Here is a 114,225-nt window from a genome sequence, read left to right as displayed (position 1 = left end):
TGGAGAAATGTATATTTAGGTCTACCACCCGGTTTTTTGGGTTTTGTTTTGTTTTGTTTGCAGTATGTGGGCCTCTCACTGTTGTGGCCTCTCCCGTTGCGGAGCACAGGCTCCGGACGCGCAGGCTCAGCGGCCATGGCTCACGGGCCTAGGCACTCCACGGCATGTGGGATCTTCCCACACGGGGGCACGAACCCGTGTCCCCTGCATTGGTAGGCGGACTCTCAACCACTGCGCCACCAGGGAAGCCCTACCACCCAGTTTTTGATTGTGGTGTTTGTTTTTTTGGTAGTGAGCTGCTGCATGAGCTGTTTGTGTATTTTGGAGATTAATCCCATGTCAGTTGCTTCGTTTACAAATATTTTCTCCAAGTCTGAGGGTTGTCTTTTCATTTTGTTTATGGTTTCCTTTGCTGTGCAAAAGCTTTTAAGTTTAATTAGGCCCCATTTTGTTTATTTTTGTTTTTATTTTTATTACTCTAGGCAATGGATCGAAAAAGATCTTGCTGTGATTTATGTCAAAGAGTGTTCTGCCTATGTTTTCCTCTTAAGAGTTTTATAGTATCTGGCCTTACATTTAGGTCTTCAATCCATTTTGAGTTTATTTATATTGAGGTATAGTTGTTTTACAATGTTGTGTCATTCTGAGTTTATTTTTGTGTATGGTGTTAGGAAGCGTTCTCATTTCATTCTTTTACTTGTAGCTGTCCAGTTTTCCCAGCACCACTTATTGAACAGACTGTCTTTTCTCCTGAAGCACATATATATGGAATTAAAAAAAAAAAATGTCATGAAGAACCTAGGGGTAAAACGGGAATAAAGACACAGACCTACTTGAGAATGGACTTGAGGATATGGGGAAGGGGAAGGGTAAGCTGTGACAAAGGGAAAGAGAGGCATGGACATATATACACTACCAAACGTAAGGTAGATAGATAGTGGGAAGCAGCCGCAGAGCACAGGGAGATCAGCTCGGGTGCTTTGTGACCGCCTGGAGGGGTGGGATGGGGAGGGTGGGAGGGAGGGAGATGCATGAGGGAGGGGATGTGGGAACAGATGTATATGTATGACTGATTCACTTTGTTATAAAGCAGAAACTAATAAAAAAAAAAAAAAAAAAAAAAAAGACTTCAACAAAGCATTTGGGAGATTATCTATCCTCTGGGTCAAGGTGGGGAAATTGGGGCATCAAAATATCATTGATGAAATAGATTAATAACTAGTTGAATGACCCTGTTATCCCAAAGGACCTTGCCTTTGTCCTCAGCCCTGCCCTGCCCAACATTTCTCTTGATAATTTGTCTGAGGACACAACTTCCAGGCTTAGCAAATTTGAGGAGGATGTGAAGCAAGGAGAAGGAACCTAACCATGATCCAAGGAGAGCCCTGAGGCCTAGGACAGGGGGTCAAATCAAACACGGGGAAGTCTGATGGAGAGAGCTACTGCAAATGAGAGCTACGCACCGGACATCAGTGACAGCCCACAAGAATCCCCTGAGGTAGGTGCTACTATCACCAGTTTTACAGAGGAACTCACCCAACCCCCGATATCACCACCTGGTAAGTGGCAGAATAAGCCCTAAACACTGGCCTGTGACCTTAACCACTGTATTTCTCCCCATCACAGAATTGCTGATAGCCCCTACCCTCAGAAAATACAGCTGGGTCATTAAATACTGCTGGCTCAGTGGCCTATGCCTCACTCCAAAACACTTTCAATCCAACCACTACCCAGAAGAGACAAGGACTGTTACCGCCACCTCTGCCCTGTTCTTCCCAAGTCCAGTGTATGTTCCACATTGTGGGCCAGAATGGTGGTCAGTCATCTCAGACTTGAAAAATCTCATGATACAATATAGGCAGGGCAGATTTTATTACCAGTGTCACAGACCAGGAGTTTCAAGCTCAGCTAATTTTGCCCCAGGTCTTCCTGCCTCCAAAGCCCGAGTTCATTCTCAGAAGGTAGTTTCAGAAGGGTTTTTTTTTTGGCTTAAACAAAAGCAGGGAAGTTTCTGTAAACAGAGAAGGACTGTGCAAACAGCTTCCTATTGGAAGTGGGGGACCACTGACCCTATTAGGAAGCAGGGAAGAGCTGGAGTTTGGTTGCCTGAGCCCTAGTGACCCAGCTGCTGCCCAGAGGGGTGTGCAGACCTCCCTCCCAGTAACGCTGTAGCAACATGGACCACTACTCACTAAAGTAGGGAACTGCCTCACACAGGGACGAGGACGCATGCCTCCTAGCAAGTCACAACCAAACAGGCTTCAGTGTGAAAAGGATGAGTCCCCCATCGCTGTCATTAAAACAAAACAACAAACCATAAAAACAAATGAAAACAACTGTCAACTGCTGTTCTGATCTCCAATAATGGTGGACTGTAATTCAAACCAATCCTGCTAAAAATAACTTTAAAATGTAGATAAAATACAGACAATATCTTTTGAAAAGCAATGGAGAAGGTTCTGCTTCTGCTAATGATGGAAGAACTCCTATTCCATCCAACCCTCCCACAAATGACAGCTATAAATTCTCAACAAAATGTAGAAAGCAACCTTAAGGCAGTGTAGAGCAACCACACTGAGGAGAAACTGGAGGGGAGCTGACGGTTGGAAATGAATGGCACTGGGTAAGTTCCCACTTTTATGGCTTTTTGTCTGATAACAGGCCCCAAGTGGCACTCTGGGGGGTAGTTAAAACTTATATAGAAACCTGGCTTCAATAAAAAAAGTGTTCGAAATGATCCCAGCACTGTGAGGGAGTAAATCCCAGGAACAAGAGAGGGAGCCCCACATGCCCAACTCTATGATCCCTAAATATAGACTCCAAGCAGCCAGCTAAAAGAACTAAAGAGACGTATCAGCTGCTGCTTGCTCACCAAAGAGGAACCCAAGTTTTAAGTCTGAGTTCAGCCAGGTTAACTGCCTACTTGAAAAATATTCATCAGCAGAATTTCTATAGTGTATTATTAACAAAATATCCAGGATGTAATTCAAAATTACTGTACATACAAAAAAGCAAGAGAATGATCAATACACGAGAGAAAAAGCAATTAATGAAAACTGACTTTGAGATGATCCAGATGTTAACATTAACAATCAAAATTTTTTTTTTAGTTGGCTGCGTCAGGTCTTTGTTGCTGCGTGCGGGCTTTCTCTAGTTGCGGCGAGCGGGGGCTACTCTTCGTTGCGGTGCGCGGGCTTCTCATTGCAGTGGCTTCTCGTTGCGGAGCACGGGCTCTAGGTGTGCAGGCTTCAGTAGTTGTGGCATGCGGGCTCTAGAACACAGGCTCAGTAGTTGTGGCACGCGGGCTCTAGAGCACAGACTCAGTAGTTGTGGCGCACGGGCTTAGTTGTTCTGTGGCATGTGGGATCTTCCTGGACCAGGGCTCAAACGCGTGTCCCCTGTGTTGGCAGGCGGATTCTTAACCACTGTGCAACCAGGAAAGCCCAACACTCAAGATTTTTAAATCAACTGTTATACATTTGCAGCAACATGGATGGACCTAGAGATTGTCATACTGAGTGAAATAAGACAGAGAAAGACATATGATACCACTTATATGTGGAACCTGAAAAATGTGTACAAATGAACCTATTTACAAAACAGAAATAGAGTCACAGATGTAGAGAACAAACTTATGGTTACCAAGTGGGGGAGGGATAAACTGGGAGATTGGGATTGACATACACACACAACAATATATAAAATAGATAACTAATAAGAACCTACTATATAGTACAGGGAACTCTACTCAATACTCTAATGGGAAAAGAACCTAAAAAAGTGGATATATGTATAACTGATTCACTTTGCTGTACAGCAGAAACCAACACAACATTGTAAATCAACTATACCCCAATAAAAATGAATTAAAAAATTTTTTTTAAATAATCAACTATTATAAACATGCCTGAGAATTATAAATGCACAAATAGGAATTGTGAACAGGGAAACTAACAAAACCAAATAAAAATTGTAGAACTGAAAAATACCATACCTGAAGTAAATTTAATAGATGGGATTAACAGCACATTGAAGATGAGAGATTAAAGAATCATTAAGCTTGAAAAAGAGCAAGGATTAGTAAACCTTTTCTGTGAAGGATCAATAGTAAATACTTTGGGCTTTAAAGGTCAAAGATCCATTACAAATACCCATCTCTGCCATTCTAGTGTGAAAGCAGTTATAGTAAATGAACGAGGATGAACAGATTCAACCTGGGGTGGTCCATAGTTACAGATAGAGCAAATAGGCATTCAAAATGAGGAAGACAGAATAAACAAATGGAACCTAATGAAACAAAAGCTTTTGTACAGCAAAGGAAACCATAAACAAAAGGAAAAGACAACCCACAGAATGGGAGAAAATATTTGCAAACCAAGCAACTGACAAGGGATTAATCTCCAAAATATACAAACAGCTCATGCAGCTCAGTATCAAAAAAAAAAAAAACCCAATCAAAAAAAATGGGTAGAAGATCTAAATAGACATTTCTCCAAAGACAACATACAGATGGCCAAGAGGCACATGAAAAGATGCTCAACATCACTAATTATTAGAGAAATGCAAATCAAAACTACAGTGAGGTATCACCTCACACCAGTCAGAATGGCCATCATTAAAGAATCTACAAACAATAAATGCTGGAGAGGGTGTGGAAAAGGGAACCCTCCCACACTGTTGTTGGGAATATAAATTGGTGCAGCCACTATGGAGAACAGTATGGAGGTTCCTTAAAAAAACTAAAAATAGAGCTACCATATGACCCAGCAATCCCACTCCTGGGCATATATCTGGAGAAAACCATAATTCGAAAAGATACATGTACCTCAGTGTTCATTGCAACACTATTTACAATAGCCAGGACATGGAATCAACCTAAATGTCCATCGATGGAGGAATGGATAAAGAAGATGTGATACATATATACAATTTGAATATTACTCAGCCATAAAAAAGAATGAAATAAGCTATTTGCAGTGACCTGGATAGACCTAGAGGTTGTCATACTGAGTGAAGACAGGAAGACAAATGTGATATCACTTACATGTGGAATCTAAAAAAATGGTACAAATGAACCTATTTATTTCTGTTTTGTAGAGTCACAGATGTAGAGAACAAACTTACGGTTACCAAGGGGGAAAGTGGGGAGAGGGATAAATTGGGTGATTGGGATTGACATATACACACGACTATATATAAAATAGATAACTAGTAAGAACCGACTGTATAGCACAGGGAACTCTACTCAATACTCTGTGATGGCCTATATGGAAAAAGAATCTAAAAAAGAGTGGATATATGTATATGTATAACTGATTCATTTTGCTGTACAGCAGAAACTAACAACACTGTAAATCAACTATATTCCAATAAAAATTAATTTTAAAAGAGTTTGTGGCAAAAAAAAAAAGAGAAAAAAGAAATATAATCAGTCTTGTTGATCTGTGGGACAGCATCAGTCTAACATACACATAACTGCAGTCCCAGAATGAGAGGAGAGGGAGAATTAGGGCAGAAAAAAATTTTTTGAAAAAACAAATGGCTGAATTTTTCCAAATTAGGGGAAAGTTCAAGAATCACAGCAAACCACAAGTAGAATAAATGTAAAGAAACCCCTACCCAGGGACTTCATAATCAAACTGCTAGGAACTAAAAATTGAAAATACTGAAAACAACAAGATAGAAATGGAGCATTATATAGGGAAACAACATTTCAATCATATGAAATATCCCACAACTTTGTGAGTATACCTAAAGAAACTACTGAACTGTATACTTCTAAAAGGGTGAATTTTATGGTATGAGAATGACATCTGAACTTACCAAAAAAAGGCCACTTCCATCTTACTCTCCTGGATCACTCACACTGGGGGAAGTTAGGTGCCATGTCATGAGGACACTTAAGCAGCTGTATGATGAGGTCCACGTGGTAAGAAACTGATGTAGGTCTCTTGCCAACAGCCAATATCAATGTGCTGTGATGTGAAATTCTGGAAGCAGATCCTCCAACCTGAGTCAAGCCTTCAAATGACTGCAGCCCTGGCCAATATTCTGACTAATCTCACAAGAAACCACAAGCCAGAATCACCCAACTAAGCCAATTCTGAATCCCTGACTCACAGAAACTGTGGAAGATAAATGTTTACTCTGTTAAGTCACTAAGGTATGGGGTGATTTGTTATACAGCAATAGATAACTAATAAAACTGACAATGGTAAATACGTGGATTAAATATAAAAGGCTTTTCTCTTAATTTCTTTAATACATATAGCTGAGCAAAAATTTTAACATTGTATGGTATACATTGTAAGTATTATATAGTGTATAAAGATGAAATACCTATAACAACTATTGCATAAAATGCGTACCCTTCCCCCATACCTTGCCCTATGCATCTCTTCCATCTGGCTGTTCCTGAGTTAATCTACCTGTAACAACCTGTGTCCATTGATGGGTGAATGAATTAAAAAATGCGACAAACACACACACACACACACACACACACACACACACACACAATGGAATACTACTCAGCCATAAGAAAAGAATGACATTCTGCCATCTATGACAAGATAGATGGACCTTGAAGGGAATACACAATACAATCACCTATGAACACTAAACCAAATCTCCCTGGACTGTTGAGATTTATTAGAAGGACAGCTCCCTGTGGTGCTAGCAAATCTTGAATCTCAGGCAATTGGGTAATGTGCAGGCTGAGGAATATCATCACGAGTTTGAACATTCACAGGAGCTTCTGTCCGATTATAATGTAAGTCTTTGGGGATGAGCATTTCTTCCCAATGCCAGTAGGTCACACTGACCTTATAAAGTATAATATTAAACGAGAGTGCTAGAGAAATTAGCCTTTAAAGATCTTGAAATGCTCCCCTTATCATCTTCCACAATTAACTTGTTTTATTTCCCTTTGTCCTAACTACTGAAGTAGAAACAGTTATTTTTATGGAAGATAGATAGATAATTGACTGCTCCAAGCAAAAGTAGTAAGATGTGAGGTTCATAATATATAGAAGTAAAATGTATGACAGCTATCACACAAAGGTTGGAAGAGAGGAAATGCAAATATACTGTTTTAACATTCTTGTATTACATATGAAGTGGTATAATATTATTTGAAAACAAACTGTGGTAAGTTAAAGAGATATACTGTAAATCCTAGAGTAACCAAGAAAAGAAAATAAGCCAATGAAGAGATAGAATGGAATCATAAAAATAATCCAAAAGAAGGAAAGAAAAAAAGGAAACGAGATGAGGCGAATAGAAAACAAATTGCAAGGTGCTAGATATAAAACCAAACATATAAATATTCGCATTATATGTAAATGGTCTAAACACCCCAATTAAAAGGCAGAAATTCTCAGATGGGATTTTGAAAGCAAGGTGCAATTATATACTACCTTTGAGAAACCAACTTTAAGCATAAAGACACATAGATTAAAAGGATGGAAAGGGGCTTCCCTGGTGGCACAGTGGTTGAGAGTCTGCCTGCCGATGCAGGGAACACGGTTTCGTGCCCCGGTCTGGGAAGATCCCACATGCCGTGGAGTGGCTGGGACCCGTGAGCCATGGCCGCTGAGCCTGCGCGTCCGGAGCCTGTGCTCCGCAACGGGAGAGGCCACAACAGTGAGAGGCCCGCGTACCGCAAAAAAAAAAAAAAAAAAAAAAGGATGGAAAATATATATAATGCTAACACCAACCATTAGAAAGATGGAGTGGCTACATTAATATCAAAATAGATTTCAGAACAAGGAACATTATTAAAGCAGATCATTCCATAATAATAAAGTAGTTAATTTATCTGAAGTACATAATAATCCTAAATGTTTATGCAGCTAATTGTAGAACTTCAAAACACATGAAGCAAAAACTGACAGAAATAAGAGGAAAAATAGTCTAATCCACAAGTATAGTTGAGGTTTCTATATCCCTCCCTCAGTAATTTATAGACCAAGTAAATAGAAAATGAGAAAGGACATCAAAGATTTAACACAAACTCCTTGACCTAATTAACATTTATAGAAGACTCCACCCAACGATAACAGAATACATATTCCTTCCAAGTGCGCAAAGAACATTTACCAAGAGAGACCATGTTCTGAGCTGCAAGATAATAAATGAAAAAGGACTGAACAATATAAAATGTGTCCTCCACCACAACAAAAGTAAAAATAATAAAAATCTAGAAAATCCTCAAATATTTGAAAGCTAAATAATGCACTTCTACATAACCCATGGATCAAAGAGTGGGGGGCAGATCACAGGAAAAGTTAGAAAAAACACTTTGGAAAGAAATGGAATTTGGAAAGAAATGGAAACATGACATGTCAAACTTGTGGGATACTGCAAAAGCAATGCTTAGAATGTGTGTGTGTGTGTGTGTGTGTGTGTGTGTAGATGTATATATATCTATATATATATAGATATAGATTTTTTTTTTTTTGCCACGCCACGCAGCTTGGGCGAGTCTTAGTTCCCTGACCAGGAATTGAACCCGGGCCCCAGCAGTGAATGTTTCCAAGTCCTAACCACTGGACTGCCAGAGAATTCCCAAGAATTTATATTTTAAATGCTCATATTTAAATGAAGAAAAATCTCAAATTACCTAAGTTTCCATCTTAAGAAAATAGAATATGAAGACCAAAGTAAGCACAGAGGAAATAATAAAGGCACAAAAATCAAATCAAATACAGAAAAATAACAGAGAAATCAGTTAAACCAAAAGCTGATTCTTCAAGAAGATCGATAAAATTCATAAAAATTTAACCAAATGGATGGGGCAGTGGGGAGACACAAATTACCAACATCAAGAATGAGAATGGGAACATCCCTCTGCAGAGATTCTGTAGACATTAAAAGGATATTAATAGAATGTTATGGATAACCTTAATGGCAATAAATTCGAGCATTTAATTGAAATGGACAAATTTCTTTTTTTTTTCCCTCCTCATCCTCCTCCTCTGGCCCCATCCTGAAATGGCTGAATTTCTTGAAAGATAAAAACTACCAAAGCTCAATGAAGAGGTAATAGATAACCTGAATAGCCCTACATCTATTAAATTGAATTTATGGTTAAAAACCTTCCCACAAAGAAAACTCCAGGCCCATATACCTTCAATGGTGAATTCTAACAAATATTTAAGAAAGAAATATTACCAATTCTACACAAATTCTTCCAGAAAATTGAAGAGAAGGAAATGCTTCCTCTATTGGGGAAGCATTTCCCTGATACCAAAACCAGAAAAACACTGCAAGATAAGAAAACTACAGACTACGGACTTGCCTGGTGGTCCAGTGGGTAAGACTCCATGCTCCTAATGCAAGGGGCCCGGGTTCGATCTCTGGTGGGGGAACTAGAGCCCACAGGCGGCAACTAAGACCCAGCACAGCCAAAATAAATAAAAAAATAAACAACTACAGACCATTATCCCCCATGAACACAGACATAAAAATTCCTAACAAAATTTTAGCAAAGTGAATCCAAAAACATACAAAAAGGATAATATATCATGATCAAGTGGAGTTTATTCCACGAATGCAAGTTTGGTTTAACGTTCAAAGATCAATCATTCATATCAACAGACTAAAAAAGAAAAAAGCAGATGCACAAAAGGCATTTAATAAAATACAATATCCATTCATTATAAAAAACTTCCAGCAAACTAGCAATAGAAAGGAATGTCGTTGTTTGATAATGGGCACCTACAAAAAATAAGCATCATACTTAATATTGAAAGAAATCAGCAGAAAATAGGAATCTGAGGGGGAAAAAAAGGTTATTCAGAAATTCATGTTTTGGGATGTGCAAGGATAAATTTTGCTCATGATTTCCCTAATCATTGCTTTAATCAACTATATAATTGACTTTGTCAGATTTTTTAATCTTGTATATGCTTGTGCTTGTAATTATCCTTAAAATCTTTTAGATATAAAAATAAACTTACAAGGGGACTTTCCTGGCAGTCCAGTTGTTAAGACTCCATGCTTCCACTGCAGGCGGCGTGGATTCAATCCCTGGTCCGGGAACTAAGATCCTACATGCCACGTGTCACGGCCAAGAATAAACAAGCAAACAAACTTACAAATTCTAAAACAACCACGAAAGAAGATTTTAATAGATGGAAGGGATAAATGGAGACTGAATAATTACTTAAAGCTGAAGATGGCTGAGGGAATTACCCAGAATGTAGCACAGAGACAGAGACAGAAATGCGAAAAAGAGGTGAAGAAACATAGAAGATAGATGCCATTCAGACCTTCTCACTCTATTAGGAATTCCAGATGGAAATAACACCGCCTGCCACCCAGGTTTGTTCTGAGAGTTAGAAGGGAAAGATGATCATAAAAGCTAGCACATATAATGTTTACATGTGCCAGGGATGTTCTGTGCAGTCATCACTGGAATAAAGAAGAGCTAACGAAAATGTCGTCTCATCAGTGAATTTACATCATGGTACCTCCACAGAAGTGGATGCCACGGAGCTGTTAAAGAAGCACAAGGCAGATCTACAAGTACTAATATCAAGGTGATCTTCAAGATACATTGTTAACTGGAAAAAGCAAGGTGCAGAACAATACATAGTGTGGCCAGTTCACAATTGTCCAGGCATAGACAGCTCTAGGAAGTTACAAGGAAGTAACTTAGAAGGTAACAGTCACTGCGCTGCAGGGAGGGGGGACACGAAGAAGGCTGGCTTCACTCTGGGCATTTTTGTACTGTTTTGAGTTTTTAATTCGTGCCTGTATTAAGTAATAATAAAAATTCTATTAGAAGAAAATTGGGGGAAGTTCTCTGGTTGCCTAGTGGTTAGGATTCCGGGCTTTCACTGCTGTGACCCGGGTTCAATCCCTGGTCGGAAAACTGAGATCTGCAAGCCACGTAGTGCGGCCAGAGGAAAAAAAGAAAAGAAAATTTTGCGAGGTGGTGGGGACAGCCAGTGCAAGGGCTGGTGGCAGGAAGGAGCCAGTGGTCACCGAGTGTATGCTGACTGCGGTCTGTGTCCCCAGGAAAGCCCTGCTGTTGACCACAGACTCCAGGCCACAGGCCAGGCTGTTGGCCTGTGTTTCCTGGGACTGGATGAGGCTGCCCAAGCTGTCCCTGTCCCAGACCCCCTCCCCATGGGGCGAAGGTGCCTCAGGCCAGTCCCACTCCTAGAGGTGAAGAGAAGCAAGACATCCACCTCCTCCTCCTCCTCACGGAAGGGAATTAGTCATAAAATGATATCACTTGTCATCATTCTTGAAGTAGAAGATACATGATGCAGTAATAAAAAGTGCAGTTTAAAAAATGATAAAAATGCAGGGAGGCACCAACAAAAGTGCGAAGTGAAAGGCAGAGAAGGAAGCAGAAATGCATGGTGATTTCTTGTGTCTGGGAGAAATGAATATCCTGTTCCAGTCCTGAAGATGAGAAACTGGAAATATAGACCCAAGTATATTAAAGATAATGGGGGGGGGTATAAATTGCAAGTTTGGGATTAACATATACACACTACTATATATAAAATAAAAAACAAGGAGGGCTTCCCTGGTGGCGCAGTGGTTGGGGGTCCGCCTGCCGATGCGGGGGACACGGGTTCGTGCCCCGGTCCGGGAGGATCCCACATGCCGCGGAGCGGCTGGATCCGTGAGCCATGGCCGCTGGGCCTGTGCGTCCGGAGCCTGTGCTCCGCAACGGGAGAGACCACAACAGTGAGAGGCCCACGTACAGCAAAAAAATAAAAAATAAAAAAATTAAAAAAAAAAAAAAAAAAAAAAACAAGGACCTACGTGTAGCACAGAAAACTGTTCAGTATCTTGTAATAACCTATAATGAAAAAGAATCGGAAGAATATGTATATATACATATGTATGTATAAGTGAATCACTTGGCTGTACATCTAAAACACTGTAAATCAACTATACTTCAATTAAAAATAATTAATTAAAATAAAGACAGCAACGAGAAAAACTAAAAATGCCTTAATTTTCCAAATTACCCAGGGGAAGACATTATGGCAAAAAATGAAGAGCAAAGAAAGCAATATGGAAGCCTTAATAAAGGGGATATATGAAAAAGGGAAAAGTTAAGATCAAGAATCTGGTACTAATGTAGGTGGGATAAAGTCATTTATTAGAAGCAAAAGTTCATATTTGACCAAAAAGATAAATCCAACCACTTGTGACTCAGTTCCAAAGTAAAAGTTTGAGCAAAATACACCAAGCAAATAAATACACAAGAAAAGAAAACAAGGACGTGATAGTCATATCCAGCAATGCTGAATTTTGTTAAAAAGTATGAAGTACAACAAAAGTTTCATTAGGGTGAGGGCCATAATCCACACAATATTTCAACTCAAGCTGTGAACCAGCATTACTTTCAGAGAGGGGAATGGGGCTGGGGGTCATAAATATGGACCGTCCATAATTTCAAATCTTTAATGATAACATTTTCAGTTATTACTACAATAATTAAAAATAGAAATCTTAGGGCTTCCCTGGTGGTGCAGTGGTTGAGAGTCCGCCTGCCGATGCAGGGGATACGGGTTCGTGCCCCGGTCTGGGAAGATCCCACATGCCGCGGAGCGGCTGGGCCCGTGAGCCATGGCCGCTGAGCCTGCGCGTCCGGAGCCTGTGCTCTGCAACGGGAGAGGCCACAACAGTGAGAGGCCCGCGTACCACAAAAAAAAATAAAAAAAAATAAAAAAATAGAAATCTTAAAATCTGACATTGTCATGAAACTTTACTGTCAAACATATCAAACTGTAAGAGAAATGCAAGACAAGAAACTGACAGACATTAAAATGTGGTTGAAGGGACTTCCCTGGTGGCACAGTGGTTCTGCCTGCCAATACAGGGGACACGGGTTCTAGCCCTGGTCTGGGAAGATCCCACATGCCGCGGAGCAACTAAGCCCGTGCGCCACAACTACCGAGCCCACGAGCCACAACCACTGAAGCCCGCGCATCTAGAGCCTGTGCTCCACAAGAGAAGCCACCACAATGAGAAGCTCGCTCAACGTAACGAAGAGTAGCCCTTGCTCGCCACAACTAGAGAAAGCCCACGCACAACGAAGACCCAACGCAGCCAAAAATAAATTAATTTAAATAAATAAAAAAAATTTTAAATGTGGTTGAAGAATTGCATAATGTCTTTCAGTCCTGGACAACACAAGTCGGCGGGGGCAGGGGGGAGGAGAATGGGTGTAGAAGGAAAAAAGTTCATCATGCCTAAGCCAGGTCTTGTGCTCTCCCCAGCACCACCTCCGACAATGGTGTCCCTCTTCTGCACGAATGACACCATCATCCATGCAGCTGGACAAGACCCTCTACCCTCATGACCAGTCAATCGATCGCTGACTCCTGTCCATTTAACCTCCTGAATGCCCTTGGAATCTGTCCATTTCTCTCCATCACCTCTGTCTCCACCCTGATCCAAGATACTAGCATCCTGCCCCTAGATTATGACAGGAGCCTCCTAATTCACCCTGACAAACCTTCCCTTCCACCTACCATCACCTGCTCTGCACATCACAGCCAGAGTGATCTTTTCAAAATGGAAACATTCTCGTACCACTCCTCTGGGTCCATGAGCCAAGGGTTTCCTGTTGCTCTCAGGATAAGGCAGAAATCCGTTACGTGACCCTCAGGGCCATGCCCACCATGGCCCTCCCTGCCTCTCCAGCTCCTCTCACACCAAGCTCCGTCATTCTGTCCTCCAGACGTCCTTCCATTCATTAAAGACTGTGTTTCTCTCCCACCACAGGGCGTTTACCTGCCCAAGCCATCTCCTAGACCTGGACTGCTCACCTCTGGGCTCTTGGTCTCACTAAGGCCAACTCATCCTTCAGATCTCAGCTCAACTGTCACCTTGTCAGGGAGGCCTTCCGTGACCCACGGGTCTAGCTCAGATGCCACTATTTTTTATGCTCTCAGAGAACTCTGTTCCTTTCCTGCATAGTACTTATCCCATTTAGGCTATTACTTGATTAATGTCTGCCCCCACCACTAACACCACCACTAGCCTATAAAGAACTCTGAGAAAAGGAATCCTGTTTTTGCTCACCCACTATCTCCCCCAATGGCTTGCACGGTATCTCAAATATAGTAGGTGCTGCAATAAACATGAGAACCATGAATGAATCTGAATCAAAGCATCAATATTAGTAGATCAATTTTATTAATCTCTATTTACTGTCACAGAAAACATAACCTTTTTAGTTTCTCATGGAATATCGGTGGAAACTGACCATAAATTTCACCCTCACAAACTCTCATATTCTGAAAAGTGGAAACAACTGATTGCTTTCTCTGACCAAAGCACAATATGACTAGAAATACACATGAAAACTAGAAACTAAAAACAGCAAGGGCAGGATCTTATTCACTGCTGTATCTCCAGCACTTTAAATAGGTGTTCGATACATATTTGTCAAATGAACAAAAATAGGAAGATGAAATTGACAACCCCCAAAGAGTAGGACAGAGAGACAAATAGGAGAGAAAAGAAAATCCAGAAGGAATAATAATAGGAATTTTAGAAAGAAAACAAAAGAGACTAAAATGATCAAAGAAATAATGTAATTTTCCAAGAAATTGAGAACATGGATCCCCAGATTGAGAGAGCCCACCAAATACCCGGCTAAATGGATGAAAAAAAAGATGGTGTGTATGTGTACACACACACACACACACAGGAATACTACTCAGCCATAAAGAATGAAATAATGCTATTTGCAGCAACATCAATGGACCTAGAGATTATCATATTGTACTAAGTCAGAGAAAAATATCATATGATATCACTTATATGTGGAATCTAAAATATGACAAATGAACTTATTTACAAAACAGAAGCAGACTCACAGACACAGAAAACGAACTTACGGTTACCAAAGAAGAGGGGCAGATAAATTAGGAGTTTGGGATTAACAGATACACACTATATAAAACAAACAACAAGGACCTATTGTACAGCACAGGGAACTATATTCAATATCTCGTAATTACCTATAATGGAAAAGAATCTGAAAAAGAATATATACACACATACATATACGTATAACTGAATCAATTTGTTGTACACCAGAAACTAACACAATCAAATATATATCAATTTAAAAAAAAAAAATCACCCACACCAAAAATGACCACACATCACCTTAACATTTCAGAACACCAGAAACAAAGAAAAGATGCTACAAGCTTTCATAGAGAAAATACAGGTCGCCTATAAAGATTCAAGAATCAGAATGGCTCTGGACTTCTAAATGGTAGCACTGGAAGCTAAAAAACAATTGATGCCTTCAAAATTCTGAAGAAATATAATTCCAAACCAGGGTTCTACACCCGGCCAAACTATTAAGGGTTTAATAAAGGATAGAATAAAAATATTTAAGACACACAAGGTTTTTGTTTTTTTTTTTTTTTTGGCCAGGCCACATGGCTTGTGGTATCTTAGTTCCCCGACCAGGGATTGAACCCGGGCCCCTGGCAGTGAGAGGGCTGAATCCTAACCACTGGACCTCCAAGGAATTTCTGCAAGGTCTTTTTAAAAGTGCCTGTCGTTCCCCTTTTCTCAGGAAATTATTGGAGGAAATACTCTGCCAAAACTAGGTAATAAAACAAAAAAAGAGCCAGAATCTAAGAAACAAGGAATCTAACCCAGGAAAGATGTTAAGTTCCAGAATGACACTGTGGGAAGTAAGTACAGATCGACATGAAGATGGATGCGTGAAAATGCACCTCTCAGACCTCCACACCCAGGAACACGACTGACCAAGGCCTCAACAGCTCTCCCTGAAAATCCATGGTACGGTTTGCACCAAGACCTCACCTCCGACGCATTACTCCTAGTCAATGACCAAGTGCGACAGGGACACTAAAGCAGGCCTATTCCTGGGAAACATAGGACTCCCCTGATGGCTGGAGACCCTGGAGGCTTTGCTGAAGTTTCCTTAGACTGCACGGAGGTCTAGGATGCTTCTCAACCTCCTCTCCTTCACTTGTGGTCCAATGACTCTCGCAGCCTTTGCCGGCTCCCTCCTTATTTCCCATCACTGAGGCGTTGCTCTTAATGAATTCTCCCATGTTTAATCCCATCTTGTTTTCTGCTTCTCAGAGGACTCAGAGGAAAACGAGTGGAACCAGGAGCGATCTGAGAAAACAGGGAGTTGGAACTGTCTTGCCCACCACCAGCATGGGAAGAGGATACAGTCCTGGCTGGCAGGTGGCATGGATAGATCCTGGCACACTCAGGGCTCCATTTACTAAAGATCTCACCAGTTGTGACCTGGGGAATATCACGGTGGAGGGAAATGCTGTGGTGGGTGTAACGGTGCAGACATTTGAAAAAATCAGGGGTGGAAGCTGAGGGGACAATGCCTACAAAAAATAGCGTTGACTATTAGTATTATTAAGAATTGTATAATTGTACCGATGCCCTGCAGAAAGATAGTGAGGAACTGAGCTGTTAACATGCAGTCAATGGCTAAGTGGGGGCACCTGAGGGCCTTGGTGTAGAGTAGAAATAAAAGGATCTTTTTTTAAAAATTGAGATATAACTGACATACAACACTGTGTAAGTTTAAGGTGGACAATGTGTTGATTTGATCCATTTACATATTGCAATTTGAGTCGCTGACAAAGAGGCCCTTATCACCTGCAGCAAAAGGGCAGACACAGTTGAATGACAAGCTAAAGCCCTAATTGAAGGAGTCAGAGCTCCAGAGACTGAATGCTCAGCCAAGGCACATCTGTTATGCAAACGAGGGGCATGGGGAGGAGGAGGTCCTCAAAACTGAGACATCTGGATGGATGCCCTCAGGGATGTGGATTCCACACCCTCCACCCCCAGACTCTGGGCACGCAGAGGGGGCTCAGCCCCGTAGGGGAGCTGGCACTGCTGCTGTGTTGGAAGACGCTTGGGAAGCCTCTTCTCCACAAGGCAACAGGTGCCCCCTCAGAAGCTGCCCTCACCTCTCCTGGCTGCCCGGCCACTAATTACAACTAAATCACAGCATAACGGGGCCTGCTAAGGGAAGAGAGAGACTATATCCTGTATTAGTCTTCTACTGCCATGTAACAAATTACCACGGACTCAATGGCTTCAAAAAAGAACCCACTGGGCTTCCCTGGTGGCGCAGTGGTTGAGAGTCCGCCTGCCGATGCAGGAGACATGGGTTTGTGCCCCGGTCTGGGAAGATCCCACATGCCGCAGAGCGGCTGGGCCCGTGAGCCATGGCCGCTGAGCCTGCGCGTCCAGAGCCTGTGCTCTGCAACGGGAGAGGCCACAACAGTGAGAGAGGCCCGCGTACCGCAAAAAAAAAAAAAAAAAAAAAGGTTAAAATGGTAAATTTCGTGTTATGCATATTTTACCCCAACTTTTTAAAAAGGGAATATGTGTAGACAAGCTGGCTGGCCCTCGAGCAACCTCTCCTCTCTCTGGTTCTGGGCAACTCTAGGGTGTGTGTGTGTGTGTGTGTATCTATATATGTGTAGGGGGAGAAATCTTTCTGCTAAGGAGAGGTACAGAGAGGTCACTTGATGTAAAGGCCGCATAATACATACAGCATTCATCCCATTTGTGGGGGAAAAATACATAACTGAGCTATTCGCAGATGCACAGCAAAAGGTCCGGAAAGAGGTACCCAAACTACCCCCCCAGAAGGGGACTGTCACTTTTTATCATGAAAAGTGTATTTGAAACATTTACAGTGTATAGATAAAACTTCTGAAAGTTTTTTTTTTAATTTTCAAAGTGGACATTAAAATGCAAAACCACTTTAAAAAGTGAAAGTCACACACTGTATGAGTCTTTTTGCAACTCTACAGCTGGCAAGTGATTAGCATCCAAACTATACCCACATGACGATTACAAATCAATAAGGAAAAGATAACCCATAGAAGAAACAAAGGACATAAATGGCAATTCACAGGAGGAACCAGAACGGCCAATAAACAGTGAAAAGATGGGCAACTCCTCTAGCAACCAGGGATGCAAGTTAAAATCACAATCAGGTTGAAGAAAAATTGTCAAATCTGATGGTACCAAGGGATGGACACTCCTCCCCTGCTAGGAGGCTATGTGCTGATGGAATCACCGTGGAGATCTGGCAAATATCTGTAAAGCCCAAGCGACAAACAGCCTGAGGCCAACAAGCCCACTTCTATTTAAATGCTCAGAAGATCTCACACTTGAACAAGGAGACACAGTCTAGAATGTTCACTGCACCATGGTTTATAACAGAGAAAAACTGTAAACTACCTAAATATAGTATATTTACACAATGGGACACCATACAGCAATCAAAATAAATGAACTAGAGCTATGTGTATCAATAGGGAAAAAAAGAATCTCTTAAAAAGTATTCGGTTTTTATAGAAAATGACATGGGGTCATGATGCAAATCTCAACAAATTTCAAAGAATTTAAATAATGCAGAAAATGTTCTGAGACTACAATGCAATTAAGGCAAAAATCAATAGCGGTGGGGGACTTCCCTGGCGGTCCAGTGGTTAAGGATCCGCTCCCACTGCAGGGGGCATGGGTTCGATCCCTGGTCGGGGAACTAAGATCCCATATGCCACACCATAGCATGGCCAAAAAAAAAGAAGAAAAAAAAATCAATAGCGATGGGTATGGAGTCGCCTTCTGGGGTGATGAAAATGTTCAGGAACTAGATAGCGGTGATAGTTATACAACTCTGTACATGTACTAAATGCCACTGAATTGTACTTTTTTTTTTTTTAAGAAAAATGGTTAAAATGGTATTTTTTTGGCAGAAGAGCAAGTCATTTATTAAAATTGGAATTCAGAGTGCACATGAGGGTGTACTGATCAGATCTGCATTTTAGAAAGCTCACTTTGCCATCACGCACAGGATAGTTCATCTTTTTTTAAAATAACTTTTCTTATTGAAGTACAGTTGATTTACAGTGCTGTGCCAATCTAAAATGGTAAATTTTATGTTATGTGTATCTTACCACTATTTTTTAAAAAATCAGTAACAAAAAATACTGCGGAAACCCCGTCTTAATAAAATAATACTCTTGGGCTTCCCTGGTGGCGCAGTGGTTAAGAATCTGCCTGCCAATGCAGGGGACACGGGTTCGAGCTCTGGTCTGGGAAGATCCCACATGCCGCAGAGCAACTAAGCCCGTGAGCCACAACTACTGAGCCCACATTCCACAACTACTGAGCCCGCGAGCCTAGAGCCCATGCTCTGCAACAAGAGAAGCCACCGCAATGAGAAGCCTGCGCTCCACAACGAAGAGGAGACCCTGCTCACTGCAACGAGAAAGCCCGTGCACAGCAACAAAGACCCAATGCAGCCAAAAATAAATAAAATAATACTCTTTGAAACAACTGATAAGTCAAAGGAGAAAGCATAATGGAACTCAGAAAACTAAGTAATAATGAAAATACAATCTACTGAAATTTACAAAATGAAGCTAAAACCATGCTTAGAGAGAAATGCGTAACTTTAAATTCATTCCTTAGAAAAAAGACTGAAAAAACCAATGAACATTCATCCCAGGAAGCTGGGGGGAAAAAAACAGCAAATTAAATCCAAAAAAATTAGAAGGAAACTATAAAATTAATTTAAAAACCACAATACTGAATGTCAATAGTCAAAAATTGGTATTTTAGGGCTTCCCTGGTGGCGCAGTGGTTAAGAATCCGCCTGCCAATGCACAGGACACAGGTTCAAGCCCTGATCTGGGAAGGTCCCACATGCCGCGGAGCAACTAAGCCCGTGCGCCACAACTACTGAGCCTTGCTCTAGAGCCCTCGAGCCACAACTACTGAAGCCCTTGTGCCTAGAGCCCATGCTCTGCAACGAGAAGCCACCGCAATGAGAAGCCTGCGCACCGCAACGAAGAGTAGCCCCCGCTCACCGCAACTAGAGAAAGCCCGTGCGCAGCAACGAAGACCCAACACAGCCAAAAATAAATAAAATAAATAAATTTTTTTTTAAAATTGGTATTTTAGAAAGATGATAAACTTCATCTTAATTAAGAAAAAGATAAAACACTAATAGTCGAAGTCAGGTATAAAATAGGGACTTCACTACACTATCACTGCCCAAAAATACACACCACGCATTTTATCACAGAGAAACCATCAGACTAATCTGGACAGAGGGACAGTCTACAAAATTAACCAGCCTGGACACTTTAAAACTGCCAATGTCACCATAAACAAATTCATTATGAGAAACCGTCCTAGAATGAAAGAAACAAGAGACCCCTCAGCTAAATGCAACGTGTGATCCTGGACCTTAAACCACTGTGAAGGGCACTGAGCGGGCTGGCAAATCATGAGTGAGGTCTGCAGACCATGGTTAAGCTTCCCAACTTTGGTAACTGTCCCCCTGATGTGTAAGTGAATGTGACTGTCCTTATTCGTAGGAAACACACACTGGGCACAAAGCGACATGATGTCTGCGATCTACTTGCATAGTTCCAGTTCAAGGGGACCCAGGGCAGAGTTCAGCATTCAGTTCTGAGCTGGAGAAGCTTCAACTAAGGAAGGCCTGCTCCCCGTCAAAGCCAAAGGGTTGGTGGTTGACTCTCCCCACACCTCCTGTCCCCGCACAGGAGAGGGAGACCCCCAACCCATGAGAGCATCCGGAAGACCTGGAGCGCACAGACTGGACCTTAGCGGAAATGGAGGACAGTATGGCCCTCTATGACCCCAAGGCTGAGGTTCTTCCAGACTCATCTAAGCAGACGCCCAGCTGGGGCGGCAGCTGGGAAAACAGGCCTGTTCCCTGGCCGGGCGGGCTCTGATGGCCCAGCCCTTTGCCCTGAAGAAGCGCTGTGGCCCTAGCTGGCCGCCTGGCCCTTCAAGGCCCAGAGGCTTTTCAACAGGTAGGGCAGACTGGCCCGACCAAGACAGGAGGGGCCAGAGTCCAGAGCAGGAGAGCTGGGTTCCCAGCCTGGCGTCCCAACCTGGGACTGGGGGTCGGGCTCCTCTGAGCCTCAAAGCTCCCTCCCTCTTCTTGTCCCCCACTGCCTAGAGGAAAGGTCCAGAGACAGCTTCAACCACTTGCCTGTCCCCTCACCCTCACCTGGGCCAGCAGCCAGGGCTACCTCGCTGGAGGCGTCGTGGAGCCATCTGAACGCCGCTGCCCCTGTTCGTGGGGTCAGCGACTCAGGGAGAGGCCGCCCTTCGCCTGCCTCCCACGTGGGATGGGTCAACCGTGGCTGCTCCGGGGGAGAAGCCTGGAATCCCAGCCTGCCCCCCGCACCCTCGGCTTGCACCCGAGCCCAGGGCCCCGCAGAGGTGTGAGCTAGCTGCTTACCCGGAGAAGGAGGCAGCGCCGTCCACCAGACCGCAGGGCGGCACGGAGGCGGTCTCTGCGTCTCGTTAGCGGGATCCCTCTCCTGTTGCCCCTCGCGCCCCGCCCGCCTGCGCAGTGGGGGAAAGCGGGCCGCAGCTGCGCCTGTCGGCCCTGCGGGGCCCGGCTCCTCCACCCCGCACACCTGGGCCAGGTGCCCAGACCCGAGAGGCCCGCCCCGCCAACAGCGGCCCGTGGAGGCGTGTGCGCCCGGAGAGCCGCTGGCAAGGGAGTCCTTGCTCGGGCGCCGGGGCGCTGCCCGCGAGCCCAGTGCGAGGCCGGCGCTGGCGCGGGAGGGTGGGGGTGGGGGCTGGAGGCTGCCTCGTCCGCGCGGCGCCCCTCACCCGCACCCCTGCACGTGAACCCGCGCGCCGCGAGAGCCCGCGTGGTTGGGCGCCCACTTGATGGTGGCTCCAGCTGGTCAGGTTCCCGTCCCCTCTTCCCTCCAGAGACCTCACAGCAGTGGCAGGTCAGCTTCCCGGCCCTTCCCGCTCTGCGGAGGGCTGTCCGCACCTCTTCTGAAACTGTCTGCGGGCTCTTCCCGCCGCCCTCACCCCTCTGTTCCGTTTCTCCCCCAGCAGCTCCGCTCTCCACACTGCGCCACAGCGGTTAACAGCATGGGCTCCCCGCGCAGAGGCACGTCGGCCCAAAGCCGGCCCCGCAGCACTAGGACCCAAACCGAGTCCTCCTTAAACCAGCTCCCTTGGGCTTCCCTGGTGGCGCAGTGGTTGAGAGTCCACCTGCCGATGCAGGGGACACGGGTTCGTGCCCCGGTCCAGGAGGATCCCACATGCCGCAGAACGGCTGGGCCTGTGAGCCATGGTCGCTGGGCCTGCGCGTCCCGAGCCTGTGCTCCGCAGCGCGAGAGGCCACAGCAGTGAGAGGCCCGCGTACCACCAAAAAAAAAAAAAAAAAAAAAAAAAAACCAGCTCCCTTGCTGAGCTGGTGATTAATCTCTAACCAAAACTTCATCTCCTTTCTTATACCCTCTGGCCTCAATCCTGTGCTAACTGAACTCTAATCAACCAGCGTCAGATGACTACAACTGCTGTTGTCAATAACATTGTTAATGTGCTAAAATTGCCATCACAGATGCCATTACCACACAAACTCAGGGTGTTTCTCCAGGGCAAGATGAGTTCACAGACCCCTGAGCCATGGGCCACCCGGCCAAAGAACCCTAAACCAGAGACATCCTGACTCCCGGAACTACCACTAATCACAGAAATGATTAATCTCAGCCTCTCTGTTCTCCCCTTAAGAAACCCCCAACTCCAGCACCACCTGGAGGGGATCTGAGGCTTGTCTCCACTCCGTTGCTTGGGGCCTGCAATAAACACTTGCGGTCCTTCACCACAACCTGCTGTCAGCTGACTGGCTTTGCTGCACGTCGGGCGAGTGGACCTGAGTTCGGTTCGATACAGGACCCTCTCACTACAGGCTCAGTGCTGGCCCTCGGTGAACAGATAGTGAGCAAAACAGAAGCTTCCCAAGTCTCCGTCTCCTTGGCTTTGCTCCTTCCCCTCTCCTCTCCCCACAGCCCCTCTGCAACCTCCTTCCTCCTGCCCTGAGGCTGGCACTCACTCACCCGGCTGCCCGCCGGAGGCCCTAACCTGGCTGGCCCTCCCTGCTCAGCAGTCGGTCTCCTAGACACCCAAGCACTTATTCTCCTGAACTGCATCAACCCTGCTTCGTGCTGGAGCTCTCCCGGGGTGGAAATGGACCCTCCCGCTGCAGCTGGCTTCACATAATCTCACACACTCCCTCTCCTTCACATAATCTCACACACTCCCTCCCTCTCCCTCTCCCTCCCTCTCCCTCTCTCTCTCACACACACAGAATGGGGGGGTTGCAAGAGAGCAGATTAAAGGACCATCTTTCCCTCCCCAGCAGCACCCAAGCAAGGACAGGAGGGTCAGGGAACAGGTATGATTTATTACTTAGTTCCCACAGGTGATCATCCCACAGCACGAATCAGACCACCCACCTGCACTCATTTATACTTTACAAAGAACAGGTTAATGGGACGCAGGGCAGCTTCCACAATGACCCAGCCCTGAGGCTACAGGGCCAGAGAGAACACCACTTCTGCTTTGAGGCCTGGTCATTCCAGCGGCCCCCACCGCATCCCACTCCTCCAGACTCCTGACCTCAGAGGAAAGAGTAGACACCAGGTCTCACGCTAAGCGCCAGGACCCACAGAAGAGAACTGGGGAGTCCTCAAGTGGTAATTTCTCCCTTCCCACGGCCCAGCCTCCAGATGAAGAGAATAAGGCACAGTCGGTGGTGGAGAGGGAACAAAGCCAAGAACCTGAGCTGAGGACGGGCATCCTCAGACCACAGCCCCGCTTTTCCTTTCTCCCAGGCAGCTTAGTCTGGGGCGGATAGAGCTGAGGGCGGCAGGTCCACCCAGAAGACTGGGTCTGGGGACCCTGGCGAGAGGAGGCGTGGCCCCTGCTGTTCTGCCCCACAGGCCTTGACAGGGAGTCAGGGGGAAGGCCACGTGGCTCCTGCCCACTTTCCCCTGGTCCTCAGGCCAGCCCGGATCCCGGCGGGCACTGTTGGCCCTACCGAGGGTTCAGCTCCGGTAGCTCCTGAGCAGGTGCCCGGCGATCACCAGCCTCTGGATCTCACTGGTGCCTTCATAAATCTCAGTGATGCGAGCGTCACGGTAGTGCCGCTCGGCTGGCATCTCTGTCACGTAGCCCATGCCACCCAGGATCTGCATGGCCTAAGGCGGAAAGCAGGGGCTCAGGAGGAGAAGACCCCCACTCGAGGGGAAAAACAGGACAGGATCAGCCGGGGGAGGGGCAGCCGGCACACTCGCTGCTACTCAACCCTTGGGACCTCCCTCGCCCAGGCACCGGGGGGCACTCACCTGGTGGGTAATGGCAGTTGCGGCCTCCGATGCAGCCAGCTTGGCCATTGCCGCCTCCTAACCACAGGGGATGGTGGCGTCAGAAACTCGACCTTGGGCGGAGCGCCCCGCACATGGCCCTCAGCAGGGTGGGCCTGGGGGAGCCACCCCTTGTAGCAATAAACCCACGGGCCCAAGGAACCGGGACCCCGCCCAGAGGCTTCCCTCAGTCCCTCCACCACGAAAGCTCTGGGCCGTGCCCAGGGAGACCCCAGCCCCACGGGCACCTTGATGAAAGGCCTCTTGTTATCCTTCAGCACCGCAGCGCGCCAGGTCAGCAGCCGGGCACTCTCCAGGGCCAGGGCCATGTCCGCCAACTTGAACTGCAACAACCCAGTCCCACCCCAGCAGTCGGTGTCTGCCCTTCCTCCCCTCTCCCTGCAAGACAGGAGGGAGGAGGGCAGAGGACACGGGAGCAGGTGAAAGCCACCTGGGAGGCAGAGCGGAGAGGCCGAAACTCTCTCCCTCCGCGGCACCGTGCCTCGTTACCTGGATGACCTGCAGCTTGGTGAGGGGCGCCCCGAAGGCCGTGCGGTTCTCGGCGTAGTTCACAGCACAGTCGAGGGCAGCCTGGGCGATGCCCAGGGCCTGGGAGGCGATGCCGACGCGGCCCATGTCCAGGGTTTGCTGTGAGGACAGCCCTGTCAGTGGCCGGCCAGCCGGGCCCCAGGGCCCCCGCCCCCGCGGCTGGGCTCACCATGGCAATCTTGAAGCCCATCCCCGGTTCCCCCAGCAGGTTGTCCTTGGGGATGCGACAGTCCTCGAAGATGAGGTTGGCAGTGGATGAGGCCCGGATGCCCAGCTTGTCTTCCTTCTTCCCTAGCGTGAGCCCAGGCGTTGGCATGGGAACCAGGAAGGCACTGATGCCCTGGAGGCCAGACGCGCCCAGTGACTTTTTCACCAGCTCAAGGCCACGCCCCTCACACAAATCACCACAGCCACCAGCTCCTATCCCTTCCCTCCACCTCCCTCAGAACCTCGCGGTGACGCCCTCTGCCCGCTCCTCCGGGGAAGGCGCTGCCCGGGGAGGGAGAGGGACAAGGACAGCGGCAAGTGCCCCAGAGCAAGAACAGCTCCATCGGACCAAGGAGGTTGGGATCTAGAAACTGAACATCTCACTGACCTCCCTTCGGGGTCCCCACCTTGTTCTGCAAGGATCTGTCCGTGCTGGCGAAGACCACAGCGGCCGAGGCCTCCCAGGAGTTGGTGATCCAGGCTTTGGTGCCACTCAGGACCCACGAGTCACCGTCTGCCCAGGCAGTGGTGGCGGCGGCCCCCGCGTCGCTGCCGTTCCCTGCCCCACACGCAGACTCAGAGTCCACCGCCTCCACCCTCCGAGGGCACCGCCACCAACTCACCCGGAACCCGGCCTCACCCCTGGCTGGTGAGCCAGAACCGGGTCCAAGGGATCAGGGTCTGGCTCCTGAGAGAAGGCTCGAGGGCCGCACCGGCTCCCACAGCTCTCGGGGTGGGGGGATGGGGGGGATGTGACAGCTGGGTGTCTTCAAGCCAAAGGGACCCCAGGGCCCAAGTCCCTCCCTCCCAGCTCAGCCGAGGCGAGCCCGGGCTCTGTGGCGATCCCAGCAGCCAGAGCTCCACCCCAGGCCCTCACTCCTGCCCTCCTGCCCCGGGAGGCAACGAGCAGCTGACCCAGCTCAGCACTGGCCCCAGCCTGAGTCTGTCACCCCGATTCTGAGGGGAGGGGACAGGGGCAGACCACTGTCCCACGGTGATACCTGGTTCACTGAGGGCAAAGCAGCCAATTTTGTCGCCGCTGGTGAAAGGAGTGAGCCACTGCTTCTTCTGCTCCTTGGAGCCAAACTTCAGGATAGGCCCCAAGTAGAGGGACTGGGGGGACAGTGCAGAGCGGTCGGAGGCCTTCCAGCCCAGAACACCTGCCCGCCCGCGTACCCACCCCCAGGCCTCCTCTCTCCAGAGGCCCACGCAAGGGACAGGTCCAGAGGCGGGCAGGGAGCCAAGGCCGGGCTGCGCCCCGGATGTGGGGCTGTGTGGTAGAGGGCCTGCCCACCCACAGGAGCTTCCCCTTCACCGGTGTATCCAGGGCCCAGGCGCGAGACTCACGTTGTTGACGCTCATGATGACTCCAGTGGAGGCGCAGCCCCGGCTGATCTCCTCCATGGCGATGGCGTAGGCCAGGTAATCGAGGCCGGCACCGCCAAACTCCTCGGGCACATCCATGGCCATGAGCCCCAGCTCACCCATCTTCTTCACCTGGCCCCAGGGAAGGATGTCATGGCAAGGGCAGCTGCCGGGGGACGGTGCCCACCCTCTCCACCCCCAACCCTCCTGCCCCTGAGCCAGTGCCTGCAGGAACTCAGGTCATGTGGCCACATCCACCTACCCCGGGAGCCCCGAGGCTGAGTCTGCAAGACAGCACCATTCATTCAAGCCGTCCTGTCCCCACATTCCACCCCAACTCTACCCTGTGTCTACAGACACAACCAGTGAGCAGACAGAAGGCACAAGAAGGCTTTGGGGGCCTCTGAGGTAGGGGGCAGGGCAGGGCAGCACAGCGCCACATAGACCATCTTTCAGTCCCTTACACGTACCACACTTCCCCTCCCCAGCACAGGGCCTTTGCACATGCTGTTTCCTGTCAGTGATGCCCTTTATCAACTAGTTATTATCTCCTCCCGTCCTTGGGGCTCAGCTCAAGCATCCCTTCTGCTGCATGGCCATCTCTGACCTCACTGAGTCCAATCCTTTAATCACACTCTCCTGCGGCATCTGTGCCTCTCCTTAGTGGTGCTTGTGCAGCTGTAATTTCACACCTATTCACGTGCTTATTCTGATTAAGGTCTTTCTCCGTGACCACGAGGGCAGAGACAGTGCGGTTTTGTCCACTGCTATATTCCAATGCCAGTGAAAGAATGAATAAACGGGAAGAAGCTTGGAATTTTTGACCTGGAATACCAGTGGTGGTCATCGTTAATTATCAATGCCCAACGCTGAAAAATGCTTTATGTGTACTCTTCAATTTGAGTCTCACCGAAGCTCTGTGAGGACAATGCTGAGTCAACCTCATGTCACAGGTGAGGAAACTGGAGCTCAGGGAGGTGAAGCAACCAGTTCGGGGCGGAGCTTGTAAGTGGTGGGGCTGGGACTGAAACCCAGCACTGACTCCAGGACCTCAACCAGCTCAGACCCTTCAGCAGGTTCCTAGGACAGATTCCTTACCCTCTGTCAGCCTGCTCCCCACCTGGGAAACAGGGACCACAACAGAACCTGCGTAGCTTTGAGAAGAAACAACTAAAACCAATGGCCTCTATGCAGCAGGCTGGGGTAGAAGAGGGACCGTTGCTTTTCATTAGAAAATCATTTTAGGACTTCCCTGGTGGTGCAGTGGTTAAGAATCCGCCTGCCAATGCAGGGGACATGGGTTCGAGCCCTGGTCCGGGAAGATCCCACATGCTGCGGAGCAACTAAGCCCAGTGTGCCACAACTCCTGAGCCTGCGCTCTAGAGCCCACGAGCCACAACTACTGAGCCCACGTGCTGCAACTATTGAAGTCCACGTGCCTAGAGCCTGTGCTCCACAACAAGAGAAGCCACCACAATGAGAAGCCCGCGAACCACAACAAAGAGTAGCCCCCGCTCGCCGCAATCAGAGAAAGCCCGCGCGCAGCAACGAAGACCCAACATAGCCAAAAATAAATAAATAAATAAATTTATAAAAAAGAATCCGCCTGCCAATGCAGGGGACACAGGTTCAATCCCTGGTCCAGGAAGATCCCACATGCCGCAGAGCAACTAAGCCCGTGCACCACAACTACTGAGCCTGTGCTCTGGAGCCCGCGAGCCACAACTACTGAGCCCACGTGCTGCAACTACTGAAGCCCACACGCCTAGAGCCATGCTCCACAACAAGAGAAGCCACCGCAATGAGAAGCCTGCGCACCTCAACGAAGAGTAGCCCCCGCTCGCCGCAACTAGAGAGAAGCCTGCGTGCAGCAATGAGGACACAACGCAGCCAAAAATAAAATATAAATAAATTCATAAAAAGAAAATCATTTTATATCATTTGATTCCTGTAACCGTGTTCTTAGACTATGCTGACTTCAATGAAGCAAATCAGTAAGAATGTCTGCCATATTTTCTCATTTGTCTATAATTAGTATTACTTCTGTGATTATAAAAGTTTGATTCCCCCTTCCCCAAATAGTACTTACTTCATAGAACTGTTTTAAGGACTAACTGAGACAATATATATATAAAATGCTGAGCCCAGTACCTGGCGCGAGGTGAGTGATCGGTGAATGGCACTGTTTAAAAAATTTTATTGAAGTATAGCTGATTTACAATGTTGTATTAATTTCTGCTGTACAGCAAAGTGACTCCGTTATACATCTATATAGTCTTTTTCATATTCTTTTCCATTATGGTTTATCACAGGATGTTAAATATAGTTCCCTGTGCTATACAATAAGACCTTACTGTTTATCCATCCTATATATAATAGTTTGGATATACTAATTCCAAACTCCCAATCCTTCCCTCCCCTTGGCAACCACAAGTCTGTTCTCTAATTCTGTAAGTCTATTTCTGTTTTGTAGATAGCTTCATGTGTGCTGTATTTTAGATTCCACATATAAGTGATATCACATGGTACTTGTCTTCCTCTGACTTACTTTGCTTAGTATGATAATCTCTAGGTCCATGCATGTTGCTGCAAAGGGCATTATTTCATTCTTTTTAATGGCTGAGTAGTATTCCACTGTATATATGTACCACATCTTCTTTATCTGTTCATCGGTCGATGGGCATTTAGGTTGTTTCCAGGTCTTGGCTATTGTAAATAGTGCTGCTATGAACACAGAGGTACATGTATCTTTTCAAATTATAGTTTTGTCTGGGTATATGCCCAGGAGTGGGATTGCTGGATCACATGGTAGCTCTATTTTTAGTTTTTTAAGGAACCTCCATACTGTTCTCCATAGTGACTTCACCGATTTACATTCCCACCAACAGTGTAGGAGAGTTCCCTTTTCTCCATACGCTCTCCAGCATTTATTATTCGTAGACTTTTTTTTCTTTTTTATTAGTCTCTGCTTTACAACAAAGTGAATCAGTCATACATATACATCTGTTCCCACATCCCCTCCCTCCTGCGTCTCCCTCCCTCCCACCCTCCCCATCCCACCCCTCCAGGCGGCCACAAAGCACCGAGCCGATCCCCCCGCGCCACGCGGCCACCCCCCACCATCCATCCACCCCACGCCCGGCAGTGTATACACGTCCATGCCTCTCCCCGCCCCGTCACAGCCCCCCCCATATCCCCAAGCCCACCCCCAGTAAGTCTGTGTCTCTATTCCTGTTTTACCCCTAAGTTCTTCATGACATTTTTTTTTCTTAAATTCCATATATATGTGTTAGCATACGGTATTTGTCTTTCTCTTTCTGACTTACTTCACTCTGTATGACAGACTCTAGGTCTATCCACCTCATTACAAATAGCTCAGTTTCGTTTCTTTTCATGGCTGAGTAATATTCCATTATATATATGTGCCACATCTTCTTTATCCTTTCATCTGATGATGGACACTTAGGTTGTTTCCAGCTCTGGGCTATTGTGAATAGAGCTGCAATGAACATTTTGGTCCATGTCTCTTTTTGAATTATGGTTTTCTCAGGGTATATGCCTAGTAGTGGGATTGCTGGGTCATATGGTAGTTCTATTTTTAGTCTTTTAAGGAACCTCCATACTGTTCTCCATAGTGGCTGTACCAATTCACATTCCCACCAGCACTGCAAGAGTGTTCCCTTTTCTCCACACCCTCTCCAGCATTTATTGTTTCTAGATTTCTTGATGATGGCCATTCTGACTGGTGTGAGATGATATCTCATTGTAGTTTTGATTTGCATTTCTCTAATGATTAATGATGTTGAGCATTCTTTCATGTGTTTGTTGGCAGTCTGTATATCTTCTTTGGAGAAATGCCTATTTAAGTCTTCTGCCCATTTTTGGATTGGGTTGTTTGTTTTTTTGCTACTGAGCTGCATGAGCTGCTTATAAATTTTGGAGATTAATCCTTTGTCAGTTGCTTCATTTGCAAATATTTTCTCCCATTCTGAGGGTTGTCTTTTGGTCTTGTTTATGGTTTCCTTTCCTGTGCAAAAGCTTTGAAGTTTCATTAGGTCCCATTTGTTTATCTTTGTTTTTATTTCCATTTCTCTAGGAGGTGGGTCCAAAAGGATCTTGCTGTGATTTATGTCATAGAGTGTTCTGCCTATGTTTTCCTCTAAGAGTTTGATAGTTTCTGGCCTTACATTTAGCTCTTTAATCCATTTTGAGCTTATTTTTGTGTATGGTGTTAGGGAATGATCTAACCTCATACTTTTACATGTAGCTGTCCAGTTTTCCCAGCACCACTTATTGAAGAGGCTGTCCTTTCTCCACTGTACATCCCTGCCTCCTTTATCAAAGATAAGTTGGCCATATGTGCGTGGGTTTATCTCTGGGCTTTCTATCCTGTTCCATTGATCTATCTTTCTGTTTTTGTGCCAGTACCACACTGTCTTGATTACTGTAGCTTTGTAGTATAGTCTGAAGTCAGGGATTCCTCCAGCTCCGTTTTTCTTTCTCAAGATTGCTTTGGCTATTCGGGGTCTTTTGTTTTGCCAAACAAATTTTGAAATTTTTTGCTCTAGTTCTGTGAAAAATGCCAGTGGTAGTTTGATAGGGATTGCATTGAATCTGTAGATTGCTTTGGGTAGTAGAGTCATTTTCACAATATTGATTCTTCCAATCCAGGAGCATGGTATATCTCTCCATCTATTTGTATCATCTTTAATTTCTTTCATCAGTGTCTTATAATTTTCTGCATACAGGTCTTTTGTCTCCTTAGGTAGGTTTATTCCTAGATATTTTATTCTTTTTGTTGCAATGGTAAATGGGAGTGTTTTCTTGATTTCACTTTCAGATTTTTCATCATTAGTGTACAGGAATGCCAGAGATTTCTGTGCATTAATTTTGTATCCTGCTACTTTACCAAATTCATTGATTAGCTCTAGTAGTTTTCTGGTAGCATCTTTAGGATTCTCTATGGATAGTATCATGTCATCTGCAAACAGTGACAGCTTTACTTCTTCTTTTCCAATTTGGATTCCTTTTATTTCCTTTTCTTCTCTGATTGCTGTGGCTAAAACTTCCAAAACTAAGTTGAATAAGAGTGGTGAGAGTGGGCAGCCTTGTCTTGTTCCTGATCTTAGTGGAAATGGTTTCAGTTTTTCACCATTGAGGATGATGTTGGCTGTGGGTTTGTCATATATGGCCTTTATTATGTTGAGGAAAGTTCCCTCTATGCCTACTTTCTGCAGGGTTTTTATCATAAAAGGGTGTTGAATTTTGTCAAAAGCTTTCTCTGCATCTATTGAGATGATCATATGGTTTTTCTTCTTCAGTTTGTTAATATGGTGTATCACATTGATTGATTTGCGTATATTGAAGAATCCTTGCATTCCTGGAATAAACCCCACTTGATCATGGTGTATGATCCTTTTAATGTGCTGTTGGATTCTGTTTGCTAGTATTTTGTTGAGGATTTTTGCATCTATGTTCATCAGTGATATTGGCCTGTAGTTTTCTTTCTTTCTGACATCCCTGCCTGGTTTTGGTATCAGGGTGATGGTGGCCTCATAGAATGAGTTTGGGAGTGCTCCTCCCTCTGCTATATTTTGGAAGAGTTTGAGAAGGATGGGTGTTAACTCTTCTCTAAATGTTTGATAGAATTCGCCTGTGAAGCCATCTGGTCCTGGGCTTTTGTTTGTTGGAAGATTTTTAATCACAGTTTCAATTTCAGTGCTTTCGTAGACTTTTTAATGATGGCCATTCTGACCGGTGTGAGGTGGTACCTCATTGTAGTTTTTTTTTTTTCTTTTTTTTTTTTTTGGCGGTACGCGGGCCTCTCACTTTTGTGGCCTCTCCCGTTGCGGAGCACAGGCTCCGGACGCGCAGGCTCAGCGGCCATGGCTCACGGGCCCAGCCGCTCCGCGGCATGTGGGATCTTCCCGGACCGGGGCACGAACCCGTGTCCCCTGCATCGGCAGGCGGACTCTCACCCGCTGCGCCACTAGGGAAGCCCCCTCATTGTAGTTTTGATAGGCAGTTCTCTAAGAATTAGCAATGATGAGCAAGTGAACGGCATTTATTATCATTGAGTGACTGATAAGTTCTTGTCTTGACAGTGATGTCTGGGAGGAGGGGCACTGGTGAATCTGCTGAACTTCCATAATGATTTGTGTCCCTCTATGAACCTGCTTGTTTGATTCTGCCTTGAGTTGTTCCCATGGGAAACTCCTGTAAGACTCTAAGCTTGGGGTGGGCCTGACCGTGCTCAGGGTCTCCCGTGTAACACAGGGGAGGAGACGGCCAGTGCGTGGGAGGCAGAATGACAGCCCCCCAAAGCCGAGCACGTCCTAATCCCCGGGACCTGTGAATATGTTTCCTCACGTGGCAAAAGGGACTCTGCAGGAGAGATTAAGCGAAGGATCATGAGGTGGGGGGCTGCCCTGGATGATCCAGGGGGGCTAATGTCATCGCAGGGTCCTTGTAAGGGAAAGACGGAGACAGGAGGGGCAGAGAAGGAGATGGGACAATGAAAGCAGAGGCTGGAGTGACTGGGATGCTGGCTGGAGGGGGGGGGTGCGGTCATGAGCCAAGGAATGCAGGCGGCCACTAGAAGCTGGGAAAGGCAAGGAAGTGATTCTCCCCTAGAGCCACTGGAAGGGACGCAGGCCTGCCCACACCTTGATTTTAAGCCCAGAGAGACCCACTTTGGATTTCTGCCCTCCAGGAACTGTCAGATACTAAATGTGTACTATTCTAAGCCACTGAGTCTGCGGTAATTTGTTACAACAGCAACGAGAAGCTAGTACACAGTGATAAATGAGACTCAGAGCTCCCAGGGATGTGTCATTTCGAGAATCGCTTAAAAAAAATTCTGTGGTCACCGTGCACCTGGGGCCAGCGGGGGTGATGCTGCTCAGAAAAGCTGCATCATTGCAGCTGGTGGGAATCAAGGAGGGGGTGGGAGTGGAAAGGAGACAGTGGTTGAGGCAGGGTCGTCTCTGAACACGACCCGGCGACTCACAAAGCCCTGTGCCAGCAGGACCGTGGCCTCAGAACAGAGCCCCCCCCCACCTTTTTTTTTTTAATTTTCTTTGGTTTTTGGCTGCACTGCACAGAACGTGGGATCTTCGTCCCCTGACCAGGGATCGAACCCATGCCCCTGCACTGGAAGCGCAGAGTCTTAACCACTGGACTGCCAGGGAAGTCCCAGAGCCCCTTCTGAACCCACACTTAGGGCCTGCAACAAACCTATTCCAGGGTGGAATAGTGTTTTATGGGGAATGCCTGTGCTGGGTCAGAAGCCAGGGTCGTATTCTACCAGGTGCCAGAAATACGCAGGGTCCCCAAGATTCATGCTCAAGCCTGGACAGGAACCCTGCTGAACTGCTTTCTCCGGCCAAACAGCAAAAGAGACTGAGCTGAAAAAGAAAAAAAGCCCCAATTGTCTCACCCTACACGCGCCACCCATCTTCCCTGGACACTAAGACCCACCGCCTCTTCAGCCTCTATCTCCAGTACACAACCCTGGGATAAATGACAGATCAGCCGATCACACCATGACACCATTTCACCCCAAGAAACAGAACAGAAACCAAAATTCCCAGACGGAGTGTAGGCAGGACAAGGATTACCCCATTTTCCTGTCATGGAAGGGGGCTCACGTGCAGATGGTGCCAGTCCTGGAACACCTGGATGGGGAAGCCAGAACTCCTGGCACTCGTCTCTACACCACACTGCTGCCCTCTGGCTCTCCTGACAGTTCTCTCTGTCTGAATAAAAAGCTGTAGGAGTTCACAATGACTGCACCCAAGCGACTTCACTAGCATGCTATTTCCCCCAACCTTTCTCATTCTGAAGTGGATCTCGAGATTTCTGGCAATATGCCATGGCCAGCTGCAGGAACATTCTAGAAAAAAATTGGAGACATGGACTTCCCTGGCGGTCCAGTGGTTAAGACTCTATGCTTCCACTGCAGGGGCCACAGGTTGGATTCCTGGTTGGGGAACTAAAATACCACATGCCACACGGTGTGGTCACAAAAAAAAAAAATTGGAGACAATGGCAGTGGAGAGAAGAGACAGTACAATCAAAAGGAAGAAGAGGGGCTTCCCTGGTGGCACAGTGGTTGAGAGTCCACCTGCCGATGCAGGGGACACGGGTTCGTGCCCCGGTCCGGGAAGATCCCATATGCCGCGGAGCAGCTGGGCCCGTGAGCCATGGCCGCTGAGCCTGCGCGTCCGGAGCCTGTGCTCCGCAACGGGAGAGGCCACAACAGTGAGAGGCCCGTGTACCGCAAAAAAAAAAAAGAAGAAGAAGAAGAAATCAGGGACTTCCCTGGTGGCGCAGTGGTTAAGAATCCGCCTGCCAGCGCAGGGGACACGGGTTCGAGCCTTGGTCCAGGAAGAAGATCCCACATGCCGCGGAGCAACTAAGCCTGTGCGCCACAACTACTGAGCCTGCGCTCTAGAGCCGGTGAGCCACAACTACTGAGCCTACATGCCTAGAGCCCGTGCTCCACAACAAGAGAAGCCACCGCAATGAGAAGCCCGTGCACCGCAACGAAGAGTAGCCCCCACTCGCCGCAACTAGAGAAAGCCCGCATGCAGCAACAAAGACCCAATGCAGCCAAAAATGAATAAATAAATAAATAAACTTATATTTAAAAAAAAAGAAATCAGAAACAAAATTAAAAGCAGCAGCACACACACACAAAAAGACCGTATGTTCAGTTGTATAAATCATTCCTGATTTAAGCATGTCGATGGTAACTGGCTAACAGCTGCCAGGCTCCCTAATATTTTCTCCTAGCAGCCTGACCTTCAGAGCGACCTCAAGGGGAACCCCTCAGAGCTGCTACTCACGGTGGTTACTCTCGGTCCCTTGTGTCTGTGAACCGGGAGTCCAGACCTGCATCCCTGACTGGGCCAAGCCTGGTGGTCTCCAAACTCCCAAGAGAAAGTGTGAGAAAGAGAAGGACCCCTTTCCTAGCAGAGTGAGCCTTCAGCACCTGCTGCCTTCATATTTGGGACACGTTTAGAGGACACTTCATATAAAAACAGTGCTTTTAAGTCACTTCTAAAGCTCACATATTTAAAAAATCAAATTTGTCCTGGGACAAAGTCCCAGGGAGTCCGGGACTTCCCTCCAGGGAAGTCCCAGACTCCTTTTAGAGAATCAAATTCCCTAACTTGTTGAAAATTTGTTGCTTTATTCAAGGGGAAGGGGCCGCGGGAGCCACCTCCCCAGTTCCCACGCTGGGTCAGTGTGTGCTAAGTGCTGGGACAATAAGGACACTCAGGATGACTTAACCATAAAATTCAAGTCCACAAAGTTCAGCAAACATCTGCTGAATGCCAAGCACTTACGGAGGGCGAGGAGGTAGGGGCGTGAACAAGACCAATCCCGGCCTTCAGGGAGGCAACTGTGGGAAATAACTGTGACACAGGATACACACCATCACGTGACAAGCACACCCAGAGAATTAGGGATTATGAACGAACGCTCCTGAAACACAGAGAGATGAATTCTTGCCGGGAGAGGTGAGAGGAGGTGCCATTCAGGGGACACTTCCAGGGTGGAATTCACAGAAGTCTGTGCACATGAGGAAGAAGAAAAATGGACTATGATTTGAGAGGTTTCTATGCAGTTAACTATCATCTGAGATAGGGCAAGAGGATGAAAAGCAGGTTTTGCACCTGATATATTAAAGTTACTCAATAAGGGACTTCCCTGGCAGCGCAGTGGTTAAGAATCCGCCTACCGATGCAGGGGACACAGGATCGAGCCCTGGTCTGGGAAGATCCCACATGCCACGGAGCAACTAAGCCCGTGCGCCACAACTACTGAGCCTGCGCTCTAGAGCCTGTGAGCCACAACTACTGAGCCCACGTGCCACAACTACTGAAGCCCACACGCCTAGAGCCCGTGCTCCACGAGAAGCCACCGCAATGAGAAACCTGAGCACAGCAAACGAAGAGTGGCCCCTTCTGGCCGCAACCAGAGAAAGGCCCTCACGCAGCAACGAAAACCCAACACAGCCAAAAATAAATAAATAAAATAAAATTAATTAATTTTTTTAAAAGTTACTCAGTAAACATTCACTGAGTGAAGGAAAAGAAACTGGGTTCAGTTTCATACATATAAATATGCACATATAGGGACTTCCGTGGCAGCCCAGTGGTTAGGACTCCACACTTCCACTGCAGGGGCCCAGGTTCCATCCCTGATCAGGGAACTAAGATCCCACAAGATGCTCAGTGCGGCCACAAAAAAAAAACAAAAAATGCACACATACATTTCCAGGTTCCAGAGTCCAAAGCTGGTTTGGAAACACCATCTATTTCTTATTTCCTTTTTTTTTTTTTTTTTGCGGTACGCGGGCCTCTCACTGTTGTGGCCTCTCCTGTTGCGGAGCACAGGCACCGGACGCGCAGGCTCAGCGGCCATGGCTCACGGGCCCAGCCGCTCCGCGGCATGTGGGATCTTCCCGGACCGGGGCACGAGCCCGTGTCCCCTGCATCGGCAGGCAGACTCTCAACCACTGCACCACCAGGGAAGCCCCCTGTTTCCCTTTATAACATAATAGCATTATAAACTCATAACTGTTTCTTTTTTTTTTTTTTTTTCCTCAGGGGCAGGGGTTAGGTTTGGACACAGAAAGAGTAAAGTTCCGCTTAGGTTACAAAACAAGCCAAGTGAGCAGAAACTGGCACTAGCTTTCCACCTCCTTCATGGCCTGCCCACCTCTCAATTCTTCTCCCCTTGACTCTTCCCCAGTAAACCCACTTTTCTTGGGAGAAAAAAATTCTTCAGGAAAAAAATATTAGAAATCACTAACTAGGGACTTCCCTGGTGGTCCAGTGGGTAAGACTCCGCACTCCCAATGCAGGGGGCCCAGGTCAATCCCTGGTCGGGGAACTAGATCCGCACGCATGCCGCAACTAAAAGATCCCGAATGCCGCAACTAAGACCTGGTGCAGCCAAAGTAAATAAATAAATTTGAAAAAAAGAAGAAAAAAAAAAGAAAGCAAGAAATCACTAACTAAGCATCTCCTGTAGGCCGGTGGGATTGGGGGTGGGGGAAGCTCAGAGTCTACATCTGGCTCCTCCAATCCCAGCTGTGTGACTGCTGACCAAGAAATGTAACCCCTGGCTTCAGTTTCCTCATCTGAAGACTGGAGATCAATGAAGTAACTGCCTCAGGGTGTTTTGTTGAAGATTTAATGGATAAGTACCTGGAATACAGTAACCCCCAAATGATAGTTACTCCTGTTATTATTACTATCGTCATTTTAAAACACTAGTGGACACACAGCACAGGGAGATCAGCTCGGTGCTTTGTGACCACCTAGAGGGGTGGGATAGGGAGGGTGGGAGGGAGGGAAACGCAAGAGGGAAGAGATATGGGAACATATGTATATGTATAGCTGATTCACTTTGTTATAAAGCAGAAAATAACACACCATTGTAAAGCAATTATACTCTAATAAAGATGTTTTAAAAAAAATAAAAATAAAAAAATAAAACACTAGTGGTATTATTTTTATTTTTGCAACCTGCCCTATTATCCCTGTGTCTACTGCTTTGACCCTTCTGCCTGTTTAAGCCCTGGATTCCCTTCTGTAATGGGGGGAGCTGTGACAGAGAATGATAAAAGCACAAAGCCAACCGGCCTCAATCCTTAGCGAAGGGAAACATTGAGCAACCTCTGCATCCCATCAGCCACCAAAACGACAGAGTCCAGTTTGTGTCGGGCAGGGGCAAGATCAGAAGATCTATTTCTCCCCCGAGCTCTACGACCTCAGGCAATTCCTACAACTGCTCCTACATCCACTAGACAAAGGAAATAATAGCAGGGCTCCTGATCACCTAACCAGATTACAGATATGAAAACACCTGTCCAAGATAAAACCAAATAAATGCTATCACTACTCTGAGCTAGGTCATGCATTCAGCAAGTCTGGACTGAGCAGCCTCCGGGTGCCAGAATGTGCCAGAAGGAAGGAGGCTGATTCTTTTGCTCTCTTCCTTCCACATCCATTTCTGCCACTATTTAGTGGCAGGATTAATTTGCAAACTCCCCCGCCCTATAAAGCAAGTAAGAGATTACAAAGCCAGAGGACTGGTGAAGAGTTGGTTGGTAGAAAGCCTGTTTCTACTGCCAGCTTTCTTGCACAAAGCAAGTCTATGTCTGTAATATAATAGGTATTATAATTTGAGGGAATATAGGAAAAATAAATCAAGTGGTCTGTCATGTGGCAACAAAAGCCCCAATATACAGCCATGTCTTGGACAACTGCTCTGAGGGCAGCACCAGAGTGTGGCGGTATGGAGGATACAGGGGTAGTTTAGGCCCTTGACGATAATATTCCCGATTAGAACAGGGCTTCCCAGCTGGGCTTCTGGGACAAGCACGTGGCTAGTGGATGGAGCAGGGTTTTGGAGCCAATCACACCAGGTCTCCTGGTCCACAGACAGTACACCTTGGAAAATCACTTCACCTCTCTGTGCCTCAATTTTCTCAAGTGTAATAAAATAATAATAGTATTAATAGCTTCTGGTTTTCAAGTACCAGGCACCATGAACTTGACATATGTGATCTCCCACAATCCTTGCAAGCATTCCAGGAAGCCAAATGGAGATTAGACGTGCAGCTGGGGATGCCCTCAGGACTAAATGAGATGACATGATTTCAATGCTTAACACCTAAACGTTGCCCAACTAATTTTGGTGCTCAGAATGCCACTTGCCTACCCCACTTTGAGCTCCTTGGGTATTCCCACAGTCCAGGCACAGTGCCTGATACATTGTGAACACACAACATTCACTAAGCTGGAAAAGTGGCCCCAGAGCCTATGAGGCATGTTAATGGTGATCGCAACTCCTGAATTCCTCAGACTGGAAAACAGGCGTGGAGAAGAGGCCAGACAGATTGGCTCTTTCACAAGTTATGTACTCAACAAATATCTATTGAGTATACTATGTGCCAGCCATCTTGCCAAGCCAGGGGATGGAGACAGCATGAACATCTCAAACTTGTCATTACAGATGGAGTGATACAACGGCACGGGAAGGAGGGGACTGACTGGGATCTCAGCAGCTGGCAGAAGACAGACTTGGGTTCAAACTTTAGCTCTGTAACTCATTAGCTCCATGACCTTGGGCACATTATTTAATCCTCTCATCAATCTGAGTTTCATCAACTGTACAAAAGGGTATGTAATAATGGCACCTTCATCTCATAGGACAGTTTTAAGAAACAGGTAAGCTAGGGACTTCTCTGGAGGTCCAGCGGTTAAGAATCCGAGCTTCGGGCTTCCCTGGTGGCACAGTGGTTGAGAATCTGCCTGCCAATGCAGGGGACACGGGTTCGAGCCCTGGTCTGGGAAGATCCCACATGCCGCGGAGCAACTAAGCCCGTGCGCCACAGCTACTGAGCCTGCGCGTCTGGAGCCTGTGCTCCGCAACCAGAGAGGCCACGACGGTGAGAGGCCTGCGCACCGCGATGAAGAGTGGCCCCCGCTCGCCGCAACTAGAGAAAGCCCTTGCACAGAAGCGAAGACCCAACACAGCATAAATAAATAAATAAATAAATAAATAAATTTATATATTAAAAAAAAAGAATCCGAGCTTCCACTGCAGGGGGGACCAGGTTCTCTCCCTGGTCGGGGAGCTAAGATCCCGCATGCCACGTGGTGCGGCCCAAAAAAAAATAAAACAGAAAAGAAACAGATGAGCTAACCCATCGGAACTCAGGACAATGCCGAGCACGTGGTCAGCATTTTCTAAGCGTTAACTATTACTATCAACACAACGCCCAGTACGTAGTAAGCATATCAACCATCCACCATTATTACTGTTATTCCAGAAGTTACATCCTGGCTGCAGGCCTCATTCTGGACAAGGGAAACCTCCAGGGCATTTTCTGGGTCCCAGGACCACCCCCCCACCCCCACCCCCCACTTAGGGTTCCTTGATTGCAGTCTCAGTGCATCTGGATGTCACTGTCACCAATCATCCTGGAGCTGATGGTACCTGTACTCTTAAACTCTCACCTGAGCCGCCGGGAAGCGATGTTCCTTGTCCACCTGGGCCGCGATGGGAAAGAGCTCCTTCTCAGCAAAGTCCCGGCATGTCTGACGAAGCATCTGGTGTGTCTCGGGCAGTTCCACAGACTGGTAGATGGTATGTAAGCAACGCCAGTCCCGAGGCCGGAGAGCTGCCAATGAGAAGAGTAGTCAGTGGAAGGGGAATGTAAGAGGTCTTGTGTAGTAGTAGTAATAATAATAATAATAGTGATCCACTAACTGGGTGGTTCTCCACCACGGACGATTTTGTCTCCCAAGGGACATCTGGCAATGTCTGGAGACATTTTTGGTTGTCTCAACCGAAGGGTGGTATGGAGTGGGTATAGGCCAGGAAAACTGCTAAACATTGTACAGGACAGATACCATGACAAAAAATTATAGGCCCAAAATGTTGATAGCGCTGCTGTTGGGAATAGCACTGAATGTTTACTATGCTTGCTAAACACTTTGTACAACGATCCCACTCAATCACCAGTATAACACCAATAACAGTAAGAGCACAGCTCTGTGACCTCAGGCGAGGATCCTAACTTCACAGGTTTCTCTAAATGTGGAGGACAGCAGTACTCAGCTCCTGGGCTGGGAGGATGAGATACTGACTGTAGCACTTAGCACGGGGCCTGGCAGAGACAGCTCTCAAAGAAGGTCCCCTTTATTATTATTCAGGGTGAGTGGGTCTTGACCAGGCAAAGGAAGCCCTGGCTACAGGTGTCACTGCTGCTACAGCTGGAGAGAAATGAGAAGATGGGAAAGGTACTGTATGCAATCAGCCACAAGCGCTAATACTGAGCACCTGTAATATGCCAGGCACCTGTGATTTAATCCTTATATAACAACTCTATGAGAACAACAGTATTACTGTGGTCATTTTACACAAGAGGCAGCTGAGGCTGACAGGGGCCCAAGGTCACACAAGCAGAGTGTGGGTTCAATCCCAGGGCTGGCTCCCGAGGAATGGCGCACCCTGAACCTCCGCTGAAGGATTAATGAACGGAGGGGAATGTGGGTGCAGCGGTGAAAACTGGGCTGGGTCAGAGCAGCTGCCGGGGCCACGCAGGCGCAAGGAGCAGCCCAACTGGGGCAAAGGCCGCGCCTTGCCGGAGGGGCACCGCCAGCCCGCCTGCGTCAGGCGAGAATCGGCCTCCGGGACCCACGCCCGCCCGGCCCGCCCCAGGCCGGAGCGCACTCACCTCCGCGGACGGGGCCGCAGGCCCGGGCGAATAGCGCGGCGGCCATGGAGGACGGAGACCTGTGACTGCACTGGGTTTCTTCCCGGAGACCTCGGGCCGCCAGCGCGGGTTCCGGGCTGCGGGGGGCGGGGCCGGCGCGCGCTCGCGCTCCGGGGGCGGGGCCTGCCTCGGGTCCTCCTGAGCCCCGCCTCCCTCCCAGGAGATAAATCACACTGTCCGGTGTTTGGGGAAGTCTCCGAAGTCGGTTCCAGGCCGATCTTAAAGCTCTTCGCGGGGGGGCCCATCTCTCCTAAAATCCAATTCCGTGGCCTAAAAAGCCCTATCTGGCCTTCCCCCGCCTCCCTCCCCGGCCCCACGCCCACCATGCCCTTGCTGTAGCCTCACAGGGCAGCTTTTCTCTAATACTTGTAGCTGGTTCCTGCCTCCAAACCTTTGCAGTCACCGTTCCCTCAGCTGGAACTCTCCTTCCCTTCATCACTCGCTGAGGCCTGCCCTGACCGCAGGAGGCCAGTGTTTCCCCCAACACACTCTCCATCCCGTTGTTTTATTTATTCCTGGCACGTAGCATCTGAAATCTTATCAAGTCCCCTGTAAGTCTGAGCGCCAAGAGGGACAAGGATCTTGTCTTGCGCTGGTGCTCATTATGTAGACATGGGGAGTTGGGTTGCTGGGAGGTTGTGCAGGTGGGGTGGCACTGCTGCTTCCCTGTTCCACTGTGGTCCCACCGTCTCACTCCCAACTTGGGGGCAGACCCCCCCCCACCCCTCCACCGGGAGCAGGGGGCACTGGTCCTTGGCGTCCGTCAGGACGCCTTCACCCTGCCCAAAAAACTACAGCGATTTCACTTGCCTGCCAAGAGTCTTGCATGGGCACAGGTGTGAGTCAGACTTCCACAGGCTCCAGACACCTCCCACACGCCCCCAGGAACCCAGTCTCTCCAGGTGCCTTTCTTCCCCCATAACTCAGACAGGCGTCTGTCCCCAGCACTGACCCACACGCCAAAAGTCCTGTCTTCCTTCAAGACCTTGCTCTGCTTCCTGCGGATCTATTAAAAGATGCGGCAAAGTCTTTCAGATGTTACCTTGCACTTAAAAGAAATGCATTCAAAAGAAAGCCTCTAAATCCACAGTACTTTTACTGTCGTTGACAAATGCTCCGAAGCTTCCTCACCTTTCATTACCCTACCTGGGCACCAGGAAGAAAAGAGCAAGAAGCAAGAGAAAGGGGGAAATAAGTGAGTGATGTTTGTGGGTAGAGGCCAATAGACCTTCAGGTGCCACAGACCATCTAAACCAGACTTATTTTTAACTTGTATTGTTTGTGAGCTTAAACATGGATGTAAGTTTTATATGAAAAGTATACAAGTTTTCCAAAAGAGACACAAATCAGAAGATGGTGCAAGGGGTTGGAGAGAGGGAGGAAACGGGCTGCAAACACCAGGCACTTGAGGGAACTTTCTGAGGTGATGGAAATGCCCTGTATCATGATTGTGATCATGTATCCATTTGTCAAAACTCATCAAACTGTACTCTTAAATGAGGTGAATTTACTCTTAAATGAGGTATAGTTAAAACACACCTTAATGAACATGTTTTAAAAACATGTATATACATTTTTAATTCTCAAAGCACTCCATCAAAATGTAAAGCAAAAAATACTACGCCTAAAGCTCAATACTGTGCCCTAATCACCCTAGAAATCAGCTCTACTCATTAAACCAATATTTACAGAAAGGCCACGTAAAGAAACTCAGAGCCCACCCCCGCTCCACTCCTGCCCGCCCCATGACCCAAGGGGCCCAGTCAGGAGACCAGAGAGGGTACGCGCATACTGTGAAAATCTTTCTTTTATTACTGTCTCTTGTGGCAAAATAACATTTTGTACAAATAAGTCACCTAGTTTACTTTGGACACAAAGACAATACAAACTGGGATGAGGACCTCAGGTGAAGGGGAAAAGGGGAGGACAGACCAGGTCATTAACGCTTCTTACGTTCTGTGAAAAATAGATATACAGGGAAAAAACAGACGTTCACCAGTTCAGTGACTTCACACGATCCTTTGTGCAACAAGGGGTAAATCCACCTCCACCAGACCCTTCTTGTACCTAAGATGTCCTGTGATGCGGAATGTGAGAAACATGGTGATCTGATGATGGGGCCCCTACACCAGGCACGGCAGCACCCTCTGCATCAGGGGTCCGCACACACAGACGAGTGTGTGCTATGATTCTGAGAACTGTCCCCATTCCCCAACCTCACTGACGTCAGAGTGACAACGGCCACCAGAAGGAAGGGACGTTACAGAGAAAAAAAAGAGAGTACCCTGGGAGCCTATTGAGGGTGGCAAGACACACTAAAGCAAGACTCACCCAATCTGTATATTAGACACAGCCTATTAAGTCCATTCCGGAAATGAGTCCCACTTCAACTGAAGAAACAAGCTGAAGATTCCCCGAGCTACTGCCACGTCAAGAATCTCCAGTCTCCGCATAGCCCCAACGCCCCCAAATCACCGCCCCTATTTGAGAACTGGATGGCCTTTAAAGACTGTGAGGTCTTCAGGAAGGCTGACATGGCCCTGAAAAGTATTTTCCCTGCAAGACAGCTCTGAGCTAACACATGAGGAGAGGATGACCTACTTTATCCCAGGACTACTTTTACTTATTTCCTCTGTTTACTCTTTAAAACACAGAATAAATTAAACCAGGATCTTCTTTGCAGCAGCTAAAAGGGCATCTGAGCCCAAAAGCTCCACAGGAAAAGAGAGTCGCTCTCCCAGGAGACTCCAGGCCAGAGGGACAGGAGCAAGACACGAGGCAGGGGTGCAGGCAGCAGGCCCCCTGGCGCCAGCTGGGCCTGTCAGTCTGCTGGGATGTGTTCCCCTCAGGAGCTGCCTCTCAGGTACCAGCTCTGAACAGAGGGCACGGTCTCCCCCAGGCAGGTAGGTTTTTTCCTCCCATTTTATTGCCCACAGGTAACTGCTACCAACAGCCCAGACTCCTTAACAACATGGCCTCCTGATTCAACTTCTGATGAGTTCAGCTACTTTCAGAGAAGGTATGACTTCCAATTCTCTCCCCAGTTCGGGTACAAAAGCTTGAATTTCAGACTTACCCTAGCTAACACCCCAGAGAGGTAATGCTTCTCAAGGTTTCCTGAGTAGCTAGACACAAGAATCCAGAGTCCCAGGTACAGAATACCAGACCTTCAGGAGCAGAAGATAGCAAATCCCTGTGCCGTTGGGCACAGACCGAGCACTTGGCCTCAAAACGGTCTCCAGTGAGACTAAAGCAAGCTCTTGGGAAGAGGATACAGCACTATTCAAGCCAGAATGCCTGCCTCCTCGGCCCTCTTCCCAGCAAAAGCTAACACCGCAGGTAAGAGACAGCCCACTAGCCTACAAGACACGGTCTGCCTGGGACACATTTCCAAGACACACTCTACTGAGCAGAGTTCTGGGCAGTTCCAGAAACCACATCCTAGATAATAATTAAACATCAAATAGTAGAAAAACTCTCCCGACTGGGCTTCTGTCACAGAGAAAAGGGGTTATTCTGAAGCTCAGTGAACACAAATCTGTTGAGGGAGCCCCAGTGAGAAACAGAAGGTGAAGAGGCAGTGCTGATGTCTGTCCGGCAGTGTATGGGATAGAGCCACACATAAGGCACCTGGATTTGCAGCCGACTCCAGTTCTGGGATTCACTGGTCTGGGGATGAGTAGCCCACCCTGCAGGGAACCCGGTCTCTTCCTCCCTCGGGGGTTGGGTGCAGTGCCAGCACACAGGGCTAACCAGGGTTTTCTCAGTGAGGAAGTTGCCAGCATCTGGCACAGCCCGGACTCTGGCCTGGCACAAAGCACTGGACCACGGTTCAAGGCCACTCACGCTCTAGAATGCAAACAGGGAGCAACACTGGTCAGTGAAAGCACAGGAGCATCTGTGGCAAAGCGCTGGCCCTTCTCTCCCTGGCTCCACCTGGCCTTTCTCCCAAGCACCTAGGGAGACAGCTCTCCGGTCACAGATACCATGTACCTGGGCCCTTCCTACTGCGACCTTTCTAGCAATGCTAAACCCTGGCCGCAGCAACAGTCTTATCAGAGGGTCAGGAGTTGGGCCTGAGCACTTAAATCGCCCAGACAGTCGGACAACAGTAGGGAGCTAGGCACGGACAGTCCATCCAGTGAGGGCCTGAGGGATGTGTGAGGAAGTTTTTTGAGAACACGTCTCTCTGATAGGCCACCTCAGCTGACTTCCCCCTTTCCCAACGCCCAAAACCATTCCAAGTGACAGTCCAAAGGACCAGAATACACATTACTTAGGTCTGACCGGCCAGGATGGTTCCAGGAACTACTTCAGTACAAAAGCAGGTACGACATGACCCAGATTAGCCCCGGGAGCCTGACTGATACTATCAGAAGTCTGGCCACACATCCTATATGCTGGGAACGCCACTGACATTTTATAAAGCCTCCCCACAAGAAGCTTAGAAATAAAAAAACAAAATACAATAAGGCCTGCTCTGGCCTCGAGAGATACTACAGTTCCAAGAGCAAAACTGACACACTGTATTTCAGGAGAAACTCAAAAGTTAGGAGCCAGGAGAAGCAGAGCAAGCTCATCTTCCCTCTGGAAGGAGAACAGGAAGGCACTGCCAGGTTGAAACCTCAGTGGAGCCCCAGGAGGACCGGCTGAGGATCCGGAAGTCAGACAGATAAGCGGCCCCTACGTAAGACAGATCCTTCAGTTTGGCAGCCTTGCCCACCCCAGTGCCTCAACTCCTGGCACCACTCCTTCCTTCTGCCCCCCCCACCAGTTGGTTTAGGACGATGCACAGGCTGAGGTCAGAGTGTGCTGACGGCGACCCTGCAGGCGAGAGAGGAGTCTCAGCTTCCCACAGTGCCCCCGAACCTACAGAAGGGCGTTCTCTCCCCGGCACAGCTCTGCCTGGAGAGACCCAGGCTCATCAGGACAACCCAGAGGAGCCATGACTACATGAAAATAAACTTTCTATTTTTATCTGGATTCCAGGAGCCTTATGCTAAGTTTTACTATAGTACCTCTGTGACCTAAGGGGCAGGGAAAAAAGGAAGAAAAAATACTGGGGAAGGAAACACAGCACTGCTTGGCACCTCTCTTGGAGCACAGGAAACTGCCACCCCAGCCTCGGCTTCCTGGGGCCAGGTTCCAGATGTGTGTTGACAGACTGCAGCTTCAGCCACCTCCGTGCACCAGGACCTCGGGCCACAGCAAAGCACCTCCCCGTCCGCTCCTGCCACAGCTACTGGCCCCCATTATAGGCATAGTCAGCCTTGTTGTGCATTATCAGCTTGTTGTCGACAAAGTAGAAGCTGTCAGAACGGGTCTCATAGGGATTTTCAATCATCAGACGAACTGCAAGTCAGGGAAAGGAAAAAAGCAAAGACTTATGTGTGAGTCTGCCCCATGGGCCAGGTGGGAAAAAACTGAGCATTCCCTCGAAAATTCGTAAACAAGCCCTTCCTGAAAATGTGAGCTCACGCTGTCAGAATAATGAGGTCAGAACAGAGGGAGCCAGGCCTTGAGAGCTGGGGAGACCTGGGGACCACAGAGGCCCCCAAACTGAGCATGCTGTCCACCTCAACAGAAGGATGCAACCAGCTCTGGACCTGGCCCTCCGAGGCCATCGCCAGCCTGGTGCTCCGTCAGAACCCCAGGGAGAGGTGCTCGCCCGCTTGCCAAGAGGCACCACAGCAGCCTACTGACTTGGTGCTTCTGGTCCCCACCTCTAGACACTCTGGTCCAAATTCAGAAAGCTGCGCCTCACTGTGCTCACGTCCCGCAGGCAACCCTGACAACAAAGGAATCCCAGATGTGCGTGGATGCAGGGGCACAAAGGGCAAGGAGCCTTCTCCAGAGATGGCTCGGGGTATTAACTTGCCAACAATCCAGCAAAGGGTGAGCCTGTCTTGGGATCCAGATTTAAATCATCTGTTTGTTCAGGCAGTTGCCCCGACCTCTTTAACCATAACTGGAGGGTCAAGAGAACTGCGAGTCACTACCTCTGGTTGGTTCTGAGTCAATGGTCACATGCTGTTCTGAATCCTCTGGAGGAAATGCTGTTGCTGACCACAGTTCTCAAAAGGAGAGCTGACTGTTTCAAGTTCTTTGAACTCAGCCAGGCCAGAGTTATTTAGTTCATATCCAGAGTATTGACCCCCACGCTCTTTAAAAAGCTTATTTGGCTTCAAGAAGAAAAAGTTACATGGCCTTAGATAAAAACCTGAAATACTGTACATAATCTTTTCTCGCAGTATCTACATATTCCAGCCCAGCCTGGGGAGCGGGCTTCAAACGAGGATCCTAACAGTTGATGCGGTCATCAATGCCCTGCCCACTTCTCAGCAATCCTCACTTTACCTGGGAACAGTACTGCTGCACCAGTCAAGAATACCTGTCAGAAAATGACAATTTTAAGGATCTGGGATTCTGAGAAAATTGGTCGGTGTACGTAGACCTTCGCCAACAATCCAACTAAACTCCACCACTACTCACAGGATCCCACTCACATCCTGACTGCTCTAGAACAACCTCCCCTAATTCCTCACAGGGGATGCTAACGTGAGAGGGCCAGACCGAAGCCATGGGAATACACAGACTGTTCTTCCTCTGTCATTCAGTCCATCTCCTCCCCGGCCCAGCCTTCTCCCTCCGGCGCCTTCCCCAGCTCTTCCTCCCCAGAACTACAGGGTGACTCTTCCTCAGACACGGCTTCCCTCGCGTTACTCCTTCTGCTCCGAGCCTCTAACAGCTTTCCTAGCACCTGCTGGATCTACTCTAACAGTTTCATCTAATTAACCTTCTACCTGCAGAGAATGAGAAAGGGGTGGTCCTCAGGACTAGAATTCTACTTAGCCCACAGTTTCCCATGTAGTTCTGATTAGGGAAAAAGCAAAGGGCTAAAGGAGTGCCGAGCAGGAGCTGGTGACTAGAACACAGTGAAACCATGACTGGCCGTGTATTGAACTGGACTCCCAGGGATTGTCAGGGGCCTCCTCTTATCTCCCTCAGCCACTCTCTTCCCCGCAGCAGGCATCTAAAAGGGATGGCCTGTATTAAAACCTTCAGTGCTCCCATGCAGGCAGAGTCAGAGTTTGAAACATGAGACAGGAGCAATAGGAAACGAGAAGCCTGAGGTCGAAAGACTAGAGACGCATCATGTCCCTACTTCTCTGCAAATGAGGTTGTTAGACTAGATGGATTTCATTTCAAGGTCTGTTCCTCTAGCCTGAAGAATCCAGAATGTTGTGAAAGTCAGGGGATACGTACTGACATCCTCAGAAAGCTGGGGAAACTCATAGATATGTTCACAAGTGTTCCTACTGCTGGGGATGCAGAAGCCGAAATCAAAGTCAAAGTTTTTCAGCAGGCGTTCCCGGAAATAGTGCCGTTCGATCATCCGGAAGTTTGACACAGGTTTGTCTCCCACCGTGAACTCCACCCTGCAGAATAAATCTCTGTGAGCCTGACTTTGCCTCCTCCCTCCTCTAAAGCCAACCCCAAACCTAACCAAGAACATTCTTCTCTGAACCAGAAGAACGTCCTCCCTTCAGGAAATGCTGGTACTCACGTGGCGCCCACGGTGCGGAGGCGGAGAAATGCTGGCGTGAACTGATAGCGGACGAAGCGGCCCGCACTGACATCCACATCTCCGCCTGCTGCTGCCACTGCCTCCTCCTCCTCCTCCTCCTCCTGGTCTGCAAGAGCACATGGAAGCTGAATCACCATCTCGGCAAAGATCACGACCGATCAGCAGTACCGACACCGACACCGATATGGCAGGGCAGCCAGTACTCACTGAGCATATGCTGTAATTCCAGGCCCCGTGCTGCACGCCTCACAGGATCCTGTGATCCTGTAGATGTTGTCTTCATTTTATCTCCACTTTACAGACCAGGAAGCTCAGACTCAGAGAGATTAGCTAACGTGTCCAAAGTCCCCCAGATATAGGCAGACCTCAGAGAGACTGCGGGTTCAGTTCCAGACCACCATGGTAAAGAGAGTCACATGAAATTTTTGGTTTCCCAGTGTATACAAAAGTTATGTTTACACTTTACTACAATCCATTAAGTATGCAATAGCATTATGTCCAAAAATAACAATGCACACGGCTTAATTTAAAAATAATGCTGGGCTTCCCTGGTGGTGCAGTGGTTGAGAGTCTGCCTGCCGATGCAGGGGACACGGGCTCGTGCCCCGGTCCGGGAAGATCCCACATGCCGCGGAGCGGCTGGGCCCGTGAGCCATGGCCGCTGAGCCTGCGCGTTCGGAGCCTGTGCTGCGCAACGGGAGAGGCCACAACAGTGAGAGGCCCGCGTACCGCAAAAAAAAAAAAAAAGCTGCTATATTCAATATCCTATAATAAACCATAATGGAAAATATGAAAAAATATACATATGTATAACTGAATCACTTTGCTGTAAACCAGAAAATAACACAACACTGTAAATCAACTATACTTCAATAAAAATTTTTTTCTTTAAATGCTGTTGGAAAAAATGGAGCCAATAGACTTATTCAATGAAAGGTTGCCACGAACCCTCACTTCGTAAAGAACACAATTTCTGCGAGGCACAGTAAAGTGAAGCACAATAAAATGAGGTACGCCTGTAGTAAATGGAGGGAGCAGGGATGTGAATCCAGGTCCATCAGACTCAAGGCCTGTTCTTAAACACTAAGCTGTTTGCCTTTTATATAATCTGGCGCCTTGGGCCATATCCTAACGGTGAAGCCTGAAACACCAGCTGGGTGGCTGTGACGTGGTCTCTGCTATACAGACTAGGTCTGCTGTTGACCCAGTTAAAGTGCTTGCTGCTAACCAAAAGAATGAGGCTATAAAAGTTGAAACTATTCAAAAGGCACCTTCAAAGAATGCAAAAATTTCTGACACAGCAAAGACAAATCCCTAGAAATAATCTTGCTATTTAAATGGAAGACACTGACCTATAGCCTTGGGGTACTGCACTTTCTTGGACTAATGCCTATTCCAGGCCATACCAGGCCCAACACTCCGAGCACCTGGGAAAAGGTGAAGCGGATGGGCCATGAACCAACACGTGAGATCAGAGAGAGGGTCCACAAGAGTAACGACGGGCTCTGGTCTAGACCACTCCTGAACCCAGGAATGAAAGATTTGTAAAATGCATCAGAGAACATTCTAATGTAAACAAGGAGTTAGTTCCCTCTCTAGTAGCTACAGCCACCCAGTATCCAACAAGGGTATTTTTTCCAGTTCTAGGCTGAACATAGGTGCAGTAAAAGAGGAGTCTTTTTTAGCATCAGACATCTCTGCCTGTGACAAGCCCAAGAGGAGCTGGGCAACCAGACTGAGTAGGGGTTCAAAGCCAGAGACTCCACAGCCCTGGCTCCAACAATGGGATTCAAAAAGGATCAGACCAAACCTTCTGAGGGATTCGAACTCATCCGAACAAGTGCTGTAGGAGGGCACTGAATCAGTGTGTGCGTATTCTTAGTGAATGAAGATCCTTAAAGGTAAAGACTGGATGGGCTGTAAATCAAGGTATCTTTACAGTATCTGCAGCTGACCTTCTTCTTGAGATTTAGTTTTATACTGAAATGACTATTCTGAGCCCAGTCTCATCCAAATCCATACACCTGAAGTAGCCCTGGGGTCCTGGGAACATCTTAAGTAGTAGGACCTGTGGCTTAGAGATACAAACAGCACAGACCCAGGAAGCTGGCTGGCCCTGACCCTCCCAATACAAGATTTAAGTACCCACAAGCTTGAGCCTTTAGACACCCTGGTCAATACTAGATTACGACAGCATAAAGAATACTGGGTAGTGAGACTTCCCTGCTGGTGCAGTGGTTAAGAACCCACCTGCCAATGCAGGGGACACGGGTTCAATCTCTGGTCCGGGAAGATCCCACACACCACAGAGCAACTAAGCCCGTGTACCACAACTACCGAGCCTGCACTCTAGAGACCGTGAGCCACATCTACTGAGCCCATGTGCCACAACTACTGAAGCGCGCACGCCTAGAGCCCGTGCTCCACAACAAGAGAAGCCACTGCAATGAGAAGCCCGCACACCACAACAAAGAGTAGCCCCAGCTCGCCGCAACTAAAAGCCCGCGTGCAGCAACGAAGACCCAAAGCAGCCCAAATATTAATTAATTAATTAATTAATTAATTAAAAAAAAAAGAATACTGGGTGGGGTGAGGAGACCAGTGCTCTAGCCTTGGCTGTATAATTAACCTGAGCTGAGACTTTTTCATGAAAGCCTTTTGATTTATCTGGGTTACTAACAGCTGTCTTACCAAATTTACAGGCTCTTTCTGAATAGCAAATCAGATGAGAAAAGCTTGGCAAAAAGAGTCATCAACACAGACCATGGCTGATACTCTGAAGGACTATCTAGGCTGGTGTTCTAGTAACTAACTCCAGGGGGTGCTCCATTTCCAGTGATGTGCTCCAAAGACGTACGTGTGGTCCCCTGGTCAGAAATGAATCACCCTGGAACTGCATCACAAGCACAGGAAGTGTCCATTCAAAGCTACCTTAAGGGGTCCCAAGGAGATGAGTTCACAGGTCTAGGCCTTCTGTTCATCCCAAAAATGGCAGACATTAAAGTCCAAACTAGGACTTACTGGGAAATCTGAGACACTATTTAAAGGAAAGGGTGTGAGAAGACACTGCCTCATGATCTGGACTGGAATCCTCCGTATCACCCTTCCAGAGTGTCCCCAGGACTCAAGGTTCAGGTAGGCTTCCTCATTGGAGTTTAATTTCAAGGATTCCTTTCCTAAGTGGAGGAAACATGGTAAGATCAAAGGGCAGAGGACCTTAGGAAAGTCACCTGGAAATTCTGGGCCTCAGTTTCCTTATCTGTAAAATAAGGATAATAACCCCCCACAGAGGTGTGAGGATTACATGAACTGACGTAAACAGAAAGATGTGGAACACAGTGACCAGCACAGAGTAGATACTCAACAAACAATCAGCCTCTCAGCACAGCTTCAAGCCAACAGGCCCACAGGCAGGCTTCAGGAGGCGGCTGGAAGCAGGCCGCTGGAGTCTGTGACACAGGATGCAGTGGCATACAAAAACTCAAGCGTGAAAGACCTTTTGCTCCAACTGTCAAGTGGCTACTGCAATACTAAGGCCTACCTGACACACAAGGTTTGGCAATCTCAAAAAGCACTGTCCCGGTCTCCAAATCTCGAATTTTGAAGCGTGTGAAATCAATACTGTAGACGTTGTCTTCGGGTTTACATAAATAATCTGAAAATGAGAGAGAGAGACCAATGCCGTTAAATAATCCTCCAAATCTACCATTTCTTTCTCAAGTTTTGAAGCAAACTCAGGTTTTATTCTTACACAATTCACTTAAAATATACCCCAGGGCCTCCCTGGTGGCGCAGTGGTTGAGAGTCCGCCTGCCGATGCAGGGGATACGGGTTCGTGTCCCGGTCTGGGAGGATCCCATATGCCGCGGAGCGGCTGGGCCCGTGAGCCATGGCCGCTGAGCCTGCGCATCCGGAGCCTGTGCTCCGCAACGGGAGAGGCCACAACAGTGAGAGGCCCGCGTACCGCAAAAAAAAAAAAAATAAAAAAAAAAAAAAAAATAAAATATACCCCAAAACTTCCTTTTATGTTATAAGCAAAAGTTGTGTGGAGAGAATTAGGGGATCCAAGAAAGAAAAAATGTGCATGGGCTTGTGTGGATGAAAGAGTACTGTAACACTAGAAATAGGGATGGTAAAAGGGGATTTCTTTGGAAACACTTCAAAAATGGCCCATAAACCTTTCATTGGATATCACAACAGGATAGAATTTTTTTTAGAAATCCATTTTAAAACATTTATGCTGATCTAATGGCTAATATGGTGCATGTTTGCTGACTGTATCACAAAGCACAGATCAGCAAACTTTTTCTGTAAAGGGTCAGATCATGAATAATTTAGGCTTTTGGCCACACAGTCACTATCACAACTACTCAACTCTGTCGCTGTAGCACAAAGGCAGCCACGAACATGGAAATGAATGGTGTGGCTGTATTCTAATAAAACTATTTATAGACACGAAATACAAATTTTATATAACCATGTGTCCCAAGATTTTTTTTTTTTCCAACCATTTGAAAAGGTAAAAACCACTCTTAGCTTATGGGCTGCACGAAACCAGGTGGTGGGCCATACCTACCCAGGCACAGGACAGATCTGCTATGGAGGGCGTGAGGCCAAAGTGATGTACAGCCCCCAAAAACCTGATCAACTAATCAAAACAGTACTGATCAAAGACAATTTCATTGATTTCTTTATATCATGACTCCTGAGAGCATCTTCTCCACAACTCACTTTGGCACTTTATCTTATACTGCCTGTTTGTGTTAGCTGTTTCATGTTTTACAAGCTGACTCTCCAATAAGATGGCAAACTTGAGAGCTAGTGATTATTCTGTAACTCCCAAAAGTGCTGAGATTGGTTCTGCACCTTTAGAGGGGACTCAATAAATAACCTGCTGAATGGAACAGACTTTAAGAGTAAAAAATCCAGAGATCACCAAGCTGACTTGTGACTTTCTCCAATAAGCTGCTGAGGTGTGTTTGAGCAATGGCACCAAGCTCAAGTTCCTACACAGGACCTCAGTGCTCTCCTAGAATGCCGCTCAGGGCCAGGCATTAGAGTGGCCTAATTCACCTTTGGTATCAGGAGAAAGCATGGGGTGAGAAAGGTGAGGTGGTGAGCATTTCCGTACCTTCAGAGCCCCAAATGAAATCTGGGTCAGAACAGAAGCAGCTTTTTCACAATGTTTCTATGAAACAGAATAGCAAGACCTCCCAAAGATATACTCAGGCATGCAAAGGACAGTCCCAACCCAAACAGTGATGGAAAATGGGGATTTGGAAATACCCAGACTCAAATTAAAGCTATTTTAGGAGATGGGAATTCCCTTTCAAACAGGCTGGACCAAGGCCTATCCCCCCAAACTGTCATCCTCAAATCACTGGGGCGGCCTCTATCTCCCTGAGGGACACCTGAGCAGCCCTGGGCTGCCGACTAAAGCAATTCAGCAGATAATAGGACGGCAGTCTTTAATCCATCAAGGGAGTGTTGGTGCTTCAACGTTAGAAGTCTGGAGGACAGGGCCGGCTGGGCAAGCAGGGTCTAACCAACTGACTGCAAACTCTTAGGGGGAAACAGCAGCAAGAAAAAGGGCATCAAGTCAGGGGTTGGCCTGGAAGAGAACAGAAAAGAGGAAAACCAGGACAGGGGGTGAGCTATATATTTCTCCCCACCCCTCGTACTATCAATGAAAAGGTGTAGGACGGTTGCATTTTATGCAAGAAATGCATCTCTGACACCCTGACATATTCTTAATTCACTGGAACAAGTGTCAAAAGCAGGATTCACATTTTGGTTTTGTACGTGAACTGAAACTTTATTAATATTTTTTTAATGCGGCACGAAATGCCACGGCAATGTATTTGAGGAAGGAGGAGCCCACCTGCACACAAAGGGGCAACGCTAGGGGCCCAAAGAGGTAGGGGGCCAAGGCAGGCTGGAAAGGGGGCGGGGCTGTCAGGGGCCGGAGGGGAGGGAAAGGCAGAGAAAGCAGCTAGGGTAGGGGTCTGGGCTGGCAGAGGGCGGCAGAAGCTGGCTGTAGACAGGTTGAGGGGGCCTAGCTGATCAGGAACTTCACTGATGGCTGCGGGGCAGCGGCCCACTTCCCAGGGTCAGGAGGATCCGGTTAAGCCAAGGCGGGTCCCCACCCAAACAGATCCAGCTGAGGAGGAGAACGGCCGGGCCTGAGGGCCCAGCGCGGACGGGCCACAGGGAAGCCTAGCGTGGCCGGACTCAGAGGAGGGCAGTCAAGCCCCAGGAGAACCCCTCCCGACCAGGTCTAGGTGAGGGTGGGCAGCGCGGCCCGGCCGGCCGGGGGCGCCTGGGTGGACACCCTGGGCCGGCCGAGCGGCAAGCGGCCGGCTCCGCTTAGGCTACAAGGGGCCCGGGGACCGGCACGAGGGGAGGGCGCGGCCGGCCCCGCACTTACTCTCTGTGACCCGGCTGAGGCGCAGGACGTGCTCGGGCCGGATGGTGTCCAGAGCCAGCAGCTCCTGCTCCGTAACCGCTGCCCCGATGCCGTCGTCGGCCGCGTGGTGGGGCGCCTGCCGCCGCGCCTTAAGCCTGTTCAGGACGCCGCCGCCAGCCTTCTTCTTCTCCTCCTTGCCAGTCACCAGCCCCCCGGGCCCAGCCGCCGACCCCACGGCCGCAGCCTTAGAATTCGACCCGCTCATCGCTCCGCCGCCAAGATGGCCGCCGCCTCCGCAGCCGTAACTATGGAGAGCGGGGGCGGGGCCGGGCCTGTGTGGGCGGGACCTGCGGGCCGCGTCGCTAGCGCCCTCCCGCCAGCGTTGGTCCAGCCAGGTGGCTGGCACCTTAGCACTCCAGATTCTCTATCAGGCCCCCGAGGTCACCCCAAATGTCTAAAAAAAATATTCCGTACAGTCAAATGACTTTCCATCACATAAAATGTAGACGAGGCATCTTGAGAAAATGTTTTTTCATCTGTAGTCTAGAAGGTAAGGCAGTCCTTGCTATGCAAAGGCAGCTTTCTAATTAGATTGCCATTTCTAAACCGCACCGTGTCAGGCTTTGGGCTACACATTGGGCTGGGCTACAGGGAATATAAGAATACGAAAGAGGGAGGGATTGAGTCTGCTGTATTCAGCACTGTATTCAGGCAGTCTAGCTAATGCCTGACATGTGGTAGGTGCTCAATGATGATCGAATGAGTGAAGGAAGGCCTGAACAGCACCGGGCTACGGAGGAGCTCCCACTTTGTTGGGGAAGACTGTGAGGTACATAATTCATCATGTGGCCCTTCCTCTAGACCAGCCCAGTAAGTATGAATGAACCAGAAGACAAAACAGACTGCTAATTGCTGCAGCAGAGGTGCTACCAGAGCACACAGGAGGGGTCTAGGGGGTAGGGGAGAGGCTTCGGGGGTGACATCTGGCACTGAGCCATGGAAATTAACCATGATTTCAAGGACTGGAGGTGGGTGGGAGGGGGGAGGACATTGCCCTCTTATACCCCAAGTGGCTCCTTCTCTAGAGATTCTGGATCGACACCCTTCTCTGTTGGAGGCTTGGGCCTGACTGATGCAAAGTGTGTCTGCTAGGTTGATGTCACCTCTTAGATAGACTCAGGTCGAAGTGAAACTCTACCCCTCTCCCCACTGGTCAGCCTCAAAGCCTGGATTTATGCAGGACTTGCTGGATCCCTCTCATCCGACATGAGGGGTTTGGGAGTGGCTGACAGGCCTCACCTGGTTCCTGGACCAAACCCAAACCTGACTCCACCTCAGCTGCCCAGCCTGGTGGAACAGTATGTGGCCAGTTCCTATCTAAATGATGTCCTGTCTTTGAGAGATTACCACCCGGGGGGGCGACTTCCCAAACTGTTCAGGGAAATTTTAAGATGTGTACAAGAATTACACATTTGCACATTGCAATTTCCCTTTGCAAACAATTCTTTTTAAACTACTCAGCAGTAAGTGGTTACTGAAGAATTTCCAGAACTCTTAATATGCTACTTGATTGTGAATCACCAAGAAGGGAATTTAGCATGGAGCCATTTCCCACAATCACTTGCTGACTGAACATTGTCCTCAGCACCAGGACTAGTTACCTGGATCCCAGCTTTTCTCTTTTTAGGGATGATAACAAACGTATTGACCCGTTTACCTGCAATTCCACATCCGGGAATTTAGCCTACATGTATGCACGAAGATGTTTACTGCAGGACCATTTGTAACACTGAAAAATTACAACAAGTTACAGTTGCACCCATTCATGTTATGCAGCTATTAAAAAGAATGAGGTCCAGGGGCTTCCCTGGTGACGCAGTGGTTGAGAGTCCGCCTGCCGATGCAGGGGACACGGGTTCGTGCCCCGGTCTGGGAAGATCCCACATGCCGCGGAGCGGCTGGGCCCGTAAGCCATGGCCGCTGAGCCTGCGTGTCCGGAGCCTGTGCTCCGCAACGGGAGAGGCCACAGCAGTGAGAGGCCCACGTACCGCAAAAAAAAAAAAAAGAATGAGGTCCATCTCTACTTACTAGTATTGAGAGATCTCAAAGACAGATAGTTTGGCGGGGGTGGGGGTGGGGACAAGGCACATAATCCCATTTGTTTAAAATTTGAAAGTAGGGCTTCTCTGGTGGCGCAGTGATTGAGAGTCCGCCTGCCAATGCAGCGGACACGGGTTCGTGCCCCGGTCTGGGAAGATCCCACATGCCGCAGAGCGGCTAGGCCCGTGAGCCATGGCCGCTGAGCCTGTGCGTCCGGAGCCTGTGCTCTGCAACAGGAGAGGCCACAACAGTGAGAGGCCCGCGTACCGCAAAAAAAAAAAAAAAAAAAAATTGAAAGTATATGAATATTTCTATCTGTAACTACACGGGAGGGGGTTTGGATATACACTAGAGTTAAGTGAGGTTCCCTTGGGGGAGGAGAGTGTTGGAAGGGATTAAAGGGGGATATATTCACTTTTGACACTCTTTAGAGCTACTTCTACACTATTTTATCACAACAAGCATATGATCATGGGCTGCTTGTATACCTTTAAATAAATAAAAAAATAAATATAACTAACTTAGGATCTGCGTCTGGAAGGCAGACTCTAAGTCAAAGTAGACTTATTGAAATCTCTTAAAATTTAAAAGCCACCTCAAACTTGATCACTTTTTTCTGCTCCAAAAATTTTAAATAAATACTGCCATATAAGGGAGTTGAGGCCTGTCTCTGATCACTACCTATAAACTGTGGTTAAAAAGCAAAAGATTATGTCTTTAGGAGAATAGAAAACACACAGAAAGAAATGAAAAATATCCTTAAATATTACTTTTTAAGAGGGAGTAGGAAAAATTAGGGCCATAACCTCCAGTCTGCCTCTGCCTCTCCTCACCAGATCTTTCTAAGGTATGTCAAAAGGCTCTTTAAAAAAAAAAAGTTTTCTGAAAAGTACATATACTAATTCCCTGTTGGGTGGAAAAAGAAAAATAGAGATTGACTGCATTAAATAGCAACCCCAACGTCTCCTTGGGCCAGACATGGGAAGACTGGAGTGGAAAGGCTGGCCTCCCTTACACCGCAGCTTGGTGCTCTTCAAGTCCCTCTCCTTAAGCTGGTTATTTTCCTCACTGTAAGAGGTGTGACAGTGGCTGTTTTCCAGGGCAGTCCCAGAGTTGCCAGGCAGTCTGCCTCAAATCAGGCCAGGCAGGTGGGGCCCACAGCTGATGCGGCCAAGGTAAGCAGGACATCAGAGGGCTTTTTTCTGCCGAGGCAGGGAAGTTCAGTCCTCCTTCCTGCTGCTTCCCTAAGGATGGCATCCACTGAATCAGCAAGTCGTGGCTGGGACTGCAGGCAGGCCTTGTGGTCTGGGAAACAGAGCTAGTGATTTCCATAGTACCCAAGTCACTTCTCTCCCTGGCTGAGGGCTGTTCTTTAAAAGCATTAATTTATTATTTATATCCCACCTCTTTCCAAAAAGGATTTGTGGCGTATTCCAAAGTGGTACAGCACAAGACTGGTGGGTGGAAATTCACATAGCCTTGCAGAACTTTCAAAATTTTAAGTGCATAAACTGCTTTTTGTTTTGTTTCGTTTTGTTTTTGGCCGCACTGCGCAGCATGCGGGATCTTAGTTCCCCGACCAGGGATTGAACCCGAACCCGCTGCAGTGGAAGCGCAGAGTCTTAACCACTAGACTGCCAGGAAAGTCCTGTGCATATACTGTTTGATTTAGTAATTCCTTAATGGAATTCTAAAGGCACACTTGCACATGTGCAAAATAAATATATTATGTAAATATGTGTGTACGTACATATAAATATATATAAATACATATAAAATGAAAGATATACACCAAAGATAATACACCTGTATATCCTCTAGGGATTAAAGAGGTAGGTCTAAGAAAGATGAGTTTTCACATCCTGCACCCCATATAAATTTTTTTAAAATATTTTATTTATTTATTTGTTTTTGGCTGTGTTGAGTCTTCGTTGCTGTGTGTGGGCTTTCTCTAGTTGCAGTGAGCAGGGGCTACTCTTCATTGTGGTGCGCAGGCTTCTCATTGCGGTGGCTTCTCTTGTTGCGGAGCATAGGCTCTAGGTGCGTGGGCTGCAGTAGTTGTAGCACGCAGGCTCAGTAGTTGTGGCTCATGGGCTCTAGAGCACAGCTTAGAAGTTGTGGCACACGGGCTTAGTTGCTCTGTGGCATGTGGGATCTTGCTGGACCAGGGCTTGAACCCGTGTCCCCTGCATTGGCAGGCGGATTCTTAGCCACCGAGCCACCAGGGAAGTCCCCCGATTTTTAAAATGTACTTACGCACTTTGTATCACTAAGTCTTAAAAGGTTACTTTCTTTTTAGAGAAAGAATAATATAATAAACCTCCACATAACCAACACCCAGCTTCTTCAGTTATCTACATTCAAAAGGTTCCTTCTTAAAAGTAGTACATCATGACGTTAAGAACACAGGCTTTGCGGTTAGACAGAGCTAAGTTCCAGTCCCCACTCTGCCACTTACCAGCTATGTGACTTTGGGCAGGTCATTTATGCCCTCTGAGCCTAAGTTTTCTTATTTATAAGTCAGGCTAGTCACTGGTCTTTCCTAGGGTTGTAAAGAGGAGATGAGGGCTTCCCTGGTGGCGAGTCCTAGTCCAGGAAGATCCCACATGCCGTGGAGCAACTAAGCCTGTACGCCACAACTACTGAGCCTGCACTCTAGAGCCCACGAGCCGTAACTACTGAGACCACGTGTCACAACTACTGAAGCCCACACAGCTAGAGCCCGTGCTCCGCAACAAGAGAAGCCAACGCAATGAGAAGCCCGCACACCGCAACGAAGAGTAGCCCCTGCTCGCCACAACTACGGAAAGCCTGTGCACAGCAACAAAGACCCAACACAGCCAAAAATAAATAAATAAAATAAATTTTTAAAAACGGAGATGAAAACAGCAACGAAAAGCACTCTGCTGGTGCCAGGGAGAGTGTTTCATGAATGGTCGCTATGACAATACATTTAAGTGGCCTCTTTCTCCAGGACCCCTCTGCTGAGGGCAGGCACCCTGGGCAGGGAGAAGCCATGGAGCTGGATTGGAAAGTGCGGCGACCAAAAAGAACAGTCAAGTCAGAGCAGAGAGGAAACGAGCTGGGGACCAAGGCTTGAGGAAGCAACAGATGGAGGCAAGTAGAAGCCGTAAGAAAACCCAGGAGAGGGAGTCTTAGGACAAGGCCCAAGCCAAAAAGTAAGTGGGGTTATTTTTCACTAATATAAGTGGTTAGCAACAAACAAAACTAAGACTCTTGGGCCAGAGTACCGCAGTGAGGTGCCTACCATCTCAGGTTGCTAGAGAGCAGAGGCCTGCCCACTCCACACCTCTGTGCTTCACCTCTGTTCTGCCTTAGCCCCTCACCATTGCTACGGCAACAGGCTTTCCAGTAAATGTTGGAAAAACTCATCTCTCTTCCTCTATGGGGGGTGGAGGGGCATGGGGTACTAAGTACGGAGAAAGGTCCGACACACCGGCTCCAGCCAACTGGGAGCCTGATTTCCTTAGTGAGATTAAGATCTGGACCCAAGAGTGGTTTAACCCAACCCCCCGGCACTTGGCCCAAGATCTTCTGTCAATTTCCCTCCCTGCGAGTCCCTAGAGCAAGGCTTCTTCAGGTCTCTTCCCCATTTGGCAGCTCATGCGAAGCTACTTGAAATAGTAACAGCCAAGTCTAAATTAGTAAAGAACTCCAGTTATGGGTGGGTTCAAGCTAAGAATGAGGCTCTGTGGGCCTCCTGGCTTATTTGGGCCCTGAGAACAGACTCCATCCACACAGGCTTCATTCTTGGAGCTGAGCGCTGAATTCTGCCCTTCAAGGGATAACTGAGGGAGGTAGGCCAAGCTCTCCCTCCCATTCCCCAAACCAGCAGCCTCCATTCCTGCTTGGAGAAACACAGCACATCGCATCAGGGCGGGAGTGGAAGGCTGGAGAGAATAATGATTAAGAGCAAGAGTCCTGGTGTAAAACCTCAGTTCTGCCTTTTGCTGGCTGTGTGGTCTTCGGCAAGTCACCTCACCTCTTAAAGGTGAGTACTAGCTGGTTGGTTGAAGATTAAACAGAGATAACATCTGTAAAACTGCTTGGCCTTGTGCCTGGCCCATTTCAAAGGCTCAATAAAAGACGTCTGTAATTATTATTCTTATAGCCTTAGAAAGATCATGGGCTTTGCAGACAAACAGACTGGGTTTGAATCCTGGCTTGATCATTTACTGACTAGCCTGGGGTAAATTACTAAAGTTTTTTGAGCTTCATGCTCCTCAGCTATAAAATGTGATGGATAAATTATAGGAAAAAAAAAACCCTTCCTGCTCTTCCTGCCCCTTCCCTTGTCAACACTGACAACACATCAGAAAAGGAGCAAGCAGAGAAAACCGTCCCACGGCTTAGTCTGTCCACAGGCTATCGTGGAAGCTGAGGGGAAAAAGGGAGGGGAGGCAGCAGGCTCAGTGTGCCTTGGAAGTGAAAGTGTCATGGCCTGGTGTTCCAGTGAAAGTGGAAACATAACAACTGTTTATTTTTCCTTGAATGCGCTGCTGGTTGAAATGGCCGGGCAGCATTTAACAAAACTCCGTTCCCTCAACCAAACATCCTGGTGGAAAGAAAAGAAAGCTCCCAGACTCATCACGGAAGAACCCTTAGTAGCCAAGAGAACCCCTGGGTTTCCCTCTTCCCACCCCATCACGTCACTTCTTTGCAATCAAGTTCAAACTCAGTCCCAACACAGAGTGTCACTGCAAATTGTTTATTAAAACACAAAGCAATGGACAGTGAAAAACATCCTGATTTTTTTACTTTTTGGTGGGAGTAGGGTGGGGCATGGAAGGGGTAGGGACAGATGGAGACAGCCCGGAAGGAAAGAGCTCTATCCACCCCTACAGCTTTCCCGGGCCAGCCAGGTTCACAGCCCTCAATCACATCTCACTGCGTCGCTGGAAATGCGTGTTGTGGCTACAGACAGAGAGTAGGTTTGGCCTCTGCAGGGAGAGGATGGGAATCTAGAGTAGGAGCTACAGGGGCTACTAAGAACTTGACACTATTGTCCAGTACTTGGTACAGAATAGAGCAGCCAGGCCCGATCTAGAGGGGTGGGGTTGGTTTCCTGATGAGCCAGGTTAGGCCAGTAGTGGTTGAAGAGGCTGCCCTGAGCTCTGAATGGGCAGCTGGTCCAAGCGTGGGAGAATTTGGTGGAAGGAAAATCCAAGGAGGGAGCTAATCCAGGGTCAAATTTCTTTTCATTCCCTGGATCATGACACACCAGGGAAGACAGGAGTCAAGGATGTCTCATTCCTGGTTCTGCCACAATGCCTCTCCCTGCCAACTCTCCCCTCCCACCTGGCAACTCGGCCCTCCTTTCCCGACAGTTGTCCTTTGAAAGGACGGAAAGCGCACTTCAGATTGTTGTTGTTTTTCCTCGTACTGAAATAAAGCCCCAAAGCTCAAAATAGAGGTGAGAATGGAGTTCTGCTTTTCCTGGTGCTACGTGCTCCCCTCTCACAAGACTGCCTGGATGCGAGAGGTGCCAGGGCCCTCTGTGCCAACTCCAGCAGGCACTACTGTTTCCCAGGCTGCCAGCAAAATCCTGGCTCCTTGTTTTTATACTCCTGGGGGGTGGGGAGGGGGGAACCCGTCCCAAGAGATCCATCCTGCTCTTTTCCTGCCAACCCAGCCAGGCCCCAAATCATCTGCCCTTATCCAAATGATTTGGCAGCCTACAGCCAGCTTGCCAAAGGCAGCTGGGCAAGGACAAACCAGCGGCAGCAAGCCACCCATGTACAGGGAAGAAACCGCCCTCGCTGGGAAGCGGACCCATTGGTGCCAACCTAGTCTTGTAACAAAATGAGGAAATCTAGCCCTCTTGCCCCAGGAGAGGTATAAATACAGAAAGAGTCCTAGCTCGGACTGAAAGGGAAAAATTACTCTGATCTCTCCTAAGTTTGAACGTGAAGCCTTCTTTGCAATTTTCTTAGAGCTCTTTGGTCCCTAATTACATCTTCCCATAGAAGAAAGGCAGATTCCTTCTCTGGTTTCTGAACCGATCCTGGGTGTTTCTGGTTCTGCTTCTGCACCATCACTTAGCCTCGCCCCAGGCTCCTTCCCCAGGGGCCACAGCGGAAGGAGGCCCAAAGCTTACCCTCCCTCCCCAACTTGTTTTTTTAAAACAGGAGCATCTATTCGTCTCTCACTCTGGAAAGCTCAGCTGCTCTTCTAGGTCCTTTTGGAGAGGCATGGAGGATGGTATTAACGTTGCCACTTGATGCCATTAAGGCTCCTCGAGGCAAGAAGACACCTGAATTAGGTCAGAGCCAGGCAGCAAAGGGGAGGGGGAGGAAGGGACTGTGAGACCCCCTGCCCAGACCTGAATCTAGAGGGAACGCCCACCCTGGCTCAGAGCAGGAGAGGACAAGGCACTGTGCTGGCCGGGTGGGTCCTTCCCCAATCCCCAGGGAGGGTCAAGATCCTGCTGATTCTCCCCCTGTGCTTCCCAAGGTAAACCAATTTCTAGGGAAAGGAATATAAGTGCTAGGAAAGGGAAAATACTGCTGCTGTTTTCTGAAGTTCAACTGAGATTCTAGAAGCCATGGCCAGGCCTTCCCAGGAGAGGGCAGAGGCAGGATACGGAGGAAGAGAAATTCCTTAAAACAGAAGCTTCTCCAAAAAGAAAAGAAGTCAAATCACAATTCTAAAACTGGATTAAACAGTTCACAGGCAAAGAAAGGGGGCGGGGTAAACTTAACTCAAACTTCACCCCATCTCTTCCAAGCCTAAGTGACCTCTACTGTGATCCTCCAATTTCAGGCCAGTATCTCTTAGGCAAACAGTGGGAACAAGAAAACAAGATCACACTCTCAAACCAACAGGTGGGCCTGCAGGCCCTGTGGTCCTCCTGCAAGTCTGACACCACTGACACAAAGAGAACCACCTTTCAAGTCACCAGAACGCAAGGTAAACACTGAGCAGCTTCTCCTCAATAGTGGAGGCTTTTTTAGAAAAACGTAACTGGTTTAGGGGACATGGGTCCCAAAGATTGTTTCCTGGCATGATGTTCCCGTCAGCAATGAGTGAAGCCCCCAAAAAGTCTGATTAGAGGCCAGTTGGTCCCTGACCCAAATCAGGGCTACACTGCAGACTCTCAGCCCACCTCCCTCAGACATCTTTGCCCAGTCCACCCGGAAACTGAACCCAAGCCACACTTCTGGCAACAAGAGTTTCACCTTGGCTATCTGCTCTTGGCTTTGGCCAGCTGGGCTCAGGAAGATCTAAAATCCTAGGACGAGCGTGGATCCAGTAGAAGAGCCCAGGCCTCTCCTTCCTTACGCCTAACGGGCGTGACTTCTCACCTCCCCAATCCCAGCCAGACTCCCCTACAGCGCAGCCTCTCAGCCCCTAGCACCAGCTCAGGATACAGACGTGGGGACAAACAGTGCAAAAAGCAAAAGATGAACAACAGAGTAATTCTTGACATACACAATACAAAAATAAAAATAAAGAGTACCCCATCCCCACCCCTTTAACCCAAATTTCATGTACCTATATCATCTTGAAAGAGCCAAAAAAAAAAAAAAACTTTCAAGTTCAGCATCACAAGCCAACCGTAACCAGCCCTGGGCAGCTCTGTGATCTGGGTGTGCTTGGCTCCAGGGGCCTCTACCCCAGCTGCCCCCATACTTCTTCCTGTTTCCTCACTTCCCCTTTAGTTTTTGTGAGCCACAGAAAGATGTTCCTTCCTTTTAGACACAACCAAAGAGGAAAGTGCCCGTCCCTATCCCTGAGCTCAGGGGGAAAGGGTGGGCTTGGAAACAGAGGCAGAAGCAAAGCTGCTTGGCTTACAGTACCGTTAGGAAATGGCCCCAGGAGCCAGGGTTTCCTTCTGAGACTCTGAGTCACCGAAGGGAAGGGTTGAGGTGAGGAGGCGGGGAGCCCTCCTTCCTCAGAGAGACCCAGGCAAACTAATGAACAAGGCAAAATGGAGGCAGCATCCTGTTTACTCCACTGGCAGTAGCCTACGGCTTTGGAGAGCTGTGACGGAATGGGACTCGAAGCCCCTGTCAGAAGCCCAATTAATAGTCAGGACGTCCACTGCCCCAGGCAGGTGGTCCCCAGGACCAAGGCTTCAGGACATCATCCTGTAATGCAGGGAGCTTCATGAAGCACTCCAGAAGTGTTCCTCTGATTATAGCTCCAGGCCGCAGCTGTCCAGCTGCCTGACTCAGTACCCAAGTATTGAGGCCTAAGTCACAGCTGAAATAAAGGGCTACGACTCTCAAAGGACTAAATGCTGACCTGGAGTAACTCATTAAGAACCAAAACCCAGGACATGAGCCCAAGGGCTACTTAGTCACATAATGAGCAGTTCAAATATATGGAGCTCTTGGAAAACATATCCAAAGAGACAAACTCAAAATTAAACGCATTCTAAAAAGATGAGCCTGGCCTGAGATTCTATGCTGCTCCAACCCAAGCATAAGCTAATCCTGCGGCTTTCCATCCACAAAATTCCTTGTAGCTTAGCTGGGTCCTCCCTCATTGCTCCCCTAACTGGGAAAAGGATGACAGGGACCAGAAAGGAGAGGAACAAGGAAGCCTCACTTCCTGCAGAAATTTTCCCATGGAATTCAAGACAGACACTTAGAGGCTAAGGGTGGCTTCAGAGCTGCCAAGACTATGGCTGACTGGCAATCTTTCAGCCCCATCACATCAAGAACCTGGCTGAGACTTGGACAAGGAAATGAAAGGACAAAAAGGGCAGGCTATTAAGGTCAGTGAGAGGCGTCACTGGGCCAGATACAGACAATCAGTCTAGCTCCTTGGGGCAGCTCTAGGCTTAAACCAAAACTGGTTGAACCGTGACATGGAAGGATGTGGGAATAAATGAACATCAGGTACTAGATACTCTCAACAGTGGTCAGTCACTTAGTAGGGTTCAAGTCTCCGAGGTTGCTCTTAAGTTATGCTAACATAAGCCTTTTCTGATCCAAAGACCAGAAGAGACTTTTAAGGTCAAGTGTTCTGTTGCTGCAGGCTGGAAAGCATCCCTGTCCCCTGGCAGCAAGACCCTACAAAGGGGCCAATAAAAGAACTGCTGGGTCAGGTCCTCCTGGCTGCTGGCTCAGAGATCCAGGGAGGGAGGTACCAGTAAGGTGAGGTGGTGGAGGATAAGACATTCAAGCAGAGGGAACCCCAAATCCCTATGTCTCCTTCTCTTCTTGGCAATAACTTAGCGGGATGGTTGAGAGAGAGATTTCAAATGAGCCAGGTTCAGAAAAAAAGAGAGAGAGGAAATCAAGTCCCCAACAGGCACTGAAATCAAAATGATTTGTTTGTGGTAAGAAGTCAGAGGCAACTTGAGGACCTGATATAAACTAATCGTCTCGGATACCAGACAGTTCTCTAACTGGCACATGTCCGGGAGACAAGCAATGACAAAGCTCAAACACTTAAGGTGGAACCATCATTGGGCTAAAACCAGAAAGGCTTCCAAGTAAGGAAGTATCTACTTTTCTTTCTTCTTTTTAATCCCCCTTCCGTTTTCATCTTTATCATACAAATTATACACCTTCACACACACACACACACACACACACACACACACACACACACACACACACACACACTTTGAATCACACACACACACACACACACACACACACACACACACACACACACACACACACACACACACACACACACACACACACACACACACACACACACACACACACACACTTTGAATCCCAGGACATCTGAAAACTTATCTGGACATAACTTCAGAATATACCCAACTCCCAGAGCTAGTCTTCTCAGGTAAGAAGATGACATTTCCCTGCTGTTAATTTCTAACCTAAAAAAAGGAACCGTGTCTGCTCTGAGTTCAGAGTCCTCTCCACTGCGTTTACGGATGAAGATCCTGGACCAGGTAGGATCCAGTTTACCCTATGTACCCTGGAGAGAAAAGAGACAGCTGGAGGCCACCACAAAGAGAGAACTAGGACTGGAGCAGGTCTAGGACCAGGTGGTGGATGAGGGCTGCTCTCTACTCACTCCGCCTCTTTTCATCTCCTTTAATTTTGTGTGTGTGTGTGTGTGTGTGTGTGTGTGTGTGTGTGTGTTTCATTTGTTTGTTTTTGTTAATCACTGTAAAAAATACAGAAACCCAAACCAACATGTTTGGTTTCTTTCCCACACCCCTCCACCTGTTCAGGATGGTGATTTGTTCTCACAACCGGCAGAGGCAGAAGAGGGTTGGAATGAAGACTCCGAAGGCCACCAGGATGGGAAACATGAGGCTGCTGTTGTCCGAGGCATAGGGGTTGGGCGTGCGGGGGCCCGACTGCACCCGGTTCTTATTGGTCTGTCTTTTGAGGTTAGACCCTTCATCGTATTCTTCCTCCTCCTCCTCCTCTTCTTTCTTCTCCAGTCCTGGATGAGGCTGCAGCTTTGGTACATCTGACACAAGAAGAAGAACACTTTTTAAGTAGGACCCATGGCATTTAAGTGAGGCCCTTAAGGGCAGTAAATGAGTCACAGTAAAGAGGCCCTGTGACCTAAGCAGGATGCACTTAAGCAGGATCCACAGGAAGGAGCAGAAACAGTTCCCAGCCTAGAGAACAGCAGATTGCTGCGCAAACATCTGTCTTCTTTAGATTTAACTAAAACGTAGTAAAAGCCCTGAGCACGGAGAGGTTCACTACCTCCCCTTCCTGTCCTACTTCTTCAGAGCCCAGAAAGAACCAGACTGGACAAGGACAATGACCCGACACCCAGAGATTAACCTTTTCAAACCTCTCCTCCTCCCTCCTACGATCCCACATTCCCTTTTGATTCACACAGCAATCAAGGAATAGCTGATCCACAGAGTTGTGGGTTCTCAGCACACACTATCCCTCTGTTCTCTGTCCCCTCCTGAGGGACTCTGGCTACAAATCAGTTTGGTGGCAAGACATCCTCTGGGATGTCAAAACAATAGGATGCGAGCCTCGGTGCATCCAGGATGAGGTGGGGAAAGGCACAGAGGTGGGATGGGGGAGAAAAGTCACTAAGACAGAAACTTTCTCTGCAAAAATCAGCCTGGGAAAGCTGGCAGCCAGGACCCTCAACCCTGAGAAAGAGATGTACTCTCAGGCTGGATCCCAAGGACAGGGAGACATAAGTAAATGAAGTTTTGCTCAGTGCAGCCCAGCAATGCTGCACTCTCTTGGAGCACACCAAAACACTCAAGGACCCTTCCTTCTGCCTTTTTCTTCTTTCTGCCCCCAGGACACAGATGTCAAAGAAACAGAATAAGGATGAGTTTTAGGCAATTCCAAATGACTACAAGGCTCAGGGCACACCATAGGTCACATTATTAATCCCAATTTACAGTAGGGTTAAAGGATTTTATCCAAAACCAATCCGCTGATTAATTGGGGCAGCAAGATGTGAACACAGATCTTACTCAGAAGCTTACGGCTAGCACCATGCTACACTTCACCCCTGGCCACTGGACTCTGGGTTCCCCACAGTCTGGCTTTAAGTATTAGTGTTTTCAAAACATCGATCAGCTAAACCATCCCCCAAGGGCTTCCTCGATCAGATCCTTCAGACCACGTCAAAAAGCAGATCAGAGGGCTTCCCTGGTGGCGCAGTGGTTGAGAGTCCGCCTGCAGATGCAGGGGACACGGGTTCGTGCCCTGGTCCAGGAAGATCCCACATGCCGCGGAGCGGCTGGGCCCGTGAGCCATGGCCGCTGAGCCTGCGCGTCCGGAGCCTGTGCTCCGCAACGGGAGAGGCCACAGCAGTGAGAGGCCTGCGTACCACAAAAAAAAAAAAAAGCAGATCAGAAACACAACTTACCATCCACTGTCCCAGCCATGATGTAGAGTGCACAGACTTTGGGATTGTCATAGTATCCCTAGGAAATGGGAAACAGCGGTCAACTCCACACAGCAGCAAATATCCCCCTGCACCCATTCTTTTGAGTTCGTCCTCAGCTGTGAGGGCAGAGTAGGAGCATTACCTTGACAAACTCGATGTAGAGTTTCCCTGTGAAGGTGGACACCTCCCCCTGGACACTCAGCTTCCCCTTTCTGATGCTCATCGGGATGATTTCATCATGAGCTGTACTGTGCCCAACGCGATCAAAGATATCCAAGTCCTTCACCACAACATGGCCATTCAATCGCACATCAAATACCTGCCAAGATGAGAAAAGGAGACAATGTCAAAACCACCCGCTTCACACCCCTTCCCCAGTTGGACATCAGGTACCTGCCTGGGCTTCAAGTTCAAAAGTAATTCAAGGAATGACAGGACTGGATATACTCCAGGGTGGCTAGAGTCCTTTACCTGAGCCAAATCAAAGCCATGTTCCTTCACTGTCAAGGTCGCACACTGGCCATAGGGAACAAAGAATACAAACAAAAAGCTCAACATGGAAAGAAGGAAATTCAGAGGAAGGGACAGGAAGAGAACAGGGCTAAAAACAAGAAGGTGCTAACAACCAAGAAGGGAGAGGCTATAACCAGGAGGGCCTGAAGAGGATTAGTTAGTGGCCAAGAACTAGGATTCTGGCGTAGCCTTCTGTCACCAACCCCAAGGCAAGTTCAGTCGTGTAGTAATGGGACACAGCTGGGCAAAAGGAATCCAGCTTTGGGAGTTCCCTGGTGGCCTAGTGGTTAGGATTCTGGGCTTTCACTGCCATGGCCCGGGTTTGATCCCTGGCTGCAGAACTGAGATCCCGCAGGCCACATGGTATGGCCTTTAAAAAAAAAAAAAAAAAAAATCCAGCTTTTCCTCAAAGCTCATCTGTTCCTCCCTTCTGGGAACGCGTCTCACACTCTCTGGGCCTTGGCAGAGGGCTATCCGAAAGTGGTAACATCCCACTGGTCAAGCAGGGGCCTGACCAGGCCTCACCTTCTGCTGGGACTGTGCAAAGTAGACCTCGGCAAATTTCAACACCAGTACATAGTCCCCCTCCTCCTTGATGGGCACTTCGTAGCCAAAGGTCTCCTCATTGTACCGCTCTGTTTGATACAGGATCTGGTCTTCGGGGTTGGAACGCAGGATTGGCAGTTTCATGCCATAGTCAGAGGCTGGGCACAAAAGACAAAGAGAAACCATGTCAGAGGCAAAACAGAAAAGAAGAGTGGAGACCCCAGAACCACCAGAGGCATTTGCAGAGCTATGCTAATAACCCTCCCAGGGGAAGGGGCCACCCACATTGCACCTGACTCTCAAGAGACCAGCCACAAAGGCAAGAATCAGATACCCGTTACCAAGGAAGAGTAAAATGAAAGAAACCAAGCACTGATCACCCCAAGAAGCTCCCATAACCCTCATACTGGGACTTTTTGAAAGTACGTGAAAATGACTTTTCCCCAACTATATCCAGAGTGATGGGAAGGGAACAAGTCTAACTCATTACTAGAACAAAACACTGTGCTACAGCTGCTGGGCTCCCTGGTGAGGGAGAGCTTCAGAGAAACCTCATAAAACCAGGGGGATGGCCAGGAACACAGCAAGACAATTAAGTTCAAAGAATGTTTTTTTTTTTTTTCTCATTCAGAAAAGCTCAGTCTAAATAAAAAACAGGATATCTGTTAGGAAAGTCATTCTTCATTGTCTTTACTACAAATTAAGATACCAGCTTTGGCTGCTTTTTATAATTATTTCATTCAAAAAGTTCCAAGGCTGGTCAAAAGAAGTATGTGCATTAAAAAAAGGATGTGATGCTCTCTAATTTCCTTTGCGTCCAAACACCTTACTTCCCACAGACTCATAGAACTCAACCTCACGCAGGCTCTTGAACTTTCCCCCAGACAAACCGCAAGGAAAAAAAGCCCCTACTATATCCCCAGCACCTGACACAGGCCCTGGCGCATACGGAGGCACTCAATATGATTCGCTGAATGAACAAATGGCAACAAAGGAGGTGCCTGCAGAGCAGTCAAGCCATGCACTCCTCTCCACAGGGCCAGAGCCACCCTAGCAGGGAAAGAAAATGTGCCACGGTCCTATTGGCACCTCTGGCCTAAGATGCCCAGGTCCAGAGGGAGCCACCTTTCCCATTTCAGACAGACAAGGAGTAAGGTGGAGTAATAGTAAAAAGTTCTTACTTGGGTGGGTATCAGAAGAGCCAAAAACCTCTGTTGCCCTAAGCCTGCCCCCAATCTTAGTAGGAGACGGATCTGTACATGTTTTTCTTTCCCCCACGTTACAAACTATACCCAGGTCTTTCCTCAAATATAAGATTCCACACTCCAGCCGCAGAGATGACTAGCTATGCTTTCCAGGGCTCCATCAATCTATTGATACTTTCCAAACCACATATTTAGCAGTGATTTCAGTACATGGGCCTAGTCTCTCCTCCACCTTGGAGGAGAAGCCTTGGAATTAAGATTTTAAGACCGTCTTCCAATCTCACACGGTGACTCTGAAGACATCTGGCATCTAGATCCTTTGGGTGACGTTTGAGAGTGGTCATCCCGGGAGCTTTATCTTCTGAAACTCCAAGGGAGAGGATCTTTTATCTCTAAGGGAGGTAAAAGAGTAACTAAAAGATCCAATGGCTAAGGTCAAGCCCTTGGAAAAATAAACAGAAGTGTTAACGGTTCCTGTAAGTGAATGGCAGCTGGGAGATGAGATGCACCGATGAGACAATGAACAGGAAACTCATTGCACTTTTGTCTCCAGACATTTTTTTCTTCCTATTTCTCCTCAAGAAATCTAAGAAGGTGGGGGCTGAGTAGCACTGCAAAGGGTATACCGCCAGCTGGCCCAGCTCCGTCCCAGGCTCAGACCACAAACCTGTAAAGATTAAAAGATTGCCAGTCCTCTTCCAACTGAGTTCTAAGAATCTCCCTCTCCCTCAAGGACCGTGATCCTTACAAATCTGGAACGGTCACTAGATTTGCTTTTCAGAGCCACAGAAAAGGTTGTGCATGTGTAGAGAATCATTTTTCCCCCCTTCCAGCATGGAAAAAGTGAGAAACTGACAGTAATGTAATCTGGGGCACTCTCAGTCCCACGGCTATGAAAACTCTGCCATGTGAGCAAAAAACTACTTAACAATCTTGGAATTATCTTTAAATATTTTCCCAAGTGGCTTTCCAACGAGACTTGCCACAAGCAAAGTTTTGCCCAAGTCCCAAAAGGGACAATAGCAAAAAGGACTTTTTCTCCCCGCCCACCCCCCGAGCCTTTATGCATTCACAGCTACGTTTCTCTGAAATAGTGTACACACGCAGCACACCACTGCAGCTGGCACGACGTGGTTCAGATAGTTAGCCAAAGAAGGAGGGGGACCAAAGGGCCCACACTATGTCCGCAGCTTTTTAGCTCTAGACAATGGAGTCACCAGGCTACTTGAAAAATTCAGCCCAGGTTTGAAGGTAAGATGGGTCTGGATTTGAATCCTGGCTCTGCCACCTACTATGTGATGTGGAACAAGTTGTCTTCTCTAGGTGTTTTCTCACCTAGAAAATGGGGTATCACCTACCTAAATTCTCTACCAGTGAACTGCTGCTAGGAGGGCCTGCAAACAAAGCCTGCCCCTTATGTGGCAGTACAGGAAGAGAATTCTAAGCAAATCCCTTGGCCTTAAGCAAATCAGAGGTAGCAGTGTCTCTCTCACACTATCTTTTCAAGCTCTTATCTCCCCAAAGCCAAATCCTTCCCCAGCCAAAAGGAAAGGGTCTTCAGAATTAGGTCTACAGAATTAGTCATCCGATGGGCTCAGGCCCCTGGCCAGCTTTTTTCCCCTCCAGAGCCACATTCTGCTCCACTTTTAATTCCATGTAAAAGGTCACTGAGCAAAGAAAAAGATAAAGACACTTTAACCTACTCTGGGCAGAACTTTCAGACTCGTGTCACTGATTTCAAAAGCATGACAAGTTTTATGAAGAAGGAAAACAAGGCTCAAGAGAGGGAAAGCGAATACTTCAAGGTCATACAAATGACTAGCGGGCATCCTTCTATGAAGAGGAAATATCTCCTAAAACCAAGCCAAGTTCAATGCCCTCAAGCCAAATAACCAGGTCTTTTCCACCACAGAGTCAAGAGGAACCCAGAAAGAGCAAGTTAAAAAGGACCTGGAATGCAGAGCACGCCAAAATCCCACACGGAGTGCTTCTGAATCACTCTCGGTAGTGGTACCTCCATCTGCTGAAGCACACGTGTTGAAAGAAGCCTTTCCCAGGCTGTCAGCATCTTCTATGAGCACTAGCTATCCTCAAGGCAGAAATGAAATTTAATAAACATTATGAAGTGCCTTTGAAAGCAAAAGCCACTGGGTGCCCTGGGCCACTCACCGTTACGAGAATGCTGAACTACAAAGACGCTATAGAGAAACAGCAAGTTCAAAAGCAGGCCAAACTCTTATCTGGATTAACATGGCAACAAATACCTGAATTCATTCAACATAAAAATGGACTTTCCTCGCGTGCTGGAAACAACATCACAGGCAGGGAAAGAAAGACGTACAGCTCCTACCGCAATTAGTATAAATAGCTGCAGGGGGCAAGGGTCTCCAAATACCTGGCAACCCTTACCCAAACCGTGCCAGAGAAGGGCAGGCAGAGGGAACCGCTGCACCACCCTTGGTGGTGCTGACTCCTTCGCACAGAAAGAAACTAGAGAGCTGCCTTCTGAGAGAGGAAGATAAATCACTTCTCAGCCCTAGACCTAAAGCCAGCAAAATGCTACTCTCAGGAGCCCTCCAAGTGCAATGCTGCAACTGGCTGGTCCAAGCTACAACAGCCTACAAGCCCACAACCGCCCTCTACTCTCCATCCACGCCTTAATACTGCTACAATTCATACCCAAATGGACCGCCGGCGTGGAGCAAGGAGCCTCCGTTTATGGAGTGGCAGGGTCTGAGACAGGACTCCAGTACACATGAGCTTTGGTAATTTGGTAAGTCGCATACTTTTACCTGCTACAATAAACTCTTCCAAAGGAACTGCGACCATGAGCCAATAACCCAAGGACAGAGAGCCCGGCTGAGTGCTGACCAGACCAAAAAAAAAAAAAAAAAAAAACCAAACCCACCGGCACCAGCAAATTAAAACCAGGATTTCTGAATAAGGGGAGTAGCTGGCGACTAAACCTGTGTGGTCTTAGCTCCCTCCTCTGCACAACGGACCAAAGAGAATAATGTAACCTATGTAAAGCCTGGTATCTGTTAAGTGAAAGGAACCATCTGCACACTGTCTCACCATGGCTATCTCTAGAGGCAAAGTCCACAAACGGTCTCCTTCCTCCCTGCCCACACCCATGAAGAAAGAGGAAGGGTCCAGGATGGAGATAGCAATGACCTCCTGCTATTAAGTCTGGCTTTGGCTGCTGTTACAGCTGCTACAGACCAGGGCCCTGACTCAGCTGAACCCAGGCTACTGAGACCTACATGCCAGGGCTAAATAAATTCCAGAGCTAAACTGAAGACAAACATAGTGCTTCAGAAAACAGCTCTGTGTCCCAACACCGTGACATGTATGGAAGCAATAAACTCCCCAATATAACAAACTCCAGGACACTGCAATTAACTTGGTTGGAAGAACTAAGTTAAACCCTTTAGGAAAGGCAAGAGCCAAATCTGGCATCGTGGAAAAAAGAGTGAGAAAGTCTGTCTCCTACTTTTCTGGAGATGGCATATTGCCAATCTGGCAGCCTCTGAACCCAGCATACGGCATAAATCTCCTTCCAACACATGAAGCGAGGAACTTCCTTCTTAATCCTGTTTTCCAATCCTACTAACAGAAGAAACAGAGTCTAGAGCAGATTTTCCCAAAGAGTGGTCTGCAGATGTCCTACATCAGAAGCCCTGGGTGCAGAAACCTGGGTTTAATCTACAGGTCTGGAATTTGTATTTTTAACCAGCTCCCGTGGCAGTTCTTACACTAACTTTGAGAACTGTGCAGCTCTGTCAAAACTACTGTTGCTCAATCAATTAAGTCAAAATCATTTTTCCCATAAGCTGGAATCACACCTCTCAGGACCACTTAGGGTAGGTTCTCCGCACTCGCAGACGGAATATTCAGACCTTACTCTGGCTGACCCAGGTGACACACCACCAGCCCCCTGTGCAGTATGGTTTCGACATAACCGCCCTCTGGAAAGGGCCTGCAGCTTCTACTTTTATGCACACATGCCCCGCTCCAAAGGGGGTTGGGGGAGGAGGCTACAATCAAACTTTCCTGGCCCATCCTCTTCGAAGATTCCTTTCCATTCTGGCTAAGAATCAAGCCCCGCTCCTGCAGAGAGGGTAAAGAAAGCGGCCCATTTCTGGGTCGGCAGGAATATACCAGAAACTGACTTGAAAGGCGAGCAGAACCTCCGGGTCACGGACAGCGATAACCGAAAAACCCGTGAGGCCTCAAGGTGGCAATAAGCCGCCCTCGTCTTTACTCTCCTAGCTTGGGTGGAGGTGAGGGGTTAAGAAAATGCAGGATGCGAGGTCCAAATATCACTTCTCGCCAACTCTCTGCCTCGACGGCTCTAGGTAGCTTCGAGCCAGTGCCAGGCTCTGGGCTCTGATCGGGTTCCCGAGGAAACCGTAGAGAGAAACTTCGCTCCAGAGACGTGGCCCCAGGGTCGACGAAGGGGCTCGGGGCCCGCAGCCCTCGGCGCGCTGCGCCGGGCACGGCAGGCCCGGGATCCGGCGGCTCAGCCGAGGGGCTCTCACCTCGGCCCACCCGGCCTTCCAAAGGGTCCTTGCGAAAGTGGATGCCGTGCACGTCCACATGCGCCTCTCCGCCGGCGTTGACGGCCCAAATCACGCTCTCGGGCAGCCCGGCCCCAGCCGAGCCCACCACGCCGAGCCCCGGTCCGCGGAGCGCCGGCAGCAGCAGCAGCAGCAGCAGTCGCAGGAGCGCCACGGCGGCTCCCTCAACCGCCCGGGCGCCCAGCATGGCGGCCTCCACAGCGGGGGGCAGCCTCCGCCGAGCCTTGTCCTCAGCCCCGCCAGGCCGCCCCGGACTCAGAAAAACAGCGCCACGGGCCGCTGTGCCTCAGCCGCCGGAGACATGTCTCTCTCAGGCCTACTTCTCAGCCACGGGTGCCACCTCCCACCTCAGGAACAACCTACCCCACCTCCCAGCCCCGGCCACGACTCTGCAGCCAATCAGCACCCGGCCCTCATTAACTACCCACCACCCCGCCGGGAAACGCCCGCCCATTGGCTGTCAGGTGCGGGAAAAGGCGTGGCTACTCCCAGGCGCCGGCCCAACCATCAGGCACGAGAGGGAGCGCGCGCGGAGTTGGGTTGAAGCGGCGGTTCAATGCGGAAGTGGTGGGGTGCAGCGCCCAGGCGGCCCCGGAATCCCACAGCTGAATAGGAAAGGGGGCCTAGCGGGGAAGGTTTAGAATAGGGCGCACTGACACGTCGCCAGCACTTCCGGTGTTCCAGGTTTTGGGGACCGAATAGGCTCCCGAGGGGGCGCTGCCGACTTTCCCGCCCCCTTTCTTTCTCAGGGAGAAGCATGAGCATACGCTCTAGTAGGAGAAGCAATGATCACTCTTCCGACCTGAGACTCGGCCTTTTTCCCCGCGTGAGAAGAGAATCCATCCTCCTCTAGAAAGGCCACAGGCACAGGTTTTCAGGGCAAGGGTCTCACGAAGACAAGATCCCGCCCCCACCCCTAAGCGGGCTCGGGGCTGGTGGTAGCGTCCAGACGGCCGCCCAATCAGAAGGCTCCAACGCAGCGGAAACGCGTGGCTTGGGGGGAGGGGCTCCAGGCTACCCGTATCTCCATGGCGACAGCCTTGGGCAGGCCCCAGCTATGGAGGGGCGGGGCTGGGGCTTCGCCGGCCCCGGCAAGGACTTGGAAGTACCCAGTATGGAGGTCCAGGCTGTCCCGTACAGGCATGACCCTAGCTTCCTCCCTGCTCTTTGGCAGTTCACCCAGCGCTCTCCTGCCTTGGCGATCCCTGCGCTGTGGTCGCTGCCCGAACTCCCTCTTCTCAGAGAAACTGAGGCCCAGAGAGGGGCGGAGCGTTACCCAAACGGTCATACCGCAAGTTTAGGGCGGAGCCAAGGCAAAACCCCATTTATCCATTTGTTCCACATTATTTATCAAGACCCTACTACTAGGATTGTCAGATTTAGCAGATAAAATACAGGAAGCCCAGTTAAATTTGAATTTCAAATAAATGGGACATACTCATACTAAAAATAATTTATTGCTTGTCTAAAATTCAAATTTAACTGGGCTTTTTGCATTTTATCTGACAACCCTGCCTACTACCTGCCAGGCAATGAGTTTTGGGCAGCAATGAACAAAACTACACCCAGGATCTTGCATGAGAATCACAGTCCTGACTCAATTATTTAGTTAGAACAATGAGGAATGTTGTAAAGGAACAAAGTGAGGTACGGAGAAGGAGTATAGGTGGGGAATTTAAATGCACCTGAATTCCTTCCCCAGACCCCAAGAGCAGATTCCCACAGAGACAATTTTTGTAGTATCCTCTACTGGTCCCACTTTTTTCCCCCTGTTTTGCAAGAATCTGGACTTGCTTCCTTCCACAGACTTGTTTCCCCTCCCAAGGCCTCTTTGGGGCCCTGCCCTAGAGTGTCTAATCCTACTTTCCTCTGAAACCTGTCATCCTTGGAGGAACCTGACAAGTCAGAGCTTGAAGAGCCCTCAGTGCAGGGGCGTGGTGCAAATGGGGGAACACAGACACAAAGAGGTGATGGAGATTTCCTCCCTCCTGGGCAGTTGACCTGTAAAGCCTATGTTCTGGCCACTGACTACACTGCTTCCAGGAGCTCATGTTTATCCTCAGGGCAGTCTAGTCTAGGAGAGACTATCACAGAAACGATTAAACTTTTGAAAAGGACCCAGAAACCCTAACCTTAAGCCTTCTCCCAGTCTCCTAGATCCTTGGTCACCCCAGGAGGTGAACAAGATAACTGGCTAGCCCCGCTCCCCCAAACTAGGCCCTTCAGAGTCCATGCCTGGCTGGGCTATCCTTGTACCGAGAGGCCTGGCCCCATTTTTGAGATTCAGATGCTGGTCGATTAGGCTACCTCTTAGGTAAAACAAAAGTTCTGATACCCTGGAGGCGGGATGAGCATGGGATCTGAGTTAGACTTTCTGGGTTCCAAACCCTGCTCCACCATTCACTCACCATGTGGTCTTGGGCAACCTCTCTGAGTTTCAAGTTTCCTCAACTGTGACATAATAGTTTCTACTTCAAAGGGTAGATGTGAGAATTAGAGAAAGTAATGCAACCATTTGACTCAGCAATTTCACTCCATTTCACCCAAGAGAAATGAAAACATATGTTCACACAGACACTTGTACATGAATGTTCATAGCAGCATTATTCATAATGGCTGAAAAGTAGAAGTAACCCAGATGCCCATCAACTAATGAATGGGTTTTTAAAATGTGGTATATCTATACAATAGACTATTCAGCCAGAAAAAGTAACAAAGTACTGCTACAGACTACAACATGGATGAACCTTGAAAACATTGTACTGAGTGAAAGAAGCCAGAAAAAAAAAAGGCCATAAAGTCTATTATTGCATTTATATACAATGTCCAGAATAGGCAAATCTATAGAGACAGAAAGTAGCTTAGGGTTTGTCTGGGGCTGGGGGAGCAGGGAGATTGGGGCGTGATAACTAAAGGGTATAGGGTGTCCTTTTGGGGTAATGAAAATATCTAAAATCAATTATGGTATGGTTGCACAATTCTGTGAATATACTAAAAACCACTGATTTGTACATGTTAAATGGATGAATTGCATGGTATGTGAATTATATCTAAATAAAACTGTTACCAGAAAGAAGAGGGAAGAGAAGGAAGAGAAGGGGGTGGGTGGAGGAGGAAGGGGAGAAGGCGATGTACATTAGAATAGAATAGACATTAGGATAGTGGCTGGCACAAGCCAAGCACTCAACCAATCAATATCCTGGAATGAAAGGGTCCCTGAGTTTTTGCTTTCTGCAATGTAACCCCACCTGCACTGTGACAGACTGCCAGAGTTAGGCTTTTTTAGGAATGCCCAGAGCTCATGATAAGTATAATCACTGAGGTTGCAGCCTCCTCAGACTCTTTTCTGCTGAAGGACTCTGTGCCCTTGAGGGTGACAATGTCTTCTGTAGGCAGCACCCCCTCACCCTGGGGCAGGTGAAATTGGTGGTACCATTTAACAGGGTACTTCCTAACAGAAGAATTGGGCCCTTCAATTCACCAAGCTCTTTCTCTTATCTCATGAGATTCTTACAGTGTTTGAAAGCCCCGTAGCCTACTATCCCCATGTATATAACAGAGGAAACAAGCCCGCAGGGGTAGGGGCCAGCAGTTTTCAAATGATGGGCATTGCTCCTGCAAGCAGAAGTTGGTTGCTACAGAATGGGGTCTCATCTGAGAGATTCTGGCTCAGGGGCAGTCTCCTGGGGGCAAGGCGACTTGACTGGGGTGGAGGGAGTCAAGTTTCTAGCAGCTGAGGGGTTATCAGGAGCGGGACTCAGGGCTGGGATGGGAGTGGGGGCAGGAGACAAAAGGATTAGGGTTGCAGCTGCCAAGCCAGACTGGAGGTCCTGACCCCAAGGCAGGACTACATCCAAAGTCCCTGACCTAGGGAATTCCCTGGCAGTCCAGTGGTTAGGACTCCGTGCTTCCACTGCAAGGGGCATGGGTTTGATCCCTGGTCAGGGAACTAAGATCGCGTGGTGTGGCCAAAAACAAAAAACAAAAAAACAAAGTCACTGACCTAGAGGAGTCCCCAAATAGCCCCAGGCCTGCTCTCAAGGCTGGCTGTCCACACGGCAGGGAGTGTGAGCTCTAGGAAAGTAAGGGTGTCAGTTCCCTGGTGGTACTGGGCCCAGGCCATTTCTCTCCAGCCTCCAGTGTCTCCTGCCTGCTGTGGAAGGTCAGCTCCATTTGAGAGCCCAAGGACCCTCAGAGTGGCTGCATCCCCACCTCCTTCAGCTGGGGCTGGTTTTCTCCAAAAATTACTTCAAGTCTTCAGAGGAGCAGAAACTCTCATTCATTCCTGGTGGGAATGGTCAACCACTTTGGAAAACAGTTTGGCAGCTTCTTACAAAACTCAGCATACTCTTACCATGAGATCCAGCAATCAAACTACTGTGTATTTATCCAAAGGAAGTGAATACCCACGTCCACACAAAAACCTGCACACGGATGTTGACAGCAGCTTTGTTCATAACTGCCAAAACTTGGAGGCAACCAAGATGCCCTTCAGTAGGTGAATGGATAAGTAAACTATGGTACATCCAGACAAAGGGATAGTCTAATATTATTCAGTGCTAAAAAAGAAATAAGCTATCAAACCATGAAAAGACACGGAAGAATCTTAAAAGTATAATACTAAGTGAAAGAAGCCAATCTGAAAAGGCTACACACTGTATGATGCCAACTATAAGCTGCAAAACTATGGAGACACTAAGATCAGCGGTTGCCAGGGGTTATTGCAGGGGGTGGGGGGACGAAAGGTAGAGCACAGAGAATTTCTAGAGCAGCGAAACTACTCTGTATGATATTATAGTGGTGGATACATGTCATTATACTTTTGTCCAAAGCCGTAGAATGTACAACACTAAGAGTGAAACTTGGGCTTCCCTGGTGGTGCAGTGGTTGGGAGTCCGCCTGCCGATGCAGGGGACACGGGTTCGTGCCCCGGTCCGGGAAGATCCCACATGCCGCGGAGCAGCTGGGCCCATGAGCCATGGCCGTTGAGCCTGCGCGTCCGGAGCCTGTGCTCCGCAATGGGAGAGGCCACAACAGTGAGAGGCCCGCGTACCGCAAAAAAAAAAAAAAGTGAACCTTAGTATAAACTGGACTTTGGGTGATAATGACATGTCAATGTAGGTTCATCAATTGTAACAGATGTACCACTCTGGTGGGGATGTTGATGGCGGGACAGCTGTGTATGGGTCGGGGGAGTGGGGACGTGGTAATACGGGAACTCTATGTATTGATGCTTTCCACTCAGCTTTGCTGTGAACCTAAAACTGCTCTAAAGTATAAAGTCTATCTAAAAAAATGCTACTTCAAACCCTCCAGAACCTTCTCAGGGTGGAGGATCTGCCCTCCATGGAGTGACAGGAATGGAGATTTGAGGGTCAGACAGAACTGGGTTCAGGTCCTTTCTTAGTGGCTCCCCAGCTCTGTCACTCCTTTTCTCTCTAATCACTTCTCTCCTAAAGTGCAAATAAGATCATCCATCTCATAGTTGTTGCAAGGATTAAATGAGATGGTTTAAAAATGTACCTAGGGGCTTCTCTGGTGGCGCAGTGGTTGGGAGTCTGCCTGCCGATGCAGGGGACACGGGTTCGTGCCCCGGTCCGGGAGGATCCCACGTGCCGCGGAGCGGCTGGGCCCGTGAGCCATGGCCGTTGAGCCTCCACGTCCGGAGCCTGTGCTCCGCAACGGGAGAGGCCACGGCAGTGGGAGGCCCGCGTACCGCAAAAAAAAAAAAAAAAAAAAAAAAAATGTACCTAAACTATTTTTCTCTGTTTGTGGAAGAAAGAGAAATGTTTTGTGGAAAACTCAGAAGAGAATTTTACAAAGATAAAATTCACCATAATTCCATCCAAAACTGGGATAAGGCATAAACTCAGGCCCTGAGAGAGCAGGTTCTCAAGAACCATTGTTTCCCAGCCATTTGATTCTCACCTCAAGAAGTTGGGAAAATAGAATGTCCCCATTTTGCACATAAGAAAATGAAGTTCAGAAGGGTTAAGTGAATTGCCCACACAATGAAGAGGCAAAAGCTGTGGCTTTTTTGGCTTCTAATCTACTCCTTTTCCTCTGAGCCAGGCTACCTATCAGACACAGATTGGTGCAAATCACAGCTCCACCATTAATTGCTGTGTGATTTTGGGTAAATGAATTCACCTCTCTGAGCCTCAGTTTCCTCATATGTGAAATGGAGAGAATAATTATACATGCCATGTAGGACTGTAAGAAGTAAAAAGACATGTTTTAAACAAGGAAAATAAAAAGGACATGTTTTAGAAGCTAGCATCATGAGACTCTTGAGCCCAGAGCTAAGTACTCAATAAATATTAGTCATGGGTGTGTGGAGGCATGGAACCCTTGATTCAAAGCCTAGCTCAACTTCTTAGAGTTGTGCAGCCTTGGGAATGTCATTTCTCCTCTTTGGGCCTGTTTCCTCATCTGTAAAATGGAAATAAGACCCACCACCCACTTTTGGGCCTGTTTCCTCATCTGTAAAATGGAAATAAGAGTATTAGGAGCCCTTAATGGAGTAGGTCTTCAATGCATAGTAGCTGTGAATCATTTATGAAGAAATAATTATAACATGTGACACTGGTAGTTTGGTAAATAGAAAAGGTCTTGGTGAAATCCTCAGGCTAAGGAGTTGGAAAAAACCTTTTCACCCCAGGGAGGGAAAAGCCAAAGGGACCCACAGTTCAAAAGTAGAAAATGGAGGAGCTGTTTGGAAGCCCCCAGGGGCAATTTCGCCTTGACCCACAAAACTGAAAAGGGGTGTTTCTTCCTATATAGATAAGGATCAGAAGAACAAAGCATGCTATTAATTAAGTCTTGCCTATTTTAAGTTTATGGAATATTTTTCCCCTTTAAAGATAAGCTCACAATAAAAGTTCAAAAGGTAAACACAGAGAAGGGGTGGGGGCCAGCCCTGCCTTCTGCTCAGCTCGCCCTGCCAGCCCTTGGTCTTGGAGGTGGGTGGGTCTGGTCCCAAAGCCAAGTTTCCATGCCTAGGGCCTCTAGTAGTTAGATAGCAGGGGGACCAGAACCACCCAAAGAGTCAGGGAACCAGCCCATGGTGTCTCCTGGTCCTGCCCCAAGTAGGCAACTTGAACCAAGAGAAACCTGGCTGGGTCTCCAATGTCATGGGAGGGAGAATGGACTTGGCTATTCTTTGCTTCCCCCAGGAGGATATGAGTCACAGGAAAGTTGCCTGGGACAAGGACAGAAAAAAAACAAACGCCTTCCCATCTGGGTGGCCTTGGGCAAGTCACTTCCTTTCTGCATTTCAGTTTCCTCACCTGTAAATGAGGTGGTGAGAACCCTCAGTCGCCCAGGGTTGGGATGAGGATTATATAAAAGCAAATTTCCAAGAGTGCTTTACACAGCCATCACCAGCACTCTCTATATATTAGCTGTTCTTATTATCTCCCAGACTCTTCCTATGTTAAGGACACAACTTTTTGGAGTCAGGAACACCAGAGACAGTCTTGGCAAGTCACAACCCCTCTCTGAACCCCAGTTTCCTCATCTGTAAAATAAGGTGGTTGTATAGATGGAGTGAGATGATAAATGAAAGGGACTTAACACATACCCAACAACACCGCATAAATAAATAAAGCAGCTGCTGTATCCTTTCCATTCTCTCCCCTTGACCTGGGCAAATTAGGGAAGCAAGAAGAAATACAATAGCCAGTGCTTGCACGCCAGGTTACTTGTCAGCTGTCCCTTTAGACTTGAACTTTCCACCATGATGGAAATGTACCATATCTGCACATCTAGTACAGCAGCCACCTGCCACATGTGGCTATTGAACTTGTGAGATGTGGCTGGTACGACCAGGAAACTAAATTTTTACTGAATTTGAATTCACTTAAATTTAAATAGCCACATGTGGTGAGTGGCTACCATATTGGATGGTATTACAGATGAGAAAACTGAAGCTTCAGCAACTGACTTAAGGTCCCAGAGATTGTTAATGATTGATCATCAAAGACTAGCATCTAGGTCTGCCCAACTCCCAATCCTTTGTCTGTTTTCTGATTCCATGGCACTGCCTGTGACTTTGAGACCCCTGTAGCACAAGGACATGGTCCCCAAAGATCCAACATTGGAACAGAGTGAGACCTGAGGTCAGGAAGCCACCAGGGATGGGGCCTGGAGCCCTTCCTGCACACGACGGCAGTGGTCACAGATGGCTGCCACCCTCTGGACCCCCAGGCTTGTGTCTACCAGACAAATATTGTATTCACTGTATGCTGTATGCACTGGCCAGTACAAGGGATTCAGGAGACACAGCAGAGAACAAGTCAGACAAGGTCCCTGCCCTTATGTCCCTCACAAGCCAGTCAGGGAAGACAGACTGAGGCAGGAGATAGACGGGCCCCAGGCTGGGTAGCTGGAGTTGTCCCCTGTGGACAGATACTCCAAAATAGCAGGAGCAAGAGAGGAGCTGAGTCCTGCCCGGATAAAAGATAGAGACCACATGTTTCTCATTCTCGAGGTCAAGGAGATCTTCCTGACTATACATGTGCAGAAAGGCTCCTCAGAGGTCAAAAGAGAGGGGGAGTCACCTCATAGTAAGTGATGTCAACCTACCCATAGGCCTCTTCGCTAGAATCCATCTTGGCTAAGAGATGTGTGCGCACACAGGGGAGGACCCTGAGATATACCAAATACGGACTCAGAACCAGGCAATGCAAGATGATTGGCCAAAGGCAACCTGGAAGAAATGCCTCATATAAGTGATTCAAACTACCACGAGGGCATGACTCTTTCTCTGAGTCCACCCGTGTGTCTATCCACATGTACCCCTTTCCTCCTAATAAATACTTTACTTGTTTCGCTACTTTCCGTCTCTCTTTGGAAGTTCATTTCTACAAAGCTGATGGGTTAGGACCTTGTCATTGGCCACTGGTCTAGTGGCTAGGATTCAGTGCTGTCACTGCTGTGGCCTGACTTCAATCTCTGGCTGGGAACTGAAACCCTGCTTCAAGCCACTGCAGGCCGAAGCCACCTGAAATCAAGAGATAGAGAAGTGAACAATACATATTTATATATTTGCGGATTTTGTTCATTTGTTCAGTAAATAATTGCTGAGTACCTACTAGACACTGGAGATACTGCAGTGAACAAGGTAGACATGGTCTCTGCCAACATGGAACTTACATTCCAGTGAAGGGCAGGGGGCATCAAATGATTTTTTAAAATATTGTAATATAATAAATGTATTAGGCCAGAAAGTTCATATATGCTCTAAAGAATATAAATGAGATGTGGCAGTGGCTTCCTTCCTTCCTTCAATAGGGGAGCCAAGGAAACATTCAAGCCCAGCCCCAAGAAATGAGAAAGATCCAACAGCTACTCAATGAATGCAGGGAAAAGCATTCCAGGCAGAGGGAACAGCATGTGTGAAGGCCCCGAGCCAGGCCCTCTATTAAGCATTATGCATGGATTATTTCTCCACAACCCCCCCAGGTATGTGCAATTATTATCATTAATAATGGATAACAAGGCTCAAAGACGAAGAGGGACTCCCTTAACACCTATATCCCTCAACTTCTCTAAGTGGCAGAGATGGGTTAGAAAGCAAGTTCATGTTACCACCAAAGCCCATCCCTTGATCATGAAACTCAGCCCCTTTGTCCTCTTTCTAGGAAAGACAGACATCAGTAAGATCATTGGAGCAGGTGGCAGGCACCTCCAGAGGGGTGAAGGGACATTCTGGCCCTGCAGCCTAAGCCACAGGCACAGCCAACAGCATCAGGACCGTTTTGCAGGACCATACTGTGCAGATCGTCACTCCCTGGTCATAGAGCCAGATCCCAGACTTAAGCTGTGATTATATTGTCACTGTCAATGACAGGTTCAGCCGCAGTTATTAAAGAATGCCAAGGCTGGCTCTCCCTTCCCCTTTCCTTGAGAGGGGATCATGGAGGCATGAAGACACATGGGAGAAGGGATAGGGAAATAGGGAATAACAATGCAATAATCATAAAAGTAGCAAAAACCTGTATCAGGCTTACTGTGTGCCAGGCACCATTCCAAGGGCTTCAAGTATACTAGCTTGTTTCATCTTCAAAACAACCCTGTAACCTCATCCCCATTTTGCAGATGAGGAAACTGAGGCCCAGAGGGTCTTATAACCCACCCAAGATGACATAGCTTATAAGTGGCAGAGCTGAGATTTGAAACCAGGTGGCTGACTCCTGAGTTCACACTTTAAAAAACAAACAAAAACAACAACAACAAAAACCTTTTTATTGTAAAATAAGACAAACAGAAAAACATACAGAATCAATGTACAACTTAGCGAGAGGCAAACACCCTTGTAACTACCACATGGATCAAAAATAGAACTTTGGGAGTTCCCTGGAGGTCCAGTGGTTAGGACTCAGTGTTTTCAGTGCCATGGCCCTGGGAGCAATTCCTAGTTGGGGAACTAAGATGCCACAAGCCTTCCACAAGCCGCATGGTGTGGCCAAAAAAAAAAAAAAATAGAACTTTGCCAGACTCCCCAGAGACTCCCCTCTCTGTGCCCCCTCCCAATCACAGCCCCCTCCCTCTCTCTCCCTAAAAGGAACCACTGTTCAGACTTTTTTTTTTTTTTTTTTTGGCTGCACAGGCATGTGGGATCTTAGTTCCCTGACCAGGGGATCGAACCCACGCCCCCGCTATTGGAAGCACAGAGACTTAACCACTGAGCTGCCAGGGAAGTCCCTATTCAGATTTTTATAGGAATAATTCCCTTGTGTTTCTTTATGTTTTTTTGTTCCACTGGAGTCCACATCTCTAGACACTGTCATTTATTCAGGCCCATTTTTGTTTGTTTGTTTGTTTGTGGCCATGCCACATGGCATGTGGGATCCAGGATCTTAGTTCCCCAGCCAGGGATCAAACCCATGCCCCCTGCAGTGGAAGCACGGAGTCCTAACCACTGAACTGCCAGGGAAGTCCCTATTCAGGCCCATTTTTTAAAAAACCTTGATACCTGGGACTTCCCTGGTGGCACAGTGGTTAAGAATCTGCCTGCCAATGCAGGGGACACGGGTACGAGCCCTGGTCTGGGAAGATCCCACATGCTGCGGAGCAACTAAGCCCATGCGCCAACACTGCTGAGCCTGCGCTCTGGAGCCCACGAGCCACAACTACTGATGCCTGCACACCTAGAGCCCGTGCTCCTCAACAGGAAAAGCCACCGCAATGACAAGCCCGCGCACCGCAACGGAGAGTAGTCCCCGCTCGCCCCAACTAGAGAGAGCCCGTGTGCAGCCATGAAGACCCAATGCAGCCATAAATAAATAAAGGTTAAAAAAAAAAAACCTGCTGTATAAAAAATAAATAAAATAAAATACAAAAAAAAAAAAAGAAGTCCCACCTGAGCCGCTCTACCCTCCACGGTCTGCGGTGGGGTCAGGCCTTGCCTCTCTGACCAGCATCATCTCTGCTCCTCCCTCCAGCCCAGTACACCAGGCAAGTGGAATTCTGCTTCGTTTCCCAAAGGAGCCACACTCTCCCTTACCTCCAGGTCTTTGCTTCCCCTCACTTCCTCTGACTGAGCACGGCTGAGCCTTCAGGTCCTAGCAAATATGTCCCTTCCAAACACTCTTGCACTGCTGGTGGGAATGTGAATTGGTACAGCCACTATGGAGAACGGTATGGAGGTTCCTTAAAAAATTACAAATAGAACTACCATATGACCCAGCAATCCCACTACTGGGCATATACCCTGAGAAAACCATAATTCAAAAAGAGACATGTACCAAAATGTTTATAGCAGCCCTATTTACAATAGCCCGGAGATGGAAACAACCTAAGTGTCCATCATCAGATGAATGGGTAAAGAAGATGTGGCACATATATACAATGGAATATTACTCAGCCATAAAAAGAAATGAAATTGAGCTATTTGTAATGAGGTGGATGGACCTAGAGTCTGTCATACAGAGTGAAGTAAGTCAGAAAGAGAAAGACAAATACTGTATGCTGACACATATATATGGAATTTAAGAAAAAAAAATGTCATGAAGAACCTAGGGGTAAGACAGGAATAAAGACACAGACCTACTAGAGAATGGACTTGAGGATATGGGGAGGGGGAAGGGTAAGCTGTGACAAAGTGAAAGAGCGGCATGGACATATATACACTACCAAACGTAAGGTAGATAGCTAGTGGGAAGCAGCCGCATAGCACAGGGAGATCAGCTCGGTGCTTTGTGACCACCTGGAGGGGTGGGATAGGGAGGGTGGGAGGGAGACGCAAAAGGGAGGGGATATGGGAACATATGTATATGTATAACTGATTAAATTTGTTATAAAGCAAAAAAAAAAAAAATCTGTCCCTTCCACCCCACTATATTGGGTGGGTATCTTTTAGTACCCTCACTTCTCCTAGGCTAACCTCATAAGTAACCTAGTAAATAGCACTTATACCACTACATTAGCCTTGTCTGTTTTCTTATCCATTTCCCCTTCCAGTCTGAGCTCCTAGAAGACAGGGACCCTCGCACGGGACCTGGCACATAGTAGGTGCTCAATAAACAGTGGTTGAATGCAAGCATGAATGAGTGAATGAGTTGCACTTTACAAGTCACAAGAAGGCAAATCCAGGCCCAGTTTAATACTTTACAGACAAGGAGAACTCTTCTAAGATGACACCCACCCACCCAGGGGTGAAGATGCAGAAAGAATTCCTACCTGAGATAGGGTCCATCTCGGAAAATGGGTCTCAGTTCTCGGAAAGTAAGAGAAACTTTTCTTCAAATGATCTTATTAGGAACCCCTAGATATAAGACAAATTCAAGGGGAGAAGCACTAGTTTCAGCCCCACCTCTGGGCCTCCCCTTGGCTTGAGCGCTCCTTTGAACAGTGGCCTGTCATCTTCTCAAGTCGCTTTATCACAGCTACCTTGTCTATGATTTGAGGAGGTCACAATACTGAGGACAGAAGTGTCCTAGCTGACACCCTAACTCTACTATCTCCCTGTGGTGCCCCCAAGGGCTCATCCTGTCAGCTGACACAGATGCCCCCAGAAGCCCCCTTTCTACAAATGGCTCCTCTGGCCCTCCAAGATCATTGAATTTCTGAAACAGTGCAGATCTGGGGGTCTTTGGGCAGAGCTAGGTACAGGAGCAGGCAGGGCTGCAGGCCTGCCTACTGGGGCACAGAGCCAAGGGCTTAGTCTCAGAATTGGATTATTCAAGTGAATTTGGAGCTCCCAGCCACCCTAGCTTCGGGGACACGGGGATTACCCAGGCCTCTGGCGGGGGGTGGGGGGCGCCCACAGTCCTTCCCTGCCAGATCCGAGAGCACAAATCCTCCACCTACCTTCTGCTTCCAGCCTTTAGCCCACAGCACACCTGCCTCCCTCGTGTCTGGGATTTACAGCAGTGTTATTCAAATTGAGGTCCTGAGAGCATCAAGCATGCCCTGGAACTTGTTAGAGATGCAAATTCACTGAATCTGAATCACTGGGTGGGGCCCAGATTTGGGGGCGGGGCTAACAAACCCTCCAAGCGATTCTGATGAAAATACTCAAGTTTGAGAACCACTGGCTTGGAGAACATGGGTCCATCCCACACACCTGTCCGATTATGCCGCAAGCCTGTCAAAGATTCTGGGCGACTTCTACCCACAAACTTCTCCTTTGGATTCCTTCAGCCCTTGGCTTATAGAAATTAATTACAATGATTACAATGGATCCTGTTTAATAATGCCACTTTGCACAATTTCACAGCCCCCGGAGGTGGGCAATGCAATACCCTGAGATCATTTACTGTGGACTTTATTATCCCCTTATTGCACATGAGGAAACTGAGGCTCAGAGAGGAGACGTGACTGGCCCAAAGTCACACAGCAAGTAAATCCAGGACCTAACCAGTATACCATCCTGCTTCTCACTCGGCAGAGTGTCTGGCAGCTGATTCCATTCTAATACATTCGTGTCCTCACACACACTGGGATTTCCTCCAGGGCAAAAACCTTGTTATCACTTCCTCAGGAAAGCCTCTCCTGATCTCCCCAGAGAGTAGTCCAGGCCTCCTTATCCTACCCCACCAAAGGTCCCTGCATTTTTCCTTAAAAGCAGGATCACAATTTGTAATCACATATGGATGTGATTATCTCGACCAGTGTGAAAGCTCCAGGGAGGCAGGAAGTGAGGCAGACCCTGCTAGATGCTTACCCAACCAATAGCCAGTCTCCTTTCCCCATAGAACTTGACCTTGTTTGGGGGTAGCAGCAAATCCAGCTACATCACTATATGCCCCAGTCTCCCTTTCAGTTAAAGGCGGAAGAGGCTGGGTGCCTAATGGGAACTCAGTACACATCGAGGGCAGGGAGATTCACCCAGTTCTGGGCACGCAGCTGGTACTCAGGAAACGCGTGTGCCATCTAACCAGGCTGGAGAAGCAGAGATCCCCCCACGGCTGCCTTTCTCTTGGAAATATTTTTATTGGTTCTGAGATAACAGGGCTGAGGCGAGGGGGGACGGGCACAGAGTTAAGGAGGGCGGCGAGAGGCTCTGCCCCGGGGGGCAGACATGCTGTGTGGGGCGCCCCCAGCCAGCAGCGGCTGGGTCTATGGCACTCGGCGTCCGGCCCGACTTCCGCCGGCCTGGCGCGGTGGCCTCCTCGTCGGCGGGCGCCCCCCTTTCCAGTTGCAGGAGTCGTGAGTCTTTCACAGTGCGGAGGGGCGGGGGTCCGGGGTGGGCACCTCCCCGGGGTGCAGGCAGGCCCCATCCGCCAGTACGTCCCGGGCTCTGGGCGGCGGCGGCGGCGGTGGCGGCGGGATGAGGCGAGCTCCGGCTCCTCTTCTCCCCGCCCGTGGAGCTTGGCAGTCCTGGAGGGGCCCTGGCGGCCTCAGCGGGACATCATCCGGACAAATTCTGCGGTGGGGTGCACAGGAGGGGGTGGGGAGAAAGCAGCAGTCAGGGCCCAGGACGCTGCCTCCAAACCTCCCTCGGATCGGTGGCCCCGTGTCTATTGCCGCGGACCCTGACTGATGCTGGTCCCCAACGTCCACCCAGGATCTTCTTTTTTTTTTTTTTTTGCCCGCGCCACACGGCATGCGGGATCTTAGTTCCCCCACCAGGGATCCAACCGCGCCCCCTGCAGTGGGAGCGCGGAATCCTAACCACTGGACGGCCAGAGAATTTCCCCCATCCAGCATCTTCCAATCCACCTTCTACACGGCAGCTAGCAGGAGCTTTCTATCTGCGTATCTGACCCCTCTTAAACCTCTCATGGTCCCCACTGGATAACGTGCTGGATCCTGACACGACCCCAGGGCCTCCCTGTTCTGGCCCCAGCTGACACCTCCAGCCTCACCTGTTACCACTCACCTCCAGCCACTAAGCTCTGACTCCACAGAGCTCCCTGTCAGCCCCTCAGGGGCAACCAACACACACCCCTCCTGTTCACCTCTCAGCTTTCCTGCAGCCTATCCCTGCTCCCTTCTCTTTTAACTAGACTTCATTTTTTAGACCAGTTTTAGGTTCACAGCAAAATCGAGCAGAAGGTACAGATTTCCCATACGCTCCCTGCCTGCCATACACACGCACGGTCTCCTCCATCGTCAACATCCTCCAGCAGAGCAGGACGTTGGTTACAGTCAATAAAGCTACGCTGACACGTCATTATCACCCCAAGTCCACGGTTACATTAGGATTCATCCTCCGTATTGGACATTCTGTGGGTTTGGACAAATGTATAATGACATGTATCCCTATTGTACTATCATACAGAATAGTTTTATTGCCCTAAAAATTCTCTGTGTTCCCTGTCTTCATCCCTCCCTCTCCTCACAACCCCTGGCAACCACTGATCTTTTCACCGTCTCCACAGTTTTGTCTTTTCCAGAATGTCATATCGTTGGAATCACAAAGTATGTAGCCTTTTCAGACTGGCTGCTTTCACTTACTACGCATTTAAGTTTCTTCCATGTCTTTTTATCACTTGAGAGCTCTTTTTTTTTTTTTTTTTTTCTTTTTGAGGTACGTGGGCCTCTCACTGTTGTGGCCTCTCCCGCTGCGGAGCACAGGCTCTGGACGCGCAGGCCCAGCAGCCACGGCTCACGGGCCCAGCGGCTCCGCGGCATGTAGGATCTTCCCGGACCGGGGCATGAGCCCGTGTCCCCTGCATTGGCAGGCGGACTCTCAACCACTGCGCCACCAGGGAAGCCCCTATAGCTCATTTCTTTTTAACGCTGAATAATATTCCATTGTCTGGATATACCATAGTTAATTTATCCATTCACCTACTGAAGGACGTCTTGGTTGCTTCCAAGTTTTGGCAATTATGAGTAAAGCTACTATAAACAACAAATCTGTTTGCAGTTTTCTGTGTAGATATAAGTTTTCAATTCCTTTGGGTAAATATCTCTTCCTTCTTTTTCACCTGCTGGCTCCTACTCATCTCTTAGGGCTCTACTTACTTATAGCCTCCTCCAGGAAGTCTTCCCTAATCCCCCCTCCCAGCTTGGCAAAGGTGCCCCCACTGTGCCCCACAGCCTGCTGTACTTCCCCCAAACAGCATGGACTATACTGCTGGCTTCGGCTTTCCTTGCTGGTCTTGGGCTCCTCAAGGCAGGGATCAGGTCTCGGCACACACTAGGTGTACAACACACGCTGATAGAATGAATGGGGGATTCTGGGCTTTCAGGGAAGAGCCAGCATCTGTAGGAGTCACTACCTGGACATGGGGTGACCTGAAATGTTCAGCTCTTGTGGTAGCAAAGCCTTCTCTCCATTGCCACACTCTCTTTGACCTTGAAGACCAGCTACTCCCCAGAAAAGGCCTCCCAGCCTTTGTGTTCTGGACATATTCACAGTCTTGCTCGTGTTTATCTTGCCTTTCTGCTCAGAATGCACGTTCCTGGAGTGCAGAATCAATGTTTTGCTGTTTGTTTGTTGTTTTTCCTGTATCCCATGGTGCCTCGGACGGTGTCATGTACAGTGTAATGTATGTAGTGGTTGAGATTCCAGGCCTGAGTTTATGACCCAGCTCTGCCTCTTACCGGTTAGCAAGTTATATTACTTCTCTGAGCCTCAGTTTCCTCATCTATAACATGAGGTAATAATGTGTAGTCCCTAGAGTCATCATGAAAATTAAATGAGATAATATGTGTAAAGCTGCTTAGTACAGTGACTGGTATACAATAAGTGTACAGTTATAGATGATCACTATTATGATTATTATTGGTTATTTTAAAAACACTTTTACTGAGCATTCATTATGTGTCCGGTACTGAGTTCTGTGGGAATGACAGAGATAAAGAAAGCGGAGTTCCTCCTCTCCAAAAGTTCAGAGTCAAGCAGAGATATAACTAGCATTTAGGGGACAGTGTGAAGAATGAGGGTGAGCCTGAGGTGTTGTGAAAGCCCAGAAAAGAGGAAGTTCAATCTGGGGAATGAGGAAAGCAGTGTTTGAGCGAGTGGCCCCACTGCTGGTCTTGAAGGATGAATAGAATTTAGGACCAGCGAAGAATAGGACAAAAGGCATCCTGACAAAAAGAACAATGTATTCAAATGACAGCTTAGGAGGTTCATGGACCACCTATGGCTTTAAGGTGGAGTGTGAGTGAAGGAAGGGTAGGAGCTGTGGCCAGAGAGGTGAGCCATGAAGAGATTTTAGGGGGCCTGAGTGTCAGGTTGAGGAATGTGGTATTCAGAAAATACCTACATGGATGGATGGATGCAGGAGTAGGTGGACAGATAGATGGAGAGAGATGGATGGGGGCAGATGGACACAGGGATGGATGGATGGATGAGTACATGGATAGAGATGGGAAAATGACTGTACAGACTGATGGACAGATCATTGGAAGTATGGGTAGAAATATAGGCAGATGAGTAGAGATATACAAATGTATGAATGAATGTTGAGAAGTAGAGATGCATGGATAGATGGAGAGAGGTACATGGGTAGATGGATGCATGGATGAATGCATGGGTGAATGTAGAGAAGAATGAATAGGTGCATGGATGGATAGATAAGGCCATAGATAAATGGTTCTATGGATAATTGTTTACACATGGGTGAGTGGGTAAATAGGCACCTGGACAGATAAAGAGATAGATGGATGAAAAGATGGAAAGATAGATATGGAAAGATGGACAGATGGTTGGATGGATGGATGGGTGTAGGGATGGAAGGCAGATTAGAGGGGTGGCAGGATGGAAGGGTAGGGGGATGGAAAGTTGGAGTGTACTGATGATTGCATCATGGATACATACGTGGAGCGTTCTATGGATGCCCACTACTACCCTGGTTTCTCTTCCATTCTCAAAACCACTTCCACCTACCTTCAAAGTCCACTCGTCCATCCCCATTGAGGTCCACATCTCGGATAATTTCCTCTATGTCTCGGTGTCCCACCTGATGACCCAGGAGTTTCCTCATGGCCTCTCGTAACTCACTGGTACTTATCTCCCCATCACCATTGGTGTCAAACTAGAGAGGGCAGGAAGGAGGGAGGAGTAGCTACAACATGGAGACTGTTGGAAGCAGATCCCGAGGTCGAGCCCCTTCTCCAGCACCACTGTCCCGCCTTCCCCGGATCCCTTCTCTGTCCAAGCTCCTTCCCCTGGTCTGGGATCCAGAGCTCACGTTTCCATCCCGGGTTGGAATTCTAACAAGCTCCCCGCCCCTGCCTGTCCACCGCCCATCACTGACCTCTCGGAAGGCATCTCGCAGTTCCTTTACTCCAATCATATCTGCTGTCTCCGCCAGGAGTTTAGGTCCCATTAGCTCCACAAAGTCATCAAAATCCACATGGCCACCCACTGGGGACAGAGGAACAGACTGGATCATCCATCTAACCACTGCCCATCTGGGACTTCCCTGGCAGTCGAGTGGTTAAGACTCTGCACTTCCACTGCAGGGGGCACGGGTTCGATCCCTGGTCGGGGAACTAAGATCCCGCATGCCACGTGGTGCAGCCAATAAATAAATAAATATATATTTTAAAAAATTAAAATTTAACTACTGCCCATCTCCAACTAGGCAACCGAGGGAACTGCCAACCCTCCTTGACCTGCCCAGCTCCAGGCCCAGGGTATAAGCAAAGGCCAAATGAGGACACAGAGGTGACCATGGATGGGGGGTTGTCACAGAATGGCTCAGGGGAGTGGCTGGAGTTTGACTAAAGGAACAAGTCAGGAAGTTGACAGGGGTAGATACGGAGGGGAGAAAGAGACAGGCAAAGAATTTCAGAGAAGGAGAGACAGAGACACACATGCAGAAAAGCAGAGAGAGAAGCAGAAGCCGTGGGCACCTGGCCCACCTGCCCCCGCCTTTCCCTCGTTGTGCAAATAGAATTCACCTTCCAAGTGGCCCTCAATGGGGAGAAATACAGGGGACCTGCCCCCTGGGGCCTGCTCACAGCACTTTCAGCCAGTGACTGAGTTTGGGGGATAAATACCCAGCCCGAGAGGTAAGGGCTGGGGACAACTCCGAGGTGGGCCTGCTACACCAGCTTCCCGAGCTCCCGGCAGAACTAGACTCCATCACCCGCAGTGGCAGCTGCTCCAGTACCTCGTGCCTTGGCTCCTGTCTCCGCCCTCTCATCTCCCTACCCCCTACCGATGCCGTCCTGCCCCTACGGAGTAAACTACCGCACTCAAAGCCCTATCTCCCGGTCTGCTCCTGGGAGAATGAAAATGAAGACAGAGAAAAACATAATAATGGCATCCTCTGTTCACCTCTTACTGTGTGCCAGGTATTTGGCTGTTTTAAATACGTCCAAAAAAGAAAAACAGACTCTCAGATACAGAAACAAACTAGTGGTCACCAGTGGGGAGAGGGAAGTGGGAGGAGGGGTGAGATAGGGACGGGGGATTAAGGGATGCCAACTACTATGTATAAAATAAATAAGCTACAAGGATAGAGTATACAGCACAGGGAATAGAGCCAATATTTTATAATAACTTTAAATAGAGTATAATATATAAAAATTTTTGAATCACTGTGTTGTACACCTGAAACTAATATAATATTGTAAATCAAGCATACGTCAATAAAAATAAAAAAGGAACTTCCAGGGCTTCCCTGGTGGCGCAGTGGTTGAGAGTCCGCCTGCCAAATGCAGGGGACACGGGTTCGTGCCCCGGTCTGGGAAGATTCCACATGCCGCGGAGCGGCTAGGCCCGTGAGCCATGGCCGCTGGGCCTGCGCGTCCGGAGCCTGTGCTCCGCAACGGGAGAGGCCACAACAGTGAGAGGCCCGCGTATGGCAAAAAAAAAAAAAAAAAAGAAACTTCCAGAATAGGCAAACCTGCTTAAACAGAAAGTAGATTAGTGGTTGCCTAGGGCTGGGGAGGGACTTGGGGGTAATGGCAAAGTGATACAGGGTTTCTTTTGGGGGCCATGAAAATATTCTGAAATTGATTGTGGTGATGGTTGCACAACTTTAAATACACTAGAAGCCACTGAAGTGCATGCTTTAAGTGAGTCAATTGTATGGTTTATGAATTATATCTCAGTAAAGCTGTTACCAAAAATAAAAATAAAAAATAAATGAATAAATAAACCACGAAAAAATAATAAAGAAATAAGCATGCCCCCAACTGATTTCCTGTGCTCTATTCCACCCCTCATTTTACAGGTGAGCAAACGGAGGCACAGAGAGAGTAGTTTGCCCCAGGTCACAGAGCTGGGAAGAGGTGGGCCGAGAACTTGAACCCAGGCGGAGGACAGCAAGGGCGAGGCTGGGGAGGGAAGGAGGTACCCGCTGGAGGGACTCACGGTTCATGTTGATCTGCTGAGACAGCTCGATAAGCTCCATCTCGGTGGGCATGTAGCCCATGGTGCGCATGCAGTTGCCCAGGTCCCTGCAGTTGATGTAGCCGTCCTTGTCTTTGTCAAACTCTCTGAAGGCCTCGCGGAGCTCTGGGGAAGCAAAGGAAGTGGGGGAGGGTTGGTTGTGGACGGGGGTGGGGGGGTGAGGGGATGACCTGCAGAGTCTCTGGGGCAGAGGCAGCCCGAGGGCCTGCTGACTCTTGCATTCCTCCAACGCCTGGCTCCACAGAGGATGCCTGGCTCTGCACCAGGCCCCGTTTGCAGGAGGCCGAGATACCTCTGCCTCTCTTCCCACCCACCTCCCTCTCCTCATCTTTCTGGATGGTTGAGCAACCCTCTCCCCTAAGGGGCCAGTTCTTACCTTCAATCTCCTCTGGCCGCAGTGATCTGTCCTGAAACAAAAGAACATGTCCTATTAGCAGCTGCAAGGGGCCCAGAAGTCATACAATGCCCAGCTGAGGGCCGTCCCAGTGGCAGCAGGCACTGGGCGGGAGGTGATGGGGCAGCAGCGGAGGCGTGCCTGGACCATGTCCTGGAGGGGAAAGGATGCAGCCCCACCTGTCCCACAGACATGGGAGATGCCCTCTCCAGCCTGGGTACAGAACCTCTGGGCCCGCAGCCCCTTATTCCAGACACAAGAATGTGTCAGCGAACAGGGCTGGTCTGGAGGCCAAAACCTGTAAATAAAACGGGGTTAGCGGGAGGTCACAACAGAAAGAAGAGGGCTCTACCCAAAGAAACCAGGAAGAGCAGTGGAGAAGAGGCCTGCAAAGCAATGGGAGAAGCGAGGGGCGGGGGGGGATGTGGGGCCCCAGACAGGCACCCAAGAGGGAGGAACAGGAGGCGGAGGAAGAGCCGAGGGAGCGGAGGCAGGATGAGGCTGTGCCCTGCTTCCTGGGCACTGCCCCACCTTCTCCAGTTGGACCCCCATCCTATACCTCGCCCTGTCACAGGACACAGCATAGGACCCTGGGGGCTGCCAGTGCCTCTGGCGGCTGCCAGGGTCCAAAGTGCACGTCTGCGGCCTCAAACAGTGCCCAGGTCTCCGTGGGGAGTCAAGGAAGCCCTGGGACGAGGCATCTGAACAGATGGCAGAGAAGTCTCCAAAGAGCAGGCCCAGAGGAAGCAGGGGGCAGGCTCCGGCTGGTGAGGCGTCAGCTGCCCCAGGCCTGCCCAGGAGGGAGACAGACTGGCATGAAATGGATGCGGTGCCCAGATGGACATGCTTAGCAGGCTCCAAAACTGGTCCACGGGGCTCATCCTCTCCATATGTCACAGCTCTCTGCCTTTGGGCAGGGAGAACACTGGGCAGGGTGTGTCCGCCCTGAGGAAGTGCACACCAGGTGTGGGCACACCGATCACGAACACAGACACACGGGTGTGCCACAGCGAGCGGGCCACAGCGAGCATGAGGCATCTCAGCTGTGCACTCAGGCTACTCTAGCCAATAGGGCCAGGGCGGGTGAGAGGCTGCTGCCCACCCGCTCCAAACTGGCCCCAGGGCAAGGGACCCCAGTGCTGGAAAATCTGAGAATCTTCTAGAAAGGGGCTGCTGAGCAACATTTTGTGGGACCACCAGCTGCGCAGGAAGGACCCGGCTCTCAGAAGTGGCCGTACGTGGTAGGACAGTGCTGAGAGCGTACGTGAGCCTGGAACGAGTAGGCTGCAGGCTACCAGGTCCTGCTAGCGGCATTTTTAGCTGAAGGTAGGACTCACCTCAAGGTGTCTGTTTCTGTGAAATGATTGTGAGGACTTCCACTTTAAAAACCTGTCACTGTGCACAGGGAGGGTTTGTCACGCCCTCTAATACCTACCTAATCCTACCTCTATCACCCACTAGCTGCTCCGAGTCAGACTGGGATCTTGGGTGACCAAAAAGAATGTCTTTTACAATGCCCGGTACCCCCAGTAAGTGAAAGTGTCAGCGACTATATGCATGCACTCACACGTGCAGAGTATGCTCACTGGGACAAGTGACACAACCCTTCCCACCCTGCAGGCCTCAAGTAGCCTCTCACATCTCCAGGACCCAGCTCTGCAGCCCCCACCCTACTTCTTATAAACCCAGAGCCAGGGAGCAAAAAAGCTGGGTACCCCTTGTGTGTGCCCGTGGCCGGAGCTGGTCCAACTGAGTCCTGCTGGCTGGTCCCTGAATCATACACTCCTCAGGGCAGAGCAGCGGGAGGATGTGTAGTAGAGCCGGAGATGCCCACCGATGGGGCAGAGAAACCATGAGCACTGATTTGGGGGGTCAGGTGGGAATGGAGCCCACCACACCCCTCACTCCTCAACTTAAGCAGTCGAGGGACGAGCTTGGCCTCTAGAGTCAGACGGACTCAAGGGCAAAGCCCAGATCTGCTGCTTCCTAGATGTAGGACCTTAGGCAGTTTCCTTCAACTGTGTGTGCCACAGTCTCCTCATCTGTAAAATGGGTTAATACCAGTACTCACCTTACACGGCCTTTGTGAGCATCTGTGAGGCAAGATGTGTAAAGTGTTTAACAGGTGGCATTTAAACCTACTGATGTTTGAATCTATAACATCACTGTTAATACCCTCCTCTCTGTGACTGTTCAGATACGCATGGGAGGCCGTCCAAAGCAGTGGCCACATGTGACTATTTAAGTTGGAATTGGAATCAAAGAAAATTAATAATTCACTTCCTCAGTTGCACTAGCCACATTTCAAGGGCTCGGTGGCCACATGTGGCTAGTGGCTACTGTAGAGGGAGGGCAGCGCAGATTGGGCAGTGTTTCCACAGTAAGTTCTACTGGATGGTGCTGCGTATTCAGTACTGTTGTTCAGAGCACAGGAGGTCTTTGAGTCAGTATCCCTGAATCTGAATCCCACCTCTATCACCCACCAGATGTTACCTTGAGCATGTTACCTCTCCAACTCAGTTTCCTCATCTGTAAAATGGGGAGGATAATAGTACCTACCTCTTGGAGTTGCTCTGAGGCTTAAGGGAGGTGATGAGCCAACGCACTTAGCACAGTGCCGGGCACATAGTAAGTGCTCAAAAAAACACAAAAACTCCAAGCAATATTAGCTGCTATTATTTCTTGCTGGTGGATGTGGACTCACCAGGGCTTTGCAGCCATCAGTGGGAAACTTTGGGGGTCAGATTCACAAGTGGCGGGTTTGAGGTGTATCCGTTGGGGGACGCGCACTGCTGAGTACAGAGCCCCCTCTTCTTCCCAGCACCTCCTTCCTCACGCCCTGTGAAGCCAAGTCGAGCGCAGCTCCACCGGGGCCAACTTACGTACAGGCTGCCTGTTCTCCGCGAAGCCCTTACGCAGGAAAATGCAGGCCGGGCCCAGCAGGTTGTGCATGACGGCGCAGTTCTGGGCCAGCATCAGGAGCGGTCCGGGGAGCTCGCCGCCGGCCGCCAGCCCTTCCTCACTCGTCTGCACCACCGTATAGCTGGTCTCCTCCTGGCGCATCTTCAGCCAGCACCAAGCAAATACAAAAGAGAGGCAGGGCATCACCTCCCTGCCCAGCCGGGTCCTCCTGGCCCCAGCCTGGCTCCTGGTCCTAGAAGGGGCCCTTCTCAAGAGCAGACCTTGCGAGGCAAACAGCAGGGTGCAGAGAGCCCTCAGGATGCTCTGAGGCAGGCATCAAACTGGTCCAACAGGTGGAGTCCCCGATCCTCGGCCAAAATGGATGCTCCAGGGAGAGGTGGGTCTGATACCCTCTGTGTGGCCCAAGTGCAGACACAAACACACATACACACACACGTGCACAGAACCACACACTTGTGTGCATACAGAAGCTCAGAGAGAGAAGCAGGCAGAGGGAGGCTTCTGTTCATTCAGGGAATAATGTCCTTTCCCAAGATGCTCCCAATGTCCCAGCGCAATTCCCGGGGCTAAGCTCCCCGGTCAGACTGACCTCTGACCCTACCCCCACTGGAACCCACTGGAAGGCAGTGAGGACCATCAGAACTGGTGACACAAAGAGCAGGCTCAGCTAGTCTGCAAGACCGGAGGTTGCAGACACAGGTGCCACAGTGAACAGAAATGAAGCAGGCAGGTGTGAGAGGCAGGGCCTGGGGCAAAATGGATGCTGTGTGTCCCCTTTGAAGGGACAACATTACGTAACTCCAGCCCGGTGTCGCCAGATCTTCTGATTTAAAGCACCAGGTGGGCTAAACAAAGCACATCTATGGGTCAGATTCCACCTAGTGTGTGGCCTCGAGACTAGACGCTGTCTACCACCAGCAATTCTCCTCGTCCCTCCCGCCTTCACTGGCTCCCTGCCCAGCCCAGTCTGCGGGACCTCTAGAGGCTGAGGCAGGGGCCCTCTCTGCTGGCCGAATATAGCTGTGCTCCCAGGCCACGGCCAGCCCACCCTCTTCCCTGATGTTTCCCATGCAGCTATAAAAAGTCAACACTGCCCACAGACCATCCCCTTAGGGCAACAGCGGCATCCAGACACAGTATTCTCTTCCACCCCAGCATCCCGGCCAGGATGCCCAGCATCCCCCCCAGAATCCAGGTCAGGGCAGTCTGCCTTCGGCCCTGAGCTTGATGCCTCCCCGCCGGCGTGGGGATTTGGAGCCAAACCTTCCAAGGAAAGAGAGAGTGGTGGAAACTTAGAGGGCTGTCTTTGTCCAAGAACACCAGAGCTGCATGCCCTGCCCATCCATCCTGCTGCACCTGCTTTCTAACAGTTGCCTCCAGCTCAAGGAAGTCCACGTCCAGAAGAAGGTCCCACGACCTAACAGGTAGCCTGTCCTCCTAGGTGGACAAGCAGGGCAACCTCCCCCATCTCACCCTGTCCTCGTGGTCCTCCTCCCCGGAGCCCCACACTGTGGAGCTATAGTCTAGACTCTCTTCCAACTTCCTAAGCCTCTTCCAGGACTAGAGACGAAGGAGCAATATTCTGGCCTCTCAAAGGGAAAGGAGCAACTCAGACCCGAGGTGCTGGACCTCAGTCCAAGGCCTGAGTCCAATGAGTGCAAAAAAGGGTCACCCTAGGTAATCTTAGAACTTGAGAGGTGTCAGACATGACCAGGGTCCATTCTGGTTTGATGACCAGGAGAGGTTCAGAGCCTCGGCCACACTCACATAGGCTTCGGGGACCTGGCTAGAGCCAGGGCAGGACCAGAGAGACCTTCCTGACAGAGGGAGCCCAGGAGTCGACCGTGGCTTAACCCCAGGAAACAATCTCAGATGTTTGTAGAGAATCAGCCTTTTTGTTTCTGGCTGATTCTCACTCAGTTGGCTTGGATGAGCACGCCCAGAAGGAGGCAGCAGGCAGCACAGAATTCCGAGAGGAGCTTGAGTATAACTGGCTTTGGACTCAAACAGTCTTGAGGACAAATTCTGGCTTGCCGCTTGCTTGCTATGTGACCTTCGGCAGGTCACTTGACCTCTCTGGGCTCTGGTTTCCTTCTCTGTCCAATGGGTATGATCAGGGCAACTCAGAGGATTCGGTGAGAGGTAAATGGGCTATTGCATGGTGCCTAGAGCATCGTAAGAGCTGACTGTGTAGAGTTGCCATGGTGATGACAATGATGATGACAACGATGATGACAATGATGATGATGATGCGACTTAAGAGATGCTGGATGCCAGAAGGCATTTACTTCTGGCTGCAAAAGAAGTGGGAGAATATTTGCCAATCAGGAAAGAAGTGAGAAGGACAGAGAAACATTTGCTCCCACGAAGGAGGAACCAGTGATGGCTGGGAAATTTCCACTGCGTCTCTTGATCTTAACCCTGCCTGGCACCAAGTTGCCCCAGGACGCTTCTGTTCTTCCCTGGCCAGTGATGACACCTGACAGCCCAGTCCTGCCCTGCTCAGAGCCTGCAGGAGGCCTCCTCCTTCCATTACCAATTCCCAGCGACTACTTAGGAAGCCAAGTGGGCAGCAGCCCACAGGCTGACAATGTTTCCTGGCACCGAGGGGACATCTCCTGAGTGTGGCAGGGCAACAGAAGGGGCTGGCACGACTCATGACCTAACAGCTCTCTAACAGTACAAGCTCGCCAAGCACGTGCTCCCTCTCACTGAAGGTATTCAAGGAGAAGTTGAGTGAGGAAGCACTTGGTGAGGTGGATGAGAGCACTGCCCAGTGAGTGGGAATTTGGACTAAGATGACCTGTAAGGTCAGGTTCGTGAATCTATGAATAACATCTCTGACAGCAGGAAAAAGAGGCAGCCTCTCACAGAGGCAAAAATAAAAACAAAATACCAGATTGGGATTGACATATGTATACTAATATGTATAAAATAGATAACTAATAAGAACCTGCTGTATAAAAAAATAAATAAATAAAATTCAGAAAAAGAAACCCCAAAAAACAAAAAATACCAGCTCTGGATTTACACAGACCAGGGTTTACATCTCAGCTCTGCTTCTGGTTGGCTGTGGGATCGTAGGAACGCTCTTATCTCTGAGTCCAGCTCCTTTCTCTAGAAAATAGCCAAGAGAACTACTTGGTGGAAGAGCCAGTGAGATAACAGGTGTTGGAGGTCTTGCAGATATTCAGGAAGAAGCAATGATTACTATTATAAAAAAACATGAAACTGAATGCAATACGTTTTATGATCTTTAACCCTACTCCATGGACGCAAAACCTCTCCTATTTCCCGTTTTATTTCCATCCCCCTTCTCAGAAAACCCAGAGTGGAAAAATTATGATTATGATGCTAATAACACTAGCTAACATTTACTGAGTACTATATTCCAGGCAGCGTTCCCAGCTCTTTCTTTAGCCCCCAAAATCACCTTTGGAGGTAGATGTTAGTATTTCCACTTGATGGACAAAGGAACTGAGACCCAGACGGGTCAAGTAACTTATCCAAGGTCACATGGCTAGAAAGAGGAGACCTGAGAAGTCTGACTCTTAAGCACTCTGCTGTATAAGGGAAGATGGGTTGGGTAGGACAGACGGACAATACCCGTTCTTGAGTTCACCTCTTTAAACTCTGGACAGAACCCAGGGAAAGGGCCTTCGCCCTGTGGTCCTCTAAACTAATTCAGATCCGTTTCTGCTTCTCTGCAACAGTGTGGAGGCCACCTCTGATGCAAAAGACTCTCCTTTAAGATGACAGATGATTGGGGGGTGTGTGCACAGAAGAAACAGTCAACCCTCAGAAGGATCCAAGGAACAGTGAAGATTAAAAGGAATTTGATGTGAGCAGCTTAGCTAAGTGAGGAAGATGATGAGCAGAAAAGCCTGAAATGTCCTAAATTGAGAGGCTGTCAAACTAACAGAGGAGGTAGAATGGGGCTGGGGGTACAGGAGCCATTAGCTAACCTGAGACCTTGGGTAAGTTACTTAACCTGAGTGGCAATCAAGTTCCTCGTCTGGTAAATAAAATAATTTGGAGGAAAACATCCCTCACATTACTTCTTCCTTTAAGTAATATCTATGAGTTTCTTCTATGGCCTGACTACAGGGGGCTAGAAATACAGGCAGAGCCCACTTAAAGCAAGACCCTACAGATGTAAGCCCAGGTTTGCAGGAAAGATGCTTTGGAGGTGATTATTTGCTCTCCAAAAAGGATTCATGCAAAAGGATATTATCGTGGTGTATAAGCAATACATCCACTACAGAAAGCAACTTACAGACGCCTTTGCTGTACACTCTGTTTCTCGACGGAAACAACCCTGGGGCCCCAAACCAGTCTGGTCCTAGCTGTGAGTCTCTGACCTGACTCAAGAATTATCAAGGGTGGAAGGGGACACCTGGTTTGGTTCCTCTCAGGAACAAGGCGATCTACTTCAAACCCCACAACTCTGAAGGCTTAGAGACCACCAGAGAGGCTCAGAGACCCTCAAAGGAGCTGAATGAGCCCCCATCCTACTGCCGGGAAGGAACCAGCAGCAGCAGGGTCAAAGCCCAGCTCAACTCTCTTCTGATCCTGTTGGCTCCAAGGGGGTCTGTCCACTCACATCCTAAAGATCCACGCTTTTCATGGAGCTACGTGGTTTTTTTTTCCTAAATCTTGCACAAATTCCCAAACACAGCGCCCCATGCAGCTTTAAGTCCCAACTTCAGCTCAGAGCCTGGGACATAGAAAAATGTGATAGGAGGGAATCTGGAGGTAGAAACAGGGAAGCAGCTCTAGACAGAACCCACGGGAAGGGTAGCAAGCTTCAGATGCCCACCCTCTCTGCCCCCAACTTCTGGGGCAGAGGGCAAGATGCCCCAATCCCCCGCCCCAGGTCTTAGGAACTCCAGAAACATACCTTCCTTGAGAGATTTCTCAGTGGAGACTTGACACAGTTGCCCATCCTAAGCTGAGGCAGCCCCTCTCAGGACCCCCGGGTCCATGAAGGAGGCTCCTGGGGGCTAAGAGACCTTAGTCTGGGTCCCCACCAACCCTAGCCTCCCTCTGCCTGCGCCGTTCTTCCTCCAAGACCGATCTGAGTCCTCTCTCTTGCGCGCGTGCTCTCTCACTTGTCTGCCTGCTCCTGTTCCCAGATTTTTTTTTTTTTTTTTTGGTAGATTGTGTGTGTGTTCATGTGTGTGGGTTTAACTTTCTGGACACTTTCTTAAGGAGATGAAGGCAGGAGGGGAGAGTGCAGGCATAGAGGAAATTGCCCGGAGAGCTGATGGCAAAGGGCAGCCTAGCTGGAGAAGGCTGCCGGATCATCTACATCAGATTACAGCTGAGTCCTCTCCCCGGTCCATTCCCCTTCCCTCGGCCCCTCCTCTCTGGCTGTCAAATCTGCAGGGAGATTGCCTCGGGGAGGGGAGCCCAGAATGGCAGCTGCAGCTGGGAATTAGGCCAGCAGACCCAGAAGGGGAAGCAGGCTAGTTTGGGCCCCCAAAGCCAGGGTGCCTCCCAGCTTCCAACCTTATGTGTGCATTCACACACACACACACACACACACACACACACACACACAGACAGGTGCTCAGGGACAAACACGCATCTCAATCACCGCCGCCATGGCAGCTGGATTGAGATCAGGCAGCTCCAGCGAGGCCCTGGGAGATCTTGTGACGAGTCTCCATCACGCTCCATTTTTCACACTTGCCTCCTCACCGAAACGGGATGAGGCTCCAGGGCTGGAAGCACAGCTGAGCCGACGCAGCTCCTTCGGCTCCCTTCACTGTGCGCGCTCTCTCCAACCCAAGGGAAATCAAGAGCCGGCCCTGAGGGGGTCCTGATGGAGGCAGTGCTGGCACGGCGGGCGGCCGTGAGCGAGCAAGGGCGACAGACCTCCTAATCCTCTGCCTGATCCCCATAGGGGATCTTTCACCGGTTTCCTTCGGGGTGCAGAGAGGCCGCCCTTTGCAAAGCGGTCTTCAAGGTCCCATGAATGAAACTTTTTAGGTAACTGGCACGTCCTCGTCCCTCCAGCTTCCAGCTTTGATGTGAATTCATCTCAAGCCTCAGATGTCACCTCTGTGACCTACAGCCCCAGCCAGATGACCCAGGAGAGGAAGTGTCCCCGTTTCCCTGCACCCGGCTTTTCCCAGCAGGGGGCACCAGAGATAGGCTGGGAAGCCGAGCTTTTCCCAGGCCCTGAAGCAAAACCATTTACACGCACGGCTGAGAGTTTCAGTCCAGAGGGGCTCCTCTCGCAGGAATTTTTGTACAGTTTTGGGTGGCTGGTCAGAGCTCCCGTTAGGGGGAGATGGATGGGGACGCTGCCCAGAAGGTGCCACAGGCCAGCTCCCAGGGAGCTGGGGAGGGAGGTCCCTGGATAGCTTTTGAGGACCGTGCCGCTGACGACGATGCAATGGTTTATTTTAGTCGGGGGAGTTGCTCAGCAGCCTGGTTCCGGCCTCTGGAGGCCAGAAGGAGAAGCCTGGGTGGGGCTGGGGGTGCGCTGTTGACACTTAAAGGGCAGGAAAGGGGGTGAAGATGCTGCTGGGGAGCTGGTATGGGGAGGGCCAACAAAAATGCCTTCTTCAAAGACCTGTTCCTCGGAAACAGAGCGTGATGGCAGGGTCGTGGGAAGAGCAACGGACTCAGATGGATGGGAAGGATCTGGAGGTCTGGGGTTGAGTCCTGGCCCCGCCGCTCCTGAGTGCTCACATGGCAGCCCTCAGTTCCCTCGCCTGGTGATACGGTGCATGTGGGGAAAGTGCGTGGCACAGGACAGGTACTGGATAAGGAATTATTAAAACGGAAGAAGGAAGTATCATTTGTCCCATGTGCTTGGCTCTGGGAAAGTTGTGGAAACAAGATACACATGGTCCCTGCTTTCAGGGAGCTCACATTCTGGCAGGCGGGCAGGAGATATTAAAGGGCTATCAACATACTTAATCTCAGTTCAGGTAAATGCTATGAAGGAGAAACACAAACACTCTAAGAATGTGAGACAGGGGTCTGACTTAGTGTGGGAGGATCAGGAAAGACTTGTAGACAAAATGTAGAGCACTGACCATCTGCAGACTCTTTTGAAAAGCTAGGTCTCACTGCGGACCCCAGAGGGGAGATGAGTTAGGCTCCAGGTACAAATCCAATTCATATGAACTAAACGGGTGGATACATGAAAAGTCAGCACAGTGTGAAGCAGGGGTTCTGAATGGTGGCTGCAGACTAGAATCACTAGGGACCTTCCCCAGAGATGCTGATGGAGTAGGTGTAGGTGAGCCCCTGGAGTTGTTTAATACTCCAGGTAATTCTAACCTGCAGCCAGTGTTGAGAACCACCGATCTAGAGGTAAAGAGCCCAGCATACAGAGTCGGACAGACCTGCGTTCAAATCTTGCCCACCTGCCTACCAACCATGTGACCTTGAGGACTTCTTAATCTTTCTGAGCCTCAGTTTCTGTATTTATAAAGTGGGTACTCTAATAACCCTTCCTTCATAGGACTCTTGTGAGGAGTTAATGAGATAATACATGCAAAGGGCTTGGCACAGTTCCAGGCACATAGAAGGCGCCCCTTCCCCTGCCCGGTGGCGACGTTGGTCCTAAAGGGCCCAGCAGGGCCTCCATTCACTCAGCAGGGCACCCACAGGCTCAGACCTGGTGACTCCTGCCCCCCGCAGGCCAGTTCAGAGCACAGCACCCATCTGTCGACCTTGGGATAGGCCTCTGTCCTTAGAGGCAAGGAGACAGGAGACAGCAAAACCAGGCCCTTGTGGAAAAGTCCATGCACTTGGAAGAAATCCCATCCTTCTTTAGCGAAGAGGGTGCTGACACCAGCTTGAGGCTTAAGGGCAGCCAGGGATTCAGGATTCCAACCCCGAGCTTGCTTAATCTATTTTAGGTTGAACAGATGGGGTGTGTGGTGGTTGTGTGTGACGGGAGTAACTACTGATCTTGAGGAAGCAGATGGCTTGACCTTTGGCAGAAAATTTCACAGAGGGCCGAATGGTGGGGGCTTCCCTAAGGAGTAAAGCACATCCCACGGCCCCGCCTCCCCATCCCTATGCACTGTGGCAGCAGCCCCTGGGCCTCCAGAAGCCATGCTTAGAGTTCTGGAATGGAATAATAGGATCAGAGGGATGAGAAGGATAAACCCATTGCTGATTATTCCTGATTAGGAGGGAGGCTGGCTCTGGGCCCTGATCAGTCCTATCACCAGCATTTGAACTTGGATGGCAGCCCAGTGTTAAGACACTTGGGGAAAGCTGGGTCGTAACCTGAGAAGTGCTTTGTGGATGCTTCTGACAAATAGGAAACACGCTTCTGTGACTTTCCACCGGCCAGCATGGTGTGGCACTGGCAGGTTGTCTGGAGACAGACACACCACATCACAGTCCTGCCTTTTACTTACACTGTGACCTTTGGACAAGCCACTTCCCCTTTCTTGAGCCTGTTTTCTCGTCTCTAAAATGGGGCAAGATAATGCTAAGTTTCACAGGTTACTATGAAGATAAGATAATGAGAAGATACTTTGTCCATTGTTTACTGGGCTCTAGACAGAGGTTGAAAGTGCCAATGTTGCATCTGCAAAACCTACGAACTGACACCTATCATCTACGATTGATCTCAACCACAAACTGACCTTCTCTTCCCCTTCCCCAGGACCCAGAGAAAGCCTACAGGGACTCCCAGCCCTCTCAGAGAGCAGTAGGGAGTGACTTGGCTGGGCAGGAGTAAGTAATATACACAAGCCATCATTCTAGGCACACAGGCCTAGTGCACTTGAATCCGTTAGGATCCAAACCATACGGTCCCTCTCCCTCATCTAAGCTATAGCAACCAAGAAACTGAAGTGCAGAGGCTGGAGATTCATTCATTCACGCATTAAATACCTTGACCCTCTTACGTACAAAGCAGTTTGGGAATTGGGCTAGCCTACTCAAATCAGAAGAGATGTCTCTATAGTTAAAGAAAGGGGAAGGATGGGACAGAGCTATGGGTTTTTTCCTCTTGGCCTCGTCTACAAGAGGTGTTTCTTCCCAAACTTAGGGGAAGGAACAGAAAGACTATTCTTAAAATAGTTTTCCAAGACCCAGTGCCAAGAGTTGCCCCCAAGTCATGCCTGTCCTGAGTTAATTTCTGATACCACATCTTCTCTCTAGGCAGCTGGGTGGCTTGTCCTTAGCTGGCCACAAAGAGGGTACTAGAGGAGGTCCTTTGTCATTCAGCTCCTTTTTTTGTTTTTTTTTAAATTTATTTAATTTATTTATTTTGGGTCTTCATTGCTGCACGCGGGCTTTCCCTAGGTGCAGCGAGCGGGGGCTACTCTTCGTTGCGGTGCGCAGGCTTCTCATTGCGGTGGCCTCTCTTTGTTGCGGAGCATGGGCTCTAGGCACGCGGGCTTCAGTAGTTGTGGCATGTGGGCTCAGTAGTTGTGGCGCATGGGCTTAGTTGCTCCGCGGCCTGTGGGATCCTCCCGGACCAGGGCTCGAACCCGTGTCCCCTGCATTGGCAGGCGGGTTCTTAACCACTGCGCCACCAGGGAAGTCCCTCAGCTCCTTCTTTTAATGGCCTTCCTCACTTGGCTCAGAGACAGCTTTCAAACTACCTGACGCAGACCCCCGTTCCGACAATTACTCTATTAATAATAGTATTAATGAAGCCTGTGCCCTTTTCCAGCACTCACTTTGAGCCAGCCCATTTGACATCCTTAATCTTGTATAACCCTCATAAGAGCTCTGCAAGGTAGTTTTTTGTCAATCTCATTTCTGGATGAAGAAACCCAGACCAGAGAGAGAAAATAACAGGCCCAAGGTCACAGCAATAGGAAGTAACATTGCTGGGATTGGAACCTGCAGCTCTAACTCCTAAACTACCATTCCATGCCTTAGCCTCAAAACCACACCATCTCCCTGCAGGCAGTAAGGATGCTCTGTTAGGTCACTGGAAGAACCCTAATTCCTGTTCCCCCTAATGAAGGAGTCCATCTTGGTACCTTCAGTGTCACTTTGGCCCCTGGCCCTCCCTGGCTCTATCACAAATGGAAAGAAGTTCTGACACAGTCCTTGGTAGTTAATCAACAACAACAAAAATAATAATAACTAACATCCATAGACCCTTGCTCTGGGCCAAGCTCTGTGCATATCTCCATATCCCCTTTAATTCCCCCCGAAAACCCATTAAGATACTATGATTATCCCTATTTTGCAGATAAAGAAACATAGGCTTACTGAGGTCAAACGATTCACTGAAGGTTAAAAAAAACAAAAAAAAGGAACTTGGGAGACATGAAAAATATACTTCCCCAGGGCTATATTTTGCCTAAAGCAGATCCTATCTGAAAGTTTCTATATTCAGAATCTCATTTCCCTTCTCTTGGTCCTGACCCTGTCTCTAAGGACAGAAATCTCAATGCAAAGAGAAGGGATGGAAAGCCTAATTCTTGCAGGAGACTGCAGACTCTGACACAAAGTCCCAGACCGGGTTTTGTTACTGTTACCGTTGCTGGAGCAGATGCCTTGGAGCCATCAGCAGGAAGGCCAGACGGGATGTGCCCAGCTTTAAAGAGAAAGCCTGCAGCTCCAGGGACAAGAGCTTCCAGAGGGAGGTAGTAAATATTTGATGGGACCTTCCAGTTCTTCCTGACTCAGGTGACCCTGGTGACATTTCAGAACATGGAACTGGAAAACAGCCTTCATTTTATGACTGAGGGAGTAGAAGAAGAAAAGCCCATGAGCTGAAATGCTCTGAGCTCACAAAGGGCCCAGGCAGGCAACTTCTGCAAGACTGGAAAGAAAGGGCCCTTTTTCCAGAAACGAAGTCAGATCACCAGCAAACTAAGTAACCAGAAAGTGTGTGATCCTGGGCCAATGACCTACCCTTCCAAACTGCTAGATGGTAAGCTCCAAAATAGCCAGAACCCCGGCTATCCTGTCCACTTTTGTCTCCATAGTGCCCAGCAAATGCCTGAGCAAAGTAGGCGATCAAAATATATTGGATAAATGGATGAATAGTTGTCACCAATTCAACGACACAGTATCCCTTTTGCAATCCAGACCACTCCTGCCCTAACACCTGACACCCCCTCACTAATACAGAAGCCACTGCAGTCAACTCTTCAACGTATCACTGCACTAACTTTCACAGCTCTGCATTTAAATCTCTACTCTGGAGAACCGTTTCCCGGTAACTTGGCTAACGAGGGCTCCTGGCAGGAACAAAGCCACACTGCTGCCCTATCACGCCACCACAGCAGCCCCGTGCAACCCGAGTCTACGTGCAGCTGCTTTCATGTCAGCTGCCTTCATGCCTCCACCGGCATCAGCCACTGCAGAGTAGTATTTTGAAAAGGAATGTGCAGATCTGAAGCGAAACACGCACGGCCTCCTTGGAGTTCTGATCCAGCATGGCAAGCCAGGAGCTTGAAACGGCTTCTTTACGCTACATCCTAGCACAGAAACGCACAGGCCCCACCTTCGCCCACGCAGCACGCGACACTCTGATCAGACCTGTGTTACACCCCTCCTCGGCTGCTGCAGAACTGTGTCCATGCTGTGCCAACGAGTTTGACTTAATTATGGACTCAGAACTAGAGAAAATCCTGGCTTTGCTCAGGAGTTCACAGGTTCCTTTCTGCTGAGCCTCTCTCCCCAGCAGCACAGCCCCTAACTGTAGACCTGGATTATGACCACGGGGCCATTTTTAAAGGGCAGATGCCCAGCTGCTTGGGGTTCTTAAGAGAAAAGAAACAAAACGAGTCATTCATGACCCCTTAGTGACCTTTCTGACCCTAGAATACTCACTAACTCAGACTAGGGGTCTCTGGGTGTTATTCCATGTCCCACAACTCGACAACTGCCCACTACCGTCTTAATGGCATCCCTAGATGACAACCTCCTTAAAATACCCCCAAAGTTCCAGTTTGAGCCATAGCTCTGTGCATCCCTCCATGCCTACCCAGACACTTCTCTTTTCTCATATTTTTAGCTCTCCTAACTTTTCCCAGGCCTTTGGGGCCACCACAGGCAATGGCTAGGGTCCCTCATCCCCAAGCAAGGCTGTGTACCCCGAGGTCCCCACTCTTGATCCCCAGACTCCATGCCCATTGCTCTCTTGGGTCGCTCATTGGCCGTCTTGGCCAGAGGCCGGAGGAGTGGGTTTGGTGCCACCTGCTCGGAACACCCCTCCTTGACCCCTGCAAATTTCCAGGCGGTTTGTGGAGGTCGCTCCCGTCCAGGACTGGCCCATTCCGGCAAGTGGAGGGAGGCTAGGCGGTGGGGCCTCGCCCTGAAGATGCCCGGAGCGTGGACAGCGCACAGGGTGCTGAATCAGGCACGGGGGAGGAGGCGCGCGGGCTAGGGCGCCAGGCGGCGGGAGGACCAGAGGAGCGTGACCCGGGGACCCGCGGGCAGCGGGAGGAGGGCTGTGGGCGCGCAGCCGCGGCAGGGTCCCGAGCGCCTCTCCAGGGAGCGGGCGGGAGGCGCGGCCCTTACCTGGCCGAAGGCGGAGCTGAGCATGGGGCGCAGCTGGTGGAGGAACGGGTCTGCCTCGGACGCGGCGGCTGGAGCTGAGTCCCCGCGACCCGGGGCTCGCAGAGAGCCCCGGAGGCCGAGCGCCGGGGACAGCCCCCGTTCCTCCCCATCCCGCCCGCGGGCCGGCGGCAGCGGCGACGGCGGCGAAGGTCGGGACGCCGCGGCCGGCGGCGCCTCCCGGGGCCTGCAGTGCGCCTGGGGGAGCCCGCGCCGGCTCCCCCGCGCGCCCTCCTCTCGCGGCGCCGGCCGGCACAGGGGCCTCCGCAAACTGGGGTCCCCGGACGGCGGCGGCGTGCCCGGGCAGGGGCCGGGCAGCCGGCGGCTGGACAGCACTGGCTCCCGGGCAGGGCCGTGGCGGGGAGCCCGGCTGCCCCCGCTCGCCGCCGCCTTCAGCAGCGACGTCTTGGACTCGCTTTTAGCGATGTGCGAGCTCATCGCGGCGGGGCCCGCGCTCGCATGGCCCGGCGGGGGCGGCGCGGTGCGGCGCGGCGCTGGGCCCCCGGCGGGCAGAGAGCGGGGCGCCCGGCGGGAGCCGAGCCCGAGGACGCGCTGGAGGCGGGCGCCGTCCCCCGGCCGCTTAAATGCGGCCCCGTCGCCGCCGCCCATGTGACAGCGCAGCCTCTACGCCTGGAGCCCCGAGCTCCCCGGCGGCTGGCGGTGCGAATCTGGGGGGGCCGCCGGCTGTCCCAGAAGTGCCCACCCCCGGCTCCCCGGCGGCCCAGGTACCGCCGCGCCCCGCCCCTTGCCCCGCCCCGCGCTCGAGGAGCCCCGCTTCCCGGCGGCCCCTGGCGGCTGAGGGGACGCTGCGGTGCGTAGCCGGGAGCGCCGGGAGCGCGAGAGAGGGGGCTAGGCGAAGGGCCCCATAGATGCCCAGACCTTGGTGGCGCCGGCAGTCCCCCTTAACATGCCCGGAGGTTTCCAAATGACCCAGAACCGCCGGAACGTCCAGAAATGCTGGCAGGGTGCACTGTCCACGGGGTACAACTTTGGAAACGATGACGAGAGAGGTGAAGGAAGTAAACTCAAGACCCAAGGAGGATGAAAGCACGCTATTCATGACACCACCACTACAAAGCCCAGAGCCAGAACGGCGTGGAAGGACACTGCTGGAAGGAGAGGCTCCACTCTATGGGGGCTTCACCCACTCCCAGTACCCTAGAGTGGGACCAGGATGACCCTGGTGAAGCAGCCA

General features: G+C 49.1%; 4 protein-coding genes across 9 annotated transcripts; all 4 read right to left on the bottom strand.

Moving 5' to 3' along the window:
- Positions 1–11,588: 11,588 nt before the first annotated feature.
- On the bottom strand, positions 11,589–41,668 carry ACADS (acyl-CoA dehydrogenase short chain; the record flags this gene model as incomplete). Of its 2 annotated transcripts, XM_079718078.1 has the most annotated exons (11): positions 11,589–12,635; positions 23,912–24,071; positions 24,219–24,275; positions 24,485–24,580; positions 24,747–24,884; positions 24,955–25,125; positions 25,400–25,551; positions 25,994–26,105; positions 26,340–26,489; positions 40,400–40,563; positions 41,623–41,668. In XM_079718078.1, 10 exons carry the CDS (start codon positions 41,666–41,668, stop codon positions 23,919–23,921), a joined length of 1,239 nt encoding a protein of 412 aa, XP_079574204.1. In that variant the 3' UTR covers positions 11,589–12,635; positions 23,912–23,918. The 2 variants fall into 2 exon arrangements, with proteins under 2 accessions (XP_079574204.1, XP_079574203.1); XM_079718077.1 differs by lacking the exon at positions 11,589–12,635 and having other exon boundaries at positions 23,267–24,071.
- Positions 41,669–46,900: 5,232 nt separating this feature from the next.
- UNC119B (unc-119 lipid binding chaperone B) lies at positions 46,901–55,920 on the bottom strand (the record flags this gene model as incomplete). Its single annotated transcript, XM_079717847.1, has 5 exons — positions 46,901–47,013; positions 48,928–49,100; positions 49,229–49,355; positions 52,791–52,904; positions 55,677–55,920. 5 exons carry the CDS (start codon positions 55,918–55,920, stop codon positions 46,901–46,903), a joined length of 771 nt encoding a protein of 256 aa, XP_079573973.1.
- An 11,320-nt stretch (positions 55,921–67,240) lies between these two features.
- MLEC (malectin) lies at positions 67,241–76,624 on the bottom strand (the record flags this gene model as incomplete). 2 transcript variants are annotated; one of them, XM_079717534.1, is made up of 5 exons in its annotated part: positions 67,241–68,186; positions 69,573–69,630; positions 69,736–69,912; positions 70,632–70,810; positions 76,399–76,624. In XM_079717534.1, the coding sequence occupies 5 exons, from the start codon at positions 76,622–76,624 to the stop codon at positions 67,957–67,959; spliced, it is 870 nt and encodes a 289-aa protein (XP_079573660.1). In that variant the 3' UTR covers positions 67,241–67,956. The 2 variants fall into 2 exon arrangements, with proteins under 2 accessions (XP_079573660.1, XP_079573661.1); XM_079717535.1 differs by lacking the exons at positions 69,573–69,630; positions 69,736–69,912.
- A 14,659-nt stretch (positions 76,625–91,283) lies between these two features.
- CABP1 (calcium binding protein 1) lies at positions 91,284–113,639 on the bottom strand (the record flags this gene model as incomplete). 4 transcript variants are annotated; one of them, XM_079717178.1, is made up of 7 exons in its annotated part: positions 91,284–91,309; positions 94,727–94,874; positions 95,097–95,206; positions 97,166–97,309; positions 97,581–97,611; positions 100,485–100,661; positions 112,995–113,639. In XM_079717178.1, 7 exons carry the CDS (start codon positions 113,637–113,639, stop codon positions 91,284–91,286), a joined length of 1,281 nt encoding a protein of 426 aa, XP_079573304.1. The 4 variants fall into 4 exon arrangements, with proteins under 4 accessions (XP_079573304.1, XP_079573306.1, XP_079573305.1 ...); XM_079717180.1 differs by lacking the exon at positions 112,995–113,639 and adding an exon at positions 105,421–105,465; XM_079717179.1 differs by lacking the exon at positions 100,485–100,661.
- Between the last annotated feature and the right edge of the window lie 586 nt (positions 113,640–114,225).

Source organism: Hyperoodon ampullatus (assembly GCF_949752795.1).
Source record: "Hyperoodon ampullatus genome assembly, chromosome: 13".
Taxonomy (NCBI): Eukaryota; Metazoa; Chordata; class Mammalia; order Artiodactyla; family Ziphiidae; genus Hyperoodon; species Hyperoodon ampullatus.
This window is presented reverse-complemented; position numbering and strand designations above follow the sequence as displayed.